The 144,179-nt window shown below is 47.0% G+C and overlaps 2 protein-coding genes across 7 annotated transcripts; both read right to left on the reverse strand.

Annotated features, from left to right (window-relative positions):
• Positions 1-1,901: 1,901 nt before the first annotated feature.
• On the reverse strand, positions 1,902-79,753 carry LOC142466749 (uncharacterized). 6 transcript variants are annotated; one of them, XR_012788207.1, is made up of 5 exons: positions 79,671-79,753; positions 65,754-65,938; positions 6,679-9,239; positions 5,435-5,477; positions 1,902-3,047 (listed from the first exon to the last, which is right to left on the reverse strand). XR_012788207.1 is itself a non-coding variant. In XM_075572114.1 (3 exons), exon 3 carries the CDS (start codon positions 9,130-9,132, stop codon positions 7,291-7,293), a length of 1,842 nt encoding a protein of 613 aa, XP_075428229.1. In that variant the 5' UTR covers positions 9,133-9,239; positions 65,754-65,938; positions 79,671-79,753; the 3' UTR covers positions 6,303-7,290. The 6 variants fall into 6 exon arrangements, 5 of the variants coding, with proteins under 5 accessions (XP_075428229.1, XP_075428230.1, XP_075428232.1 ...); XM_075572114.1 differs by lacking the exons at positions 1,902-3,047; positions 5,435-5,477 and having other exon boundaries at positions 6,303-9,239; XM_075572115.1 differs by lacking the exons at positions 1,902-3,047; positions 5,435-5,477; positions 79,671-79,753 and adding an exon at positions 78,589-78,973 and having other exon boundaries at positions 6,303-9,239.
• Positions 79,754-129,272: 49,519 nt separating this feature from the next.
• On the reverse strand, positions 129,273-131,676 carry LOC142466750 (uncharacterized). Its single transcript, XM_075572119.1, has one exon. It carries the CDS (start codon positions 131,317-131,319, stop codon positions 129,478-129,480), a length of 1,842 nt encoding a protein of 613 aa, XP_075428234.1. The 5' UTR covers positions 131,320-131,676; the 3' UTR covers positions 129,273-129,477.
• Between the last annotated feature and the right edge of the window lie 12,503 nt (positions 131,677-144,179).

Raw genomic sequence — 144,179 nt, forward strand, 5'->3', positions numbered from 1 at the left:
TCGGCCTCCTGGCCTGCGTGTAGGTGTCCGGAGTCACAGCTGCTCCCTTCCGCTCGGTGGCCGCTCTCTCGGTCGCAGGCGCCGTTGCTTCCGGCTCTTTAAAATGACGTCACCGCCAGGGGTTCCTCTGTTTCTCGCCACCTCCAAGATGGCCGCTCTGATTCCCGCCCCTTCCGGTGACGCACTTCCTCCGGACGCCATCTTGGATTTGCCAACTCACCGAGGTGGACGCAGCATCTGCACGGCTTCCCGCTCACCTCGATCCTCCCGCCTTCCTGGTTCTGCGTTCCACGCCGTCTGAACTGTCTCCGCCATCTTGGGAGCCATGCCACCACCACGAGGTGAGTCCAATAGATTTTTTAACAGGCGCCCGACGTCCCGGGCATGCGACATCCACCGGCTCTGTTAGGGGGGGGGGGGCGCAAAGTACATTAGTCCAGGGCAAAGGTGTAGTTTTCCTGCTTTTTCGAACACCGAACTGGCAACTTTATTATAATTCAAACTGTGGTGGAACATAGAGATTAGACATTTCCTCCTCCTTGAGTGGCCCCTTCAGCAGCTGTGCTTCCGACTGTGGTCCAGGATGGTCCCGGGGCCGGTTCTTCCGTCTAAAAACCCGTGGGGGTCAGCCGCAGCCCCAGCTTCTTCAGAAACGCCTCACCTTCTCCAGGGGCTTTCATGCTGATTGGGCGTCCATTTTTAATCACCATCAGCCCGAAGGGAAATAGCCAACGGTAGCGGATGGCCTTATCCCTGAGGCATTTAGTTATGGGCCACAGCTCTCTTCTCCGGGCTAATGTAGTTGGGGCAATGTCCTGGAATACAGCTATTTTAGTGCCCTCAAATTCTCTCAGGGGTGCATTCTTTGCGTGCTGCAGCACCGCTTCCCTGGTCTTAGAGTGATGGAGCCGCACTATAATGTCCCGCGGTTGTTCTGTTGGTTGTGGCTTTGACCGGAGCGCCCGATGGCATCTATCCATTCCCAGTTTATTCTGCGGGGAATCCAGGCACATATGGGTGAGCCACCGCGCCACGAACTCCTCACAGTCTCCCACAGTTTCTGGGACCCCCCGTAAGCAGACATTATTGCGTCGGTCGCGGTTTTCCGCGTCTTCTTGTCTGTCCTTTATTTCGTTCATTTGCGCCTGCAGCTCCGCTGTTTTTTTTGTATTGCGCAGGCCAACCTTGGCGTTGGCATCCACCTTCACTTCAAGCTCCTGCGTTCTTGCCCCCAGGCTCCCTACCTCCTTTCCCAGGGCTGATTTCAGCCTGCAGCATGGATTTTAAGTCTGTATATAGTCTTTGAAAATCACAGCGTCTTACAGGTAGAAGACCCTGATCCTCCCCGGTATCCCCCTCCTCGTCCGATTCTGATCCAGTGCGGGAGGTGGGTGCCATTGCTGCCGTGGCTCTGCTCGGTTTACCTCCGCCAAAATACTCTGGGAGCCCCTTTTTTGGGGGGGTTTTAGCTATCTTCTTTGACATCCTGGATGTTTATTTATTATAAGGTGGTGTTTTTATTCAAGTATTGCCAGTTTTGTTGTTCGTTTTTTTTTAGAAAAACAGGGAGTGAGGCACAGAGCTCTCAGTTCAAGCTTCCATGCTCCTTGCTTCCCAGCATGCACCTCATTGTAAGGTTTTTTAATTATTCTAACAAGAGTTAGTCAAGTGTTTCAGGATCTAATCATCTGGCGCACCTACCCCCCTTTTTTCTTATACTCACTAATCTGATTTGGATAGAACCATGAAATAAACTTTGACAAACAACCTTGCAACATGTTCACGTTTGCATGTGATTGTCACATCTTTACATAAACTAATTCAAATGTTCATAGGCATAAATACAATCCATCTGTACAATTGCAATTGATTCAGAGAAATGAATCGCAAACAGATCTCCTGTAATAGATATGTGGACCAGTTTAAATTAAATGATTACACTGTATTGTGTCCAATGTACTCATGCAATGTTATTGAGTGGACAATTGGTTACGTGATCAAAAGAGGAATGTCACAAACAACATGTACAAAGGAACATAGGGCACAGCGGATTTACCATATCCAAACTCATTTATTGAGCCAACACAACGTTTCGACCATGATGGTCTTTATCAAGTGACAATGGCATAAACAAAATCCCTTATAACAACATATAAATAGTGCCCCAAACCCCCACAATGCAACCTGTTCAATTAGTGGTGATGGTATCCATGTGCTGAATCAGTCTCTTTAACCAATGTCCAGTCTGTATCCTTGAGTGGGTGATCCCCAGCAGATGTAAGGCCCGGGCCATAGAGGGCTGGGGAGAGCGGATGCGCGCTAATGCTGAGGCTCGCCTGCTTCAGTCAGTCCGATTGCACGGACTTGCAGGCGAGCCAGCGTGCGCGAAGGGAGCCAGGGGGAGGTGGTTGGAGGCGGGGCAGTGGCTTTGACCGGAGCGCCCGGACCGGAGCTGGGCCAATCGCCCGCGACGCACTGACGTCAATGTCACGGCGCCGTGACGTTGACGCTGCTTAAGGCCGATTGGATGTTTTCAGCCGACAGCACGCTGAAAAACAGCTTGGCGCTCGGCTGAAAACTCCAAAGCCTGAGCATGCCTGCGGACGCTTGCGTGAGCCCCCTCTCAAGGCATCCTCATTGAGGATGCAGGGGCTCAGCGCGGAGCGTCCGCACGCCTCAGCGCTGCTTGTCCTTCTATGGACGCAGCCTTAGTCCTCCTCTGAGCATCGTGGTGTTCAAATCCTCTCCACTTCCGTGTTGTTCGGCATCCATCTTGACGTCATCAATCCGGGTCCTCAGTAGTTGGAACGCATCCGGGTCCTCGTGCGTTTCAAGTCCGCGCATGCGCGGTGAATATCCGTTCGATCTTCTTCATCCCTTCTCAATTTGGAACGCATAAAGCGCAGACTGCATGTCAGTCATTGCGCATGCGTTAGTCATGCAACCTGCGGTCCAGCAAGTGATGGGGGGATTAGCTGATCTTTGGTTTTCATCTGTAGAGGTCCATCCGTGCGTCGTCATCTTCTGTCAATCAATGGGGGGGATATCTTCGTAATCAGAAGTCCACAATGTTTGAAAAAAAGGAGGGGATGAGTCAGCACACCACTACAGTATATGAATTAGCTGCTAATATATAATCTTACTGTGAAAAGTGAGTGATAATAAAAATGATTAAAAAAGGTTGGTCTTTGTCAATTTTTAGAAATACATAACCCCAGGGGTATACTGACCTGACAGTTTAAATCCTTTTAGTTAATACAGCAAGCAGTGGCAGCAACCTATGGAAGAAGTAATTTTATCTTTCCTCAATGAAACACCTAATGACAAAAAGTCGTTCAGTCCATTAGGAAATACAGTGTCTAATGTGTGAATCCAGAAGGATTCACGCTGTAATAATAAAACATCCTTTTCTAGTCCTGCCCTAGCTTTTTTAATATGTTCAATGCCCATTGTTTCAATGATGATATTGGGTGACTAAATTCAGAGCAGTGTCTAATAAGAGCGGTATCCTCTGCACGATTACTGATTTTACTCTTATGCTCAATAAATCTAGTTTTGAGCATACAGTACGATTGCTCTTACCAATATAACATAGTCCACAAGGACATTTAATCATGTAGACTATGTTCGTAGTTGTGCAGGTGATACGCTTGATATTGAACAATTTGCCACTTCTGGATGGTAAAACTTATCTCCAGTGTTCAGACTGTTACAAATGCTACATCCGTAACATTTATTGCAGCCTACCTTTGGTGAGCTCAAGAAATGTGGAGTGATATAATGTTTCTCATTATCAGCCTTAAATCAGGATGTCCTTAAGATTCTCTCCACATTTATAAGCAAAATGTGGGAAATCCCTACAGACGTCCTTCAGTGTATCGTCAGTCTGTAGAACTTTCCAGTGCTTTTTAAGCGTTTGTTTAATAAAACCACTGGCCGTTGTGAATTTACTTACAAATGTGAGACGATCACTTTTAGGAATTGATTGTGGAGTTATATTAAAAGCTGTAATAACTTCAGACCTGTTGTGTCCCCTCTCAACAAATCTCTCCTCAATCTCCTTTAGAGTCTCATCCAATTTAGTAGGCCTGTCTATTATGCGTGTAGCTCTAATTTTTTGAGAGAATGGTAGCATTTGTTTCAGCCGTTCTGGGTGGAAACTAGAAGCATGTAGAGTACTGTTTTTGTCTGTGGGCTTCCTATAAAGATCACTATGAAGTTTTCCATCTTCATATGTAAGAAGCACATCTAGATACGAAATCTGCTTAGTGCTCCAATTTTTTGTGAATCTTACTGTGGTGTTCAGCCCATCTAGGTAATCAAAAAAGCTGATAAGTTCTTCCTCTGTACCCTCCCAACGGAATAGCAGATCGTCAATATATCTACAATAAAATAACATCTTATTGTAATGCTCAGTGGGATAAATAAATTTCTCCTCAAAGTCAGTCATATACTGTATAAATTAGCATAGGAAGGGGCCACATTGCTGCCCATAGCCGTCCTTGCTGTTTGCAAATAAAAAGTTTGTTCGAACTTAAAATAATTTTTATATAAAACGAAATGTAGGAGGAGCATGATATAATCCACAGGTGGATTCAATTTATGGGAATTGGTAAGGTTTTGTCTAATGACATCTAAACCACTATCGTGAGGGATTATGGTATATAAATTAGTTACATCCATAGTTACCATGGTGATGGTTTTTCCAATCAGGGGCACTGTGCGTATTTTATTAAGAAAATCAAAAGTATCCTGTATGTAAGATTTGCTTTTAATTATCAAAGGTTGAAGAAAGGTATCAATAAAAACTGCTAGAGGTTGGTTGATAGAACATGTGGCTGATATTATGGGCCTACCTGGGGATTTTGTAAACTTTTATGGATCTTTGGCAATAAGTAAAGGACTGGATGCCTTGGATTTTTCATAGTCAGAAAATTAACTATCTCCTCATTAATCCATAAATGGTTTAATCCTAATTGTAATATACCCTTGATTTCAGTTTGATACCTTAAAGTTGGATCCATGTCCAGTTTAATATAACACTCTTGATTCTCCAGTTGCCTCAAGACTTCCGTTTTATACACACTATAATCCTGCACTACAAGTGCTCCTCCCTTTTCCGCTTTTTTAAAAATGATGTTACTATTCTCCCTGAGTTTTTTCAAAGCCTCCTTTTGTGGAATTGTCAGATTGTAGTTTGTGTAGTGATGCTTTTTAAAATATTGTTTGACCGTGTTTTATAAGGCGCATAAACACGTTCACACTTGTGTTATTGAAGGGTGCAATAAACCTTGATTTTAATTTACATCGATTAGGTTTTAGCAAAAAAAGGGGGGTTTGGAGCGCAGAGAGAAAAAGGTGGTATTAGACAAAATCACTTTGTTGGGTAAAATAACATCTAAAACTTACAAACTTACAACCGATTAGGTTTTACCTGCTCTTGCTGCTGCCACTGCTGATCTTGCTGATCTGTAGGTCTAGAGAAAAAAGATTTTAAATTTAAATTTCTTTCAAATTTAAACAGTTCAACCTCTAATTCAAAGGGGTCAGGTCTTGTAGTAGGGACGAATGAGGGACCTTTGGATAAAATAGATATCCATTTCAGTTAATTCAAGACAAGTTGATAATCAGATTATGCTTACTCATATTGGATACCATCACCACTAATTGAACAGGTTGCATTGTGGGGGTTTGGGGCACTATTGATATGTTGTTAGAAGGGATTTTGTTTATGCCATTGTCACTTGATAAAGACCATCATGGTCGAAACGTTGTGTTGGCTCAATAAATGAGTTTGGATATGCTAAATCCGTTGTGCCCTATGTTCCTTTGTTCATATATCCAGGACTGATTGCAGGCTTTCGTTCTAACACTGGAGCACCGGTAACTGTATCAATTTTTTCTATTTTGAGGTGTGCAGCACTTCTCTCTATTATCTGGACAAACAACATGTAAACATGACGAATACGAAATATTTGTTACTTGGATAATGCGTTATACATTATAAGCATTATATATTGAATAGATAAATAAAAGGCATGATCGTTGCTATGTATCACTACTTTTTGATCATATTAAATACAATACACGACACTTTACAAATACAATACACGACACTTTACAAACATGTTCAGATAATCTGAACTGTTCATTTAAGACTTTACTACAGGACTAGCCCTTGACACAGCATAAAATAAACATTCATGTAGCACGCAAATAATAATAACATTCACAAGTAATATGTTCACACAATAAGGAACGTAAGCGGTGACACGATTAAGTTAATAACATCGACACTGTAATGTTAAGTAAAGTTTTAATTGGAGCAATAACACGGAAACCGTAATACAAAGTCAAATGTGTCAGCTCAAAGTGGGTAAGGGAAACTCCCTTAATTGGGTGCTCTATATTAGTCCAGTGCAATCATATCATTAATGCATATCTTTGCTGTATAAACACAGAGCAGGGTAACCATGATCCTTAATAGTGACATCAGCGGTAATCAAAATCCATAAAGTATAAGAGGGGCAGCCACAGCACAAATCCCACAGTCCATGAGGTGGGGGGAGAACGCCGTCTAACCTAACCGGTGAGTATGTAGCTCCACCCGGCGGTCCCACTGTGGGTGGGATGAACTCAACCTCCCATAGTCCCAACTTTAAAGGGTAGTGTACTCACTCTTCCGTGGCTGAATTCCGCTGTGCTTCCCTCGCTGGAGGACTGGATGGCCCCTGTTCCGTTGCGTGCCTCGGTCCCACGTTGAAACAGGGTAGAGAAGGAATCGGACGAGCACTGCTGTGAAAAAAGGCTGGAGGCAAGGTGCTGCAAAAATAACTTTATTCAGGCATACAAGCCCAGGTAAAACCACATGAGGAGGATCCTCTGACGCGTTTCGTCCTTATGGGACTTTATTAAAGAGTCTGCTCCACTGACTCCATAGATGTTGAGATTAGATTTTTTTTTCTAAGTGCCGTCCGCCGCCTGTGCCGATCCTTCACCCCTGCAACTTGCCAACTTTAGTTGGCAGGCAGGATTGGGTAAGATTCTCAATTCTAGAGTGCCGATCAACAGCGAAAAGCTGATCGGGGCTACAAGAATTAAGCGCGATTCAAAAAGTGCCGAAACGTGGCGAAAAGTGGTTTTGGCACCTGGCTGCCGAAAAGTTTTTTTCTGCTAAAAAAAATACCGATTTAGGGCGCTTTTCGGCGCTTACTGTATCGGAAAGGCAATATTGGCGAGAAAATGGCGATAAACGGCTTTTCGGTGCTTACTGCATGAGGCCCTACATCCCTAACCACATTCCCCACATACATGCGGTCTCTCCCCTGTGTGTGTCCTCTTGTGTTTGTTCAGGTTGGATAAATGACTAAATCTCTTCTGACATTCACAGCATACATACGGTCTCTCACCTGTGTGTGTTCTCTTGTGTGTGTTCAGGCTGGCTAAGTGAATAAATCCCTTCCCACATTCCCCACATACATGTGGTCTCTCCCCTGTGTGTGTTCTCTTGTGTGTGTTCAGACTGGAAAAGTCCATATATCCCTTCCCACATTCTCCACATACATGCGGTCTCTCCCCTGTGTGTGTCAATTTGTGTCTGTTCAGGTAGGATAATTGATTAAATCCCTTCCCACATTCCCCACATACATACGGTCTCTCCCCTGTGTGTGTTCTCTTGTGTGTGTTCAGACTGAAAAAGTCCATATATCCCTTCCCACATTCTCCACATACATGCGGTTTCTCCCCTGTGTGTGTCAATTTGTGTCTGTTCAGGTGGGATAATTTACTAAATCCCTTCCCACATTCCCCACATACATACGGTCTCTCCCCTGTGTGTGTTCTCTTGTGTGTGTTCAGACTGGAAAAGTTCATATATCCCTTCCCACATTCCCCACATACATACGGTCTTTCCCCTGTGTGTGTTCTCTTGTGTGTGTTCAGGCTGGATAAGTGACTAAATCCTTTCAAACATTCCCCACATACATATGGTCTTTCCCCTGTGTGTGCCCTCTTGTGTATGTTCAGCCTGGATATGTGACTAAATCCCTTCCCACATTCCCCACATACATGTGGTCTTTCCCCTGTGTGTGTTCTCATGTGTGTGTTCAGAGTGGAAAAGTCAATAAATCCCTTCCCACATTCCCCACATACATGCGGTCTTTCCCCTGTGTGTGTCCTCTTGTGTGTGTTCAGGCTGGATAAGTGACTAAATCCCTTCCCACATTCCCCACATACATGTGGTCTTTCCCCTGTGTGTGTTCTCATGTGTGTGTTCAGACTGGAAGAGTCAATAAATCCCTTCCCACATTCCCCACATACATGCGGTCTCTCCCCTGTGTGTGTCCTCTTGTGTGTGTTCAGGCTGGATAAATTACTAAATCCCTTCCCACATTCCCCACATACATGTGGTTTCTCCCCTGTGTGTGTTCTCTTGTGTGTTTTCAGAGTCGAAAAGTCACTAAATCCCTTCCCACATTCCCCACATACATATGGTCTTTCCCCTGTATGTGTTCTCATGTGTGTGTTCAGACTGGAAGAGTCAATAAATCCCTTCCCACATTCCCCACATACATGCGGTCTCTCCCCTGTGTGTCCTCTCATGTGTTTGTTCAGGTGGGATAACTGACTAAATCCCTTCCCACATTCCCCACATACATGCGGCCTCTCCCCTGTGTGTGTCCTCTTGTGTGTGTCCAGACTTGATGACGCATGAAATCCCTTCCCACATTCCCCACATACATGCGGCCTCTCCCCTGTGTGTGTCCTCTTGTGTGTGTTCAGGTGGGATAAATAACTATATCCCTTCCCACATTCCCCACATACATGCGGTCTCTGCCCTGTGTGTGTCCTCTTGTGTCTCCTCAGGCTGGATAACACATTAAATTCCTTCCCACATTCCCCACATACATGCGGACTCTCCCCGGTCTGTGTTCTCTTCTGTATGTTCTGGTCTGATAACCAAGTCAGACTCTTCCCACTTTCTCCAAGATCTTTTCCGGTGGCAGCTGCTAATATATATCTTTTGGAATGAGCAGTTACATTGTTTATTAATTGCCTTGACTGGTTGAAAGATGCATTTTCTGTCATTTTTATTGGAATTTTGCAAGATTGTTCTGTCCTCATCTTTTCCATATACTCATTTGGGTGTTTCAACTTCAGATGTTTGAGGCGGTAATCCTGACTGCTAAAAGCAATTTTGCAGTGTTGTCATGGGTGGATTATTGGTGCTTGTCTTTGTACTAGACGAGACAAAAAAGTCACTGTTACACAAACTGTCTTACAAAAGGGCATGAAGGAGAGGTAAGTTGGCATATCACAAAAAGTTCAGGATGAAAGTAACTGTACATGTACATTGTAAAAATGAATGGTTTAGCACAACATGTGAAGCATTAGAGCAGGGAGAGCAGATGTAGTGGATCATACATTTAAAATGTTGTCATAATATTTAATGACCCTGGTCAGAAACTACAACTCTACCTTATCCACCTCTCTTGATATACATGCCCCGCTTTCTCTCTGCAGCCCTCGCCTTTCTAACCCCAGACCCTGGCTAAATTCACACACGCGCGCATGCTGTGCTCCTCCACTCATTCCTCTGAACGCCTCTGGAGGAAATCTCACACTCTAGCAGACTTCCTTCACTACAAATTTATGCTATCTGTTTCAACTCTGCTCTCTCTCAGGCTAAACAAACCTACTTTACTTCACTAATCAACACACACAGGTCTAACCCACGCAGACTCTTCTCTGTCTTTGACTCTCTACTCAAACCACCCCAGCTGCCTGTTCTTCCTCCATTTCACCTCAGGACTTTCCTGACTACTTCAAGGAAAAGGTGGAATCCATTCATCAGAACATCCCCTTTGTTTCCTCAGCCCATCCTACACTGCTTCCTAACTCTCCTCCTGCCTTTCTTGACTCTTACCGCTGTCACAAAGGAAGATGCATCACTACTGATCTCCTCTTCTCCCTCTACCACTTGACCTCTTGACCCCATTCCCTCCCATCTCCTAAAACATCTTGTTCCTACTACAACCCCTATGCTCACACACATATTTAACACCTCCCTCTATTCTGGTACATTTCCCTCCTCCTTCAAACATGCAACCGTTATACCATTACTCAAATACAGCAAGCTTGACCCTACCTGCCTTTCTAACTATCGACCTGTCTCTCTCCTGCCTTTTGCCTCCAAACTCCTTGAACGTCTTGTTTTCTCTCGCTTGCTCCATTTTCTCAATGCCCATTCTTTCCTAGACCCTCTATAATCTGGCTTCCGCACTGCTCACTCGACTGAAACAGCCCTCACTAAAATAACTAATGACCTTCATGCTGCCAAAGACAGGGGTCATTACACTCTGCTCATATTACTCGACCTCTCTGCAGCATTTGACACCGTGGACCACCCTCTTCTCCACATTCTCCATACTCTTGGTATTCGTAACAAAGCTCTATGCTGGATCTCCTCTTACCTCTCCCATCGTACTTTCAGTATCTCGTCTGCTAACACCATCTTCTCCATATATCTCTCTGTGGGGGTGCCACAAGGTTCTGTCCTGGGACCTCTTCTCTTTTCTCTGTACACATTTTCTCTAGGTGACCTAATCACATCCCTTGGGTTTAAATATCACCTCTATGCTGACGACACACAAATTTACTTTTCAACCCCTGACCTTACACCTGCTGTACACCAAACTTTCTGAATGTCTCTCTGCGATATCATTCTGGATGGCCCTCCGCCAACTTAAACTTAACATGACAAAAACAGAGCTCCTCATACTTCCTCCCAAACCTGGCCTTACTACCTCCTTACACATTACTGTTGGAAGTACTATCATTCACCCAGTAGCCCAAGCACGCTGCCTAGGGGTCACATTTGACTCCTCCCTCACATTCTCAACGTCTCTAAAACCTGTCGCTTTTTCCTGCGCAATATTACAAAGATTCGCCCTTTCCTCTGTTGCTCAACTGATAAAACTCTGACTCAGGCCCTCATTCTCTCCCGTCTCGACTTCTGTAACCTCCTGCCTCTCACCTGTCTCCCCTACAATCTATCCTAAACGCTGCTGACAGAATCACTCTACTCTTTCCTAAATCTGTGTCAGCGTCTCCCCTGCTGAAATCACTCTCCTGGCTTCCTATCAAATCCCGTATCACACATGCAATTCTCCTCCGCACTTTTAAAGCTTTACACTTTTCTGCCCCTACTTACATCTCATCCCTAATTTCTCGCTATGCACTATCCAGATTCTTGCGTTCTGCTGAAGGATGTCTTCTCTCCATCCCCTTTGTATCTAAAGCCCTCACCCGCCTTAAACCTTTCTCACTGACTGCCCCACACCTCTGGAATGCCCTTCCCCTCGATATCCGACTAGCACCCACTCTATCCACCTTTAAGACCCACCTTAAGACACACTTGCTTAAAGAATCATATGAGTAGCACCGTAGATATTACTAGACACATGATACATAAAGCTTGGCCCCTGCAGAAGCACTTACCAAAATGCCCTCCTACTGTTTCTGTATGTTTCTCCTACATACCAATTAGATTGTGAGCTCCTCGGAGCAGGGACTCCTCTTCCTAAATGTTACGATTGTCTGAGGCACTTATTCCCATGACCTGTTATTTATATCTATTTATTATTTGTTATTTATATGATTACCACGTGTATTACTACTGTGAAGCGCTATGTACATTAATGGCGCTATACAAATAAAGACATACAATACAATAGGAAATCTCACTGCTGCAAAACACCAATTAAAGTGGCAGAAATCTTTACAAATTCTTTGATAAACTATCGGCTTAATATCGTAGTTGTGAAGGTACTGTATAATTAATAAAAAATTTGTTTGTACAAATAGAATACGTGTCTCATTAGAAGCTCACATATCAGTCACCGGGTGTTCCCATTACCGCACCATGTACCGGGTCTCTAATAGTTATAGGATGACCCAACTTTCTGCTAAATCTCCATTGTTAAATCAGGAACCAAACGCACAATTATTGTTTTTGAACATATATACAGTACATATACAATGGTGGTGGGGACAATGAGTCTGTACTTGTGTTACTGATTCTCCCAATACAAACATTGCATTTTATTAAACACAATGATTATATATTGTGATGCCCACAACACGTTGCAGTCTCTTTTGTCCCAAGTTAAGGCCGGAAACACTATTTTCTAAGCAGGGGTTTATTTACAGGGATTAAATCAAACAACGGGCCCACCATCCATTTAACAAAACCAAAAAAATAATAAAATAAAATCCTATCCCTTTCAGGAATCTAACTACACATTCAGCATCAACCCTTACTAACCCGGATGGATAGCTAAGCTCATTCCACCGCAAACAGATATTATTATTGCTGAGAATATAATGTCTCTGTATACAGCAAATAAGGGTTTGGGTTGTCTGTAAGTCCAGGTGTTGGCGCAGACGTCACTGCTTCAGCACAGTCTATTGTCCTTCCTTCTCTCTGGGACTCTGTCCCACGGTAGCTCAGAGAAACTCCTATAGGTCCTCTGTAACCAGACGTCACTGCTTCAGCACAGCACTCTCAGCAATTTTATTTGTTGAAACACATGCAACAAACAATACAAAAACATCAAATATTACATACTACACAGAAAAGATACACAAATCCAAAATATCAAATAATCATATTGTCCCACTCTGCAATACCACAGGTAAAGTTAGACCTACTGTAATACTGTTACTATTCACAGTGTCACCTGAAAAGTCTGCTTGGAGTCAGTGGGCAGATATATCTTTTTCCTTACTGTATCAGCTATTTCCTCCTCTCACTCACTTTTGGGGGCTTCGGGTGCTTCTCCCTCCTCCGTAATGTCCTCCCAAGCCGCAAACTGTTGCCCAGAGAGGTGGCATATGCCACCATTGAGAAGGAGTGTCTGGCCATAGTGTGGCCTCTAAAGAAGTTACAGCCTTTTTTGTATGGAACACATTTCATACAGAGGCGACCAACTTTATTCTAACTCGGCTAGTTCCGCAAATTTGGGTATATCCCGGTGATGTGAGGTTTTGTATAGTTTTCGGCCGGAGTGTATTGCGTTATTTTCCCGGCTGTGATTTAAGCATTTTATTCCCGCTGGCTGCAATACTGCAATGCCGTGTAAAAACACATGGGGGCGTTTGCGAGCTGTTGTCTTTGAAGCCGTCCCCTATAACCCCCTAACATACAGTACTGTACATTTTTATTCATAGTGTACATGTGCAGGGGGTCTCCGGAGCTGAACCGCGTTGGATCAGGTCGGGGGACCCCCTGCTCCCTGAGATACAGCCTCCTTTATGAGGTGCCGGTATCCCTCTGCGTTTAAAGGTCCCGATCACGTGACCACGGCCTGTAAACAAATCAGAGGGATACCGGCACCCCCTAAAGGGGCCTGTATCTCGGGGAGCAGGGGGTCCCCGGACCTAAAACCACAGCGGTTCTGCTCCGGAGACCCTCTGCACATCTACAGTATGAATAAAACACATATATAAATAAAAACTCATTCCTTACCTTAGCGGCTATGTGCTATGGTAATGAAGCAGCATTTCTGTATTTTTAATAATATTGTACAGTGAGCAGGGGATTCCCTGAGCCAGAAATGAATGCTCAGAGGACCCCCTGCTCCTGCACAATATTATTAAAAATACAGAAATGCTGCTTCATTACCATAGCGTATAGCCGCTAAGGCAATGAAGGGGTTAACCCACCGTGCCCGCTTTATTGTGGGTAGCGGGGGAGGGTGAAGGGGGTATTTGGCCCTTGGTGTGAGTTTAGGGCTTGCGGGGGGGTTGCGGGTGCACTTATCCCCTTCACAACCGTAGCAGTTAATGCCGCTACGGTCATGAAGGGGTTAACCCCTCCCGCTACCCCCCGCAAGCCCTAAACAACCACCGTTGGGGCTAATACCCCCTTCACCCACCCCCGCTACCCACAATAAAAAAAACTCCCACACAGCAGCCGCCCAAAAAATAAATAAATAAATCTAAATAAATAAATAAATAAATGAATATAAATAAATACATTTGAAATACATTTTTATTTATAGTGTAGATGTGCAGGGGGTCTCCGGAGCTGAAGTGCATTGGTTTCAGATCGGAGGACCCCCTGCTTCCCGAGATACAGACCCCTTTATGAGGTGCCGGTATCCCTCTGCGTTTAAAGGTCCCGATCACGTGACCACGGCCTGTAAACCAAGCAAAGGGATACCGGCACCCCCTAAAGGGGGCTGTATCTCGGGGAGCAGGGGGTCCCCGGACCTAAAACCACAGCGGTTCTGCTCCGGAGACCCTCTGCACATGTACAGTATAAATAAAACACACACATCAATAAAGAATCGTTCTTTACCTTAGCGGCTATGTGCTATGGTAATGAAGCAGCATTTCTGTATTTTTAATAATATTGTACAGTGAGCAGGGGGTTCCCTGAGCCAGAAATGAATGCTCAGAGGACCCCCTGCTCCTGCACAATATTATTAAAAATACAGAAATGCTGCATCATTACCATAGCGTATAGCCGCAAAGGCAATGAAGATTTAAGGCAGAATAAACAATAAATACATTAAATACATATTTTTAATGTGTGTGTTAAACCTCCCTGCCTTCACTGTAACCTATGTAAAAACCCCTCCCCCTATTGTGTGTTTTAAACCTCCCTGCCTTCACTGTAATCTATGTAAAACCCCCGCCCCTATTGTGTGTGTTAAGCTTCCCTGCCTTCACTGTAATATATGTAAAAAACCCTCCCCCTATTGTGTCTGCTAAGCTTCCCTGCTTTGACTAATCTGTGTAAGACCCCCTCCCCCTATTGTGTCAGTTAAATCTCCCTGGCCTGTGTTTCTGTAAGTGCAGTGTACTGTATGTAAATGTGGGGAGGGGGATCCCGTGTAAATAACCACACCCACACCCCACTACCCACCTGCACATGGCCCGTCCGCTGCTGCAAAAAAGAGACAAAAATTAAAACACACAAAGTAATGTCTCCTAACCCCTTAATCACCATAGCGGTTATTAACCGCTACAGTCATTAAGGGGTTAACCCACCCTCACCCACCACTCGGGATGCCTACGTACCCTCCCACACTAACCCCCCCCATGAGGCCTAACCACCCAGTACCCACAAGGGAGGCATACCCACATACCGTTGGGGAAACACCCCCCCCCACCCCCAGTACCCACAATAAAAACAATACAGTGCCCCACAATAAACATCATTCTATTTATTAAATACATTACCCACCCCCTGGGCCCCCCCATAAATACAAGATTTATTCTTTTACATACAGGGTTCATAACGCAGCCCCACGCGAGTCCCCGGTGGGCTGGCGGGGCACCTGGACAGACCTACAGTTTACCAGCAGCCCTTTTTACACAGGTTCTGGAGGCCTGCTGGTGGGTCCCGCCAGCACCATGGCCCCCAGGTGGTGTCCTTGGGTCACCGTGGGCCACAATTGGGTCCCCACGGTAGGCCCGCGGATGTCTGGGAGCCCCGGGTCAGACCCATAGGTGTCTGCGGGGCCTCGGGTGGTTCCTTCGGGGGTCTGGGGAACTCACGAGTGCTCACTACGGGTCCGCGGTTCCCCCACAGAAGTGGGACCACACATCATCATTCCCGCGCCTACGGGTCGGCGGTGCCCCCACAGAAGTGGGACCACACATCTTCATCCCCGCATGTGTCACCCGTGGAACCACCAGCCTGATACCCGTGGGATACCCGAGGCGATCCACAGGTGGTCTCCAGAGGTCCCACGCAGAACCACGGAACCAACCCTGAATGTAAAAAAAATAAACCTGGCCTATACATTCAATACATACAACTCCCCCCCCCCCCCAACACCTACAGTACAATAATGTGCAAAATAACTATTATCCAGATATGGATAAGAGATTAATTGCCCATTATTAAAAACATTAACTAGCATATTAAAATAAATAAAGTACTACTGACCTCATCAATACGAAGTGTCCGTCGCCAGCAACATCCTTGTCTTGCCCACAAAATACATAGCCAAAACAAAGCCAATACATTGCAATTACATTCAGATATCAATTAACCCCTTAAACACCTTATCAGATAATAACCGCAAAGGTGATTAAGGGGTTAAGCCACACTGGCCCGATACCCACCCTTCACCCATGAATTTGTACAGTGGCTTCATCATGCAACTATATATATACTGTATATATATACAGAGAGAGAGAGAGAGAGAGAGATACAGTATATATAAATATACACAGTATATACACACACGATGAACCAATATACAAATAAATGTAGAAGGGTTATCAAAACCATACTGTCCTACAACCAAACACTTCTCCATACAGACACACTACAATAAAATCAATTTCCTTTAATAATCCTAACTGATCTCACAATCTAATTCATCAAATGCCAATGAAATGCCAATGAAACACCTCACATTCCAATCAATACATTACAACCAATCAAGTAAACAAAAATCAATTAGCAATCATTATTTACATCCCTAAACAATTAACACTCCATCCCGAACAATGAAACAATTAACTAATTCACGCCTGGAGCAGAACAATTTAGCCTGTGAAAAAATATAAGTACCAACCAAAATACAACCTTTAAAACCAAGGCTATCCCTGACCTCCCTCAAACACACAATACAATACCAAGGATTACATCTATCTAATTTTAAAATACTTTAAACTCACAATAAAGCATAGCAGCATAGACAAATTAATTTAAAACATCAAATCAAGCTTTTAAAACAACATCATTTCTTACCCTGTATGTATATATCTCTCTAGACATATATACATACATACATACAGTGGCAAGAAATGATATACCACAAAAAAAAAAAAATACACATGTTAAAAAACCTTTTGAAAAAATTAACAAGTTAAATAAAATACATTTCTTTAGTTCACTTAACATTACTTGGCCCCAACGACTCCCGTTGCGCAGCTTACTCATGAACCAATCCACCAGGCACAGGAACCCATAAAATAATAAAACATAAAAAAATAAACATTAAACTAAAAATCCAAAGCAATCCACGGGTCTTCTATTTGTAATCCATCTTCATCTGTATTCTTCTTTCTTTTACCTTCTTCCGGGCGGGGTCTTCTTCCCGCCTTCGGCCACGCCCTTGTCTTCTTTCTTCTCCGGAGGTCCTTCCTCCGCGGCATCTGGCTTCAAAATGAGACAACATAGGCTTTTAAAGGCCTATGACGTCACATTTTCGTCATATGGTTCCCATGGTCCTGATTGGGCCGTGAAAACCATGTGTTTTGGCCGATAAAAATAAAAATGATGACGTCACTTAAAGGCAAGGAAAGCACAGCCAATCAGAATGGCTTTGCTTCAATTGCCTTTAAGATGACGTCATTAAAAGAAACATGGCCGTCCACACATCCCTACTCTGATTGGCTCTAGTATACCATGTGACAGAGGCTTGGGGGAGAAAGGATGTGACGTCAATGAAAACCTGTCACATGGTACGGTAGCCAATCAGAGTAGGGATGGAGTTCAAGACAAGGCAAGACAAGGATGTTGCTGGCGACGGACACTTCGTATTGATGAGGTCAGTAGTACTTTATTTATTTTAATATGCTAGTTAATGTTTTTAATAATGGGCAATTAATCTATTATCCATATCTGGATAATAGTTATTTTGCACATTATTGTACTGTAGGTGTTGGGGGGGGAGGGGGTTGTATGTATTGAATGTATAGGCAGGGTTTATTTTTTTTACATTCAGGGTTGGTTCCGTGGTTCTGCGTGGGACCTCTGGAGACCACCTGTGAATCGCCTCGGGTATCCCACGGGTATCAGGCTGGTGGTTCCACGGGCACACATGCGGGGATGAAGATGTGTGGTCCCACTTCTGTGGGGGCACCGCCGACCCGTAGTCTGCGGGGATGAAGATGTGTGGTCCCACTTCTGTGGGGGCACCGCGGACCCGTAGTGAGCACCCGTGAGTTCCCCAGACACCCGAGGGAACCACCCGAGGCCCCGCAGACACCTGTGGGTCTGACCCGGGGCTCCCAGACATCCGCGGGCCTACCGTGGGGACCCAATTGTGGCCCACGGTGACCCAAGGACACCACCTGGGGGCCATGGTGCTGGCGGGACCCACCAGCAGGCCTCCAGAACCTGTGTAAAAAGGGCTGCTGGTAAAATGTAGGTCTGTTCAGGTGCCCCGCCAGCCCACCGGGGACTCGTGTGGGGCTGCGTTATGAACCCTGTATGTAAAAGAATAAATCTTGTATTTATGGGGGGGCACAGGGGGTGGGTAATGTATTTAATAAATAGAATGATGTTTATTGTGGGGCACTGTATTGTTTTTATTGTGGGTACTGGGGGTGGGGGGGGGGTGTTTCCCCAACGGTATGTGGGTAGGCCTCCCTTGTTGGTACTGGGTGGTTAGGCCTCACGGGGGGGGGGGGTTAGTGTGGGAGGGTATGTAGGCATCCCGAGTGGTGGGTGAGGGTGGGTTAACCCCTTAATGACTGTAGCGGTTAATAACCGCTATGGTGATTAAGGGGTTAGGGGACATTACTTTGTATGTTTTAATTTTTGTCTCTTTTTTGCAGCAGGGGAGGGGCCATGTGCAGGTGGGTAGTGGGGTGTGGGTGTGGTTATTTACACGGGATCCCCCTCCCCACATTTACATACAGTACACTGCACTCACAGAAACATAGGCCAGAGAGATTTAACTGACACAATAGGGGGGGGGGGGGTTTACACAGATTAGTCAAAGCAGGGAAGCTTAGCAGACACAATAGGGGGGAGGTTTTTTTACATAGATTACAGTGAAGGCAGGGAGGTTTAAAACACACAATAGGGGGAGTGGTTTTTACATAGATTACAGTGAAGGCAGGGAGGTTCAACACACACATTAAAAATATGTATTTAATGTATTTATTGTTAATTCTGCCTTAACCCTTCATTGCCTTAGCGGCTATACGCTATGGTAATGAAGCAGATTTCTGTATTTTTAATAATATTGTGCAGGAGCAGGGGGTCCCCTGAGCATTAATTTCTGGCTCAGGGAACCCCCTGCTCACTGGGAGCAGGGGGTCCCCGGATCTGAAACCAACGCGGTTCAGCTCCGGAGACCCCCTGCACATCTACACTATGAATAAAAATGTATTTAAAATAATTTTTAATGTGCCGATGTTTGCGCAGAGAGAGCAGCGGATCTCTCTCTGCTGCAAACATATCTCGCCCCCGCCGGCCCATAGTATCATTGATGTGCATATACAGTACTGTATGTGTACAGTACTGTATGTTAGGGGTTAAAGGGGTTGTTGTTATACAGTATATATATACTGTATATATATACTGCATTACAATTCATGATTTTATGCCATCTGGCGGACACGCGAAGCATTGCAGAAATTAAATCCTGAACCATTATAAATTAACACATCAGCCGCGCGTCAGCAGAGCATGACCCCTGGCTTGGAACACGGCATGCTCCAGGTGAACAGTGTCGCATTCCAGGTACCTGCCAGGTACAAACCGGTGATTTGTTAGAATAAAGTCTGCCGCAGCAGTAGTAATAACTGACCACAATCCTTGAGTAGGTTACAGAGGGTGTCGGGGGAAAATGCTAAACTTTTGCACTGGAGTCTTGCCTTACAAGAGTGGAACTTCACCATCCAGCACAAGAAGGGAAGTGAGCATGGTAATGCTGATGGCTTTTCCCGCCAGGACAGCCCTCAGGACTTACTAACTTCAAGAGCTGGCAGGTCAGCCCAGCCACCGGACGGGGTGGTCAGGGCAGTCCCTCCGTCTTGAGTGGGGGAGGTGTGACGGGGAGGAAAGGGTTAATACCTGATTTGCCATGCATTACTGTTGTTGCCCTGTCCCCGCCATTTTTATTCCCCATTTGCAGGCCATTCCCTGTCTGCGAGGGTAAAAGACAAGCTGCTTGCTATACCCTCTAACCGACATATGATGGCAGATCTTAAATGTAAGGCAGGAGGTATTTTTTTGTAAGTCCAAGCAGGAGTTACTTGGACATCCAGCATATGGGTGAATGAGCTGGGGCTATTTTTATGACCAAGCCTCAAAGGGATGCACTTATTTTTATGACGGAGCCTCAAAGGGCTCTCACAGATGTAGAGTCCCCCTGTCTAAAAGAGTGTCAATTATGAAAAGACCCAGAGACCCATAATGTATACAATACTGGCATACTGATGCACAGCAGATGTCAGGCTAGTGACACCTTTGAGTCAGAGACCAGACACAGTGGCCCCAAGTTATGGGTGTAGCCCAGGTATGCTAAGTGGCATGGGCATCAACCTGAACCATGCGCCCTGCCCACCGGACAGCCCTTTTGACCCGTCTTATGAACTGTGGGTAACTTGGCTATTCGTGTTTTTTTTTTGTTCCCACGAGGGGATTGGATCCACATGTTAAAGATAGCTTTGGGCAGTCTATAACTGTGGCTTCTCAGTTATTCCTGAATTTTAATCCATGATGTAAAGATGCAAGACTTTGTTCCAGTACAGTAGCAACCAGTCCAGGAGTGAAGGGGTTAATAACCACAGGACTTTTAAAACTAAGGCCGGGGCCATAGAGGGTTCAGCAGAGCGGAGGCGCGCTGACGCTGAGGCTCGCCTGCTGAAGTCAGCGCGATTCCATGGACTTGCAGGCAAGCCAGCGTGCGCGAAGGAAGCCGGGGGGAGGTGGTTGGAGGCGGGGCAGTGACGTCGCTGGGCCAATCGCCCGCGACGCACTGACATCAACGTCACGGACGTCACGGCGCCGTGACATTGACGCGGCTTCAGGCTGATTGGATGCTTTCAGTGAAAAACAGCTTGGCTGTCGGCTGAAAATTCCAAAGCCTCAGCACGCCTGCGGACGCTCACGTGAGCCCCCTCTCAAGGCATCCTCATTGAGGATGCAGGGGCTCCGCGCGGAGCATCCGCACGGCTCAGCACTGCTTGTCCTTCTATGGACGCAGCCTAAGGCTGCATTTCTTGCGCTTGCAAGCAGAGGACAATTTCTTTTGTTTCAAAGGACAATTTCTTTCATTCCCTTATTCCAGTGAGTGTTGTTTTCAAGTGTATTGTGCAGATATCGTGTTTGTCTATTAAGGAAATAAATCACAATTTATTTTGCAACTTGTTCTGTTCAATCAAGTACCCAGAAACATAAATGTGTTGATAAAAGTTGGTGTCATCGTGACACTTGCGATCTAGCCAAGTGGACTTTAAACAGAGACTGCATTTCTTGCACTTTCTTGAAAAGGACAATTTATTTTGTTTCCCCATCCCAGTAAGGGTTGTATTACGTGTATTCTGAAGTTGTCGTGTGTTTGTCTAGCAAGGAAATAAATCACAATTTATTTTGCCACCTTGTTGCGTTCAATCGAGAATCCCAAAATATAAAAAGTGTTTCCATATGCGTTTATCCCAGTATTTGGCAACAAAGAAGAGGGCTGAAAAAATACATGGGTGTCCTCCACTACAGGGGTCTCCTCTGCTAGGGCTGTCTCGCTGTCTTGGGGGGCATTATTATGCGCTGCATCAGGACACTCCCTAAATGAATGACCCTGTCCCCGCACAAATTACAAAGTACAACATTAGGAGAGACAGAACAGTTATGCCCCAGAACCCCACACTGACTGCACCTAATTTTGTCACAGCTTGCCCTTAAATGTCTGTTGGATCCACATTTGAAGCAAAGTCTGGGCTGGCCACTGTAGAAACAGACCCCTCTGTCACCCCCAATAAAGAGGGAATTTGGGAGATGGTGAGCAATACCATATTTTTCCCTAAATTTGACTTTACACCTCCAGCCCCCAGTGCACACCCACCCTCCATCCCAGATCTCCTCTATTTTTTCCAAGTCCGAAAGTAAAGTACATTTGCCTTTAAATGACGCCATAATTTTTTTTAGTTTTCGGCCAAATCACATGGTTTTCAAGGCCCAATCACAGACCCCTGGATTGTTATGGTTTATTATTTTATGGTTTATTATTTTATGGTTTCCTGTGCGTGGATTGGTTTGAGAGTAAGCAGTATCAACGGGAGTCGGTGAGTGGGACAAGTAATGGTAAGTTAACAAAATATTTTTTTTTTTTTTTAACATGAGTTTTTTTTTTTAAAGATGATTTCTTACCACTGTATGTATGTATGTATGTCTAGATCGATATATACATACAGGGTAAGAAATGATTTTGTTGGAAAAGCTTGTTTTGCACTATTTAAAATGTATTTAGCTATGCTTTCATGTGTGTGTTATGTAATTTTTATTTAGATAGATATAATTTTTGGTGTTGTATGCTGTACTTTAGGCCAGGGTGAGGCTTGCTTTTTTCTAGTGGATTATTTTTGGCACTTATATTTTGTCAGATGGTTAACTTTTTTGGAGAATGGTTTTGTTTAACGATTAAAATAGTTAATTGTGTAATTGATTTGGATGGTATTTTAATTGTTTTGGGATTTAATTAATTAATGGTAATTTATTTCTGTGGACTTGCTTGGTTTAAATAGTATACAGTACTTTTTTGGATTTCATTGTATTTACTTTGGAATATTTTATTGTTAACATTGATTGGCAGAGTGTACATGGTGCACAGATTTTATGCATCATGTATACAATGTCAATTCAATGCATTTGATGATATTGATTGGAAGATTAGAATTATTGTATTAGGAAATAGGATTTTGTTTTACTGTGGCTATATAATATTGTACTTTTCATATGCAAGGTGATGTTTTGATTAGGAGAAGTGGTATTTTTATTGGTGCATGTTTTTGTTAACCCTTAAATATTTCTTTGTATATTGGTTAACCATGTGTGTGTATATGTATATATATATATATATATATATATATATATATATATATATATATATATATATATATATATAATATATGCAATGGGGACTCAGGATGCTCAGATACAAAGAAAGATTGTGGTGGTAGGGGACTCCATTATTAGGAAGATAGATAGGGCAATCTGTTGCCAGGACTGCATGAACCGAACAGTTTGTTGTCTCCCGGGTGGTTTGGCACATTGCGGATCGGGTAGACAGATTGTTGGGGGGGGGGGGGGGCTGGGATTGACCCGGCGGTCTTGGTACACATTGGCACCAATGACAAAGTTAGCGAAAGATGGAGGGTCCTAAAAAATGATTACAGGGATCTAGGCCAAAAGCTTAAGGCAAGGACCTCCAAGGTAGTATTTTCTGAAATACTACCAGTGCCATGCGCTACCGTAGGGAGACAGTCAGATATCAGGGAGTTTAATGCATGGCTAAGAAAGTGGTGCAGGAAGGAGGGGTTTGGGTTTTTAGAGCACTGGGACTCCTTTTCTGAGAGGTGCCATCAATATTCTAGGGACGGATTGCACCTCAATGAAGAGAGATCTTCTGTGCTAGGGGGGAGAATGCTAAAAAAGTTGGAGGAGATTTTAAACTAGGATGGAGGGGGAGGGGAATGAAACAGATAATGAACTAAATGGAATAGATGAGGATTCAAGGTGGTATGGAGGTAGAATGGGGGCAAGTGCAAGTTTGAAAAGCAGTGAGACACCCATAGTAAATACAGATAATACTAGAAAACTTCTAAAGACTAAACCAAGTGGGAGCAGAAAGGAAGGAGCAGATAAGATAATAGTACAGGCTGAAAAAAAACTGAAATGCATGCTTGCTAATGCAAGAAGCCTGGCAGATAAAATGGGGGAGCTTGAATTAATAGCTGCAAAGGAGCAGTATGATATCATAGGCATTACTGAAACATGGTGGGATGAAACTCATGACTGGACAGTTAATTTAGAGGGTAATTCTCTTTTTCGGAAGGATCGAACAAATAGAAGGGGAGGTAGAGTATATTTATATGTTAAACCGGATCTAAAACCTATTATAAGGGATGATGTTTATGAAGGGAATGATGAAAATGTAGAGACCTTGTGGATAGAAATTAGCAGTGGAGGTAAAAGTATAAAGAAAATGTTTGTGGGAATATGCTATAAACCACCAAATATCTGTGAGATTGAGGAAGCTAAAATACTTTTGCAAATGGAGAATGCATCAAAACTGGGTCATGTTTGCATAATGGGGGATTTTAATTATCCAGACATAGACTGGAGCAATGAGATTAGCGTTACAACAAAAGGGAACAGGTTTTTGGGGGTGCTTAAAGACAATAATATGACCCAAATTATTGAGGAACCAACTAGGAGAGGGTCAGTTCTGGATTTGGTCATATCAAACAATGTAGAAGTAATAACAAATATTCAAGTCCTGGAACATTTGGGTAACAGTGATCATAAAATGGTCTCATTTGAAATAAATTATCAAAAAACAGATTACTTGGGTTCAACAAAGACTTTAAACTTTAGAAAGGCAGATTTTCTCTGGGCCCGGAGTTAACATTAAAAACAGTACTATACTATTTTGCTTTTCCCCTCTTTTGTATATGGAATTTCCCCCTCTCTATGTGGATCTGGAGTACCTGTCTGGAGACATAAGTTGGTAACTTTGAATAACCACAACGCTTTCATTTCACGTTAAACACGTGAGTGCAAATTTTATAGAACTTTCAGCATTGAAGCTAATTTGCTGAAGTAGACAATATTGCACTATTTTGTGTTTTTACTTTCTTTTACATGTCCTGATGTGATTTGCGCACCTGTTTCTCCTTTGTTTGCTGATTGAATTTGGTTTGAATTCTAGTCAGGAGCTGCACTCATTAAGGATAGTATATCATCTGTGTTACCTTTGATCTGTTGTGATATTATTTGCGCTTGATTTTCCTTTTCACATTTATCTAATTCACTCTAGAGCTGCACTAATATTCACTATATATCATAGGTGTATTTTGTTCACTGTTTAAAATATTATTTTATTATTATACTTAGTATTATTAGTGGGATAAATATTACACTAATATGGATACATCACCTTCACCACCTGTATTAAACACTATTTTTTCAAGACGTAAAAATAGGACACTAAATCTTGATAACATATTTGATAATATAGATGAAGAATATCTAGAGGATAAAGAAGATTTACATTCATTGTTTAGTCAATTAGAAAAATACCTAATTACTGATAAAAAAAGGTTATGGGATAAGGTTACTTTGGAAAGCTATCTACTAAATAAGCGTGCCCCTAGAGGATTAAGAGTTGTAAAACAGCCAACTTCAAATACTGATGATCCAGTTTTTATGACACCTTGGAATAAGATTACTGACACATGTGAGTCAGATCTAATGAAATTGTTAATTGCTCAGCATAAAGCAAAGCTGTCACAGCTGGATAAACTAATTAGAGAATTAGAAGTGAAATTGGCCCCTTTTGAAACCTCTTCTGAATATGCTAAATTGGATAGTGAATTACAAGAAAAAATAGATTTACTGGAAAGTAACCTTATCTCTGTGAAAAAAATCAAAATTTCACAGAGATAAGAAAGACTATGCCACAGGTAAAATAAAAACTTGGGCCAAACATGAGGCAAAACAAGGGGCTCCCACACAACAACAAAAAGCCCCAGCAAAAATAAGGGACCATTCTAAAGAATGGGTTAAAATCCCACAAAACAAAAAAGGCCCCAATGTAACTTATAAGAAAAGGGAACATTCACCGCCTAGATATTATAAAAGAGAAAGTCCAATTCACTATAGAGAAAGATATGTAGAAAAAAGAAGGAGTCCACCAAGAAGGGAAAAAAGTTATGAACGACATGAAAGAAGGGATTATAAACCCTATGTGACATATCAGTCAAAAGAGGATGATGGCGAGGTTCCTACATCTTCTGCTTTGGCTCATTTTTTAGAGCTGGACCGTTATCCCCCACGGGAGGGGAGAAGTCAGAACTGGGAGAAACCATCAACATCATGGTCACACCAGAACAGATACTCCCCACTGAGGGAAGATTACAGGCCCCAAACACAGAGGGAAAGGAGAAAAAGGAAAAATTCTGTAGAAGAGGAACAAGAGGAGGGATTAATGCAATCAAAGAGAGCAAAGTAGATGACATGCAGGGCATTTTTAATTTGAGTAAAATTGCTCTATCAAAAGAAGAGCAATCGGTTCTGGCAAAATGTTTGAAATTTGCCCCTACCGCTCATTTTAGTGCTTTTAATGCATTCATAGATGCAAATAAAATTTTAAGAAAGTTAACGGTTAAAAGACACTTTTTGAAAAGAAAATTTGATTCCCCTGATATAAGAAATGAAAAGGTACTGTATCAGTGTCAGGTGAAAAGTATGTCCACACAGGATTAAAGCCTAAATCTACTTTTAAGCCCTATCAGGATAGGGGTAATTTTGTGGACACCTTTTATCATTTAATTGTAAATGATTTTGAAAAAATTGAACAAAATCAGTCTAAAAGGAAAAATCTGAGCCAAAATGAAAATGATACACTTAAACAGCTATCTGAAAGAACAGACTGTGATAAAACCGTCCGTTAAAGGCGGAGGTACTGTGATCATGGATAGGTCATATTATATAGAGGAATCTCTTCGTTTATTGGGTGTTCAAGTTACATATAAACATCTTATCACTAACCCCACTAAAACATTTGCACAAGAATTGGGGGTATTACTGAATAAAGGTTTAAATGAAGAAATATTAAATTATCAGAAATTTAAATTTTTAAATATATTATTTCCTAAAATTCCTATCTTTTATTGTCTGCCCAAATTACAGAAAAATCCAATAAAACCACCGGGGAGACCGATAATTTTGGGAATTGGGTCGGCAACTTCAAACCTATCCATGTATATTGATCAATTCCTCCAAGACTATGTAATTGAATTGAAATCACATTTAAAAAATACGACACATATTATCAATTTATTACAAAATATTCAATGGAAGGAGGGATACATTTTGTGTACTGTAGATGTATGTTCATTATATACAGTGATCAATCATTCCCAAGGTTGTGATGCTATTAGAACAATATTGATGAATAGCAAAAAATTGGAAAAAGTACAGGTAGATTTTATAAAAGAGAGTATTGAGTACATCCTTACTCATAATTTCTTTTTGTTTGAAGATGAATTCTATTTACAGATATGTGGCACCACCATGGGTACGAGGTTTGCGCCTAGCTATGCTAACCTCTTTCTGGGAAACTGGGAGGAGGAGGTTATTTACAATCATAACCCCTATGGCTCAAACCTTGTTCTATGGCGGCGCTACATAGATGATATTATTTTTATATGGGATGGAGCAGAATCTCTTTTATTTGAATTCTTAGCTCATCTTAATGTGAATAACTATAATTTAGTATTCACAGAGACACATAGCCCATTGGCCATTCCTTTTTTAGATTTATTGGTGTATGTAGAAGATTTGAATATCAAAACAAAAACCCATTTCAAGAATATAGACTGTAACAGCTATATTCTTGATTCAAGTTGTCACCATACAAATTGGCCGAGGGGTGTCCCCTTTGGACAGTTTCAAAGGATAAGACGAAACTGTACAGAGGTTGCCACCTTTCAGGACCAGGCACAAATCTTGGAAGATTTACAGAAAAAAAGTATGATCCAATACTAATACAAGAAGCAAAAAAGAAAGCTTTGAACCAAGATAGAATAAGTTTATTGAGCACTTCAAAAAAGAAACAATTAGGAGGCGCATGCGTGACGGCAAGGAGCATGGTCGTATAGGATAAGTGCTCCGTGCCTCGCTAGAACACATTGATAGCAAAAGCCTAACAAAACTGCCCATTAAACGGAGCATTTCACTAATAAAACTCCACAATATCCCACAATGTCGAAGAAAACCCCCAAAACATCCAAAAAGAAGGTGCTACCTGAGTATTTCGGCCGAACGGGAGCGGGCGGTGCAGGAGGAGAAATGGCGCCATATTCGAATGCCGGATCAGAGACTGAGCCAGACGGGGAAGGTGAGGAGCGCGACAACCCGACAATGCGCCCTGTAAGATAATGCGACCTTGATAAACTGTATGACAATCTGAAGGTACTGCTGCAGGCCGAACCTAACGATTTAAAAAGAGAGGTTACAGGACTGGGGGAGAGGACGAACGTCCTAGAAAATAAAGTCGACCAGTCGATCAGGGCCATTAAGAGGCATGACCGCAAACACACCAGCCTCCAGGATCAAATAAATGAGCTGAGAGACCGTCAAGAAGACACAGAAAACAGGGACAGGCGTAATAACCTCCGGATTAGAGGGGTCCCTGAAACTGTGCTGGATAGCGAGGATTTCATCCTGAAATGGCTAGAGTCCCTGCTCCCTGACACCCCTAAAGAATATCTAGCCCTGGACAGGTGTCACAGAGCCTTGCGCTCCAAACCCCTAATGCATGAGCAACCGCGCGATATTGTGCTCAGAATGCACTACTACCACTCCAAAGAAGCAGTACTCCATAAAACGAGGCCCCTTCCAGCTGTAGAATTTGAGGGAGTGCGAATGGCCATATACCAAGATCTGTCCCCAGAAACATTGGCTCGGCGAAGGGCCCTATTACCGTTCACCAGGATCCTGAGGGATAAAGGGGTAAGGTACAGGTGGACCTTCCCCTTCGGCCTGCAAGTAACAAAGGGAGGCAAATCTACCACCATCAGAAGTCCAGAAGAAGGGCCAACTTTCCTCCATAAGCTGGGCTTAGGTGAGGCCCCGGTAGCGGAGGATCCAGCTATAGCCCTCCCAGAACCTGTCTGGGAACAAAGGGCTAGATCCCCTAGGGAACAAAGGGGAGCAACATCAAACTAATGGACTCTGATGAACATTTTCAATTATCAAGAAAAAAAAGCTCAATGCGAGACGTTGCTATAGTTCCGTTACTAAAGTTACTAAAGTTACCTGGACTCTGATCCCCGGCTGCGGTGAAGTGACCACCAGACATACAGACTCACCCCCGAGTGAAAGAGGGTTGAGCCCTGACACCCCACCTACAGAAGTCCTGGGCCCAAACAACCTGAATTGATGCAGCATCCCTGTGGAGAAATTCTACGGCCTACCTTGCAGATAATGGCGACCCCCGACACAAAATGGCGATGCAGCTGAAGAAGGCGGGAATCCATGCTGAGCCGCAGGAGCAGGAAGGGAGCGGTGAGCGGGAAACTGGAGCAGGCGCACGCACCTCCGCACTGGTGAGAGTCGTCGTCCAAGATGGCCGCCTCCCGGATACGCGTCACAGTTGGGCTCCGGAAGGATCGGCGCCATCTTGGAGGTGGCGGGACTCGTTCGCACGAGCGCGGCCAAAGGACGTCACCGGTAGGACTGAGGGCAGTCGCAAGCCCCCCGAGGCGTCCAGAAGGCGCCGGAAGGCCTGCGCAGGCCTCGATTAGACACCTATTCGGACAGAAGCGTGTGATTTAAATTTTGAAAAGAAGGGAAAAGAAACATAGCAGAGGGGCAATAGCATAGCGTAATCACGGTTGCTCCAAAACGAAAACACAGGTAAAGGGAGAGTTAGCCAAAGAGTTAGATAGATGGAGGATGAGGGGGAACACGCAGAAAGAGAGTTATTCCTAGAGCCAAAGGTATCAGAAAGAGAAAAGAAAAGGATGGGAATTTACAAAGAGCTAGGGAAGCAGCAAGGCGACAAGAAGTGGTAGAGGGAAGGGTAAGAATGAACGTAAGTAGGGAACTAGAATGTAAACAACGTAAAGTAGGAGAAGGTAGAAAAATAGAACGTTTTGGAATTGTGCATGAAAGATGGTGAGAGTGGTGACTGGAGGTAGAAGGTAGGGGGAAGTGAGGTAGGATTGGATAAGTAGGTTATTAAAGGAAGAGGTGGAATGTTAGCAGGGGGGCAGAGTCAAGATGAGTGGGAGAGGAGAAGGGAACTAAGGAGCGGGGAAACGCAAAAGCAAGAGACTCAGAAGAGATGGAGGGGATAGGGGGAAAGCTAAAGAAAGGGAGAAGAGAAAAAGAGGAGAAGCTCATAAACACAGGCGGATGAGGCTACGACACCACAGGTCTAGCTGGATACCTTATGGCGGTGAAAAAAAAAAAACAAAAAGTAAGGGACAGAGTCAGGTTAAGTTCATTTCACGTTAGGTTTTATTAATTTTAAGCTCAGAAAGAGCGAGGCGGGAGAGGGAGGGAGTGACCTGCTTCAGAAATCCGTATGGGCCACACACTAAGGGGGAGGAAGGGAAATCTCCTGGGCCTTAGTGAAGCCCTTTGGGACTGGTTGCGAGGGGTGAGTGATCTTCATCCCACGTTCCCCCTGGACGGTTGGAGAGGAGGCCAGTCACCCAAAGGCGGTGATCTCGTCGTGGAAGCGGCGTGGCAGAGACGACGAGAACTCTATTGTCTTTTGTCTTGTTTATTGTTTGTTGTGTCCCCCCATGTGTTCCCTTCTGTGTGCTCCCCCTTGTGTTTTTCTATAGGTGGCGACGGGAGGTATCGCAGTTCAAGAAGAACAGGCGTCCGAGAACATGGCCCAAAGGTAGTTCGCAGAACCAGTCACCGACAGCAAGATCATCTCACGCTCTTAAATGAGTAAGGAACTCAGGCTAGTATCACATAACACTAAAGGGCTGAACAGCCCGGCTAAGCGCAGGATAGCTTTCCGAGATTATAAGCTTAAGGGGGCAGAAATTCTGTTTCTGCAAGGAACACACTTCTCTCAAGACAACTACCCAAAATTCCTGGATAGGGATTTCCCAACACATTTTCTGTCTTCCGCAAAGGTAAAAAAGAAAGGGGTGGCCATACTAATACACAAAAAGATACCGTTCGTTCCCGATAAGACTTTCAAAGAAAAAGAAGGAAGATTCCTTATAGTCAGAGGTGCAATCCAAGGGTTCCCAATCACCCTAGCAACAATCTATGCCCCCAATGAGACGGCCCCAGGTTTTTTGTTCTACCTTCTTTAGGAAACTTAACAAAGTAGCCAGAGGCAACATTATTGTCGCTGGGAACCTGAACAGGGCACTACGGACGGACCTTGACAGATGCTCATCCACTAATATTACACACAGATCTGACATACTAACAATCAAAAAAGGGCTACGTGACTGCCAACTAATTGACATATGGAGGGAACAGCACCAGAGACTGCGAGAATATACCTTCTACTCGCACCCACATGACTCATATAGTAGGATAGATTACTTCCTTGTATCCAATAGAATGGTCCCTGGGGTCTCTCACACTGAGATCCATGATATTTCATGGTCCGACCATGCATCCATAGAGCTGCGGTGCACACTTATCCCACTAGACAGACCTAGAGCGAACTGGAAGCTAAATGAACTCTTGTTGAAAATCCCAGCCCTACAAATGGAAATAGGGGAAAAGATCACTCAATACTTCGAGGAGAATGAAGGGAGTGTGACTACCCATTCCACTCTGTGGGAGGCCCATAAGGCTACCCTCAGGGGAGTCATTATAAACCTGGCCGCTAAGAGGAAAAGAGAGCGGGAAAGTAAAATTTTGAAATTAGAGGAACAGCTAGCGGAGCTTTCCTCCCTACATAAGAACAATAAAAATGCCCACACATTAACTCAAATACTAGCCACTAAAAATAGCCTTAATCTTCTCCTCTCCGCTCAGGCTGAGAAGGAATTGACCTGGTCCAAACGGAAATTCTATGAAAAAGCTAACAAGCCGGACACTACTTGCCAATAAGCTAAAAAACAAGCTTACAAATTATCACATTCACGCAATTCGAAACCAGGGCGGGGACCTTACCTCCATCCCAGCGAACATAGCAGGGGAATTCAAAAAATATTATGAAATATTATACAACGGAGATAAGGTAACCCACACCCCAAAAACAAAAGGAGAGTTACGGACCTTCTTAAAAGAGGCGCAATTACCCATTTTGAAGAGATGCGAAAGGGAAGCACTCCAGTCGGACTTCACGATGGAGGAACTCTCTGGGGTCATCAAAGCATTAAAACCAGCTAAAGCCCCAGGCCCAGATGGCTTCTCAAACTTGTATTACAAGAAATATTTTAAAATTCTAGCCCCCCACATGTTGAAATTATTTAACGAAATTTTAGCAGGGGCCTCATTCCCAGCACAAATGCTCCAAGCCTCAATTTCGGTGATCCATAAACCCGGAAAGGACCCGGCAGACTGCAAGAGCTACCGGCCCATTTCACTGATTAACTCGGACCTTAAAATATACTCTAAACTCATAGCCAACAGGGTGGGTAGTGTCCTTCCCGGGTTGATACACACGGATCAAGTAGGATTTATCGGAGGTAGACAAGCAGCAGATAACACTAGGAGAATTATAGATTTGATTGATCTGGCCCAAAAAGAAAAAATACAATCCATGGTGTTAAGTCTGGACGCTGAGGAGAAAGCCTTCGATAGAATAGACTGGCCCTACCTTTCGGAAACGTTGAGAGCATTTGGCTTTGAGGGACGCCTCCTGCAGGCCATCCTGGCGTTGTATAAAAATCCAACAGCAAGAGTGAGATATCAAGGCTTCCCCTCCGAACAGTTTGAAATCAAAAGCGGAACACGTCAAGGATGCCCGCTGTCGCCGTTACTGTTCGCCTTATGTATAGAGCCTTTGGCGGCACACATCAGACTTAACCCAGATATCTCTGGTATCCCAGTGGGAGACCAAATGCACAAAGCCGCGCTATATGCGGACGATGTCATTCTCTCAATAACCAAACCTCTCACATCTCTCCCAAATATATTCAACATACTGGGCAAATTTAACCAAATTTCGGGATTTAAGATCAATCAGTCAAAATCAGAAGCCTCAATATTAATTTACCAAAAGAAGTCGAAAAACTGATTGACCTCAATTTTCAGTTTAAATGGCAACCCTCTGCGATCAAATATTTAGGGGTGTATCTCACAAGGGAATACAAAACTTTGTATAAAGAAAATTTCCCCAAGATCATAAAGACACTGGGGGAGGATCTCCGAACCTGGATGAAGGGGAATATCTCATGGATTGGAAGGATACATAGCGTGAAAATGAACCTCCTCCCAAAGATGCTATATCTTTTCCAGAGCCTCCCTATCCCATTGGTACAGGCGGACATCCTCTCCCTCCAGTCAAAAATTATGAAATTTATTTGGGAATGGGAAAAACCCACGAATTACTAAAGGGATTTTAAAACGTCCCACACTACGCGGAGGGTTAGCGGTGCCTTGCTTGCAGGCCTACTACAAAGCAGCCCAATTAGGGCAGATTTTCCAATGGCACATAGACCCAAGCCTTCGGAGATGGGTCGAGTTGGAAAAGAGATGTTGTGCACCAATTGAAATCCGAAATTTAATCTGGCTACCCAGAGAAGGGTACGCAAGATGAACAAACCGTTACAGACCATGGTCAATTCGTTAAAAGTTTGGGAGGCCACGAAATTTAAACATAACCTGACAACCAAGGCGTCATTAATGACACCAATAGTGGGCAACCCAGACTTCGCTCCGGGCTTGAATAGCAAAAATTTCTTAATTTGGACTCAGAAGGCATTCTCCCGCCTAAAAGATCTGGAGGGCATAACGACCATACAAACATTTGAACAAATTAAATCCTCTAAGAATATCCCAAACCAGCGAATTTTTTAGGTACCTCCAGATCAGGGATTTCTACAACAAAACGCCAATACGACCGGCACGAACAAATTTTGAGCAGCTGTGTTCTAGAGATACGGATACTAGGGGACTCACGTCTAGAATGTACAGGGAAGTGATCTGCCAGAGAGTCGCCCAATGACAATAAACTGAGTTACATGAGACAGTGGGAATCTGACCTAGGAGAGACCTTAGAGGACGACGAATGGGACAGAATTATTCAGGCGGCGGCAAAAAGCTCAATCTGCACCACATTAAAGGAGAACGCATATAAAGTCCCTAATGAGGTGGTATTACACTCCGACGCGATTAGCGAAATTTGTAAAAGGCTACTCTCCTCTCTGCCCTAAACAGTGCGGGGAGGCAGCAGATCTCCGACATATGCTGTGGTCTTGCACTAAGGTGGCCCCGATTTGGGAAAAAATCAGAGATTGGATTCAGCGGATTCTCGATTTGGAGATCCCCCTGGACCCGTGGCTGTTCCTATTGGGCAGGCGGATCCAGGGTCTGTCAAATGCGTCGCATAAATTAATCGCGCACTTTGCTACTGCCACGAGATGCGAGATTGCAGCAGTATGGAAACAGCAGGAGTTATCAATTATCCCTAAGATCAGAAACAGAATTTGGCATGTTTGCCGGATGGAACAATTAACGAGTTTAGTTAATGACTCCGGCACAAATTTTCTAAAAGTTTGGGATCCATGGTTGACCCAGGAAGAAACTCCAGGAGTGGATGCCGCCTCAATCTTGCATTAATTAAATCAAATACGTTCTCCTTTATGGACAGATTAGACAAACCGACATAATGACGCACAGCTATCAGATCTCCCGGTAGCCATAGACAAGAGGAGAATATTGGTAAGAAGGGTAATAGAATCTTGGTAAAACCCGCCAAAGTTAAAATTCGTAGCGAAGGCCGAGAAATTCGTACACGAACAAGTCTTCACACCCTCTCCAGAGCCTGGAAACATACCACCTCCCTTCCCCCCACCCCCTCCCCCCCTCCTACCCTCTACCCCTGTCTTCTTGTCAAGTCTGTCTGGTCGTGTTTGTCCTGTGTTAAGTAGTCATGTCTAAATGTTGTCACTACATGTGGTTTGACAAAAATGGAAATGTGTAACAACGGGCTGTGGAATATTGGTTGTAATTGTACTTTCCAATAAAAACTGAAAGTTGAAAAAAAAAAAAAAAAAAAAAAAAAAAAACAATTAAATAACAACTAGTTACCTTTTATTACACAATTTAATAGGGAATCAGGGAAAATCCAGAATATAATTCGCAAGCACTGGCATGTCTTGAAACAAGATGCTATCTTGAAAAATTATCTTCCAGAATATCCGCAGGTGGTCTTTACAAAAGGCAAGAACCTGAAAGACAACATAGCTCCAAGTGCACTGAGAAAAAGTGTGTGTAATAATAGTACAACATGGTTCCCTGGAAAACCAAAGGGATTTTTTTAAGTGCGATAAATGTAAGGCCTGCAGATTTGGGGTTGAGAAATCGGACACCTTTATTTCTACTAATACTAATGAAATTATTCAAATGAAGGATTCGTCAACTGTAAAAGCACATATGTAGTGTATCTCTTGACTTGTCCCCTGTAATTATCAGTATGTAGGAAGAACTATCCGCCCATTAAGGGTGAGAATCTTGGAAAACATACGTAATATTACAATTGGGCTTGAACGCATGATGTGTCTCTTCACTTTAAAAAGTGTCAGAATTCAGATCCCTCTGGACTGAAGTATATGGGATTGAACAAACATCAGCCCACTGGAGGGGTGGAAATAGAATTCAGTCTTTATCAAGGAGAGAATCCTTCTGAGTTCATAGGTTAAGAACGCTACAGCCAAGAGGCTTAAATGTCGAATTTGACATAAATGCGTTCCTGACCTAATTTTTGGGATGTACCTTTACTCTTTAATAATTCCTGAAATATGTAATTTAACCTTGACTCTTTTATATTCTATGTAATTATTATATTTTTATTTTTAGACTATTACGCCTTGGATTCATCAACATCTAAAATGTAGCAAGGGTTAATTTATTTTTATTTGGAATCCATTCCTGTTTGGCATCATTGCATCTATAATATAATATATGCACTGATGTTAAAGCATGAATGGTTAAATAAATGTATATGGTATTTTATTTAAATTATGCCTTTCATGTCTTTTGCTATGTCTTTTTCATTGTATAAGTACTGTAATATTTCTATATGGCATCATGTTTGTTACAGTGATAGCCATTTATATATTAATATATGTGTGTAGTGGAAGTATAAACCACATCTTTTTATATGTTCTAATTGTTTATAATAGTACAAGGGTACTTTGTTATGGTAATAGATGCTATCTTAACCTATTACCTTGTGTTGCTTAAATCTCAGGGACTTGCATTTGGGAGTTCGTTTTTGTTTGTGCTCAATAAAGTTTGATGCATTGAAGAGTCCAACCACAAGATGGTGTACTGATAGACTTACTATAGGAGAATGGTTGGCAAATATGCTATGGAGCTTTACAGAGCATTGACAGGCATGAATATGCAAATGCTTGCATGACGACGCGTCACGTGATGCGTCACCTGACGTGATGACGTCATGATGCCCTGCAAATTTTGAAAATTAATGCGGGGACACTATTTAAGGGAGGGATACAGAGAGGGTAGTTAGATTAGCCCCAGAGGAAGACTTTACAGTGGAAACACGTGTTGGGTGATATCAGTGACCACTAAAGGAGCCCTTGTTGATGACATCTAGAGTGGAGGACAACTTTAATCAGTCCAGTACTTGCTGTGACGGCCGTGGAGCAGATGCTGTTGCTGTGAATATTTTGTCTGACCCTATGACCCAGTGTGGTCTGAATGCTCTCAAACAAAGGCACTTATGTAAGTGGAATACTTTGTGTTTTTAACATTAAAAACAGTACTATACTATTTTGCTATTCCCCTCTTTTGTATATGGAATTTCCCCCTCTCTATGTGGATCTGGAGTACCTGTCTGGAGACATAAGTTGGTAACTTTGAATAACCACAACGCATCTATCTAAATATACCTGATAGCTAAACGCAATACAGTCAGTGTAGTTCTCCCTCAGGGTCTGTCACGGTCACCTGTGAGAGGATGTAATATACACCAAAATAACTGGGTTGAACTGAACACGACTTAGATATAATAAATTAGGGTATGTTCCTTAAAAGGTGAACACAACAGGGGAGGCGGAGCCTGGGAGCTGTGGTGCATGGATATTTGATAACTGAGCTCCAGCTCGTCAGTGCAAACAATTAACTAAATATCAGCATTTTTGGCATGAAAATTTACAAAAAGATACCCTCATGTATCTGAACAGCGGGGGATGCCGCTGACCACAAGAAGGGGCAGAAGTCACTTCAGTAGCAAGCTACTTCCATAAAACCCCTTGCAAGTTCCTTGAAGCAATGGCGACGGGAGGGAAAAGCAAGGAGAACAGGAACAAGGTCAGACCTCCCCCCAATTGCCCAACGACGAGACAGACACAGACACAGAACCGGGGGCTAACAGACCACCCTCAGGAGCTGGAGACCAGGAGTGGGCCAGGGTTAAGGACATAAAAGAATTATGTGGGGAGATTGAGGACATTTTTTAAGTCTGAACTATGGGCCCTGCGCAAAGACCTGGACGCCCTGGGAGAACGGACCAACACATTGGAGGTAAAAATCAGACGAAACTATATCAGCCCTGCAGCAAACTAAAGCTGAGGTCGCCTCCCTGTCAGCCCAGGTGCGGGAGATGGGGGACAAGTTGGAAGACTCTGACAACAAGGACAGGAGAAACAACTTCCGTATCAGGGGGGTGCCGGAAGCTGTAACAGACCCAGAGGATTTCATCACACGCTGGGTTAAACACCTAATTCCAGATGGATCTGAAGCAGATAGACACCTGGATAGGTGCCAAAGGGCGCTCTGCTCCCGCCCCCAGCAAGGGGACCCACAGAGACATTATTGTCCGTTTCCATTTTTTTTAAATGAAGGAAATCATATCCCAAAAGACCAGGAACCAAACGTATACTGAATTTGACAAGGTCCAGTTCCAAGTATTTCAAGATTTAGCCCCAGCTACGCTGGCCAAGAGGAGGAATTTATGGCCGGTCACAAAAGCGCTGCGAGACAACACCATAAAGTATCGCTGGCTGTTCCCCTTTGCTCTGCTTGTGATAAAAAATGGCACCCCACATACCTTAAGAAGACCAGAGGATGGTGATGCTTTACTGCGCAGGTCGGGCCTTGAGCGGTCTTCGGGGTCCCCTGGGTCCTCCCCACGTGCTTCCCCAAGGGGGGGGGGCTCCGGTGACCTCCTGGAGAAGGGCTGGTTCTGTGGCCGCACCCACCAAAGCTAAAAGCTAAAGACTAAGCCACGTCAGCCAAACTTGTAACATACCCCGAGGACCAAAAAAGACACTCCTGGGAAGCTGAGCTGCCCCTGACTCTCCTAGAGAAGATATCACTACAGCCCTGATCGGAAGGCCCAGAACGCAGGCGAGCCGCCGGGAGGCGTCGTCATGGACGTACCTGGCGATCCGTCGCGGATTTTGGAAGGGCGGCCATCTTCCCTCCTTCTTCCCTCTGGGCTGCGCGGGAACCTCCGAGGAGTGGCGCGGACCCGTTGGCCGCTCCTCCGTCACAATCAACAGCCGCCTCAAAGATGGCGGCCGCCCCCCTTCTCCCGGTCCCGTCCCTCTGCTTCCGGCGTCCAGCGTTGGCGCGGGCACAGACGCGATGTACCTGCCGATCCGCCGTCTTCCCTCCTGGGCTGAGCGGGTGCCCCCGAGGAGAGGCGCGGCCCTGCTGGCCGCGCTCCAGACGGCCACCAGGAAGAGAGACACGAGGGGAGGGGGGGAGGAAGAGCGACACGAGGGGAGGGGGGGAGGAAGAGCGACACGAGGGGAGGGGGGGAGGAAGAGCGACACGAGGGGAGGGGGGGAGAAAGAGAGACACGAGGGGAGGGGGGAGGAGGAAGAGAGACACGAGGGATGGGGGGAGGAAGAGAGACGAGGGGGGGAGGAAAAGAGACACGAGGGGAGGGGGGTAAGAGAGACACGAGGGGAGGGGGGGAAGAGAGACACGAGGGGAGGGGGGGAGGAAGAGAGACACGAGGGGAGGGGGGGAGGAAGAGAGACACGAGGGGAGGGGGGAGAAAGAGAGACACGAGGGGAGGGGGGAGAAAGAGAGACACGAGGGGAGGGGGAAGGAAGAGAGACACGAGGGGAGGGAGAAGAAAAGAGACACGAGGGGAGGGGGGAGGAAGAGAGACACGAGGGGAGGGAGAGGAAAAGAGACACGAGGGGAGGGGGGGGAAGAGAGACACGAGGGCAGGGGGGAGAGAGACACGAGGGCAGGGGGGGGAAGAGAGACACGAAGGGAGGGGGCGAAGAGAGACACGGGGGGAGGGGGGAAGAGAGACAAGAGGGGAGGGGGGAAGAGAGACACGAGGGGAGGGGGGAAGAGAGTCATATGTAGAAGCACATGCACACCGCTGGTAGGAGCTGGAGGGGGGTACTTATCTGCCGGTGCGCTGTATCCAGGGAGGTCCAGACATCCCAGAGGTACTTGAGCAAAGGAATGGAAACAGGCACACGGTCTTACTAAAGGTGCAGTTTATTGTGCCACCAAAGGTCCAACGTTTCGGCAAATAGATTGCCTTTATCAAGGAGAGGGCGAGGGGGGGGAAGAGAGACACGAGGGCAGGGGGGGGGAGAGACACGAGGGCAGGGGGGGGAAGAGAGACACGAGGGGAGGGGGCGAAGAGAGACACGGGGGGAGGGGGGAAGAGAGACAAGAGGGGAGGGGGGAAGAGAGACACGAGGGGAGGGGGGAAGAGAGACACGAGGGGAGGGGGGAGAGTGACAACAAGAGAGACAACAAGGGAATAGGGGGGAAGAGAGACAAGAAGGGAGGGGGGAGAAGAGACAAGAAGGGAGGGGTGAAGAGAGACAAGAAGGCAGGAGGGGGGGGAGAGAGAGAAAAGAAGACAGGAGGGGGGGAGACAAGAAGGGAGGGGGGAGACAAGAAGGGAGGGGGGGAGACAAGAAGGGAGGGGGGGAGACAAGGGAGGGGGGGAGCAGACAAGAAGGGAGGGGGGGAGCAGACAAGAAGGGAGGGGGGAACAGACAAGAAAGGAGGGGGGGAGCAGACAAGAAAGGAGGGGGGGGGGCAGACAAGAAGGGAGATGGGGGGGAGACAAGAAGGGAGGGGGGAGACAAGAAGGGAGGGGGGGAGACAAGAAGGGAGGGGGGGAGACAAGAAGGGAGGGGGGGAGACAAGAAGGGAGGGGGGGAGACAAGAAGGGAGGGGGGGAGACAAGAAGGGAGGGGGGGAGACAAGAAGGGAGGGGGAGACAAGGGAGGGGGGAGACAAGAAGGGAGGGGGGGAGACAAGAAGGGAGGGGGGGAGCAGACAAGAAGGGAGGGGGGGAGCAGACAAGAAGGATGGGGGGAGCAGACAAGAAGGGAGGGGGGAGCAGACAAGAAGGGAGGAGGGGGGAGACAGGAGGGTAGGGGGGGAGACAGGAGGGCAGGGGGAGACAGGAGGGCAGGGGGGGAGACAAGAAGGGAGGGGGGGAGACAAGAAGGGAGGGGGGAGACAAGAAGGGGGGCAGCAGACAAGAAGGAAGGGGGGGGAGCAGACAAGAAGGGAGGGGGGGGCAGACAAGAAGGGAGGGGGGAGCAGACAAGAAGGAAGGGGGGGAGCAGACAAGAAGGGAGGGGTGGGAGCAGACAGGAAGGGGGGAGGGGGGGAGACAGGGAGGCAGGGGGGGGGGAAACAAAAGGGCTGGAGAATACAATCAAATCAGACCGAGAGTTTGGGGGACGGATACTAGGCGGAGCTCAAGTTAGCCACAGATTGGGATGTAGTTAGGCATAACACAGAACTGTCATATAGGGGTAAAGGTTATGGTATGCAAGATTCAGAGAGGAGGTTTAGAGGTGGGATTTCCCACGCATCCCTATAGTTACTCACGTTACCCCTCTGAATGTTTTCCCTTGTTATAAGTCGTTTGAGGTGTTTGAAAAAGTTTTTACTATCTACAAAAGTTATTAGTTGATGTATTGCTGGTACAAGTTTATATAAATAATGCTTTAGGATGCGCTGGCGGGGACTACCCCTGCTGCAGGCTTCTCCTATCTCGACCCATTCCCCGGTAATGGGCCGTATTCTAGTCCCTAGGAGGCTGGTCCCTCGGGACACAGACAAGTCCACCGTTATGGACGGTCTGCCAGGCCATACCTATGGGCATAAGGATCTCTATGGGTACACCCCAGATGAGATCTTCTCAATTCTATGTATATTCACTAACAGAAACACACTATTTACGCTGTCATTTTTGTCTTTTTATTCGTTATATGTTATATGTGTCCCTGCCCCTTCCTACCTTCATGTGTCCCCCCTCCCTGGGCCCTGGCCTCCCATTTCCCCCACCTCCCCCCCCAGAGGAAAGAGGAGCGGACGGCAAGGGAATATGCGGTAAAGACATCACCACATCATCAGTCAACCCATCAGATGGACATCTCGGCCCTAGGAACGGGGTAAGACTATGGCTCTGTAAGGAATCCGCTCCTCGGTTTACTGGATGCCTTACCTTGCAGACCTGTGCAGTCCTGGAGCACCTCTCCTGATGTTTGCTGCAGCCTGGATTCACTCACCAAAGCAATACACACTCCCTCTGGTATCTACTGCAGCTGTGCAGCCTATCACTGCAACTTAGCCTTGTATTCACTCATTGGAGCAGTACCTTCACACCCCCTCCGGAGATTGGCCCGCGGGCCTTTAAGTACTGCTTTCCCACAATGCTCCCCGCCGAGCATAGTCCTTTCCGGATGTCACTAACTGTTCTGCCACAAGCTTCCGCTTGTTACTGTTCCTGTCTCTCGTGCTGAAGTTGAGTATTCTTCTTGTTGTCTGCAGTTCCAGGTTTCCTAGGCCGGCTGCTATATTCATGCAGCGGTCTGCTCCAGTCTCCTATGTTGCAGCTGAGTACTCTTCTGGTTCACTTCAGCTTCCTGCTTTCCTGCACTGAAGCAAAGGTATCCCCTATGTCTTCAGCTTCCTTCTCCTGTGCTGAAGCGGAGGTTTCCCCTGCGTCCTTCAGTCTCCTGATTTCCTGCACTGAAGCGGAGGTTTCCCTGTGTATCTTCAGCTTCCTGGTTCCTGGGGCCTACTCTTTCCCTAATCTAGAGAGGCCGTGTCCTGGTTCCTGCGCTGTAACGGAAGATTCCCCAGCCCGCTCAGGACTCTTGCGCTGTAGCACTGGTTCACCCGCGCAGCAAAGCGGGGTGCTACTCTGGTCTGCCTACCATCTCCTGTGACCAGTACCATGGGCCATGGTCGTCGCTCGCGCAAAGGCCAACCCCGCGCTCCTAAGCTGAAGCGGGGCTCTCCTGACTACCTGTTGCCGAACTCTTGCTTGAACAATGTTTATCCTGATGTCTCCTGTCCTGACCCTGGCTTGTACAACGACGATGCTCTTTTCTCCTATCCTGATCCTGCTATGTATGACTACGAACTGCGCAATCCGGATCAGCCTGCGCGGTCTAAGGTCTGTGCTTTTACAACCCTACCTCAGCCACGCGGTCCGACCCTGGTTTGTGGCGAGCAGAACCCCGACAGGCTCATGATACGCCCTACACACCCACTATCACTAGATGGCCCTTAACATCATTTCACATAACGTAAAGGGTTTCTACAGCCCCTTAAAACGCAAGAAAGCATTTACAGAATATAAAAGGCGGGGTGCCGACATATTGATGCTCCAAAAAACTAATTTTAGCGACAAAAGTGCCCACCGTTTCATGGATAAGCAATACTCGCAGTTCTTCCTCTCATCAGCCCCTGAAAAAAAGAAGGGAATCGCTATACTTTTCCACAACAAGATACCCTTTAACGTTAAAACAGTTAAAAAAGATAAAGAAGGGCGCTACATCATCCTAACGGGTTCCATACATGAGCAACCTATTACCCTAGCAGCCGTGTACACTCCCTGCTAGCAAGACGCAAACATTTTTGATACCTTCTTCCAAACCCTGAATACCTGGGCACAGGGCCCTATTATTATAGCAGGTGATTTTAACATAGCCCTTCAGCCAGCACTAGATAGATCCAGCACCCCCAAAGAGAGTAACAAAAAAGCGAGACTCTCCCTGACTGCAGGCCTCCGGAAGAACCATCTAGCGGATATTTGGAGAGAGTTGCACCCGCTGGAGAGAGATTACACGTTTTACTCCCATCCTCATAACTCATATAGTAGAATCGACTACTTCTTCGTCTCTAGTAGACTGGTCCCGCTGGTCGCCCGTGTGGTAATCCATGATTTTTCATGGTCAGACCTTGCACCTATTGAGCTAAGGTGTAACCAAATTAAACATGGCAGACTGGGAGCAAATTGGAAACTCAATGAATCCCTCTTAAAAATCCCTGATATATGCGAACACATTGGTAAAGAAATTAACCAATTCTTTGAAATCAACACAGGTTCTGTGGAATCCCAGTTAACTCTATGGGAGGCTCACAAGGCGACCCTCAGAGACACGTTGATAAGTGTCGCGGTGAGACGCAAGCGGGAAAAGGACGTTAAAATTATCACCCTTCAGTCTAAATTAAGCTCCCTATCTGAGAGACATAAACAACACCCAGATCCGCAGATCCTCAAGAATTTGAAAGATACTAAGATTGAATTAAATATGCTTTTGACGTCCAGGGCAGACAATTCGTTATGTTGGTCCAAGAGGAAATTATACGAAAAGGCTAACAGACCAGATACGATGCTGGCCCGTCTGCTACGTAACAGACAGACCAACTACAATATCCAAGCGATTAGATTGAAATCAGGCTCCACCTCGGCCAATCCTAAAATCATAGTCAATGAATTTGGTAAATTCTATGAATCTTTATACAGCGGTGAGAAAGTGGCACATACCACAAAAACGAGTAAGTCACTAGGAGATTTCCTAGCAAACTCAAATTTGGCAAAGCTCACTGAGGCGGAAAGAGAAAGCCTAGGGGCGGATTTCACTGGGGAGGAATTAGCCACGGTGATAAAAGAATTGAAACCATCAAAGGCCCCGGGCCCGGATGGCTTCTCGGGGCTGTACTATAAAAAGTTTCGCAAAGTGCTTACCCCAAGCCTGCTCCGAATGTTTAACGCAATATTGGCGTGAGCCCCAATCCCCGGAGAGATACTCCGGGCGTCTATATCACTAATCCATAAATCAGGCAAAGATCCGCTGGAATGCAAAAGCTATAGACCAATCTCCCTGATTAATACTGACATTAAAATCTACGCCAAACTGCTGGCCAATAGACTAAGTCAGATCCTGCCCAGACTGATACATCCAGATCAAGTCGGATTTATGAAAGGTAGACAAGCAGCGGATAATACCCGACAAATCATTGATCTGATAGAATTGGCTAACAGTGGAAAATCACAAATTATGATGTTAAGTCTGGATGCCGAAAAAGCGTTCGACAGGATCGACTGGCCGTATTTAAAAGAGACGCTCGGAGCGTTTGGATTTGGGGAAAGGGTGAGTGAAGCGATTATAGCACTTTACTCAGGCCCTACTGCTAAGGTCATACACCAGGGCTTTCCATCTGCCCAATTCCAAATTAAAAGTGGCACGAGACAGGGGTGCCCGTTATCCCCCCTCCTGTTTGCCCTTTGTATGGAACCTTTAGCAGCTCAGATCCGTGTCTGTCCTGATATAGTTGGGGTAAATATTGACTCTCAATCCCACAAAGCAGCTCTGTATGCTGACGACATTCTATTATTACTTTCTCGACCCCTCACATCTCTGCCAAATCTATTTAATCTGCTAGACAAATTCACTAAAATATCTGGATTCAAAATCAATCAATCTAAATCAGAAGCTCTAAACATCAGCCTCCACAAAGAGGTTGAAAAGCTACTAAAGCTAAATTTCAAATTTAATTGGAAACAGAACCAGATTAAATACTTGGGAGTCCATATTACTAAGGATGTTAGAGACATTTATAAGGCAAATTACCCCCACCTATTCAGATCACTAAAAGCTGACATCTCAAAATGGTCCTCCCAGAGAATCTTTTGGATAGGTAGGATACAAAGTATCAAAATGAATCTTCTCCCCCGTATCCTATACATATTCCAAACGTGTGCCACTGAGACTGAAAGACCTACTCTCGCTTCAGTCTGATATCTCCAAATTTATATGGGGAGGTAAAAAACCGAGAGTAAACAAATTGACCATGAAAAGATCCTCCACAGCAGGGGGCTTAGCGGTACCTTGTCTGTGGTCCTACTATAAAGCGGCGCAATTAAGCAAATTGTCCAATGGCGCTCCAACCCTGCATTGAAAAAATGGGTGGAAATAGAATGGGCAAGTTGTGCCCCGATAGAGCTACAATCTTTGATCTGGCTCCCCAAAAAAGCACATACAGGTGCTGCCATGCCGCTTTCCTCTGTGACCAACTCGCTGTCAATATGGAACACGTCAAAGCACAATCACTCCCTCACCACTAGAAACTCCCTGATGTCCCCCCTTTGGGGGAACTCCGACTTTGCTCCTGGTCTGCAGTGCAGTAGTACCTCTAGTTGGAAAACGGCCGGATATACGCACCTTAGAGACTTGGAGGGCAGTGGCAACAAAATTAAATCATTTGGGCAAATCAGATCTGAAAAGAATATCCACCATTCTGAATTTTTTAAGTACCTCCAGGTCTGAGCATTTTATAATAAACTAGCCCCTTATTCAAAGCTGACCAATTTTGAAAAGCTCTGTCTGGCAGAATCAGACACTTCGGGGCTCACATCGCAGTTATACGGAGAAGTGGTGGGTTCTGCTGACCACGGACAGGGACACCTGAGATACAGATCTCAGTGGGAATCTGACCTGGGAAAATCCCTAGAAGATGAGGACTGGAGCAATATCTATCTAGCGGCTGCCAAAAGCTCAATCTGCACCACACTAAAGGAGAATGCATATAAGGTCCTAATGAGATGGTACCACACCCACCTAAAATTATCTAGGTATGTGCCAGGACTATCCCCGCTGTGCCCTCGACAGTGCGGAGAGTCGACAGACCTGTTATATATGCTGTGGTCTTGCCCTCGGATCGCACCTCTATGGGAAGAAATTCGTGATTGGACTCAGAGGATCTTGGGCCTCACGATTCCCCTAGACCCGTGGCTGTTCTTGCTGAACAGACCGCTAGAGGGGTTCTCAAGAGCAAACAACAAATTAATCGGGCACTTTGCCCTAGCAACCCGATGTGAGATCGCAGCAGTATGGAAACTTAACGTGATTCCTTCCATCCCCAAGATTCGGAACAAGATTTGGATTATCTGCCAGATGGAAATGTTAACGAGTCTAGTTAACGACACTGGCATCAATTATCTAAAGATCTGGTTACCCTGGTTGGCCCAAACAGACATACACAGGGTGGAACGGGCACAATTTGGCATTGATAGCACTAGATGCATTCTCCTTTGGCAGGTCCAGCCTATATTCCATCTTGTTATTAAAATCATCAGGGAATCGGCAAACAGGTCATAGAAGTTACTTGACAGCAGGTGTACATACACGGGCTCAAATAAGTAGGTCTTAATGATCCTAGCTGAAGAAGCACCCTCCGAGAGCCGCTTTCACCTCAACGAGAAGACATGCCTTCCCCAACCCTATATCCTCCCTCCCTTATGTCTCTCCCCCGTCATCCAGCGGTGAGTTATATGTCTCCGGATACGACGGTAGATATCAAAATACCGAAAGATAGATGCTGTCTAAGTTAGTCTCGTCTTGTGTTGTCCTGTCGTCATCCCACATACACTGTATTAATTTGAAAGACTATGTCATATGTACCTCCCTTGAGTGCGTTTATGCCACGTTATGATTTGTACCTGTACATTACTTCAATAAAAATTACAAGTTAAAAAAAAAAAAAAAAAGGTGAACACAAATGATAGTACAAATAACAGGCAAAATATACACTTACTTAGGGTTGGAATGATGAAGTAATCAGGAAAACACGATTAGCAATTCATGTAGCAATCACGAAAAGACACAAAGACACGAAGAACAACTCAGTATAGGATGGACACTGGTTTATATGCAATTCCACTCCTATACTTTATTATTGAGTGCAGGCCATTGGAGAACAATTACCTGCACCCAATCTCTCCTTGCCACCTCACCTGAGGGGCACCGTAATACCTGCCCACTGGGTGGGTAATATTCTAAACAGGGGGCTTATTTCCTCAGCCCCCCTCCCACAAGACTGGCATCTTAAAGTCTAGCTTTGCCAGGATACCCTTTGTTCCCAAGTGTGAATTACAGCACTTAGTATCAAGTACCCATGTCCTGCATTCCATTGTGCTCGCATACACAAGCAGGGTGGGGGAGCCTTTGATCAGGAGTTTATGATCGACCATTTGTCTCCCAATCCGGGTCATTAACATAGCAGATGGGCTCTGAGTTTTCATACCAGACCCAAAATGCAATTCATATTTTAATACCTTCATATATTAAAATAATCCGTTCTGCTGGGCCCGGTGGGCTGAAACTTGCCAGTCCTTCATGCCGAAGGTGACTCTCCATGGTGGCCAAGTTTCAGCTCTCTGCGACCCCCAGAACCGGAGATACACAAATACAATTTAAAACCCTTATTACTTTAATGCAGGATTCTCCGTTCTAAGAATAAATCTCTGCTTTTCACTCTTTCCCATTGAAATCAACGGGCTCCTCCGCTATAGGCTTTCAATGGAGCAACTCCGCCGTTGAAGTCAATGGGCTTCGCCGCTATAGACTTTCAATGGAGCAACTACGCCACTGAAGTGTTTGGGCCCTGTCGCTATAGACTTTCAATGGAGCAACTCCGCCATTGAAGTCTATAGGAAAACCACAATCTTTTCATTTGCCCATACTCCGTCTGGTTGTTCGGAGAGGGCTGGAAATGGTCATGCAGTCATGTCGGAACAGTGACTACATGCGCCCCAAATTCCAGCCCTCTGGTCCTCACAGAACCGGAGATATGGACTCACACTTTTACATTTTTAACGCCACGCGGCTTTTCCCCATTGGAATCAATGGCCGGCGCCGCCATAGGCAATGCATGAGCAAGCGCCGCCATTGGATTCAATGGGACCTCCGCTCTGCCATTAGAGTCAATGGCGCGACCCTCTTCATGAGTACGATCCCTTACGGGGGTCCCTCATTCCCAGACCCGATGGTGGTCGTGTGTGGGGGTTCCTAGGGGCTAGGGGCAAAAATAATTTTATTTCTGGGTGCCCTAGAACCTAAGATTCCCACGCCAATTGTATTTGAACTTGAACTCAGTGATAAAAGCTCTTTTCAAAGACATTGTATCTGCTCTTGCGGTCTGAGGTTTGGATGGCTGTCAACCCGTTCCTGGAGGTCGGCGTCGAGGAATCCCCATTGAAGTCAATGGCCTCATTGACTTACAATGGGAAACCGCCGCTCCTCCTCTCGGACGCCACCTGCTGGTCTTCGCTGGAAACAGGCCCAAAACCGCTAGATCCGCCATTGGAATGAATGGAGCTGCAATGGTGACCTAGGGGACACTGCAAACTGGAGCCTGAAAAGGCGGGAAAATGGGACAAAGGGCCATAAACACTGAGTTAACCTTAACCCTTTCCCTCCCGCATCCATCCCAGTGTATGTGTTGGTGCAAACACAGGAATGGGAACAATACACATTTACAGGGGAAAATACATTTGATTGTGGAGCAGTTTAAAAACACATTACTGGACCGCAGTCCAGCTAACCCCTTGCTTCCCCAGTGAGAGCAGGGGGTGGCCAAATGGGGTGTAACCCCTTTAATACCAGACCAAACCCCCTCTCCCATGACACCTCCCCTGCTCAATGGATGCCTTGTGACCCAGCTGCCCACTCTGACACTGGGACACCACTGGCATCCTTGAAGCACTTAATAAGTCCTGAGGGTTGGCCTGGCAAAATTGTCCTCCGGCATTGTCCAGTACATTGTCCTGGTCACATTGGATGGTGAAGTCCAGATCCTGCTGAGCAGGGCTCCAACGTGGCCGCCAGGCATTCTCCTTTGCTCCCTCTGCCCCTTACCCAGTGCCTGGTGAACCAAGACCACCGTGAAGGGGCACCTCTGCAGACTAGGCAGCATGTTGCCCAGAGACTGGGAAGTCTCTGTACCAGCGAGAGACCAGCTATCGAGCAGAGACCGTCACTTCCTCGTCAAAAAAGTCTGGAAAAGAGCTATGTCACTATCCTGTAGGGACCCTTCCTGCCCTGGCCCTGTGCCCACCTGTAGCTGCTTCGCTATACCCTTGCCTCTCCTCCCTGGTTCTAGGGCAGTCCCCACCCAGAGTGGCATCACCTCTGGATTCCAGAAACCACCTGGGATGCTGACTGCTACCCTCTCCTGTGCCCCCTGGGACAAGGCAATCCGCCAGTACCCTGTACTGGGGTTCCTGGTACCCAGATGCTTTGCTCCTGCCCTCTCAAAACTTAAGGCCAGGAAATAAGCCCCAGCTACCACCAATGCTGCTAGGGCCAGCATCACTCCTCTCCACTTCACTGTGCGGCCCTTCCTCCCGGTAGCTACCCTTGGCTGCCCTGAGGACAGAACCCTCTGCTGTACCCCCCTAGACCTGGCTACTGCTCCTGGCTGCCTACCTCCCCACTGCCCTACCTCTGGGAACCCTGGGGGATCTGTCAGGGGTGTCTCTCCTGGCAAGTCAGAACAAGGAACCTCCTGCCTTCCTAGCCCATCCCTAGCTTCTACCAGCTACCTGACACCCCACTGACCTCCTATCTCCCCCTGCTCCACAGCGTCTCCCTACCTAGCCTCCCCTAGGCTCAGCACCTCAGCCACTGCGGATGACTCCTGCTGCCTTTCCTCCCCGGCTGCCACTAGCCCTTCTTCTCCTACTGAGACCTTGCGCTGGCTACCTACCTGCAGCCTTCCTTCACTCCGCATCTCCCTAGCTAATCCTAACCTGGATCCTAAGGACACCTGAGTGAGTTCATCTCCCTGACACTGCCTCCCCATTACCGGAGAGGAGCCCAGGGGCACAGGTGCAGAAGCACCTGCCTTGGCTCCTGGCTGGCAGGTAATCTGGGGGTTGTCTAACTGTACCACTGCCCCTGATACCTCCAGCCCATAGCCAGGCGACAACAGTGGAGCTCTAAACCGAGAGACCCCCTGAGGCTATGCCAGGGTAATGGGGAAATCCAGCTGGTTCACTTGCTGCCTTCCCTCCCCTGTTCCCACTGGCCCACCCAACCCTCTCCCAGGCAATCCTACCCTAGAGCTGGGTGCTAACGGGGCAAGCCCTTCTCCCTGAAGTGGTGCCTCCATTACCGGAGGTGAGCTCAGGGTTGCTGGTGCGGATGCACCCACCTTAGCTCCTGGACTGGTAGGTAACCCTGGGGTAGTCTAACTGTGCCACAACCCCTGATACCTCCAGTCCATAGCAAGGCTGCAACAGTGGGGCTCTTAACTGAGAGCCCCCTTGATGTTCCACCAGGGTAATGGGAAAGCCTAGCTGCCCTACAGGCTGCCCTTCCTTCCCCTCCCCTGGTACCCCTATCTCCTGCCACCCACCGGTCAATCCTACAGGGGAACAACAGGGTACAGTCATAGGAACAAATAAGTTAGAGTCAGTCTGCGACTGGGTCTGGCATACCTCGCTGGTCTCCGCAGAGACCTCCGCCTTCGTAGGTCCAGATTGCAGGGGGACTGGAGTGGCCGCCGCCGGCATCATCTTGGCCGGGAAGCAAAGGGAAGCTGCTGCAACAGCAGGTCCTCGTGGAGAAACACGACTCCATTCAACCAAGGTGAAACAATCCCCTCCCGCAACCCCTGTCCCTCCCCCCACTCAGAAAAGTCTCCGGCACGTTGCCGGAATCGCGGCTCTTCCGCCGCCGCCGCCGCTACGGGCGAGCACCGGGTGACTGCCGCAACAGCACCCGGCTTCGGCACAGGGTCGCCGACGTAGATCGTGGTGCTCCGGTCGCTTCCGAGCAGCGCCGACTCCGCCAAAAAAGACAAATCACCCACCTCCCGCACACCCCGACCCTCCCCCCAAATAAAATCGGCTCCGGCGGCTTGCTGGAATCGTGGCTTCTCCTCCACCGATGCCTGCATCCTGCGTCCTGGGAGCACTTCCACTGGCCGGACCATATCAGGTCGGGCCAGGGGTATCACAGCACCTTGCTGTAGCAAGCCGACCGCTTGCCGAGCACCGCTTCTGATGAACGGAAAAGATGTGCTCCGGCCGCCGCTCCGCTGTGATCAGAGGGATGGCCGCCGCTCTCGCCGATGCAGCCCGGCCAGGTTCTCCAGGGGACGTCCCGTGAAGGGTTGTCACCCCTGCTGGGTGGGAACCGTCGGAGGATGCCGCTAAATGGGTCACCTTGTCCGCAGCTCGTGAGCGTTGGCCCTGAAGGGCTCCTTCGCCCGACCGTGCACGGTCCGGGCACCGGGCTTTGATGTGGCCCGCTTTGTTGCAGTGGTAACACCGCCGCTTCTGCTGGCACTCCGCCGCCGCCGATGGATCACCTCCCGCAGGAGGCTGGAAGGTCCAAGAAGGAGTGGTGGGGGTGCCGGGCGCGTTCTGGGGCTTCTCCGCCGCCGGTGGACTACCCCCCACAAGGGGCTGCTGAGTCCAGAGCGGAGTGGCTCGATCGCCGGGCTCAGGGAGGGGATAAGCGGGTCTGTGCAGCACCAACGCCATGAACTGTGCCCACTTCGCCGGGAACCACGTCTTTCCCAATGCACACAACAGTGCTAGCTCTTTCAGGGAAAATGGACGGGCCGCCGCAACAGCCGATACCTCTCCGGCTGTAAGACTCCCATGGTCTCCGCGATCACCCGCAAGTCTCTGCCGTCCCGGAGCTGGGTCCATTCCCTGCTCTCCGGGCGGTGTGGTGGTTACAGCGGCTGCAGCTGTGGATCTTTGCTCAGCCTGCCGGGTTTCCTGCTCACCGATCGCAGCCTCTCTTTCAGCTTTACCGGCTGCAGGTTCCCGCTCTGACTTGATCCATTCCTCCGGTCTCGGTGCGCGGCTCCAGTCACACGGATGGCCGGCACTTGGGTTCTGGAGGCAATGCTTCTCACAAGTAGGGGAACAGTGAGGTGGTGCCATATCTTGCGTTATATGTTGTACATTGTGTGTCCAATATCTTTAGTCTTAGGAACTCGCAATTTCCCGAGTGCGGCCCGCGTCGGCTTTCTGCTCTCCCCCTCCCTCCCGAGTCCACTCTCCCACGCCCCCCCGTCGCCCTGTGAGCCTGCTGTCACCCTCCCCTGCGAGCCCGCTCTCCCCTCGCAGGGTAGCAGCGCGCTCTAGCATTGAGGCACTTCCTTTCCTGCCTGCTGCTTGCTAGAAAGTGTGCGTGCACTCCTGCCTACTCTGCCGCCGCCTCCTCCACTACAAGCCAAGGTAGGGAAGGGGAGGGAGAAGGAGAGGGAGGGGAGGGAGAAGGAGAGGGAGGGTTTGAAGTGCAGGGGCGCTTGATATGAGGTACTGGGGGGGTTGATGTGTGGTGCTGGGGGGCTTGATGTGTGATGCAGGGGGGCTTGATGTGTGGTGCAGGGGGGCTTGATGTGTGGTGCAGGGGGGCTTGATGTGTGGTGCAGGGGGGCTTGATGTGAGGTGCAGGGGGGCTTGATGTGAGGTGCTGGGGGGCTTGATGTGAGGTGCTGGGGGGTTATTGTGAGGTGCTGGGGGGTTATTGTGAGGTGCTGGGGGGTTATTGTGAGGTGCTGGGGGGTTATTGTGAGGTGCTGGGGGGTTATTGTGAGGTGCTGTGGGGTTAATGTGAGGTGCTGGGGGTTAATGTGAGGTGCAGGGGGGTTAATGTGAGGTGCTGGGGGGTTAATGTGAGGTGCAGGGGGGTTAATGTGAGGTGCAGGGGGGTTAATGTGAGGTGCAGGGGGGTTAATGTGAGGTGCAGGGGGGTTAATGTGAGGTGCAGGGGGGTTAATGTGAGGTGCTGGGGTTTTAATGTGAGGTGCTGGGGGGTTAATCTGAGGTGCTGGGGGGTTAATCTGAGGTGCTGGGGGGTTAATGTAAGGTGCAGGGGGGAGAGTGATGCGATGTGCAGGGGGGAGAGTGATGTGAGGTACAGGGGGGTGGGATGTGTGTGGTGTGCAGGGGGGAATTGTGTGTTTGATGTGGAGGGGGAGTATTATGTGTGTGGGTGAGGGGGAGAGATGAGGGTACGAGAGATAGATGGGGACTATCGCAAAGGTTGATAGTGAGGGGTTCTGGGGGAGATATATGAGGATGATGATGAAGGGTGCTGGGGGAGATATATGAGGATGAGGTGCTGGAGGAGATGATGATGATGATGATTTTACCCGTGCGGCCCAATTTTTTTTTCCTTAGAGCAGTTCGGCCCTTCTCACGTTACGAGTTGTGCAGGCCTGCTCTTAATATTCAAAATGTGCAAGTGAATACTAATAATATGTAAACAAAAGAACAAGTGAAAATAATAACAGTGCAAGGTGATAAAACAATAAAATCACGTGCAATGTGTAGGTACAAAACACACTCAAACCCTTAGAAGGACTTTTACGGAGTCCACACTAACAGACAAAGGAGAGCCAGGGGAGCGATGGTACCTTAAAAAATAAATAAACTACATAGTGCAATACTGTTTCAATATGACACAAATGAAGCTCCCAAGTGCATACTCAAAAAGGCTGAGAGATATCAGACTAAGTAGTAAGGTCATAGGCTGGAGCTGATAGGAGGAGGTGCAATCTCAAAAGAGAGAGAGACACGGAGCCAAAAATAAAAAGTAACACGATTTATCCAAAACAAAAAAAAATGAAGGCTTACAAGATCCCAGTGGGATAACAGCATAGAGGGTTGGTGATCACAAAATCACATCACGCCGTCGTTGCTGCTTCAAGCCGCCGTACTGCGTCTCTGCCAGGAGCCGATACGTCACTTCCGGTATTACGTCCGGTTGAAGGTGACGTCACGGAGTTCCCAGCACTCTCTCTCCCTCTCGATCGTAGGGTCATGCTCTACGCGTTTCGCCATTCTGAATGACGGCTTCGTCAATCCAATTTATTATTATTCATCAAAATAGTTTTAATGGCATCACAACTCTGGGACTGGTTTATAACTGTATATAATGAACACACATCCACAGTACAAAGTATAAATCCCTCCTTTCACTCAATATCTTGCAACAGATGTATGATGTGGGTCGTGTCCTTAAAGCTGCAGTTCAGTCTTTTTTTATTTTTTTTTATTTATTTTTTTACTTCAATAGTTTCATGTGGGCAATCTCTACTTACATAAAGAACTGCATAGCTGCAGGTCAATTCGTTCTCCATGGAAATTTGGTGACATCATTAGAGCTGGCATATGTTTTTCTTCTACTTCTGTTACTCAGTGGAAGCTCATGAATATTCATGAGCACTCCTGCACTGACATGTGCTAGAGGGAGGGCAGGACTGACAAAGGGGTGTGCCAGGGCTTGTGACAGGACATGAAGGGGCAGTGCCTTAGAAAATGGTTGTTAAAATAGAATACAGGCGGTCCTCGGTTATCCGACGCAATGCGTTACTCAAAATGGCGTCGGATAGCGAAGCGTCGTAAAGCGAAACCCGTTTTCCCATAGGAACACTGTTTAAATCAAACGTTCCGTTCCTGAAGGCATTTTTAATGCTAAAATACACAGAAAATGTTACTCAAGCAATAAGATATGCAGCACACACATAGATTATGATGGAAACATTATATTTATTGATTCCAGAACTGTAAAATAAAACTATAAAAATAAAACTATGCTGTATTCTGTACAGAAATGTACATGAGCAAAAAAAAAACCCCACATCAATTATTGGAGGAAGATGATTGGGGGGGGGGGGGGAGGGATCTTCAGCAGACAACGGACTTCTTGGAGGTGATGTAGGTGGAGTTGAAGGTTTCGGCCTCTTGAAGAATCTCTCCATTGAAGTCTGGACAGATCCTTTCCTTTTCTGCGTGAAGATCTCTCTATAGCAGCTGATTTGGTTAGACACCCCACGACTGACTGTTGAACTCCATTCAATGTTAGGGTCATTGTCCTCAAATATGGCCAGTGCGCTATCAATGTGCTTGAATGCCGCAGCCAACATTTTGCTTGACAATGATTTACGTGGCTGTGGCTGTGCCACATCAGCAGATTGGTGGGCCTCCTCTTCAGCTATTTTTTGCTCTTCTAATTGCATGAGGTCTTCATTGCTCAACTCGTTAGAATGTGAGGCGAGCAACTCCTCAATATCCTCGGTTTCCACCTCCAAGTTGAGATCTCGGGCCATTTGCACAACAGTTTCTGTAACTTCTGCAACAGTCTCTGTAAGGCCTTGGACATCAGACACAAAAATCAGGGCACAAATTACGCCAAACTCCATTTAAATTGGATTGTTTCACCTCATTCCATGCCTCTCCGATGTTTCTCACTGCATGGAGAATGTTGTAACCCTTCCAAAATTCTTTTAAGGTTGGACCACCTTCCACATCGGTTGCTCTGATGGCCTGGGCAAATGTTCGCCTAAGATAGTAGGCCTTGAAGGAAGCGATAACCCCCTGGTCCATCAGCTGTATCAATGAGGTGGTGTTGGGGGGCATGAACACCACCATGACGTTTGGATGATGGTCATCCAGGTCCACGGGATGGCCAGGAGCATTGTCCAGGAGCAGCAATGCTTTGAAATCGAGGTTCTGGTTCATGCAATATAATTGCACAGCTGGAATAAATTGATGCTGGAACCAGTCCTCAAAAAGGCTCCCTGTTACCCATGCCTTACGGTTGGACTTCCAAATCACTGGAAGTGTGCTCTTTGCATAACCCTTGAATGCCCTAGGGTTTTCTGCATGATAAACAAACAAAGGTTTTAGCTTGAAATCACCTGCAGCATTTGATCCAAGCAGAAGAGTCAGCCTGTCCGTTGCAACTTTAAACTCGGGCAAAGATTTTTCCTCTTTTGCAATGTAGCTTCTTCTGGGCATTTTCTTCCAGTAGAGCCCAGTCTCATCAACACTGAACACTTGACGTGCGCAATAGCCACCGTCCTCTATAATTTTGGCCAATGTAACAGGGAAGGTTTTAGCTGCCTCCTCATCCCCGGTCACTTTAATGTTATGCAAGTTTGCCCTCTCTTTAAACCGCATAAACCAGCCCTTACTTGCAGTGAACGTTTCCTCAGTGGTCCCTTCTCCATGCTGTTGCTTAATGTCCTCATACAGACTCAAAGCCTTGGCCTGAATTAAGGCTAAACTAATGGGCACATGACGCTCGGATTGATCTTCCAGCCATATGATGAGGAGTTTTTCTACCTCAGCAATATGCCCAACACGTTGCCTTATTGTTGTACCTTGCATAGGTGCTGAGCCCTTGATCTGTTCCAAGATTCTTGCCTTGTCTTTGATTATTGTCACAATAGTTGTGCGAGGTATATCCAAGGCACGTCCAATTTCTGTGTTCGTCTCTCCTTTCTCAGAGCGCTTTATTATGTTTTGCTTGGTCTCCAAAGTTATAGATTTTCTATTCCTTTTTGGAGTAACAGTACTTTGCTTTTTGCTTTGATCAGCCATGGTTTAGGGCCTAAAATACACCACCAAACCTTCACACAGACTGTTCAGAATGATTTCCCTAGCCTGCAGCCATCTGGTTGTTCATTTGTAGCAATTTTTTAAAGCGTCGTAAGAGCGTCGGATAAGCAGTTCGGGCGTCGTAAAACGGGCCGTAGGGATGCATTGACAAGCGTCGGATAAGCCGTTCGTCGTAAAACGAAACGTCGTAAAACGAGGACCGCCTGTACAAGAAAATTGGTCTTTCAAAGTTGTTTTTTTTAAAACAGAAAATGCTAAAAGTATTTTTTCTTACTACAGAACTGATTTATTTAAAAAAAACACACATGCAGGATATTGACTGAACTGCAGCTTTAAGATGAGATCTTAATTCCACTATATAGCTTGGAAGGAATCTATCCATGTACATGGATAAATTTGATGTGGCAGACCCAATTCCCGATATAATCGGTCTTCCCGGGGGTCGTATTGGATTTTTTTGCAGGGTTGGGATGCCATCAAAACTATTTTGATGAATAATAATAAATTGGATCAGGTTCAGATAGATTTTATTATAGAGAGTATAAAATATATATTGACTCATAACTATTTTATGTTTGATGACAATTATTATTTGCAGTTATGTGGCACCGCCATGGGTACGAGGTTTGCGCTTAGTTATGCTAACCTCTTCCTGGGAAACTGGGAGGAGGAGGTTATTTACAATCATAATCCATATGGCGCAAACCTCGTCCTATGGCGGCGCTACATAGATATTATTTTTATTTGGAATGGTGCAGAATCTGTGTTGACAGAATTTTTGATATATATTAATGATAATGAATATAATCTACTGTATCATTTACAGAGACACACAGTACAGTGTCCATTCCATATTTGGATTTATTGATATATAGAGAAGATCATGCAATTCAAACAAAGACCCATTTTAAAAATATAGATTGCAATAGTTTTATTCTCAACTCCAGTTGCCACCACAAGAATTGGCTTAAAGGGGACCCGTTTGGACAGTTTAAAAGAATTAGAAGAAACTGTTCAAAGATAGACACATTTCATGACCAGGAGAAAATCTTGGAACAAAGATTTGTAGAAAAAATTTATGATCCAATTATGATAGAGGAAGCCAAAAATAAAGCCCTAAAACAAGAACGAACAAGTTTATTAGGCATTCCTAAGGGAAAAAAAGTTGACAATAATTTTATACCTTTCATTACCCAGTTTAATAGGGAATCAAGCCAAATACAGAACATTATTCGTAAACACTGGCATGTTCTGAAACAGGATGTGATCCTGAAAGATTATCTTCCAGAATATCCTCAGGTGGTTTTCACGAAGGCGAGAAACCTAAAAGATAGTCAGTCTAGCACCAAGTACCTTAAAGAAAGAACTAATAACTGGTAATAAAATATGGATACCTGGAAAACCTAAAGGCTTTTTCAAGTGTGACAAATGTAGGGCATGCAAATTTGGGGTTGATAAAACTGACACTTTCATTTCTAACAATACTAAGGACATTTTGAAAATGAAAGGTTTTATAAACTGCAAAAGTACTTATGTGGTATATGTTCTGACATGCCCCTGCAATTATCAATATGCGGGGAGGACTATTCGCCCTTTAAGGGTGAGAATAGTAGAACATATACGGAACATCAGCATTGGATTGGAAACACATAATGTGTCTCTCCATTTTAAAAAATGTCATCATTCTGACCCCTCTGGACTACACAACAGGAGACAGATTTCTCATGATTTATCCTTGAATTTGACACCATTCCATAGTTGTCAATTAAAGTTCCCACTTCCTCAGAACTGGTTACCAATATTGTAACATCATCTGCATAAGCAAGACATTTAATTTTTTCCTGAGAAGGGACTGGTAACAAAAACCCTTTTATGTTTATATTGCCCTCCAAAAGTCTTAAAAAAGGATCTATTGCATAAACATATAACAGGGGACTTAAAGGACATCCTTGCCCAATGCCAAATTTTATATTAAACCGCTCTCCTTGACACACATTCACTATTGGGATTCCTGATGCTCCATTATATAGAGTCTTAAGCCACATTACACATTTATTGGGGATCCCATACCTTCTTAGGACAGAAAATAGAAAAGTATGATTAACTCTATCAAAGGCTTTGCTTTGATCTATACTTAGTACATATCCCTTCATTGAGCCTGTCCTGCTGTACTCAAAGATTTCTCTTACCAATAACAGGCTATTCACTATCTTTCTCCCTTTCACTGCACAACCCTGTCGTTCACTAATCAGCGTACCTGACACGCTACTTAACCTAATAAACAGAATCTTAGCTTAAATCTTGTCGTCAATATTTAATAATGCTATGGGTCTCCAATTTTTTAAATCATGCTTACTACCCTTTTTATATAATAATACTAATAAGGATTCCTGCTGGGAGTTCCCTAGTTCTTGGGAAACTTAAATGGAATTGTAAAGCTGAGCTAGGAACGGCGCTAAAACATACTTGAAACATTTATAAAACTCAGCAGTTAGACCATCTGATCGAGGAGTTTTCTTTAATTGTAAAGATGCTATGGCATCATCTACCTCAGAGTTACTGATGGGTCTTATAAGGGCCTCTGTCTCCTCCTTATCATGGGTTGGTAGTCTTAACTGATTTAGAAACTGCCCTATCTCACTCAGTGCAGGGACTTCTGATGTATACAAGTCGCCGTAGAATCTTGAGACTGGATCTAATATCTCCCTATTTGTCTGCATCACTACACCCTCCTCATTTAACAGACCTAGAATTATTTTCCTCTCTCTCCTCCCCTTACGGGGCTCAAAGGTGTCTAAATAAGAGGAAATCTGGTTCCTAAAATTGCTCTCCTCCTGTAGAGTTTTCTACCTGTTATACTGGTCCTCTAGCATTTTCTTCCTTATTTCTGCTATCTCCATTCCCAAACCTTCTCTCCCCAGTTGAAGTTCTGAATTCAGTTTTGTAAGTTTATTTCTCAACTGAATATACTTCTGCTGTGCATTTAATATACCAACCTTAGCTTCTTTTTTGAAGAACATGTTTATCCGATTTAACATTTTCCCACCATTCTGCATAGTTTGAAAACAAAAACCGCGTACAAATCCTATTTATCAGAAAGGTTTTAAATCGCTGCCTTAAGGATTCCTGCTCTAACAGTTTAGAGTTTCATTTCCAAACTCCTCTACCAATACGAATGGCTTCTATAAGATTAATAGTGGCCTCTAGCGAGAGGTGGTCAGTAAATGCTGCTGGCTTTAAACCAATTATACCAATTTCAACAGCGCTGGTTACATAAATTCTATCCAAACGACTTCTGTATTCCCCCCTACTATAGGTATAACCAGGTTTGTCTGGAAACATAACCGTATATCCATCCTTAAGGTTTGCATCTCTACACATTTCGTTTAAAAAAAACTTCATCATATGTTATTTTTCCTTTTCTCCCTGACCGATCCGGATTATATGTTACACAATTGAAATCTCCAGCAAATAGCACCGTTTTACTTGCAAATAAATATGGCTTTATTTGTTCAAATAAGAGTTTCCTCATACGCCTTTTTTGAGGTCCATAAACATTAATTAACCTATATTGTGCTTTGTCAATAACAATATCAATTAATAGACACCGACCTATTGAAATTTCAACTATGCACTGAAAATGCGCAATCTTAAATAAAAACCCAACACCATCATAAGAATCAGGTCCAATAGACCAAAAGGAGGCCCCCTCTCTCCAATCTCGCTTAGAATTAAAGATGCCAGATGCTGAATTCAATCTAATTTCCTGTAGAAAATAAATATCATCCCATTTTTTCAATTTCCTAAAAGTAATACCACGGGAAGTTGCGGTTCTAACAGGGTTAACGTTCACAGTGCAAAACCTTATAGGCTGCATGGGGTCAGTGGGCGGACACATCTTTCTTTTTTTACAGTATCTGCTATTCCCTCCTCCTCCTCACTTTTGAGGGCTTCCGGCATTCCACCTTCCTCCATTGCATCCATAACGTTCCCCCAGGTCAATGCAGCAAAGGCATTTGAGGTGGGTATCCCCGATGACTGTAACTCCCCAGTGCAGCCTTTGCCTTTGGCCTTTTTCTTTGCTGAAGTTACATACTCCAATCCTGCCCCTGTTGGCTCCTGCTCCCCTATGCTCCCCTCCTACCCCTGCAGACTCCTGCTCCCCTCCTACCTCTGCTGGTCCCTGCTCCCCTCCTGCCTCTGCTGGCCCCTGCTTCCTTCCTGCCTCTGGTGGCCCCTGCTCCTCCTCCGGCTCAAAGGATATCTCCATGGCACCAAACTCATTTATCTGGTTCTCCTCTGCTAGGGCTTCCCCACTGTCCTGGGGAGCATTATTATGCGCCGCCTTAGAACACTCTCTAAAATAATGGCCCTGTCTCCCACACAAATTACACAATACAATATTAAGACAGACAGACCTGTTATCCCCCAGAACCCCACACTGGCTGCACCTGATCTTGTCACAACTTGCACTCAAATGCCTGTTGGACCCACATTTGAAACAAAGTTTGGGCTGGCCACTGTAGAAACAGACCCCTCTGTCCCCCTCAATGAAGAGGGAATTTGGGAGGTGGTGAGCAATGCCATATCTTTCCCACAGTTTAACTTTACACCTCCATCCCCCAGTCCACACCCACCCTCCTTCCCAGATCTCCTCCTCTATTTTTTCTAGATCAGAAAGTAAAGTACTGTACATTGTCTCTGTAACCAATATATAATGTCCTGTTTAGCAACAGCCTCATTGCGAAAAATTACAGTCACTAGTTTAGTTGCAGGACGACTCACAGGAATAGCAACAAAGTCTTTACACAGAAGTGTGAATTTCAAATCCTCAAATCTATGCCAGAAAGCTTCTAACAGATCGCCCCTTTTGAAGCTTACATCATACTCCATGTAACCTGGGCTGTGTATGAAGGCAAAAACGTCTGAGGCCTGAAACCCCATAGATTCCTACAGAAGGACTTTACAAATAAAGCATTTATCAGGGATTTCCCCAGTACCTTTATATCGCAGTTTCAGCACATTTATCCATTTGGCTGTGGGGCTTGGGAATTGGGGGTAAATGCTGGGACCTGGACCGGCACCTCTCCATGCGGACCACGTGCTCTGCCTGCCTGCTGCTCTCTCTGGTCTCTCTCCAGCTTCTCATGGGATGCTCCTCTGTGCTGCACCATCTGTGGCTGGTGGTGGCCTCTGTGCTGCACCGTCAGTGGCTGGTGGTAGCCTTTATCCTCCCCTGCTGCTGCTGGCTGCTTCCTCTGTGGCAGGAATCTCCTCTGTAGTGTTTTCTCCTGAGGCTACACAGGTATCAGCTGCAGCTCCTGTCATTACGCCCTCCCCCGCACTGTGCACAGACTGTGCTTTCTTGAAGCTGTTTTCTGGCTCTTGTGTAGATTCAGTAATTTCATCACTCTGGCTCCTCTCTGATAGTGCTACTTCTTCATTGTTTGCAGCACTCAGGCTGCTCTATGATAGTGCCAGTTGATCAATGTTTGCATCACACAGACTGCTCCCAGATAGCGAGGTCTCCCTAATCACACACACACTGTCTGTATCTGGGACTCCATGCTCAGGGGTGTGAGCTGCTGTTTCTTGCTTCTCTGCTTGCTCAGGCTCTATTTCTGCTCTACTGGTCTCAGGGTGTTGTGTTTGTGAGACCCATCCTGCCCTGGGGAGCAGTATTGGTTCCTGCGAACACTGCTTGGGTTAAATACTGCATCATCTTTCCTCTCCTCTCTCAGGAAGATCTCTGGGCCTCTCTCCAGAGAGCTGCTCAGCCCCTGTGCCTGGGGATTGGGGCTCTCAGGTGCCTCATCTGAGGTCTTACCGCAACCTTCTTCTGGCTCACTGCTCATGTTTTCATCCAGTTTCTTAGCTCTGCTCTCTGCTGACTTTTTCTTCTGTATCTTCATTTTACTAAACACTGTCTTCATTTTCATCTGTTTCTGTAGACAAACTTATCTTTCCTTTAGCTGCACTTCTCAGCAACCTTACTCCATTCACTCCACCTGAAGCTGCATCCATGATGGGTCCCAGACCCCTCTCCCACACACAGCCCCATCACTGCACCTCCATACTCGCCGTCACTCTCAGCTGTGTCTCTCACACTTTACCAGCTTCTTTAACCAGCTTCTGGTAGCTGGGGAGCTCCTCTGTCTCCCCCCCTTCTCTGGGGAAAAACAGGCTCACTGTGCCTTGCAGTTTCCAGCCTTTTAAAGCACTTCCTGACTAGTCAGAGGAGGCTGATTAGCTTCATTAGTTAGCACCTGAACACCCATTCCAAGGAGGATTAACTCTCTGTGCTGCAAAAGTCTTATAGCAGCCCTATTAAGCCCCTAGAGGACAGTGATGGCACCACAAGCCGCACAGCAAGCAGATTAGCTGTTCTCCCTGTCTCCTGCATCTGACAACCAATCTCTGCCTCCGCAGAGGTCGCACCTCCGTTCCGCCCCGCAGCCCTATTCGTCCAGCCCTGCTATTTAGTTCCTGCTTTCACCCCCACACTTTGCTGAGCATAGTTCTATGGTTACCTTGCGTTTCCACATCTCTGCCTTGCCTTGTGCTTTGCGCTTTAACCTCTCGTTGCCTTCTCTCCTGTGTACCGACCCGGCTTGAACTTAGGACCCTTCTCTGGAATTCAACATCGGCTACCTCATGACCATCCGCTGCTCTCCAACCCTCGACTTCGGCTGTCAGACAGTGACCATTCTCCTGGCTCCAACCCTGGACCACGGCACTCAGGCTCATACCTCTCTTCTGGCTCCGTCCCACGACCCAGCAAGTATTCTACTAACCCACCTTCTCCAACCCGACCCGGCATTAGAGACTATCTGCCTACCGGGCCTAGCCCGTTGCCGTGGGTGCGTAGTGTCATATCTTCCCACCACAGTACCGGGGTCCGGCCTTGTTTGTGGTGAGCACAAGCATTACACCCAGCACCCAAAAAAGGGCATTCATCAAATGGTACATCCACCAATTCCTTTCATTACCTTAGCAGTTAGCCACTGAGGGAGGTTATTAATGTATTTTAATATTGATGATGTATTTATTAATTACTGAGTTACCATTAATCGCCACTAGAAACCGATGACTAGTTGACCCGTGGACTACTAATGGGTTAATATGTACTGTAATGTATTTTAACAACTATTTTATCATCTATTCCATGTTGGTTTAGCTCATCTTGCCTTTGTATATTATGGTAGAAGTGTGAAAACTGGTGCATTTAGAGTTAATTGTATCCATATAACGTCATAAACTTTGTATCAATACCCTGGATACGCCTTTGGATACACAGTATTATTATTTAAACTGTTTATTATTTAGAAAGGATTTTGATCATATATATTATTATTATTTGTAAAAGAATTTTTGTTATGCAATTTCCGTTCTATTTTTTGCTACAGGCGTACCCCGCATTAACGTACGCAATGGGACCGGAGCATGTATGTAAAGCGAAAATGTACTTAAAATGAAGCACTACCTTTTCCCACTTATCGATGCATGTACTGTACTGCAATCGTCATATACGTGCATAACTGATGTAAATAATGCATTTGTAACAGGCTCTATAGCATCTCTGCTTGCGCACAGCTTCGGTACAGGTAGGGAGCCGGTATTGCTGTTCAGGACGTGATGACAGGCGCATGCGTGAGCTGCCGTTTGCCTATTGGGCGATATGTACTTACTCGCGAGTGTACTTAAAGTGAGTGTACTTAAAGTGGGGTATGCCTGTATTTCTCTTTTTTTCTTTATTTATTGATCTTTATCTATGTACCATATTGCTTGTTTTTAATGGTTCTTCTGGCATTTGTTTCATTTGCATAATAGATACCAGTGTGGGAGTTGTTTATATGCTTGCTCTCTAGGTATAGATCTCCTTAAGTGCTCCTTGATACTATGTATAAGATTGTGCCCCTCCATGCATAGTTTGCATGGCTGGTAGAATTAGGATGATAGCGCGCTTTCACCGATCCATAGACATGGGTTGTTTAAATAAAGTAATTCAATAAAGTTGGTTTTGTTCAAATTTGTCAATACGCGCGAAGCTCATTGGTCGGTGACGCATGACATCACCCACTGACGCGAAAAGGTAAACATAAAAATGCCAATTTTAACTGTTGTGATTGACACCTTGATAAAGGGCGTGCGAGCCCAAAACGCGTAGGTGCGTTATTTTTGTATCGAGGGTCCTATTTGATCCAAAAAAACCTTTCTAATTTTATCAATGTGAGCCTCCTCCTTTGGCAGTGCTCTGCCTTGTTTCTATTTTCCTATGTATATAATAGGCAGTATATTGGCCATTATACTGCACCGACACACTTTATTCGAGCAAATACCCAGTATGTACCTGGCAGATACCTGGAATGCGCCGCTCCTCACCTCTGACAAGCCCCGTTGCGTTTGCCTTCCCAGCCTGGGTTCATGCCTGGCTGATGGGCGGCTGATCTGTTAAATGATAATGATTAGGATTTAATAGGCTTCAATGCTTCGCGTGTCTACCAGATGGCATAAATTCATGAATTGTAATGCAGTATATATATATATATATACTGTGCAGTATTGCAGCCAGCGGGAATAAAATGCTTCAATCCTTGCTGGAAAATAACCCAATGCACTCGGGCAGAAAACAGTCACAAACCTCAATACACCCGGGTATACCCGAATTCGTGGGACTAGCCAAGCTCGAATAAAGTGGGTCGCCAGTGTATACATAGGAAAAACAGGAACTTGAATGGCAGTTTTTACTTGAAAATGTGGTATTATGCCTGTTTTGTATCGGATCTGATGCTTTTAACAGGTCCGATAAAAAGTGCTTTATTTTTGGGCTGCAACGCTGATTCATTGCACGATAATAAGGCACATTTTTATGGGAGGTTGTGAGTGTATAGGGTTAAATCTCATCTGAGCAGACCAGGAAAAACCACACCCCGGCTTGTAGGTTTGCAAGCTGATTGGAAAGGGGAGGTTTAAAAAGCCGGCAGCAAACTTCCCACACTCTCTCTCCTTTTGCTCTCAACCTGTGAGGGAACAGGCTGCAGGGAGCCTGTCAGGGGGATAGCATAAACTGCCTTTTGGATACCAGCGATTAGGTACCGTCCGGTTGTTTTGCAGACGTATGCTATTTAAGTTAAATACTGTTTTGTTACCGAATTGCTGCAACCCCTGATACGGGGAATAAAGAACTTTTGTTACAAGAAAGTGGTGTGTGAGCTCCTTCCCGACCACATCTACAAGGCTGCTCTGTTACATATGTGTTAGAAATGGGATAGCACCCCCTGTGGTCAGTTGAGAGAATACACATGCAGTTTCCAAAATGGAGATGGAAAAACTGATAAAGTATCTGGCTGAAAACCAGGCTGTACAACAACAGCAATTCCAGGTACTTCTGCAACAACAGGCTGCACAACAACAGCGAGAGAGTGAGAATCTACAAGGCCGCTCCGTTACAGAGGTAATATGGCATTTTTGGTTACCGCAGCTTGATGTATCTGGCCCTTTGACTCAAGTCAGGTTTAGTGATATTAAGTTCTAGTTGACCCGTAATGGTGTATGTAGATCTATCACTATTTGTAATTTAACATCAGTAATAAGACAATAGAGATGTAAAAACCACGTAACACACATATTCCTGATTACCTTGTGCTGGCGCGTTACTTTTCCACAGCGCACCCCCTTGATACCAAGCTCTTTCCCATATTCATCTCCAGACCAGAAGCTGTGTGTGTGGGGGGAGGTCTGTGCAGGTTCTGTAGGAGATTTTCCTGTGGTACTGGAACGCCACAAGGTTCTGTTCTTCCTTGTTTCTCGCAGAATTAACAAACCTAAAATTGGGACAGTTAGTGAAGTCTCAAAGTAATGTCTATTTTATAAAGGAAGAGCTGAAAAAAGATACAAGTTGTTAATAATGTGACTTGTCTTTTCTTTCTTCTCTACAGTTTTTGAGGAGAACAGAAGTTAATGGAGAGCAATGTATATACGAAGGCTCACTTGTATGTACCCACATTTTTATTGGAATGGGAGCCACAGGCCACACCAGTCACAACTTTCTTATTACTTAAAAAATAAATAAAATCACTGTAATTATTAAAAAGTCCCAGACAAGATGACACAAGAGACACAAAGGTGAGTTTTCTTCCGGTGGAACTAAACAGAAAGTGGGGTTGATGTAACAAGGTGATGTAGCAGGAATATGTTCCATTAGCAACCTGAGCTTATATCATGCCCTGGACTGATTAGGAAACTGGACTATAGAAAAAGTCTTCAGCCACAGTCTAATGAGGTAACAATGTCGGTTTGGGCTTGAAACTCCACCCCCCCCCGTCAAGGCAACACCCCCGACCCCCACCCCGCGCCCATGCATCCCATCGCTTCACATAGACCACAGATTGTGGATTTTACCCGTGGACGCGCCGCTGGGCAGTCAGACGCCCGTGAAGCAGTGACCACTGGGGCCGTAGCCCCAGTGCCTGCGCTGCACACACACCTGCGAGGCTGCAGGCGTGTGCAGCCACGTTCCCTGGTCTGCAGAAAGCTGCAGGGGAAAAGATAGGGGGGGGCGTGACGGGGGCGCGGCCATGACATCACCAGACAGGTTCGCACTCATTGGTTGAACCGCCGGGGGGCGTGGCCTAGCACTCCATCACTAGGTCCAATCTCAATTTTAATGTACAGCTCAACCCCGTTATAGCGCAATCCGCTATAACGCGGTTTGAGCATGGACCCCGAATTAAAAAAAATTCCACACTGCACACTGCATATACTGCACACTGCATATACTGCATATACTGCATATACTGCACACTGCATATACTGCATATACTGCATATACTGCACACTGCATATACTGCACACTGCATATACTGCACACTGCATATACTGCACACTGCACACACTAACTGCACCAGCAAACACACTGCACACACTCACTGCACCAGCAAAAACACTGCACACACTCACTGCACCAGCAAACACACTGCACACACTCACTGCACCAGCAAACACACTGCACACACTCACTGCACCAGCAAACACACTGCACACACTCACTGCACCAGCAAACACACTGCACACACTCACTGCACCAGCAAACACACTGCACACACTCACTGCACCAGCAAACACACTGCACACACTCACTGCACCAGCAAAGACACTGCACACACTCACTGCACCAGCAAAGACACTGCACACACTCACTGCACCAGCAAACACCCTGCACACACTCACTGCACCAGCAAACACACTGCACACACTCACTGCACCAGCAAACACACTGCACACACTCACTGCACCAGCAAACACACTGCACACACACACTGCACCAGCAAACACACTGCACACACACACTGCACCAGCAAACACACTGCGCAAACACACTGCACACACACACTGCACCAGCAAACACACTGCACACACACACTGCACCAGCAAACACACTGCACACACACACTGCACCAGCAAACACACTGCACACACACACTGCACCAGCAAACACACTGCACACACACACTGCACCAGCAAACACACTGCACACACACACTGCACCAGCAAACACACTGCACACACACACTGCACCAGCAAACACACTGCACACACTCAGCACTGCAAACACAGCACCAACACAGTGCACACACAGCACCAACACAGTGCACACACAGCACCAACACAGTGCACACACAGCACCAACACAGTGCACACACAGCACCAACACAGTGCACACACAGCACCAACACAGTGCACACACAGCACACTGCACACACTAACTGCACACTGCACACACTCACTGCATACTGCACACACTCACTGCACACTGCACACTCACTGCACACTGCACTCGCTGCACTCGCTGCACTCGCTGCACACACTGCACTCGCTGCACGCTGCACTCGCTGCACGCTGCACTCGCTGCACTCGCTGCACTCGCTGCACTCGCTGCACACTGCACTCGCTGCAAACTGCACTCGCTGCACACTGCACTCGCTGCACACTGCACTCGCTGCACACTCTCACAGCACACTCTCACAGCACACTCCCACAGCACACACAGCCCCCCCTACCTTTGGTGTCACAGCCCACCTTTGGGGGTATTTTGGGGCTGCTGGGGAGGGGGGGGAGGAAAGGTGCAAGGCTTGGGGATCGGCGCAAGGCTGGGGGGGTCGGTGCGGGGATCAGTGCAAGGCTGGGGTGGGGGGGAGAATAGGTGGAGAGGGGATCGGTGCGAGGCTGGAGTTGAGGGGATCCGTGGTTGGCTGGTGCGGAGCTGCTGAGGGGAGTGCGGGGAATGCTGGGAGAACTACAGTGGCTGCTAGGGGACATGTAGGGCTGCCGGCGCCTCACTCCACCTCCGCCTCCCTCCTCTCCTCCCGATCGGCAGCCATTTAAAAAAAAATTAGCGTGACCTCAGTTATAGCGCGGACGGATTGGGTGGCCCCCGAGGACCGCGCTATAACGGAGTTGAGATGTATTTTTTAAAAACTCGCCGCGCAATGCGGCGGCCCCCCCTCGCATCGGGCCCGGCCCCATTGAGTGGCGGCTCTTATCCCTGCAGCGCCCCTCATAGCAAGCGTGCAGCAGCCAGCAGGGAACAAGCCTAAGGCCAGGGCCATGGTCAAAAAGACCATGCTGAGGCGCGCTGAGCCGTGCTGAGGGGAAACATTATCCTTATCAGCACGGGCTTTAGTCTGCGCTTCCGCACGCTTCCACAGGCGTGCGGAGGCGTGTGGAATTGCAGCTGACAGGGAAATTTAAGTTTTCCCGCTGAGGGAAGCGGAGGGCCGGTCACGTGATTGCCAAAAGCCAATGGCAGTCCGTGACGTCGGCGCCGTGACGTGCTAGCCCCGCCTCCGCCCCACTCCCACCCGGCACAAAAGCGGGCACGCTGAAGCTCATGCAGGGACAGAAAAAAAGCAGGAGAGCATGAGCGTCAGCGCTGCTGAGCGCTGTCTATGCTACCATGTCAGAGGCCGAAAGCTACATACGGGCAGCAATGGTGCTGAACAAGGCTGTGAGTGGAAGACAGAGGTTAGGGGAGAGGTGCAAAGAGCTGCTGTGATCACATGCTCATTGCCATTTTCTTGAGTGGCTGTTAAAGTGCAATTGAGGCTATTGCACTTTAGTGAATCTAGTGTTTGGTAAACAGAGGAGGCAAAGTGGATAAGGGCCGTTTTATAGTGACGTGCGCCGCTACGCAGTGCGCGCGCGCGTAATTTTAGTTGGCTGACGTTAGTCAGCCTTTCTATAGAAGTGCCGAGCGCGCACACGGCAGGGAGAGGGGAGCCGACAGACAGCGGCAAAGATGAAGAAATTAATCTTTTTGTGCCGCTGCCTGCGCTCAAATGTATATATTAGTGTGTGTGTGTGTGTGTGTGTGTGTGTGTGTGTGTGTGTGTGTGTGTGTGTGTGTGTGTGTGTGTGTGTGTGTGTGTGTGTGTGTGTGTGTGTGTGTGTATGTGTGTGTGTGGGGGGGGGTAAATAATTGCACAAATAAAATAAAAAAATATTAAAGTTTTTTTTTATTTAAAAAAATCTTACTTAAGACTTAATTTCAGTCACACAACATATACACACACACACACATTCATACACACACACATACACACATATACACTTGTAAAAACAGACAAGTGCGCAAAAGAAATATACCTCTAAAAAAGTGTACAAGTGTATATATTAGTGTGTGTGTATATGTATATATTGTGAACAAGTGTACAAATGTATATATTAGTGTGTGTGTGTGTGTGTGTGTGTGTGTGTGTGTGTGTGTGTGTGTGTGTGTGTGTGTGTGTGTGTGTGTGTGTGTATATATGTGTGTGTGTGGGGGGGGGGGGTAAATAATTGCACAAATAAAATAAAAAAATATTAAAGTTTTTTTTTATTTAAAAAAATCTTACTTAAGACTTAATTTCAGTCACACAACATATACACACACACACATTCATACACACACACATACACACATATACACTTGTAAAAACAGACAAGTGCGCAAAAGAAATATACCTCTAAAAAAGTGTACAAGTGATAATAATTATATCAAGCACCCAAAAAAACAATAAAGTGCTTGATAAGTGAATCAGATAAACAAGTGTTACCAATATAGAGGAGCGTCTGCTGCTGAGAAAAGTGTAGCCCAAGACCCTAGAATCTACAAACAACAAAACAAAGCGCAAAACGCTCACTTTGAAGTAGTAAAAACAGTGTTTATAAAATAAGTGGTTCAAGGTTAAGCGTACAGCAGATGGGACTTAAACAGGCACATAAAGCTACACCGTAGCTGTTACCAATAACTGCGGCCAGGAACTGCAAGGGACTCTCCCATCAAAGATCTCACTTCCTCTCCCGCACGATCAGCTGGGGTAAAGCAGCAGCCACAGTAACGGTGTGTAGGTGTATTAACGCAGTCTCTGAGTCCAGTTTGTTGCATCAATGCGCCCGGTGGAGCCAAAGGAGTAATCAGCTCAGTCTTGGAGAGATACCACTCAACCTTATACACTATTTTATTTGAGTTTCGGGGTTCTTAAGTAGCCTGTGTATTTGAAACACTTACTTTAAGCTATAAGATCGTTTTGCATCCTTCGGCACATGCGCCATGACGTCATCAACCTACGCGGACGCGCAGTGAGGTGTGGAGACAGGATGATGCATGCTGTCTTACAGGACTGAGATTCTAGGGTCTTGGGCTACCCTTTACCAGCAGCAGACGCTCCTCTATATTGGTAACACTTGTTTATCTGATTCACTTATCAACCACATTATTATTTTTTTGGGTGCTTGATATAATTAATTATTATCACTTGTACACTTTTTTAGAGGTATATTTCCTTTGCCCACTTGTCTGTTTTTACTTCTGTTCACTATATTGTTCTAGGGTGCTGCATAGATTATATCCTTTTAATTTGTAGTACTTATTATTGTTTCAGGGTTGGTGTAATTACTAGTAATAATGGTGCGGAGTCTGCTTTTATCCCGTGATAAACGCCAAGAGGAATTTTATCGCATGTTTACAGATGAGTCTAGTGACTGTATTGAGGACTCAGATAAAGAGCTATCTGTAGATGATAATTTTAAGAAATTAGAAAAACTTTTACTGGTTGACAATAAACTCTGGTTGGAGAAAACAACCCTCCAGAGATATATTGATTGTGGTAGGATTCCGAGAGGGTTAAGGGTTTTAAGACCTCCTACATTTGGCAAGGACAATTGTCACTTTATGAAGGAATGGAACAGAATACTTGATGATTGTTCTAATTAATTAATGCGTCTGATTATTTATCAACGTAATAAATCTCTCGCATTAATTGAAAAAGAAGTAGCTCAAGCCATTAAAGATCTGGAACCTATAGTGATTAATCATGATTGTTCTAAATTGGAATTTGAGCTAAAGACTAAATTAGAAAATGCAGATGAAGAAATTATTAAAATTAAACATAAATTTTTTTTCTGTGATAAGAAAGATTACGATACAGGGAAAGAAAGGGATTGGGCGAAGGATGAAGCAAGGGGAAGGGTTATTGACCGTGTATATGTACCCAATACCAGAAAGGGCGATGGATCATACCCCACGAGATCCAAAACACCCAGGCCAGATAAACCCCAAGGTTATTGGGTCCCCGCACAGGGAAAGAAACATGGCAATTATAGGAATAGGTCAAAAGGGGGACATGAAGAACCCCGTAGGGATCGCTCTAACCATGGACTACATAAAAACCATCAGAAGTCTAATGATGAGTCTCGTTTCCATGGAGAAAGTGATACCTACCACCATGAGAATAAAACTCAAAATAATAAATCCCATGGAGTAAAACAGCTAATCCAAAATCCAGGGCTCCATTTTTTAGAGAGCCTGAGCAGCAGATTCCTTTCCCTTATAGAGAAACCAGAGAAAACAACAAAATTAAAAAGTATAGCCCTGAGCCCAGACAAACCAAAGAAAAAACGAGTGTTGTCAGGAGAGGGACAAGAGGAGGAGCCAGAGTGCAAGAAAAGAGATCAATACAGAAAAGGGTCCCAGTAATACGTGGCATTTTCAACCTGTCTTCCACTATATTGACAGAGGATCAGAAAAGAGTATGGAGTAGAGGTCTCACCTTCTCTAAATCTAGTGGACCGGAGGGGTTCCAGTTGTATAAGGACTTGCATAAGTTCACGAGAAATGTTACTTTAAAGAGACATTTTATTCAAATGGATAAAGAAAACCATATTAAGACACCAGAGGTAAACACTGTGACCATATTGGAGAATGTAGGAGATAACCTAGTGTGCAAACATACACCATTTAAACCTAGGTCTAAGTTCGATCCAGCCCAATCAAAGGGCCACCATGTGGAAACATTCTTCAATATTGTCAACAGTGATTTCCTTGAATTAACTAAAACATTCAAATCTAAAAGCATTAAACACAATGTGAGTGTTAATGAAAATTTGGCTTTAAGATGTTTGAAAGATAACTCCACCTTAATTATAAGACAAGCCGATAAAGGAGGTGGTGTGGTCCTCCAGGATCGTAAGGACTATGAGGCTGAGGCCCACCGCCTCCTGGGAGATTCAGCTTTCTACTGTATATCAAGATTGCTAAAGACCTTACAGTTGAGTATACAGCTCTCCTCAAATTACTACTTGTTGAAGCCATGGATGACTTGGTACTTTCCAAACTTGAGTTTGATTTTTTATATTTAGAATGTCCCCGAGTACCCATTTTTTATCATTTGCCCAAAATTCATAAGTCACTGAATAACCCCCCTGGTCGCCTGATCATCTCGGGTATTCAGTCACTTACGTCGAATCTTTCACAATATGTTGATTTTTTTCTGCAGAGTTATGTAGTTAAATTACCCTCATACCTGAAGGATACATCATCAGTGCTCCAGATATTTTCTGGATTTAAATGGAAGTCATTTAGATGGCTGACCTGTGATGTACAGGCATTATATACACACATCCCGCATGACAAAGGTCTGCTAGCAATAAGGTCCTTTTTGGAGGGTGATTGTTTATTACATCCCCTCAATGTAGAATTCATATTGAAAGCAATTGAATTCATACTTACACACAATTACTTTTTGTTTCTCTCCCAATTTTTCTTGCAGGTTTGCTGAACTGCAATGGGGACAAGATTTGCCCCCAGCTTCGCAAACCTGTATATGGGAAACTGGGAGAGACAAAGGATCTGGGCGAACAATCCCTTTAGCCGGAATGTCGTCGTGTGGCGGCGCTTCATCGACGACATTCTGTGCGTGTGGGATGGTAGTGAACAAGATTTGATTGAATTCGTCAGTTATCTTAATGATATGAATTTAATTTTCAGCCATATTTCTGATGAAAGCACTATTAATTTCCTTGATCTTAATCTAACTGCTACAGACAAAGGGGAAGTAGTTACGAAGGTCTTCTTCAAAGAAGTAGATGCAAATAATCTACTTATGGCCTCTAGCAACCATAAAAAAATCATGGATTTCTAATATTCCTAGGGGCCAATTTGTCAGTATTAAAAGGAATTGCAGTACTAGTGAAGATTTTGAAGAGCAAGCTAATTCACTTCTTCTTAAATTCATTGAAAGGGGGTATCCTGAAAAAGATTAACTACAGGATTTAGAGAAAGTGAGAGTTATGAATAGAGATCTTATGATTTTACCTAAAGCTAAAATAGCACCTAGAGACCACTGGGTGTCTTGAGATCCCATTCGTAGCTACCTTTAACTCAGCTAATGGTAAAATTGAGGAGATTCTCAAAAAACACTGGGCAATTTTAAGTAGGGATGTGTTTTTGGGGGACCACATCCCACTAACACCAAAGTTCATTTAAAGGAAAGCAAAAAACTTTAAAAATACATTGGCTCCAAGCGATATTTTTTTACCTATTAATAATAGAGAAAAACTATGGTTGAACAAATCTATTGGTAATTTTCCATGCGGTAATTGCTATATCTGTAAATACCTTGTGATTGAGTGATGGTGTAAAAGAGGCGCTAAAAACAAATACTAGTGCTCACTAATAATACAGTGAAAGAAATTTACACACTTAATATTAAGTGACTTTGTGACTCAAATAGTGCAAACATAGAATAATAAATAAAGGTTGTAACCCCCTGCTCAGACCCTCTGGAAAGGACTGTCTTCACTGGTCCCAGATGTTCGATATATATTCTCCCAGGATCCCCCCAGGAAGAGAGAGGATTGGTGCTGGTAGCTGTCCATCACAAGCCCTACCGGAAGTGACGTGACGGAGCTCCTCGAGGAAACCAGAAGTGACGTATCGCACTGGAAACAGTGCTGGTCTGCTGGATGTGATCTCTGAATGCTGCGGTGCAGGAGAGAGAGCAAACAGCGACACACAGAGGGGTCCCGGAGCAGAGGCGGTGTGGTGAGCTGCGGCACAATCCTCATCTTTTCACTTTGAGTGACAAATGTTGTTTTTATACTTGTCTATTGTAAGTGCGCATTTTTAAGCATTACTATATAAATATCCTTTTTAAACCATTGATCTGCACTATGGAGGTTTTTCTTTACTTTTCCATGCCTTAATCTACCTGACTGCTGAATGAGAGCATTACTCTGCCTGCGTCTAGAAGACTTCATAGATTCCACGTTACCTGTTATTGCCCTAAAACCACTACTATCTTGTGAGTAGGCTGCACAGAAGAGCCAAGATAATCATCATAATTTTTCACACTGAATCCTACTGTCTGCACTTAGTCTGTTTTTTTCTGTTATTTTTCTCCCTCGTGCTCCCCCTGGGTTGTGAGAATATATATCTGTAAATACCTATATAGAGAGAGAAAAACTTTCAAAATCAGCTGTGAATCATGAGGAGTTTAAAATTGAGGAGTTTATAAACTGCAATACCACTCATGTGATTTATTTAATTGAACGTTTATGTAAAATTCAGTATGTTGGTCGCAGTAAAAGGTGTCTCAAAGTGCGAATCCAAGAACATATTAGAAATATCAAACACAGATACGAGAAACATAGCCTGTCTCGACATTTCTCGTTACATCATAATAAGGACACATCCTCCCTTAGATTTAAGGGCATTCATACTGTTCCTGTAGGAAGGAGAGGTGGGGATAGAATTAAAAACCTTTCTATGCAAGAAACTTTCTGGATCTATAAGTTAGAGTCCCATACCCCCAAAGGGTTAAATGAGGACGTGGATATCTGGTCCCTGTATTGATTTTGGTCTTTCTACAGTATGTGCACTTGTAATCATCTGCTTTGAAACTAATTCTTTGTTTCCTTCTTTCAGAGTTTACATTAACTTTTTCTTTGCCATTTGTTGCTTTTATTTGTTATAGATTTTTATCATGAAATAAGTATTATTAATTTTATTTTATTGTGATTGCATTAAAAGTGAATGTCTCTTAATTGTGCAGCTTTGATATCCAGCTGTATTGTATTGTCATAGTGAATGGCGATTTGCTGTTACTTTTCAGTAATTAACCAATCGCAGAGTTTTGGGTGGTAAATACTCTGAACTATTGTTCTGAGTTTTATTCCCTGAAGAAGTGGCCTTTTGAGCTACGAAACGCGTTGGAGAGATACCACTCAACCTTATATTCTATCTTATTTGAGTTTCGAGGTTCTTAAGTAGCCTGTGTATTTGAAACACTTACTTTAAGCTATAAGATCGTTTTGCATCCTTCAGCGTATGCGCCGTGACGTCATCAACCTACGCAGACGCGCAGTGATGTGTGGAGACAGGACGATGCCTTACAGGACTGAGCTGATTACTCCTTTGGCTCCACCGGACGCATTGACGCAACAAACTGGACTCAGAGACTGCGTTAATACACCTACACACCGTTACTGTGGCTGCTGCTTTACCCCAGCTGATCGTGCGGGAGAGGAAGTGAGATCCTTGATGGGAGAATCCCTTGCAGTTCCTGGCCGCAGTTATTGGTAACAGCTACGGTGTAGCTTTATGTGCCTGTTTAAGTCAAATCTGCTGTACGCTTAACCTTGAACCACTTATTTTATAAACACTGTTTTTTACTACTTCACGATGAGCGTTTTGCGCTTTGTTTTGTTGTTCACATATACACTTACCTGCAGCTCCCGGCTCTATATACACGGAAAGCATGCGGCACGTGCACGCGCGTTCGCAGAGGAACGCACGGCCGCACGCTGTATTAAACGGGCCTAAGGAAAAATAACCCCCTGCAGATCAGTACCTGGGAGGCAAATAACGGGTGTGGGAGGAAGGAGGATACAGAACACAAACAGCAATAGAAACACAGTAAGAGAAACCATGTGAGGCGGGTAACTCTTATAGGGGAAATAATTTGACAAACTTTTTGGGGGATAAATAAAATGAATATTTCTGTTTCTTCAGTAGTTTCGGGAGGTTTTGCAAGGATTTGGAAAGAAAATAAGGCCGCGCTTAGTGCTGGCGACACGACCGATAACGTCGCCATCGCCATCCGCGACAGTTGTAATTTGTTTTTTTGCGACTGTCGGCAGTGACATCACTAAAAGGGGCGGGCTGCGCAATTTGATTGGCTTATAGACAGTCACGTGGTGACTGTCTCTAAAAAATAGACCCGACTAACAATTTTCAAGGTGCAACGTCTCTCCGTCTCCGTCGCGCTTACTATAAGCGCTGGCGATGGAGTCAATTGTTTTGTTTTTGAGCGACGTCGCAGGCACTATAAGCACAGCCTAAGGGCTGTTATATACAGGATGCGGCCGTGCGTTCCTATGCGAACGCGCGTGTACGTGTCGCATGCTTTTCCTGTATATAGTGCCGGGAGCTGCAGGTAATGTATACATGTATGTATGTGTGAGTATATATGTGTGTGCATGAGTTGTGTGAGTGAAAGGAAGTCCTAGATAAGGCCTCGGGCATGGTCAGCTCATGCTTACCAGTGAGCCCCTGCAGCCATGAGAGCGGCTTTAGCAGGGGCTCGCGCACGCTTCCGCAAGCGTGCGGAAGCGTGGGTCTTATGACATTTTTAGATTCAAACGGTCACAGGAGAGCAGGGCCGGTCACCTGAGCGGTTCGCCAAATGACGGCGAACCAGCTCCGTGACATCACTGGCCCGCCCCCGACACGCCCCCGGACGGCGCGCTAACGAAGGCCAGGGAAAGCACCCGCTTTCCCTCAGCGCGCCTCCGCACGACTGCTGCAACCCTGGACGCAGCCTAAGATTTTTTAAAGAAACAAAAACTTGAATATTTTTTTTTTTAACTTCTGCAATCACACACACGCACGCAGCGGTGCGAAACGATGAATTTCCTAAACTTTGCCGCTGTCTGTCGGCTCCCCTCTCCCTGCCGTGCGCAGCCCATGTATAGCGCACGGCACTATAGAACGTGCCTAAGGCTGCGGCCCCGCAGCCGCTGAGCTCGCTCATGCTTGGAGAGCGGTGATGTCACCAGCTCATGAAGCATGAGCAATCGCGGTCCTGCAACATTTTTAGAGCAGGAGTGGGGGTGCGTGGCTATTACGAGTGGGGGTGTCATTGGCTGTATAAGGGCTGTCTGTGTTTCTGTGTATATTTCTCTCTCTAATATATATCGATATCTATATATATCTCCCCCCCCCCATTGCGCTCTCTCCCTCCCATTGCTCTCTCTCCCGCCCCCCTGCACGCTCTCTCCCCTGTTCCACTGCATAATCTCTTTCCCGGCCCCCCTGCGCGCTCTCTCTCCCCGCCCCCCTGCACACTCTCTCTCCCCGCCCCCCTGCACACTCTCTCTCCCCGCCCCCCTGCACACTCTCTCTCCCGGCCCCCTTCTCTCTCCCGGCCATCCCCCCCCTCTCCCCCGTCCCCCCTGCGTGCTCTCTCCCCCGTCCCCTATGCGCGGTCTCTCCTCGCCCCCCCTCTCCCCCCGCTCTCTCTCCCCGCCCCCCTGCACACTCTCTCTGCCGGCCATCCCCCCTCTCTCCCCCTCCCGGCCCCCCTCTCTCTCCCTCCCGGCCCCCCTCTCTCTCCCGGCCATCCCCCCCTTCATTTCTCTCCTCCCCTTTGCCTTCTTTCTCTCCACCCCGTGCTCTCGCCGCCCCCCCTGCGCTCTCTCCCCTGCCCCCCTCTCCCCACCCCTCTCCTTCCCTCTCCCCCCCTCTCCCCTTCTCCCCTCCCTCTCCCCTTCTCCCCTCTCCCCCCCCTCTCCCCTCCCTCTCCCCCCCCTCTCCCCTCCCTCTCCCCTTCTCCCCTCTCCCCCCCCTCTCCCCTTCTCCCCTTCTCCCCCCTTCTCCCCTTCTCCCCCCCCCTCTCCCCTTCTCCCCTTCTCCCCCCCCCTCTCCCCTTCTCCCCTTCTCCCCCCACCATCACGCAGCAGCACTCCATTTGCCCCCACCCCTCTGTCCGTTTGCCCCCCGTCCGTATGCCCCCCCCTTCCGTCCGTTTGCCCCCCGTCCGTTTGCCCCCGTCCCCATTCATCTGACCCCCTCCCCCCGTCCGTTTGCCCCCCTCCTCCCTGTCAGTTTGCCCCCCTCCCCCCTGTCAGTTTGCCCCCCCCTATCCGTTTGCCCCACCTCCCTTTCCACTTCTCTGCTGAATTCTCTTTCCATTTGTCAGAGCAGAGTCATGTGACCCTGCTCTCAGCACGAAAGTATCTGTCCCTTGTCTCCCCAAGCACAACGCTTGGGAGAGCGTGTGTAGAGCACAGCGGGAGATGGGATTTGCTGATCCACATTGAAGGTAAACGTGCCAAGCGAGCTCAGCAGGGACTCAGCCTAAGTGATGGTTATTGTCACCGAGTAATAGTCTGGAGAACACAGATTTGTCATTAGCTGCCAAGTAAACTAGGTAAAGTAGTGTAGGTGACAGCAACCAAAGTTATCCATAATGTCAGCAGCTGCCTCTGGTTAAATAAGGCTTTGAAAAGTGTGGCCCTGCGTTCCTAAGACGGGGAAAGACTTGTGTGGGATGAGAGGAAAAGGATGCTTAGGATAGCTAGCAAGGAGAAAAGGCTGATTGTGCAAACTCTTATGGGTTTGTAATCTCAGGATTTATTTAAACTGAAGCAGAGCAGGAAAATGGTATTTAAAGGGGCAGTCCCTCCTAGGAAGAACGTGACCCAACAACAATGCCATATTTAATAGGTTAAATGTAGCGAATTGTCAAGTTAAAAAAACAGTTTAGAAAAAAAAAAAAAAATAACACTTCCATAGAAACTAAAGTAATTATAATGCCCTCATTAGTCAAACACATAAATGTTCCTGGAGAAATACAGAACAGGATTTCTTTCACAATACACAAATAAGTAAAACAGTTATTTTAACCCTTTCAGTGACAGGGGGGTCACATGATCGCTCCCTCAAAAATAACAGAATGGACGGGGAGACCCCCTCCCTTCTATCCACAGTCAGTATTATGTATACACGTGGGGTCTCTGTATTTGGGGTCGGTCACATCCTTCACCTTTTAGGTATAGCTTTATCAGTACACTAGGTACGTGCCCAACAGGTATTTTTAGGCTAAGCGCTTTGTGTAAGTAAATAGGTATTTTATTGCAGTAAGGTGTATGGTCTGAGGAGAGGACGTGTCTGTCCTGAAACGCCACGTGTTTGCATATACCTGCTCTGATGCTTTGAATACAAAGTAAGTTACTTACAGAAAAGGCTCCTGTGTGCTTCCTGCACCACTTTATTTCTTCATCGTCTCTTTCCCGGAAGTGGAGACACTGACTACATCCAGGTCACCGCTCTGTGTCCTACTGCGCATGCTCACACTAAGGGGATCATGGGAGTTGTAGTTTTTAGACTTCAAAACGGATCACGTGTCACATGCTGTGTAGATTAGCAACAAGACAGTAACATTTCCCAGGCACTGTGCTAGGGAAAGATAGTTTCTTCTGCATGTAGATGTGTATACTCCTCCCTGTCCTTAATATATCTCAGTAAAGCTGCTTCATTTACCAATTGTATATGAGCTTGCATATGTAATATCACTCCTGTAGCCAGGTCCCCCTCTGTTTTGCTGGCCCCCTCCGGGTACTATAGAAAAAACGTTGTATGGTGCTCAGAGTAAAAAAGCAGTGTGGGTATAAATGAAGTTTTGTAAGGTGGAATAACCCAATGAAGATGTGTAAATAGTGTTTCCATGAGATGCAAACTGGCACGCTATAATCCCACAAGGCAAAGCAGTAAGGATTAAATGTAGTAATGCACCTTCCAGTGACCAGTATATAAGCAACTAAGTATATAAGCAACTATTAAAATGGAAACCCTTTGATAATCCAAGACAAAATGTGGGTAAATTGGAAATGACTCACATGGGATGAATGTCCACGATGAAGAGTGAGTCCAGCTGTGTCCAAAAGCCCACGGTTAACTGTGCCTCCGCCTGTAGATGGATGTAAAGAGCAAAAAGAGAAAAAAAAGGAGCACTAATCCACACCTGGCAATGCCATAAAATAAAAGCTTACTTTACGCGTTGGTGTGGTTTTTTTGGTATCTGATCCATTAAAGTAAGCTTTTATTTTATGGGAACGCATCCTTGTACTTTTTCTGGCATTGCCAGGTGTGGATTAGTGCTCCGTTTTTTTCTCTTTTTGCTCTTTTCCCCTCCGGGTACTCACCGATGCGGCTGGTTGCCGGGGACGCGTGCGGGGGGTTGCCGGGGACGCGGTTGCGTGGCGAGGCTCCCAGCGGCTCCCATTACAGGGCGCCGCCATTCTTCACTGCCTCGCGCATGCGCAGGAGCCCGAGCGCCGGGAGGCCCTCAGACAGATCGCGCATGCGCAGTGAGGAGGCGGCCACACTAGCCTACCAGGAGAGGGCTCTAAGCAGGGACTACGAGTCCCGTGAGCCTTAGGGGACCCCACGTGACGCCAGGGAGCCAATAGGGCTGCGACATCTCCCTGCAGAGGAGAATTAGATACTTTCCGCGAGCTGGGGACCACGCTAATCAGTGCTGGACCAGGAGAGCTAGGGGAAGGAGGTGAGTGCAGGGGTCAGTGACCCACTGCATTAGGCCAGCAATCCCCTTGACCCCAGATAGGTTCTGAACTCCCCCAGCTTGTGGTGCTATAGGGACAGGCCCTAGGTTAGTGACTTTGTCACATTAGTGCCAGTGATAGATAGGGACACAGCGGACGCTGCGCTTCCCGTGAAGAAACTTGGGCTCAAGTCTGTGCCCAAAGAGACAGAGACTATCTCCAGGGTGGGATAGCCCCTGGCGGACCCCGAGCGAGGAAACGCCGGATCAAGACGGGATCACCAAGCGGCAGATCCTTTTCGAAGTCGCTTGCAGGCCCGAGTGCAGGAGCACTCGGCAGGTACCCTCTTAAGTGCACCAACGTATCACATATATTCTTATCACACATAGTGGCAGCGCTGACCACGGGACAAAGGGGTTAAGCTATGGACACGGTGTGGGGATACACAGCGGTGGGTAGGTACGCTCCTAGTGGAGTGAAAGACACTTTGGACTGCGTTATAGACTGTGGAGTTGCCCCCTAGGGGGAGTATTATTAAAGTGTGTTGTTATTCCTGCATATCATATAAACTGGTTATATACATCTCCGTGTATGTACTTATTATATATGTGTGTCCTGTGTAGGCAACCTTCTACATTCCTAGGTTCAGCAGGGAGAGATGGAGCACTACTGGAAAAAATTGCTGGAGAGTGTGTTCCCAATAAAAATAATGAGGTTTATTGGATCAGAGCATGATAACAAGGATGAGCCCTAGGGCCCCCACCAACGCGTTTCGAGCTTCCGCTCTTTCTCAAGGTGATAACACTCTGATTAGATCTCTTACCTTATAAAGGTTCATTTTCCCGCCTTTCCTCACACCTAACCCGTCGCTTGGTTGCGTCACGAGCAGCGCGCCGTGTGTATAGGGCGCGCCACGAGTGGCGCCCGTCACGGAGGGTAGAGCGGTGATGTCAGCGCGTCTATGAACATCAACAACAACTTTATTAATATTTTTGACGAACAGTGAAAAAAAACTTTAAAATAACTTTATTGACACTAAGCAATGAACAGTACACGCAATCTTCGTTACAAACGAAGTGTGTACTTTGAATAATGTTAAAAACAAAGGTAATCAATGTGTTTAAAAAAATGTTTAAAACAAAAGATAATCATGGATGTTAGAGTATAGAATACATATGTATGACTCTGTACCCTGACCCAGAAAAAATAGAATTAGAACATGCAGCCAATTGTGTGTATTGTTATGTAAATGTATAGAAGTTCACCAATTGAGCCTTGTCTGTGAACTCATCCATCCAACATTTCACAGCATGCCTGTTCAACTTAAGTAAGGGAACAGAGTCATATAATCAGATGTTTGTAATCCATATTATTGTAGAGTCATTAGATGTGTGGACCGAAAACTTATTTTAGCATATAATAATCACTGTTTTTTAATCAATATTTTTTTGTTTTACATTTAAACTTATTGTAAATATTATACCCAAGCTTATGACAAATGTTAGTGTTATTAATTTTACAAGTTACATAATTCAAACCAATTATCAATTGCAAAGACTACAATTATTATCATGGCACTATTGTATTTGATTTTTTAGTTGGTTTCATTTTATTTTAGAAAAGGATTGAGATCCCAATCTGAATTTAGACCAAATGGGATTCTTGTATTGAGGGTAAAAATCCAGAAGAGTTCCCTTTTATCAAGTATGTCCAACCTGTTGCCCCTTCTGTAGGGTTTTTCAATGTGTTCAATTCCTCTATATTTTAATTTACTAATATCTCCTTGTTTGCAATGAGTAAAGTGTAGGGATACTGGATGTGTGAGATCCCCTAGCTTAATTAATCTAATGTGCTCCCTCATTCTGACCTTTAAAGCTCGTGTGGTGCGTCCCACATATTGTTTGCCACATCCACAGTCCAATAAATAGACTATGAATGTGGCATTACAATTAATGAAGGATTTGATGGGATATGATTGTCCTGTATTAAAGGATACAAAATTGGAGGACGGCATCATATAAGCACAAAAAATGCAGTTGAGGCATTTGAAACAACCCTTTGGAAGATGTCCCTTTTGATCTGAACATGAGGAAGAAAAAAGGCTTCTTGAGACATGATTGGCTATCGTTTTTGCTTTTTTGAATACAAAACGAGGGCCTTCCCTGTGTACCTTAGTTAGTAATGGGTCTGCAGACAAAACATTCCAATGCTTTCTAACAATCCCTTTAATGCTATTAACTTGGATGTTATGTTGTGTAATAAAAATTGGATTTTTTGCATCCCATTTATTTTGACTCTTAGAACGATTTTTTTGTTTATTCAAGAGATCATCTCTGTCCATTTTTTCCACTTCTTCTAGCGACCTTCTGAGATTAGATCTTGGATAACCCCTCTCCTCAAATCTTTTTAGTAATTCATTGGATTGAGTAATGAAGTCTTCATTTTTTGAACATATTCGCTTTAAGCGTATCAATTGTCCCTTTGGAATTGAATTTAGGAGAGGCTTAGGGTGACAGCTGTCAAATCTTAGATATGTGTTGCGGGAGTTAGTTTTCCTATATACATTAGAATTAATTTTCATCACTAAGGTGTTACTCTTCTGGTATATTGATTACATGGATGTGATGTTTCAGATTATAGATGGTCCATTATAGTGTGGGATATCTTTGGGAATGGATTGATTTCTTCATTATATTGTCATAACCAATATTGGTCAGGTCTATGTTAGAGCACCATACAGCTTTGTTTTGCTCTTCTACATTCCTAGAACCCTACATAGGTGGAGGCGCTGTGAACCAGTTCGAGCTGAAGGACTCACCCCAGGTTCCCAACAAGCGGAGGCTCAGGCCTCTTATGAACCTACAGGTATATGCACCACACCTGGTAACACATAGGATTCCATCCACACACTATATCTGTGATTGGGATAGAGGGAATACCCGTTACATTTGGAGGCGCTGCTGAGAGTTCAGACCTTTGGGTGCCCTATTCAAATCAGTATCATAAGAGATCAGCAACATGGTAATTCCTTCAAGTCAAGAGGTCCATGCTTGGGCCATCTCCTTCCGAGAACCACCTAGTTATGTCGTGGCTGTGGGGAAAGTTCCAGCGTTAGTGGCGGAAACTGACATCCGGGACGCGCTGAGGAAGCTCCTAGGGCTAGATAAAGTATGGTACCGGGTCAGGGTGTTCGACTCTACTTTTTATTGGAGCGCCATACTATTCACTGTGGGGCGGGACATATGCCAAGAAACGGCCCGAACACTCTAGTAGCCTCCGAGTGCCCGCCAGAAGGATACCCCCTTATATACTCGGATTTACCAGTAATACGGGAAATGTTTTCAGCAAGGGCCCCTCCTCAGGTTCCAGATGAACTGCCCACCAGTACTTGGACGCCAACTGCACCAGTGTCAAGTACCCCAAACCGGGTCGACCATCCCCCACCCAAAGTCTCCTTTACTCCCAGCACTCTCACGGGAGCCACTAGTTTGGCTGACAGTCCACCCTCTTCACCAGCCCCCGCCCCCGTGAGGTGAACTCCCGGCCTATCAGAGACAGTAGGGTAACTAATGAAGGTTCCGCATTGGGGGTGACGCTACCCCAATTCGTAGAAGCCATCACCATGGCCTCCCAGTCCCAAAGCTACCAGAAACTCAAAGCCTTCTCGGGAGTACTTCCAACACCACAGGGGGAGGAAGGGATAGATTGGAGGGAGAATGCATTAAAAGTCGTAGAGGAATGGTCGTGCACTGACACAGTAAAAAGGCAGCGTATCATGGAGTGTCTCAGGCCTCACGCTTCTACCATTGTAACCATCCACAGGGACCAACATCCAGAGTTGACAGCGTTGGAGATGGTGGAATTCCTGCTGGAAGCGTACGGACTCGCAGAAGATGAAGGAGCGATCTGGACGAAGTACTATAATCTCTATAAGAAGGAGGGGGAGGACTTGTCGGCCTTTATACACCACCTGCAACTGGTCTTGGGAATCCTACTCAATCTTAAGTTGATTCCCGCCTCTGGGATGGATGAGGCGCTTCGTAAGCAGTACCTGCGGGGATCAAGCCCCACTCACCCCATAGCCAATATGCTCCGCAGCAAAATAATGGAAGGAAGGCCACGTCGGCCCGTCAACCGTTTGGCGATAAATGGACGCCTGAGTGTGAACGGGCCTTCCTGAAGTTGAAGAAAAGTCTGACTGAAGCACCGGTGCTTGCGTATGCTGATCCAGAACAACCATACGTTCTGCATGTGGATGCCAGACTCAATGGCTTGGGCGCCGTCTTGCACCAGAAGCACCCCGAGGGCCTTCGACCAGTGGCCTACATCAGCCGCAGTCTGACACCCAGTGAACAGAAATACCCTGTCCACAAGTTGGAATTCCTGGCTCTCAAATGGGCCATCACGGAAAAACTCCACGATTACCTGTACGGTGTTACGTTTGAGGTAAGGACGGATAACAATCCCCTCACGTACATCAATACCTCGGCCAAATTGGACGCAGGAGGGCACCGATGGCTGGAAGCTCTAAACAATTACCAATTCTCCCTGAAGTATAAGCCGGGACCTTTGAATGTAGGGTCTGACGCCCTATCCTGACGACCAGGGCTAAGTGCTACTCCAGATGATGAGGAATAGGAAGAACTCCCAGGACCAGGGGTGCGAGCTATGTGTAGCACTGTCGCCATCATTAACGATCAAGTGGCCTTCTCCGAATTACGGGTTGCAGATTCCTTGGGATGCCAGTCGCAGGCCGTCCCTGCAGCCTACTGCGATCCGAAGGGAATGAACCTAACGAATGACAAAGTGCTACGGTGGAAAGATCTAGTAGATTACCAAATACAGGATCCTGTAGTTAGTATTATTAGGCAAGCTGTTGAAAAAAGGAATCCAGCTCTCTTGAAGCATGCTCCCAAAGACTTGGTCGCTTTGCTCATGCGGGAAGCGGACAAATTTGAAATCGACAACTGCTTACTCTATCGGGTGGTGCAAAACCACAACCACCCCGATAGACGACAACTAGTCCTCCCTAAGAACTTGCAATACATGGTGTTGAAGTCCCTACATGATGAGCATGGACATCTCTGTGTAGAGAAGACCTTTGGGTTGGTCAGAGACCGCTTTTTCTGGCCCAAGATGCGAGAGGCCGTAGAGCGCCACTGTCGCCATTGTACTCGGTGTATACAACGCAAGACCCTGCCTAACAGAGCAGCACCCATGGGCCATCTGAATAGTTCTGGCCCAATGGACCTTGTGTGTATGGACTTTCTGTGCATTGAGCCTGATAGCCGGGGAATATGCAACGTGCTGGTCATCACGGACCATTACACCCGGTATGCCCAGGCCTTCCCCACGAAAGATCAGAAAGCCATCACAGTGGCAAAAATATTATGGGAGAAGTACTTTGTGCACTACGGTCTTCCAAACCGCCTTCACTCAGACCAAGGTTGGGATTTTGAGAGCACTCTGATCCGCAAACTGCTCAAAATGCTGAACATCGCCAAATCACGAACGACCCCGTACCACCCCGAAGGAGATGCTTTGCCAGAACGATTTAATCGGACCTTACTGGACATGCTCGGAAGTCTAAAGGGTGCTCAGAAGACTGAATGGAGTCGACATGTAGAGGCCTTGGTTCACGCGTACAACTGTACACGACATGAGTCAACTGGATTCTCTCCCTACTTTCTCATACAGTATTCAGACGAGAGGCGAGACTGCCAGTAGATGTACGCCTTCGCGTATCGACGGATGGGATACACAACGCTACGCATTTCAAATACGTGCAAAGACTCAAAGACAGCTTGCAACAGGCTTACCAACAGGCTGAGAAGTCTACTGCTAAGTTGAACGCTGGCAATAAAAGGCGATACGATCATAAGGTAAAATATCGGGAGCTTCGTCCTGGAGACGCTGTGTTGCTTCGAAGCTTGGGAGTTCCAGGAAAACACAAATTGGCCGACCGATGGAGAGACGGTGTATATGAAATAGAATCTCAGATGCCTGGCCTCCCGGTCTATCGCATCAAAGACACCGACGGTCGGGTATAGGTATGGCACCGTAACCATCTTCTCCCCATTCCACAAGTGGGAGATGAGGAAGCAAAAATGCTGGCCATACCGCTCAACGGTGAGTCCGACTTATCAGAGAGGGTTCAAGAGACTGTAAATAACGAGACCCACGCTGAAACTCCTGAAGACCCTATGGAAGAACCCTCTCAAAGGGACTATCCCACAGAAGGGGCATCTCCCGGAGGAGCTACAGGTAAAGGGCCCCATAGGCCAACGCCTACTAAGGTGGCACCAACAGGCCAGCCTTTGGATCCACAGAGCCCGTGCTTTGTGCCAAACAGAGACTGTTCAGAGACATTTCTCCCCTCAAGGGAAGAGGCTGAGCCTCAGGACTGTGTTTATTACTCCCCTGAGAGAGTTGCAGAAGAACAGCTCCGAAGGAGCCAAGGAGTCAGGTACCCTCCAAATCGGGTAATCTATGATCAAATTGGGGCACCCCATTATGAGGCTCAGCAGTGGTCTCGGAGCAAAATCCAATCTGTGATTGTGATGCTCACAGAATTGTGCAACATCGTATAAAGTCAATGTGAATGTGCTAAGTTATATAATTGAACTGCATTTTTATTATATAACTGCTGTATATAGTTATCTAAGTATGTATCCCAAGCGAGGCCGTTGGGGGTTTTACCAGGGGGAGGATGTAGCCATGTCCCCCTCTGTTTTGCTGGCCCCCTCCGGGTACTCACCGATGCGGCCGGTTGCCGGGGACGCGTGCGGGGGGTTGCCGGGGACGCGGTCACTTTGCGAGGCTCCCGGCGGCTCCCGTTACAGGGTGCCGTCATTCTTCACTGCCTCGTGCATGCGCAGGAGCCCGAGCGCCGGGAGGCCCTCAGACAGGTTGCGCATGCGCAGTGAGGAGGCGGCCACACTAGCCTAACAGGAGAGGGCTCTAAGCAGGGTCTACAAGTCCCATGAGCCTTAGGGGACCCCACGTGATGCCAGGGAGCCAATAGGGCTGCGACATCTCCCTGCAGAGGAGAAGTAGATACTTTTCGCGCACTGGGGAAAACGCTAGTCAGTGCTGGACCAGGAGAGCTAGGGGAAGGAGGTGAGTGCAGGGGTCAGTGACCCACTGCATTAGGCCAGCAATTCTCTAGGCCCCAGATAGGTCTTGAACTCCCCCAGCTTGTGGTGCTATAGGGACAGACCCTAGGTTAGGGTCTTTGTCACATTAGTGCCAGTGATAGATAGGGAAACAGCGGACGCTGCGCTTCCCGTGAAGAGACTTGGTCTCAAGTCTGTGCCAAAAGAGACAGAGACTATCTCCAGGGTGGGATCACCCCTGGCGGACCCCGAGCGAGGAAACACCGGATCCAGACGGGATCACCAAGCAGCAGATCCTTTTCGAAGTCGCTTGCAGGCCCGAGTGCAGGAGCACTCGGCAGGTACCCTCTTAAGTGCACCAACGTATCACATATATTCTTATCACACATAGTGGCAGCGCTGACCACGGGACAAAGGGGTTAGGCTGTGGACACGGTGTGGGGATACACAGTGGTGGGTAGGTACGCTCCTAGTGGAGTGAAAGACACTTTGGACTGCGTTATAGACTGTGGAGTTGCCCCCTAGGGGGAGTATTATTAAAGTGTGTTGTTATTCCTGCATATCATATAAACTGGTTATATACATCTCCGTGTATGTACTTATTATATATGTGTGTCCTGTGTAGGCAACCTTCTATATTCCTAGAACCCTACATAGGTGGAGGCGCTGTGAACCAGTTCGAGCTGAAGGACTCACCCCAGGTTCCCAACAAGCGGAGGCTCAGGCCTCTTGTGAACCTACAGGTATATGCAACACACCTGGTAACACATAGGATTCCATCCACACACACTATATCTGTGATTGGGATAGAGGGAATACCTGTTACACTCCAATATAGGGTGCTCTGCCAGCCTGATTTTGGTACTAATTCTGATGCACCATACCACAAACATCCCCCCCCCCCCCCAACCCTGTCTATTCTCCTATACGTCTGTCCAATAGACTGTGACTTAGTTAGAAGTATATAAAAGGGATCTTTATTTAGTGCAGCCACTGCAGGATGGTATTACTGCACCGACACACTTTATTCGAGTAAATACCCGGTATGTACCTGGCAGATACCTGGAATGCGCCACTCCTAACCTCTGACAAGCCCCGTTGCATTTGCCTTCCCAGCCTGGGTTCATGCCTGGCTGATGGGCGGCTGATCTGTTAAATGATAATGATTAGGATTTAATAGGCTGCAATGCTTCGCGTGTCTACCAGATGGCATAAATTCATGAATTGTAATGCAGTTTATATATATATACTGTGCAGTATTGCAGCCAGCGGGAATAAAATGCTTCAATCCCTGCTTGGAAAATAACTCAATGTACTCGGGCAGAAAACAGTCACAAACCTCAATACACCCGGGTATACCCGAATTCGTGGGACTAGCCAAGCTCGAATAAAGTGTGTCGCCAGTGTACAGCGCTTGCATCTTTGTGGAGAATTGGTTCCAGACCCCTGGATGGTGCCGGCCAGCGGATAATGTTGAGGCCTTGTGCTCTGCACAGATCTTGAGCTCCTCAACCCCAGGAGGGGCTGAGCTCCTCTCCCTTCCCTGGCTGGGAAGGACTCCAATTCACAACTCACTCTACAGTATAATTTGGAATACATCCTCCCTTATGCAGAAAGCGGAGGGCATAGGGGCTGCAACACAGACCCAGTGTCTCCTCCTCTCCGCAGGGAGACTGCGTGAGGGGGGGTAAACCCCGATGGTCTTTAGCTATCAGAACTTACGTGACAGGAAGGCAGAAAGATAGTCTGGACCAGCCATGGCTATACTCTCCCCTTAGGTGAAAATTCCCATGTCCAATTTGGGCACCATCCAGTAACCTGAAGCCTGCAAGACAGAACAGGTTACAACAGATGTATAACATAACCATATACAGTTACACAGATGACTAACCCATATCATCCACTGGTTTGCAGCGATGATAAAGAAGTAACCATTCTTCCAACTGGAAGAATAAAGAGATCCTTCTTATAATATTTGGGGTCGGGCTTTTTACTACTGTACCCTCCCATCAAATAGCTTGGTCCAAATATAATACACTTCTGGAGAACCAGGATGCTGCATAACTTCTACCCTGTCTTTGTAGATACAGGTACCCACCAACCATTCTTCCATAACAGAACGTATTTTGGAATCGCTAATGAATCTGTCCTCAGATGTTTTTACCTTAATATTTCCTACACCAGCCAGCCTAAGCCAATTATGACGGTTGTTGTCTATCTTGTCCATAAGTGTTTCAGGTACATTTGGAAAGGTATATCCATGAGACTGATGGTACCGGTTTTAGATGGCTCTGTCAGATCTACTGAACTTTAAGATCTTATGATCCGCTCCTTGACAAGGTAGTACCCAAAACTTCGGTTCATTAAGCTCTACCTCCTGATAGAATATCGAGGGTCCCTTAGGAACTCACACCCTAAATGAATCTCGCCCATCTGCTTACGAAGGGCCTCAGCTACATCCTCTTGTGACAGTTGACGTTCCTCCCACCAGTGGTCAACGATATAACCATCCACCAGCATTAGCCATGTTCTATTTAACTGGTTCTATTTAACAGAAGTACTGGTGACAGAAACAGCAGTGTCCTGAACAGAGGTGGCATGAACCAAAACCATAGAACTAGGGGCCAAGGGTCGAGGCCTAGGATGGTCCCGGACATTATGCACTGGGTTAGGCTTACCCTTACTCCCAAGATGATGGTGTCAGGCTGGGTGCAGGGGTTGGTGACTGGGCATGGGCAACTGGGGGCGATGAGCTGGGCCTGTCATCGTCCATGACCAGTCCAGTAAGTGTACCTTTGGGTCAGCCACGACCCCTGGGGGATGGTACGGGGGCAGTGGTGAATGATCCCCGGGTCCAACGACCTCTTCCTCGGAGCAGGGTCTGCGGTAGGGCAGGGGCAGTGGAGCACTGTCCGGCACTCACCCCAGGAAGTCCCGACTCCAGTTTCGCAGCCACCATCTTCGCGACATCATCAGATAGGGCCATTCTCGTGAGAACCCCAGGCAAGCACAAGTTCAGCGGCGGTGATGACATCACATTCGGCTGCGCTGGAAGTGCATCACTCCGCAGCACACCAAACAGGGCTCCACCTGGCTCCTCGTCTGGTAAGGTCACAGCGGACTCCTGTTGGAGGGAAGATGATGGTGCCTCACACAGCAGAAGGTTGGAGATGTCATCTGGTTCCACAGGTTCCTCAGCGGCAGGTCTTTGGCAGTGCCAATGTCTTTCTCAGGCATGGGACTCCACCGGAGCTCCAGAAGCACCACGGCCTTCAGGACGGAAGTCACTGGAGCTGGACTCTGCCTCAGGACGCAAGTAGATGAATATTATTTCTCCACAGGCGTCTGGCAGCTTGCTTCTCCTTCAGATGAGGAGGGTAAGGACACCTCCTCCGGGCCACGATGTCGGGGTGCCTCGCAACCCCTGGCAGCAATTGGCACGGAGCTAGCCTGCTCTGGCACCACCAGGGTAAATGCACCCAACACCCCCAGGGCAGTCGACACACCCTCCATGAACACAAACACCTGGAACCGCTGGGGCTTCGACCACAAATGTCGTCTCAGCCACAGGAACACTGGGGCATGATTGAGCAGATAACAAGGCACACAGGCCCACAGATGGCCCTGTGAGGTACAAGTTGGCAAAGGCCACATCCCATGACTGTAGAGCCTGGTCATATGCTGGCAGGGTGTAACGCTCGTGCTGCCCGCAAACCTGACAAGACCCCGGTACTGAGATGGAGAAAGGAGAACCCACACACCCACAGCAACGGGGGCATGCCCAGAGTGTGGTATTGAGCGAAGCCAGGTCTTGGGCTGTAGAGAAAGGTTAGTTGGGTACTTGCCGGATCTTGGGTTCCAGATGGTAGCGTAGCCGAGTCCGTAAGTCAGTGGTCTGGGAGTAGAGAGAGCCGCGTAGAGAGTGTCCGTTTGCCGAGTCCGAGGAGAAGAGAGGTAAGCATAGTAGTGTGTCCGTTTGCCGAGTCCAAGGGGTAGAAAGGAAAGCCTAGTCGAGTCCGAAGCCAGATGTCAAGATCCAGAGAGGGTACGTAGCCAGGCCAGGTTAGTAACAAGGAGACTAGAAAATACAAGAGAGAGAGCCAAGCACACAACCAGACAGCACGAAGCTACAGAAGATTATGATGAGCACTGACTGGATGCGGGGACAGGCACTAAATACAGAGGAAAGGCCAATGGGAGAAGGGGAGGAGCGGGGGAGCGACCCCAGAACAGCATGGATAGGGAGAAGAAACAAGGGGAAGGATTAGGGGCGGTTACGCAGCTTGCGTGCATTGCACGGTGTCCTGCGATGGCTGGGGGCATGGACAGAAGCAGGAGAATGTCCACAAGAAGTGCCGGACCGCGTGCGCCCTGTAACACTGTCGGGCTGGCGCGCGCGGCCCAAGCAAGACCTGGCTGACACGGGGAAGGAGGGGGGGCCAGACCATGTCGGAGCAGGAGGGTGAGCCGGAGCAGCAGCGGCCACGGGGACCGAGGTAAGTGAGGGGGGGACACGTTGTGCAGTATGTGCCCCCGGATCCCTTATAGTACCCCACACCCCCCCCCCCCCTGAGAATCTCTGGCTCTGGACGATCTTCCCAAGGCTTTAGGGGGAATCGTCTGAGCAGAGCGAGGGAGTGGAGTTGTTGCCGTGAAACCCAAGAGCGCTCCTCTGGTCCGTTTCCCTTCTAGTGGACCAGGAATTTAACTTTGCCTTTAGAGACTCGAGAGTTGATGATAGAGCGAATTTCAAACTCTTGTTGTCCTTCTACCGTGACAGGGGGAAGTCTGTAGGGATGATGAGGGAAATTAGAATTTTGGATAAAGGGTTTTAAGAGAGAGACATGGAAGACAGCCGGAATCTTCATGGAAGGAGGAGATGATGCGCCACAGGGTTTACCTGTTCCAGAATAGGGAAGGGACCAAGGAGCCTTGGAGCTAGCTTCGGGCTAGGGGTCTTGTAGGCGGACGCTCACAGAGGTATGCAAGGGAGACTGGTCATGGTGAAATTAAATAAGGCTTTTATTGCGCCTGTTTCCTTAACATCAGGAAACCATCCAAACAAGGGGTAAACAAAGCTTCTATTCACTTGGGAGTGTTTCTAGTGAAATACTATGCAGTCCACAACTCCCTTTAGATAAGGATGTCTCCCAGCCCCAAACATATACTGCTGCGGCCAAGTTTATTCGAGCATTTGCCCGTTCTTGGCCGCAGCAGTAGCCTGGCGCGCCCCCGAGTGTGACGGGCGCGCGCCAAAGCAGCAGAAGAGCGCCCTCCGATCGGGGCGCTCTCCCTACCGCTGCCGGGTCCGCCGGGTCCCCCGGAACCCCCTGCCGCCGTCCCGCACATCGCGGGACACCAGGGCTCCCTCGGGGAGCCCTGGACGCGCGTGCAGGGGGCGCAGGCTCCCGAAGACGCGTGACCGCGCGTCTATGACGCGCGGCACGCCGAGGGGCGGCCACTAGCAAGCCGGGAAATCTCCCGGCTTGCGGAACCGGCCACACTTTAATAAAGTGTGTCGGTAGTGTAGCATGAAATGAACAGATATAAAAAGTCTTATAAATAAATGAAAGTCTTATCCGTTTGTAGTGGTTTGGATGGAAAATCTTCTCTGTCCCTGGTTGCTCCCTTTTCCTCAGGGTTTGTCAGCATTCAGGTTTAGAAGTTTCCCCTGTGTCTTGAAAGCAGCACTGCTGTTTCTTCTTGCAGGCTCAAAACAAATGTCCCCATATTCAGTCTCACAAGTTGTGAGACTTCAGGCACAATCTTCCTTCCTGTCTCAAAAGACAGGCTTTTCTAAGCAATCTAATCAGGCAGGTGGTGTTTGTTAATTGACTACCAGCAGTTAACCACCACACTGCTGGATTAGAGGCACGTTACCTGAACAGGGATAACTCCCCTGTTACAGGTCTTCAGCCTTATATTCCTCGAGGACAGCCAAACCTTATCTCCAGGTTTATACTTGCACTCTTGTTGACGAAGACGGTCCGCCTGTCTCTTCTGTCTCTGGACTGATTCCTGTAGAATCCTCTGAATCCTTCTCCAGGAGTCTTGGAGAGTGGTTATCCTGGAATCTGCAGCAGGGACTCCAGAGGTGGGGGAGGGAATGGGAAGACAATTAGGGTGAAACTAGTTTATGAAGAAGGGTGACTCTTGGGTGGATTCATTCCTGAGGGAGTTAATTGCGAACTCTGCCCATGGGAGCAACACAACCCCATTGTCCTGTGAATCCGAGCAGAAGCATCTTAGGTATTGTTCCAGGGATTGATTCGTCCTCTCGGTCTGGCCATTAGTTTGAGGGGGGTACGCAGACGAAAAGAGAAGAGAAATGCCCAACCTTTGAGAAAAAGAACGCCAGAATTTTGAGATGAACTGTGTGCCACGATCCGAAACTATGGAAAGAGAAAGACCGTGAATGCGAAAAATCTCTTTGACACAGACATCCGCGAGCATGGCAGAATTGGGCAGGGCTTTGAAGGGAACAAAGTGGCCCTGTTTCGAGAAACGGTCTACGAGGACTAGGATTGTAGTCATTCCATTAGAGGGAGGAAGGTCCAAAATGAAATCCATCGTAATGTGTGACCAGGGACGCTCCGGGATAGGCAGAGGACATAGCAGATCAGATGGCTTTTGACAGACAGATTTATTTTGAGTGCAAATCGGGCAGGAGGAACTAAATTCACGAATGTCCTTAAACATCTTAGGCCACTAAAATGTCTGTCGAATCAAATCCGCGGTCCTCTTCATACTGGGGTGGCTCGCTGATCTAGAAGAATGGCCTTATTCCAGAATCTTGCGGCGGAATCGTGGGTCGGCATATAGGCAACCATCTGGTACTTTCAGGCCCTCAGGGATGTGAGACTGGGCCTCCACAATCTTATCCAGAACATCAAAGGAATGCACCGAAATAATGTGTTTGGGGGGTAAGATGCTCTCAAGAATCTCCTCAGACCTCTCCTCCGTGGCAAACTGACGGGACAAGGCATCCGCTTTAACATTTTTGGTATGTGGAATGTATGAGATGTTATAATTAAACATGGAGAAGAACAGCGCCCAGCGAGCCTGGCGAGAACCGAGACGACGAGTGCCTTCAATATATAATAGGTTCTTGTGGTCCGTGAGGATCGCAACTGGTTCTTTAGTCCCCTCTAGTAGGTGCCTCCATTCTTGTAAGGCCATCTTTATGGCTAACAACTCCCTGTTACCGACATCGTAATTTCTCTCAGCTGGAGAGAATTTTTTAGAAAAAACCCACAGGGATGAAGTTTCTCTTGGGGAGCGGCTCTTTGGAAAAGAATAGCACCTGCTCCAATATTGGAGTTGTCGACCTCCAAAGTAAAAGGGAGGGTAGGGTCTGGTTGCCGCAACATAGGGACTGAGACAAATGCCGTCTTCAGGGACTCAACTCGATAGGGCAATCAAACGAACGGTGAGGCGGAAGGATCTCGGCATGAGTTTTGTTGAAGACCTCCAGGAATTGAGAATAGACTTCGGGCAGGGAGGACTTCTCCGGGGTGATGGTATTCAGGCCGGCAACTACTGCTGCTGGAGGTGTCGAGGCTCCTGGACAGAGAGAATTCCACTGGATGGGGGACTTGTCAGTCCAATCTATGACAGGGTTATGTTGTTGGAACCAGGGCAGCCCCAGGATGACCTGCACAGAAGGGGAGTGGATAACTGTAGAGGGAGAAAGGGGGTGGCCCGGTATTAAAGGGGTTGCACCCCATATGGCCATCCCCTGACCTCACCAGAGAGACAAGGGGTTAACTGGACTGCGGTCCAGGGATGAGGTTTGCACCTTGTTGTACCTTGAAAATGTATGTTCCCATGTTTCATTATAAGCATGTATTTTAATGTTTTAAAGTGCATTTCTGTATCTCCAGTTCTGGAGGTCGCAGAGAGTTCATATTTGGCCAATATGTGGAGTCACTGTAGGCATTAAAAACTGGCAAATGTCGACCCACTGAGCCCACCAGAATGGAACTTATTAATATGTGTAGATATTAAAGTGTATATGTATTTTATTTTGGATCTGTTCTGAAAATGCAGACGCCATTTGCTAGGCTAATAAGTCATGAAGGGCAGACGGCTGAGTAGTCTAAGCACGGTGATCAAAAAGTAACTGCCTTGATTGTTACCCAATGTCTAGGGATTAAGTATTAGTCAATCAACAAACTCTGCCAGTCTAATTGTTACCTGAGGGCATGGGTTAGTCTGTTAGTCTGTGTCTCCACATTAGAGAGTGGATACAGATAATTGTTCACCAATAGGCTGTGTTCAATGTTAAGAATAGGGTTGCATAGGTATATAAACTGTGTCAACCCTACAGTTTTCAGTTGTGCTGGAGTTGTGCTTCTGATACCATCTTGAATGTCACTGGACTGCTGCAGAATTGCTATTGGATACTTCTCCCTTCCCCAACCCTAAGTAAGTGTTATCTTCTTGCCTGTTAATTGTACTATATTGCTGTGTTCACCTTATTTAAGGAATAAATTATATTTTATTATATCTAAGCCTCGTTCAGTTCAACCCAGATATTTGGTGTTCATTATATCTTGTCATAAGCTACCGTGACAATAACGTAGAAGGAGATCAACTCAGAATGTCTGTCTCTCGTGGATTGTGACAGGAGAGGTGTCTTCAGGGAAATGAAGGCAGCCTGGAGCGGACATCCATCAATGGCTTCGAGACCGACCGGTACGTTCTTCTTCACCAGGGGAATAATTTAAAACAACAACAAACCTCGGCGCTAATCTCCACAATAAAAAAACAAAAGGAGAAAGAAAGGGTTAAATATTACCAGTTGATGGTGACGAATACCCCTAGGCAGTTTATAAAAAACCTAGGTTGATGAACCCTCTGCTACAACCCCAATAAGGGTTATCCAAAAACCTGGACAGGAGAAACAAGCAGAGAAACAAGGGAGAGCAAGGGTTAAATAGTTTTAAGCAGTCTTCAGGTCAAACAAACCTCAAGGGTAAGAAAAGCCAGGAGGGCAGGGGACGGGGAGAAATGGATGAGAACAGTATATATCAATAATACTTACACGGCCTAGTGTAAGTACAATCATATCAAGAGGTATCTGTTACAGTCCAGTAATCACACCCCGGTCCGTACATCAGAGGGGCTGGATGACTGGAAGGTAGGGCAAAGGGAACGCTCGCTCAGTTCCTCTATCCCCACATCTCCCACGTGGAATACACGAACAGATGGTGAGGCAAGGATTTTAGTAGAAAATCACCAAATTTAATCCATAATTGAAAAATATAAAGGCAAGGACTCTCACATCACAACAAAGTCCTTGTCAGCACCTGTAATGCGGGCGCAAGTCCTACAGCTTCAGTCCTTGCTGCCGCGTCCGGAAAGCAGGGAAACAGGGTGATGACGTCAGACAGCTTGGCTCTGCGACCGCTATGGAGGCTATTCTTGGACAAAAAGGATGGCCGGCTGGGAGCTCCCAGATATATACAGTTCCCATCCATTTACTCCCCCTCCCCTGCCCTCCTGGCTTTTCTTACCCTTGAGGTTTGTTTGACCTGAAGACTGCTTAAATCTGTTTAACACTTGCTCCCCCTTGTTTCTCTGCTTGTTTCACCAGGGGAATGTTGTTCTCGATAGCAAATTCCTGGTCCACGAAATTACCACCGGAACCGGACTCGAGGAAGGCAGCGGCCTGAACCCGGAAGTTGGAGCCTTCAAGAAGGACGGGCAAGAGGATTCTCTTGGGGTGATTCCCCTTGTTAGGGGGAAAAGAAGAGATAGTAGCCAGTGAGATCCCCTCATACCTCACTGGGTGCTGGCGTCCCGACCTTGTCCAGCTCAAACTGCAATCCAGCCCTCTCATTGACTGTGTGGTCCAGCAGCTTGCGGATCTCTGCCATCTTGGCTTCAGGGCGCAACGTGACAGGGTGTGACCGCGGGAACCGCAGTAAAAGCAGAGACCCTTGTTCTTGCGCCGCATTCTTTCCACGGAAGAGAGTTGTTGACTACCCAGTTGCATAGGTTCAGGTGTATCCAAAGCCGGAAGGCTCGATGACGAGGTCCTGGGGATGGAAGACACTGGCAGAACAAACCGGGAAGCCTGGCGCTCGGTGCGTGTCACAATGTACACCAACTTTATCAACACATTTATATGTCTGGGTACTTGATTGAACAGAACAAGTTGCAAAATAAATTGTGATTTATTTCCTTAATAGACAAATACACCACATCTGCAGAAAACACTTAAATCAACACATACTGGGATAAGGGAACAAAATAAATTGTCCTTGGAACTAAATAAATTGTCCTTTGCTTGCAAGTGCAAGAAATGCAGCCTTGGTTTAAAGGTTCTGTGGCCAGATCACAAGTTGCCGATCTGATATCTCAGCCATGTCAAATTATTTCGTGGAACTTTGTTAGAATTCGTTCCAGAGTCACCAGAGCTAACGAATTCTGAAGTTTGGGGCAAATCCTTGGTTACGTTTGTCGCGGTGGAACAGAACTTATACCTCAAACACTCTGGGTTTAGATTGAACAAGACTTTTGGTAAAATAAACTTGCAGGTTTATTTTGTTTTTAGACAGACAGACAGACACTTTTAAACAACTAACAATTGACATAAACACTTACTGGGTAATGGGGAATGAAATACTCTGATGTCCAGGAGTAGCAGTTCATTCAGTCACACAGGAATTCCGAAATCAACACGAAGCACAGGGATAAGGCTTGCAGGCACCTTTAAAGATAGGTGTCCTGGGCTTTACCATTAGCCTCATCCGATTAGCAAGGAATTATCTCCCCCCCCAAATCAGATACAGCCAAGTAAAGTGGGAGAGATAGATTACCCCTCCCCTGAAAGCTCCAGTCATGCGCAGTGAACATTTGAATAGCCCCACTTAGAAAACAGGGCCCCAAATATGTGGAGTCCGCAGGTCTGGCTGAAGTGACATTGGACCAGCAAAGCTTTGTTCCAAGGTGTTACCTTTTACACGTGAAATGATTATCACCTCTTTGCTAGACCTGGCTTGCATATTAAGCAGCGGGATTCATCCCTTTGATCAGCATAAGGTTTTAAGCCCTGGTGTTACTTATCCACAGGGGCCTGGAAATGTAGGACTTCACAAAAGACCTTAATTATTTCCTCCTTGCATATACTTAACATATCAAAGCCCCATTTGGGGAGCAGTGCCCTGAATTATAACATATAGCAGAAAAATATACAAGGTCTAAAATATAACTTCATAGATTACAAAATGTGTATGCATCCTTGGCTATATACAGGCATACCCCGGTTTAAGGACACTCACGAGTAAGTACATATCGCTCAATAGGCAAACGGCAGCTCACGCATGCGCCTGTCAGCACGTCCTGAACAGCAATACCGGCTCCCTACCTGTACCGAAGCTGTGCGCAAGAGGGGAGACTATAGAGCCTGTTACAAATGCGTTATTTACATCAGTTATGCACTTATATGACGATTGCCGTACAGTACATGCATCGATAAGTGGAAAAAAGGTAGTGCTTCACTTTAAGTACATTTTCGCTTTACATACATGCTCCGGTCCCATTGCGTACGTTAATGCGGGGTATGCCTGTATGCACTGTCCCCTCTCCAAAAATGAGCTGGATAGCTTTTTCACACGCTGAGATATGGATTAACTGCAGTTCTGACCCTGCAAACCGGGGCCGACAATGGGAGGGAAGGGAACACAGGATTATACACACAATACGGTTAACCCTTTCCCTCCCGACATGATTTATACACATACAGGAATATAACACAGAATTGCAGGGTGCTGCAGCCTTATTCTAGGGACTAAACAGATGTGACAGGGGAATGCAAGTTATTACCAAACACACATTAACCCCTTGTGTCCCACGCATGATTGTACGGGCTGCCAGCAGGGGGGCGACCCCTTTATTCAGGCCTGACATAGCCCCCAATCATGACAACGTTGTTATTAACCCCTTCACTCCAGGATCAGTTGCCGCGGTGTGGGAACAAAGTCTTGCATCTTTACATCATGGATCAAAATTCAGGAATCACACTGGGGATACCTGGGGAGCCACAGTTATAGACTGCCCAAAGCTATCTTTAACATGTGGATCCAATCCCCCTCGTGGGAACCATTAACCCACCAATAGCCAGTTTACCCACAGTTCATTAGACCGGTCGAAAGGGCTGTCCGGTGGGCAGGGCGCATGGGTCAGGTTGACGCCCATGCCACTTAGCATACCTGGGCTACACCCATAACTTGGTGCCGCTGAGTCTGATTTCTGACCCAGAGGTGTCACTAGCCTGACATCTGTTGTGCATCAGTATGCCAGTTTTGTATCCATTATGAGTCTCTGGGTCTTTTCATAACTGACACTCTTTTAGACAGGAAGATGCTAAATCAGCGAGACTCCTTTTGAGGCTCCGTCATAAAAATACCCCCAGCTCATTCACCCATATCACAGCTGGATGTCCAAGTAATTCCTGCTTGGACTTCCAAAAAATACCTCCTGCCTTACATTTACAATTTGCAGTTCATACACACTTTATTAAAACACCATGTTCTGTTCGTGTCATAACTGTAAAAAGGATATGTAGGTGCATGTAGTGGTTCACTGTATCTGCACCTCAAAAATCAGGTTTCTGGGTGCTTTCGTTCTAGAATTAGTATTTCTCATTGAAATGCCAGCTGCTGACTGCCATCATGTGTTAGTTAGAGGTTATGGCAAGCAATGCATTTTGTCTTTTAACCTTGCAGGCAGGGAATGGCCTGCAAATGGGCGATAAAAATAGCTGGGACAGGGCAAACACAGTAATGCATAGCAAATCAGTTTAACCCCTTCCTTCCCCCATCACAGTGCATCTCTCCTTCACCCGTTGGTCTACCCTTATGCAAAGGGCAATTAAGTCCTCCAGGGCTTGCGGTCTCTCCTAGGAGGCCAACTAGTCCTTCAGTGAAGCAGATAGCCCCTGCCAGAAGGTGGCGGAGAGGGCCCCGTTATTCCAATTCGTCTCTGCGGCAATAGTCCGAAACTCCAATGCGTACTGTGCTACCTATCTCCAGCCCTGCAAAATGTGGAAGAGAGAGGATGCGGCCGTGTGCCTACTGCACCGACACACTTTATTCGAGCAAATACCCAGTATGTACCTGGCAGATACCTGGAATGCGCCGCTCCTCATCTCTGACAAGCCCCGTTGCGTTTGCCTTCGCAGCCTGGGTTCATGCCTGGCTGACGGGCGGCTGATCTGTTAAATGATAATGATTAGGATTTAATAGGCTGCAATGCTTCGCGTGTCTACCAGATGGCATAAATTCATGAATTGTAATGCAGTATATATATATATACTGTGCAGTATTGCAGCCAGCAGGAATAAAATGCTTCAATCCCTGCCTGGAAAATAACCCAATGCACTCGGGCAGAAAACAGTCACAAACCTCAATACACCCGGGTATACCCGAATTCGTGGGACTAGCCGAGCTCGAATAAAGTGTGTCGCCAGTGTACGACCAGGAGTATCAAAGACTTGGCGAAACTCCATCCTAAAACTTGCAAAGTTATGAGTGAGTTCAGGTCTTAATTCCCAGATGGGTGAGGCCCAGGCTAATGCCTGCCCGGTCAAGAGGGTGATAATGTACTGTAGGCGACTTTGGTATGGTCAGTAGGGAAGCGAGAAGGAGTGAGCTCAAATTGTATGTCGCACTGATTAAGGAAACCCAGCATGCGAGCGGGTCTCCAGCATACCTGTTAGGCGCAGGAATCCGTGGTTTCAGTGCGGCAGCTGCCTCTTGGACCACTGGTCTAAGCATGTTGGCCTGAGATTGTTGCAAGGGCAGCGTGGAAACTTGTTGGGTGAGAGAGGCAATCTGATCCTGTAGGTAGGAAAAATTCTCAGAAATCGAGGACAAGACTGAGTCCACCTCAGGAGGGTCAGGGTTTGTTGGGGCTCAGCATATTGTAACGCTCGTGCTTCCTGCAAACCTGACAAGACCCTGGTACTGAGGTGGAGAAGGGAGAACCCACACACCCACAGCAACGGGGGCGGGCCCGGAGTGTGGAATTGAGCGAAGCCGGGTCTTGGGCTGTAGAGAAAGGTTAGTTGGGTACTTGCCGGATCTTGGGTTCCAGAGGGTAACGTTGCCAAGTCCGTAAGCCAATGGTCTGGGAGTAGAGAGAGCCACGTGGTGTGTGTGTCCGTTTGCCGAGTCCGAGGAGAAGAGAGGTAAACGTAGTAGTGTCCGTTTGCAGAATCTGAGGGGTAGAGAGGAAAGCGAAGTCAAGTCTGAAGCCAGAGGTCATGATCCAGAGAGGGTACATAGCCAGGCCAGGTCAGGAACAAGGAGACTAGAAAATACAAGAGAGAGAGCTAAGCACACAACCAGACAGCACAAAACTACAGAAGATTATGCTGAGCAGTGACTGGATGCGGGTACAGGAACTAAATACAGAGGAAAGGCCAATGGGAGAAGGGAAGAAGTGGGGGAGCGACCCCAGAACAGCATGGATAGGGAGAAGAACCAAGGGGAAGGATTAGGGGTGGTTACGCAGCTTGCGTGCGTTGTGCAGCGTCCTGTGATGCCTGGGGGCAGGGACAGAAGCAGGAGATTGTCCATAAGAAGCACGGGACCGCGCGCACCCTGTAACACTGTCGGGCTGGCGCGCACGGCCCAAGCGAGACCTGGCTGATGCGGGGAAGGAGGAGGGGCCAGCCCTCATCAGAGCAGGATGGAGAGCCGGAGCAGCAGCGGCCGCGGGGACCGGGGTAAGTGAGGGGACACATTGTGCAGGATGTGCCCCGGGATCCCTTACACAGGGACACGGGTGTAGTACAGACCGCAGGGGTCGCACCGGATGGTGTGGAGGCCCGATCTATCGGCTGGAACACAGTGGAACGTAATACAGGGCTGGCAGGCCGCATGTACATGGCCCGCAGTGCTGGCACTGCATGGTAGGGCTTGTGTCACCCCCTGGAGGCTGACAATTGGGGCACACACACCGCAGGTGGTGTTGCCCATAGATGGTGACAACCAGGTAACCCCTGGCAGATAATAATTTGTCAGTTCTAGCTATGACATAGTTTTGAAATGAGGTAGATATTAGCAACTAAGCAAGGCAGCTCTTCTCTCTCTGAGGGCTCCGCAGAACTAAAGTCCAGCAGGGTGTGGTAAATGCCTCCCATAGCAGGACAGAGTCCTGGATTGGTTCTTGAGTATAGCCCCTCCCTGAGGTGGAACACAGAAAAGGGGCAGGGCGAATCAAGGAGTGACCTAGCTCCAGCTGAGCCACTCACAGCGATGGGTGGTGTCAGATTTTTGCTGCTGAACAGGATGCAAGTGTTTTGCAAAACTTGCAGCTGGCTTTTGCAAAACCCATGCGGTCCCGTGGTTTCGGTGTGAACGCCATCTTGGTTATGCTGTACACGCGGCAGACTCTATTTTGGAGTACACCGCAAAATCCAGTAAAATTAAGGTACACAGGGTCTCTGGTGACGCCTCAGGGGCACATTCCTCACATTTACCAGCAAAGTCCATTGCAATAAAGGTGCACCCGTGGATGGTGAGGGCCAGCAGATAATGTTGAGGCCTTGTGCTCTGAGCAGATCTTGAGCTCCTCAGCCCCAGGAGGGGCTGAGCTCCTCTTCCTTTCCCGGCTGGGAAGGACTCCAATTTACAACTCACTCTTATTCAACTCACTCACCTCCCTTATGCAGAAAGGGCAGGGCAAAGGGGCTGCACCATGATTGGCTGCAACACAGACCCAGTGTCACCTCCTATCCTGCCACTCAGGGAGTCTCCGTGAGGGAGGTAAACCCCACAGGGTAGCCTGTCACTGTCTGTAGCTATCAGAACTTACGTGATAGGAAGGTAGAAAGATAGTCGTGTGTGTGTGTGTGTGTGTGTGTGTATGTAGCCAATAAAGAAAATCACTTGTGAGCACATTCACATGTTTTAGACAGATCTGCAACCCTGCCTTTCAACCATTATCACTAAGCATACAGTGCTCCCATTGCAGCACGGGATTCTGGGAAATGACATGCAAATGAGCACGCAATCTGTCACCTTTTGCCTGGAATATCCATTCACAAAAGGTGACACATTGTGTGCTCATTTGCATGTCATTTCCAAGAATCTCTTGCTGAGCACTGTATGCTAGGTGATAATGGTTGAAAGGCAGGATTGCAGACCTGTCTAAGACATGTGAATGTGCTCACAAGTGATATTCTTTATCTTTATTGGCTATATGCTAACGGTGGAGGTTTTTTGTTGCCTTTTTCACCCACCATAAGTGTGTGTGTGTTTGTGTGTCACAGAGGGCTGAGGCAGCACAGGCAGGGCTGCTGGTTTTGTCTTTGAAATGCAGATTGTCCTGATTTTTATCATTTACTTTATTTTGCAAGTTAATAACAAGTGCCCCCCCTGCTCCCTTACACAGAGCCCCACTCCCCCCCCCCCCCTTCCCAGAAGCTGGGGAGAGCACAGCTAGACAGGGAGGTGCAGGGAGGTTGGGCTGGGCGACTGGGTCGCTGGGAGGTTTGCGGCACACCCGACAGCGGGGGTTGCCATGTTTGATTGGCCGCTCATGCGCAGAAGCACTCGCGCATGCGCAGTAGTTTTCCCCGAGTTGCAGCGGCCAGCTTGCTCCACTTGCACAGGAGCTAAATAGCGGCAGCCATTACACCCAAAGCTCTGCAGGGGAACTACAATTGTCAGAAGCCCCAGGGGCTCTACAAGCAGCCAATCGCGCGGCCGGATCCCCTACTTGCAGATAGATACATTTCCCACGCTGAAACCACGCCAGCATTTGGAGCTGAGACAAGGAAGGGGTGAGTTGTGTGAGCAGGTATCTGTGGCCCCTACACTAGGCCATACACCCCTTATTAGGCCCCAACTCCCCTCAGCTTGTGGTTACTGCAGGGACAGGCCCATAGATAGGGACACTGCTCCTGTAGCATTAGAGTGAGGGACACAGACAGGACGTGGCTGCATCCTGGCCTCGTGTGATCTGGGACCAGACACCTGCTACTACTACAAAACTATTAAAGGTGGTACAATCAACGCAGGATACACCAAACGTAGAGGCAGAGGCTTCTTGGATAACATCGCCGGATCCGTGGATCCCATATTCCTCATCTGCGCGTCCGGGTGTGGACACACCCGGCAGGTACCTCACCTCATCAAGGTGTACACGGCTAGTGGGACAGCGCTGTCTCACACACTTGGGTGGGTGTTTGACTCTGTGGACACCAGGGTGGTTGGGTCCCCAGGGGCACCTCTACTGTGGGGCAAACCCTACAAGTGTGTGGACACGGTGTTGGGAAGGCACGGTGAGGGGTTACGGCCCTGTGAGGCCTGAGTGTTTCTGTAGTGTCATTGGTATTATACTCTGTGCAGTAAAACCTGTTATATTATACTGGTGTGTGTTTATTATTGTCCTGCATGGGGTTATCCCACATTGTTAGGATCCCGTGCAGGTGGAGGCACTGTCATCAAACGGATCAGGTATACCCTAGGCTCCCAGCAGCTGGGGTTCAGGCCTCATGTGAGCCGCAGGTAATGCACCATATACACCGTAGTCGCCATATCTGCCAGGGGGTGGGGGAAAGTGTGCTACATCTATATTGTTAATGTTCTAGATAAAAGCTGTGAGTTTCTCTAGGTGGGCACTCCTCACTTCAGAGTATTGTGTGCAACGCAGTAGGAAGTGTGTTTCAACTTCTACTGTACCTCTCCTAGCTCACATCGCTGGCACAGTCTCATCTTCCAGTTCTGTCTGTGTTTGCCTGTTTCTATTTCCAGGCTGTGGGCACTTATTCTGTACTGGCCCAAAGTCTGTCTCTGCTTTGCATCTTTTACCTTCAGTAGGTAGGGTGCCAGAGTGTATTCTCTCTGTAGGCTGTGGTAGGTCTCCAGCTTCTTTGAGCGCTGGATATAATTTTCCCACACAGTCACATACTGCTCCTTCATTTCGCTGACAATTTTTTTTCCGGCAGGTTGTTGATCTGTGTGAGGTTTTGTTCTTGGAGTGGGAGGACAAGTTGTTTGATGGCACAGGGTTTAGTGAGGAAGACCTGGTTTTTCATTGATCTGTAGCAGTAAGACTGTGGATGGCTGTTGTTTAGGTGGGCCCAAAATGTCAGTGCTTTCTTCTGTACAGTGAGCAGTAGAGGAAAGCGGCCCAGCTCAGCCCGGAATGCATTGTTTGATGTACTCCTGTGTACTTGGAGAAGGTGTTTGCAGAATTCCAGATGCAGTATTTCCGTTGGGCTGGTATCCCATTTTGAGGAGTCTGGGTATGTCACAGGGCACCACACCTCGCTGCCATACAGAAGGATGGGTGTGATGATGCTGTTGAATATTTTCATCCAGATTCTTCTTGGTGGGTTGAGGTGATACATCTGTGTCCTTATTGCCTAGAATGCTCTGCGGGCCTTCTCCTTCAGTGTAATTTATCATGTATTATGACTTAAGTCAAAGAATACTAATATTCCCAGTGATTAGGTAACAGTCAAACCCTCAGAATGACACTTTGTAGAGAGAGTACAGTTACGTTAAGAAAAAGAATACAATTTTAATAATACATTTGTAGAAACAACAACGTAAGTGAATATCATATTTACAGTGATTTGTTAAAATCCCCAGAGTGGGCAGCTCAATTGGTGTACTGGTAAATTGGGTTTGTTTGATATAATCCTTAATTGTAAAAGTAGTATAAAATAACCCACTTAATACCACTACATAAAGGTACTGATATATAGTATTCTTGTCATGGTTGAGCTCGCCACAAACCAGGACCGGACCGCGGGGCTGAGGTGTGGTTATATAATCACCGACCTGAGATCACATAGTCGGATCCGGATTGCGCAGTTCGTAGTCATACATAGCAGGGTCGGGACTGGAGAGGGCAGCTTAGTCAGTGGACGAGCCAGAGTCAGGATTGGAGACATCAGGTAAACGTTATCCAGGCGGAGTTTTGGCAACAGGTAGTCAAGTAGATCCCGCTTCAGCGTAATAGGTGCAGGGCGGGAGCGGGTTCTGTGCGAATGGCATCTGCGGCCCATGATACCGGTCTCAGCAAGGAGAAGGTTGACCGGAGTGGGCACACCGCCAGGCAGCACTGGTAAACCAGTGCTTCAGCACGGAAGTCCCAAGCTGGCCACTGCGAAGGGAGAGAGCATCAGGCCACTGGATCCAAACAGTAACCTCTGCTAGGGGTGAGTGCAGCAGGTTGCAGAATCCAGGCAGGCAGAACTCAGGCCTCTGCGTAGAGAGAAGCAGCAAGCCTTCGGGAAACAGGAACACAGGCCTCTGTGTCGAGAAACAGCAGGCCACCGAAACCAGGAACTAGAGACGAGAACTAGAAACTAGAGCATAGCGAAATCATTAGTGACAGGAGACAAGCCAGAGGGCTTGTGGCAGAACACCAGTTGTATGACAATGTAGCAATGAGTACTAACTGGATACAGACTAGTAGTAATAACAGATATTGTAGCTGTATGTGTTAACATTGTCCAATATTGAGCATAATTAAAGCTGATCACATAGAAATCTCCCTGAATAGTATGAGTGTGAGACCAGTGATGTAGAATAATAATTATCTGTAAAACCTGTCTATCAGGTAATCACATAAACAAGCTATCTGGTAGTTCAGAGAATTAGTAGCTTAATAGTGACAGACAGGGTAGTGCAGCGTCTATGTAAATACCCAAATAGACATCTATTGGATGTTTGGTATCACTGGATTTGGGCTCTGTCATGTATAAATCCTGGTTGTTTAGGTAATAATCAGATAGGTGTCAAAATACAGCCACATGACTACTCGGAGTTACCAGCCTCAATGCACCTACAAGGTAAATAGGATAGACATACATATATGACACAATGAATATATTTGAATGTCGAGTGTATTAGTATACTAGCTGAGAGACCCGGTGTTGCCCGGGATGTAATGTTTGCGCTCCTCTCTCTCTTCCCCTGTCTCCCCCTCTCTGTTTGTCCCCCGTTCACATCAATCCAGCCCCCCTCCCTCCTTTACAGCTCCGTCCCCCCCCTTTACAGCTTCATGCAGTGTGTGCGTCAGTCATTGTGTGTGCATCAGTCAGTCAGTCACTGTGTGTGTGTGTGTGCGCGTGCGTCAGTCAGTCTGATGCACAAACACACACACGGACTGACTGATGCACATACACACACTCAGTGTGTGCGTGTGTGTGTGCCTCAGTCAGTGTGTGCGTGTGTGTGCGCCTCAGTCAGTGTGTGCGTGCGTCTGCGCCTCTGTCAGTGTGTGCGTGCGTGGTCGTCTCAGTCAGTGTGTGAGTGCGTGTGTGCCTCAGTCAGTGTGTGCGTGTGCGCCTCAGTCAGTGTGTGCGTGCGCCTCAGTCTGTGTTACGTGCGCGTCAGTCAGTCGGTGTGTGCGTGCGTGCGTGCGGCAGTCAGTCTGTCAGTCAGTGTGTGTGTGCGTCAGTCAGGGTGTGTGTATGTGCGTGTGCGTTCGTCAGTCATGGTGTGTGCGTGCGACTGTCAGGGGTTGTGTGCGTGCGGCTGTCAGGGTGTGCGTGCGTGCGTCAGTCCGTGTGTGTGTGTGGGGGTGTGTGCGTGCGTCAGTCAGTGTGTGTGTGCGCGTCAGTCAGGGTGTGTGTGTGCGTGCGCGTCAGTCAGTCAGGGTGTGTGTGTGTGCGTGTACGTGCGTCAGTCAGGGTGTGTGTGCGTGCGGCTGTCAGGGGTTGTGTGCGTGCGGCTGTCAGGGTGTGCGTGCGTGTGTCAGTCCGTGTGTGTGTGGGTGTGCGTGAGTCAGTCAATGTGTGTGTGTGTGTGCATGCGTCAGTCAGTGTGTGTGTGCACGTGCGTCAGTCAGGGGGTGTGTGCGTGCGTCAGTCAGGGGGTGTGTGTGTGTGTGTCAGTCATGGGGTGTGTGCGTGCGCGTGGCAGGCAGTCGGTGTGTGTTTGTGCACGTCAGTCACTCTGTGTGTGTGCGCGTCAGTAAGGGGTTGTGTGTGTGCGCGTGGTAGTCAGTCAGTGCTTGTGTGTGTGTCAGTCAGTGTGTGTGTGTGTCAGTCAGTATGTGTGTCTCAGGTGTGTGCGTTAGTCAGTCAGTGTGTGTGTGTGCGCCATTCAGTGTGTGTCAGCCAGTCAGTGTGTGTGTGCGTGTCAGGCAGTCAGTGTACGTCAGTCAGTATGTGTGTCTCAGGCACTCTGTGTGGGCGCGCGTTAGTCAGTGTGTGTGCGCGCGTCAGTCAGTGTGTGTGCGCGCGTCAGTCAGTGTGTGTGCGCGCGGTAGTCAGTGAGTATACGGGGGTCAGTCAGTGTGTGTGTGCGTGCGTCAGTCAGTGTGTGTGTGTCAGTCAGTGTGTGGTGTGGGTGTGTCAGTCAGTGTGTGTGTGTGTCAGTCAGTGTGTGTGTCAGTCAGTGTGTGGTGTGTGTGTGTGTGTCAGTGAGTGTGTGTGTCAGTCTGTGTGTGTGTGTGTGTCAGTCAGTGTGTGTGTGTCAGTCAGTGTGTGTGTGTCAGTCAGTGTGTGTGTGTCAGTCAGTGTGTGTGTAACAGTCAGTCAGTCTGTGTGTGTTTCAGACAGGCAGTTCGTGTATCAGTCAGTTTGTTGTTGTTGTGTGCCCCCCCCCTCTGCTTTTTCCTCTGCCCCGCTGCGAATGGGGGGGGGTGAGCGGAGGTGAAGGGGGGAATGGTGGTGGTACCTGCTTGTGCCACCCGGTGCTCCCGGTTGCGCGGGGGGGTGTGGGGTGTTTGGGAGGTTACCTCCTTGTGCCACCCGGTGCTCCCGGCCACGGGGGAGGGTTGTGGGGGGGGGAGGTTACCTCCTTGCGCCACTCTGTGCTCCCGGCCGCATGGGGGGTGTGGGTGGGGGGAGGTTACCTCCTTGCGCCACCCGGTGCTCCCGGCTCGGCCGCGGGGGGATGTTACCTGCTTGCTGGTGCTCCCGGCGGTAATACGGGGCCCGAGGAGAAGAGCCGAGTGGGCAGGTGGTGGCGTGTAAGAGGCGGCGTGAGTTTTGCTGGCGTGTCGAGGTGAGGTGGAGGAGGCTTGGCGCCGGGGAGGCTGGGGTTTGCGGTTAGGGGGGATGGGGGTTTGCGGTGAGGGGGGTGGGGGGCTTGCGGTAAGGGAGGGTGGGGGGTTTGCGGTGAGGGTGGGCTGGGGTTTGCAGTCAGGGGGGGTTTGCGGTGAGGGGGGCACAGGGGTGTGTGTGAAACACTGTTAGCCCACATCGGCCAATGAGAGGTGTGCGGGGGGCAGGCGGCCAAGGGAGCCATCTCATTGGCCTGAGGCGGAGTGACAGGCCAAAGGTCCAATGCGATTGCCCCTAGGGACAGGGAGACACAGGACAAACAGACACGCATACAATGGTTTGAGAAATATATAGATAGATACTTTACCCTGCTGAAAAAAATTGTGGCTCAATGGACAATGCGCAGTGACAGTGATTGTAACTCACCATCGGTTTCCTTAGTTATTAGATGTCTTCCTTTGGTTACAATTCTGTCTGATCTCTATGGTCAGCTGTTAACTATACAGCGCGGACAAACACCTACCTGATCCCAATCAGGATTGGTGCAAAAGTTACTGACGCCTCTGAGAGATTACTTTTTTCAAGATGTTTTTTTTGTTTGATTATAGTCTCTATTCTATCTAGTCATGATTATACATACCAAATACATCTTTACTGATAATGTAGTGACATAGTGGGGATATAACTCCTTTCTATTTATCAAACCATTATGTTCATATGAATCAACTTTCCATTTAGGAAATACATTTATAATATACATTGACTTGGGCTTAAACACCCCAACAGAAAGTGTTCTCCCAAGGGGGATGGTAATGACCTTCTGACAAGATTAATACACCCCCACCAGTGCGGACGCTTGGCAGTCGCTAAGCGTCAAGAGAAGGCTGTCACCTGCTAGGCATGCAGGCGGTGGGGATATGCCGCAAAGCATATGGCGGCCGGCTGCAATTGGTGCAGTCAGAAGGAAAAGGCTGCAGGTTGGACAGCAGCCTCCTGCAGCGGTGGCAGGAGGCAAGGTGATGCAGAAAATATTTTGAGACAGTCACCTGCAGCGGTTGCAGGAAGTTTGGTGGCAAGATAGCTGCCTGCAGCGGTTGCAGGCGTTGGGGAATGAACGGCACAGCACAGGCACATCGGTATGGGTTGGTGGAGATATGATGAGAAGTCCAGGCAAAAGATGGTATTAAGGCAGGGCCAGATTTCTTGTGACATTATTGATATGGATCTTTGGATTGAGTGGATCAGGATGGAGGAGCCCAACGGGGGAGGTAATACGGGGGGATCGGGCACCCAGGACAGGAGAACGTTGGGCGTTTGTTGAGCATTAAACTATGCCAATTGCGAGTACAACAACTGCCGTTTCAAGCATGCGTGCTCCACCTGTGGGGGGCAGCATTCCCAGGCCAAGTGTTTCAGTGAGGGCGGACGTGGTTTTAGGGGAGCAGGGCAGAAGGCTAGTCAGGAAGGCGGCGTCCCTGGTAATTGGTGAACGTATGGCACCATGGCTGGAAAGGTACCCCAATAGGGATGCAACCCCGTTTCTTTTGGCTGGGTTTACTAAGGGGTTCAGGATCACGTTTGAGTATCAAGCAGAATCGGTGGTTGTGCGCAATTTGAAATTGGCTAGGGATCATGGCGATGTTGCGAAAGTAAAAGTGAGTAAGGAGGAAGAGTTGGGTAGGATGACGGGCCCCTTTGCTTCCCCCGTGCCCCCACCACTAGCTTCATCCTGATAGGCTGATGCTGGGTAATGCAGCCAATCAGGAGAGACAGAGACAGTGCGCAGGGGAAATTTCATTGAAGCACCAACAGCTGTTGTTTGGACGCGCGCTGCCTTTGGATGTAGCCCGCCCACCGCCGGTACTGGCGTCATTGTGGACTTCAGCTACGGTCCCACACCGTCAGAGACGGCATTACCCTGGGGTTTTCTTCAATTGCACCGGGCGGCTAACCCTTCGTGCACCGACATTGGACCCATTCTCCGCTCCGATTTGGTGACGTCACTTCTGCAGAGATTATTCTCTCAAATGTGAGGTTTTACTCTCCCCTTGTGAGTGCAAGCCCTAGTGACGGTCTCTTTTTTTAACCCTTATTAACTTGTCAACAAAATTACTCTGTGGAGCCTGCGCTTCTTTTTCTCTTTTTTTTAAAATATACAGTATATCTACTGTATATACACAAGATAGGGATAGACAGCGCCCTGATATAAGTGAATACAGTGGCGACCAACTTTATTCTAACTCGGCTAGTACCGCAAATTTGGGTATATCCCGGTGATGTTCGGTTTTGTATCGTTTTCGGCCGGAGTGCATTGCGTTACTTTCCCGGCTGTGATTTAAGCATTTTATTCCCGCTGGCTGCAATACTGCAATGCCGTGTAAAAACGCATGGGGGCGTTTGCGAGCTGTTGTGTTTGAAGTCTAATACCTTCGCGGTTCAACCTACACAGTCTGTGCGCCCGCAGTAATAGTAAAATTGCATATTTAATTTATATTAAAATACAGTACTGTACATGCTCGGACCCTGTTGGGGTGAAGTGAGGGGGTTCCTAACATCTGGGGGCAAAAATAATTTTATTTCTAGGTGCCCTAGAACAGAAGTTCCCACGCCAATTGTCCGTGAACTTGACCGAGGCCCTAAGTAGTTCCCACGCCAATTGCGCGAATATAATGTAAAATAACCTGTTCTGTGTGACTGAGCGGGTTGAAAGTCGCCTGGTCCTCATGCGGAAGGACCCTTGCCATAGTGGCAAAATATCAGCTTTGCACGACCCACGGAACCGGAGATCCAAAAAGACATTTTAAAAGCACATTACCAAAGTGGCTTTTTTTCTGCCATGCAAGTCAATGGCAGAAACCTGAACTTTAACATCACCCTGACTCCGTTCTGTTGCCACGAGACGGTCGCAATTTGCCATGCAATCCTGCCGCAACTAGGACTACATGGTGACCGAATATGGGCCCTCTGGGTTGAACAGAACCGGACTTGTGGGTTCCAGGTTTCTGCTCATTCTGACTTAGCCGGTTCAAAGCTTTCTCCGCCATTACGCTCAATGCTAGGACTCTCCTCGCCGGCGTGACCCTTTCTCGTCGCCATTACTGCTCGGGCCCTGTTGGGGTCAAGTGAGGGGGTTCCTAACATCTGGGGGCAAAAATAATTTTATTTATAGGTGCCCTAGAACAGAAGTTCCCACGCCAATTGACCTAGTTCCCACGCCAATTTCCCTAGTTCCTACGCCAATTGCGCGCTCATTGCTCTTATTTTACAATGTTGCGGATCTTGCGGCTGTGAGGTCTGGCAGTAAAAAAACAGTGCAGTAAGTCTCTACATTTGTTACACTGACAAAGGAGCAAATGGAAACAATGGGAGATAATCATGTTCTTTTATTGGTGGAGTCAGTACAAAAACATTTATTTACAAATACTGTACAATGTTGAAACATTTCAAGTGCACAGCCGTTATAACCATCAACACACAATAATACATACAGTACTGCAGCCTTTATTAAATTCTTCTGCCACATTGAATTCGGAGAAACTTTTACAAAACATTTGTAAAACATGGAGATACAGGCATACCCCGCTTTAAGTACACTCACTTTAAGTACACTCGCGAGTAAGTGCATATCGCCCAATAGGCAAACGCCAGCTCACGCATGCGCCTGTCATCACGTCCTGAACAGCAATACCGGCTCCCTACCTGTACCGAAGCTGTGCACAAGCAGGGAGACTATAGAGCCTGTTACACATGTGTTATTTACATCAGTTATGCTCGTATATAACGATTGCAATACAGTACATGCATCGATAAGTGGGAAAAGGTAGTGCTTCACTTTAAGTACATTTTCGCTTTACATACATGCTCCGGTCCCATTGCGTACGTTAATGCGGGGTATGCCTGTACCTGATAAATGGACGTTTACACTATGAATATTAATTTATAATACAGTATATAGTATATATACTGTACTGTGTATAAAATCTGTTTGTTTTTGGTGCATGGGGCACAGGGAGTTAAAGTGACTTGCTTTTTAAGTACTGTATTTGGGGCTTGTCTTTGGGGGTTTATTCATCCAATTATTATGATGAACTGCCTTTTGAAATTACAGTGCTTGCTGCTAACTATTTCAGCCACACACCTCCAGAGTTTTTAATCCCTCCCTAGCCAAGCGTCAATGGTCTGACTCACACTATCCTGACAACAACCCCCCACCCCCCTCTCACTACTGGGTCGTTAACCTTCTGGGTATTGCCATTGTGTTACTAATCCTCCCTCCCCTAGCCCAGCTTCAAACGCTCAGTACGCCTGCGTGTAATCACACCATCCCCCTCCCCCAACCCTTAGAGGCCTGCTTTGGAAAATCCCCTCTCGAATTTGAAATGTAAATCTGACTGTGATGTGCACAGCACTGTGAGAATTGAGCGTAAACTGATACATGTTTTCACACCCTGATGAAATACAGTGTCAGCCAGTATGGTTTACAGTCACATGTTTTATATTAAATACAGTACATTCTTTAATATCTTTTAAAAAAAAAAAATATAAATATAACATGTTCTTTTATTGGTGGAGTCAGTACAAAAACATTTATTTACAAATACTGTACAATGTTGAAACATTTCAAGTGCACAGCAATTATAGCCATCAACACACAATAATACACACTGCAGCCTTTATTAAATTATTTTTATGATGAACTGTCTTTTGAAATTACAGTGCTGCTAACTATTTCAGCCACACACCTGCAGAGAATAATACATAATGCAGTCTTTATTAAGTTCTTTACATTTGTAAAACATGGGGAAACATGAGTAATGCACATTTATAAGAATATGATTTAATACTATATACTGTACAGTACTGTAATGTACTGTATACAGTAATATATATACTACTGTATATACTGTATAGTAATATTATTTTTCCTTCTTTATCTTTTCCTCATTCTGTCTGCAGTACAGTAGTTCATTGAGAGAGGAGAGGCTTTGTGTACATCATTACTGCTGTTTATATACTGTACATTTGACTGTACACGCAGATTTGACAGGACACAACGCCCCCACCTCCCCCTAGGCCACCCTTTTTCCTGGAACGACAAGAAAACAAAAACTTAGTTCAGTTACTGTACTGTATTGTACTGTATGTGCGTACTGTATTATGGCAGAACTACTGTAGGTGGCTGGTGCAGCTTTCTCTGGAAATAAAAAAATGGAGCAGTTAGTAGGCAGTTACTGTAGTACTGTCAAACTAGTCTACTGTACTGTATACTGGAACTACTGTATACTCTGACTATTGGGAAAGAAAAAATCTGTGCCATACTTACCTGTATCATACTGTACTTACAATACTACAGCACTGTACTACTTTCCTGATGCTTGCCCATTACGCGCGATGACAATGGGCAACACAGTGGCAATATGGTCTATATATTTATTGCAGCGTTCCACGGTGAGTACATCGCTCCAAAAACTCAGTATGCCTTTCAACAACTCGTCCTTTTTGGAGGGTTTCACCACTTTCCGGATATGGTCCTTCAGCTGATGCCAGACCATTTCGATCGGATTGAAGTCTGGCGATCTGTCATTGGAAAGAAAGGACAATTGGTTTAAGAGCTAAAAACAGTGGGGAACAAAAATGGGACACGGTCTACTGCACTTACTCCGCTGGCGTCTTCACCCAGTTGATGCCGCGCTCAAGGATATGCGCCGTTGACGCGGTGTGCTTGGGATCATTGTCCTGGTAGAAGCGGTGACCATTGGGAAAGTCGCGTGTGATGTATTGCACTCGGGCACAATGTTGACTTGGAAGTAAGCTTTATTCATGATTCCTATAGCAAGAAAAGAAAAGTGCTCAAAAAACTGCACAATAGTACAGTACAGTGCATACGGTAAGGCAACACTAGTCAAGTACAGTGCATTAGGCGACATTATATTTGATAAATTTTACCTTCAAAGATGACAATGCATCCCGGTCCACGCCTAGAGATGGCACCCCACACATGCAGCTTCACATGGTGTTTTGGCCGCGGCTTCAAAGATATGCGGCCTTTTTTGTGGAACGCAAATCTTGCAAATCTCTCCAGCGACACAGTAGACTCATCAGTGAAGATGCAATCCTGGAAAGTCTCCCCGCTGTCGATCCATGCTTGGGCCTGGAGCACTCTTTTGATTTTGTTTGCATCCCGTATCATGGGGTACGCTCTGTAATGACAAGGAATAAAAAAAATTAGCGGTACAGTGCAGTACAGTTTGCTAAACAACACTTTTACCTCCTGTACTGTCCAGTACTAACCTCACACGTCCATATTTCCATCCAATGCTGCGTCTCATCTTCTTTATGCTGCTCTCGGATACAGACAGATTGTGCTTTTCCTGCAGAGTGTTTTTAACCCTTAATGCACTCCTCTCATCATTCTCCTCACTTATTTTGTCCACCAGAAGAGTTGTCTACCTACAATGTAAAGAAATTATATTGTTTTATTAATATGCAGCAATATAAAATGTATATAAATGTAATGTTGTAATATACGGTAAATATAAATAGACAAAAAATGTATACTGTTGTGTTGTACTATAAATATAAATATACATCCTAGATATACCGTTGTAAGATTAATTGAAATATACAAAAAATGTATACAGCTGTGCTATAAATATAAATAGACAATATATATATACTGTTGTACTATAAATATAAATAGACAAAATATATATACTGTTGTACTATAAATATAAATATACATCCTAGAGATACCGTTGTAAGATTCATTGAAATATACACAAAATGTATACAGCTGTGCTATAAATATAAATAGACAAAATATATATACTGTTGTACTATAAATATAAATAGACTAAATATATATACTGTAGTACTATAAATATAAATATACATCCTAGATATACCGTTGTAAGATTAATTGAAATATACAAAAAATGTATACAGCTGTGCTATAAATATAAATAGACAAAATATATATACTGTTGTACTATAAATATAAATAGACTAAATATATATATTGTAGTACTATAAATATAAATATACATCCTAGATATACCGTTGTAAGATTAATTGAAATATACAAAAAATGTATACAGCTGTGCTATAAATATAAATAGACAAAATATATATACTGTTGTACTATAAATATAAATAGACTAAATATATATACTGTTGTACTATAAATATAAATATACATCCTAGATATACCGTTGTAAGATTAATTGAAATATACAAAAAATGTATACAGCTGTGCTATAAATATAAATAGACAAAATATATATACTGTTGTACTATAAATATAAATAGATTAAATATATATACTGTTGTACTATAAATATAAATATTCATCCTAGATATACCGTTGTAAGATTAATTGAAATATACAAAAAATGTATACAGCTGTGCTATAAATATAAATAGACAAAATATATATACTATTGTACTATAAATATAAACAGACTAAATATATATACTGTTGTACTATAAATATAAATATACATCCTAGATATACCGTTGTAAGATTAATTGAAATATACAAAAAATGTATACAGCTGTGCTATAAATATAAATAGACTAAATATATATACTGTTGTACTATAAATATAAATATACATCCTAGATATACCGTTGTAAGATTAATTGAAATATACAAAAAATGTATACAGCTGTACTACAGTATAAATATGTTGTAATATAAATCAACAGAAATAACAACAGTATTACAGTAGATACAGAACTGTACTGTAGATGTACAGTACAGTTTTCTATATATTTTTTTTTTGCTAAGTTTTATAAATATACTTATGCGTTAGTTACCCTTGGTGCCTTTTTGCGGTCTCTGTTTTTTCCGTATGCATGATAGCACACGGTGGCTGCTGGCACAACGAGTTCAGAAGTAGCTAACCAGCGCTGGAAAAAAATTGTGGAAGAATTGCGGCGCTTTTATCCTGTTACAGATCCTGTAATGAGAGGCGTTAGAGACTGCATTAATGGCGTTTTGTGCCATGCAAGGAATCGGCTCTGGACGGACATTGTGGAGGACATTCAGTGAGACCATACTGTTGTGCTGAACTGTATTGTACTGCACATGTTGTGCCATACAGTACCTGCTGTACTTAAACAAAGGAGATGTTGTTGTGTGTTTTTTTTTACACAGGACATGCACAACTCCAGTCCCTGAGGGCCGCAAACAGGCACGGTTTTCAAGGTTGCCCTGAAAACCTGCCCTGTTTGCTGCCCTCTAGGACTGAACTGGTGCAGGTCTGACTGACAGTGTTGCGCACCATCCCACTGTACTGTTACTGTTACTTAAAATGTTTCAACATTGTATTTGTAAATAAATGTTTTTGAACTGAGTGCACCAATAAAAGAAGATGTTCATTTCTCTCACTGTACTGTGCATTGTTTCCATTTGCTCCTTAGATAGTACTGTATAACAAAATACAGAGCAACAAATGTAGAGGCTTGCTGCACTGATTTTTTACTGCCTGGTCGCGCAATTGGAGTAGGAACTAGGGAAATTGGCGTGGGAACTAGGTCAATTGGCGTGGGAACTTCTGTTCTAGGGCACCTATAAATAAAATTATTTTTGCCCCCAGATGTTAGGAACCCCCTCACTTGACCCCAACAGGGCCCGAGCAGTAATGGCGGCGAGAAAGGGTCACGCCGGCGAGGAGGGTCCTAGCATTGAGCGTAATGGCGGAGAAAGCTTTGAACCGGCTAAGTCAGAATGAGCAGAAACCTGGAACCCACAAGTCCGGTTCTGTTCAACCCAGAGGGCCCATATTCGGTCACCATGTAGTCCTAGTTGCGGCAGGATTGCATGGCAAATTGCGACCCTCTCGTGGCAACAGAACGGAGTCAGGGTGATGTTAAAGTTCAGGTTTCTGCCATTGACTTGCATGGCAGAAAAAAAGCCACTTTGGTAATGTGCTTTTAAAATGTCTTTTTGGATCTCCGGTTCCGGGGGTCGTGCAAAGCTGATATTTTGCCACTATGGCAAGGGTCCTTCCGCATGAGGACCAGGAGACTTTAAACCCGCTCAGACACACAGAACGGGTTATTTTACATTATATTCACGCAATTGGCGTGGGAACTACTTAGGGCCACGGTCAAGTTCACGGACAATTGGCGTGGGAACTTCTGTTCTAGGGCACCTAGAAATAAAATTATTTTTGCCCCCAGATGTTGGGCACTGTATACCACTGTCAGTATACTGTACAAGACACATAATGAAACGATACTGAACATGTAGAATAAATGCATAGTTTTATTTTTTCGGGTTAGTTACACAGTATACTGTACGGCAGGAAAACATCAGCATACAGTACAATATTATCCATCGAAATCCCCCCATTAGCCGTTTTCTTTTCTGAGGAAAAAAAAAAAAAAGTTTTAATGTACAGTAATGGTCAGCCCCCTAAAGAAGTACCCAGCCAGCCCCACCAAAATAATACGGCAACAATACAGTACTCACCATTGAATTTCCAATTCAGCTACTGTAGTGCCGGGGCTGGTCCACTGCCAGTCCAGCTTTCTTCATCATCCACGTCGATAGTTAGCAGCGGGACTAGTCCATCTGTAGTCAGCAGGTGAGTCGGGAAATCGCTTAGGTAGATGCAAGCTTCTTCAAAACTGCACGCAAAATCCAGCTCAGACTCAGGCTCAGGGTCAGGGTTGTCACTGACGGTGGGACCGTCATTGGAAGCCGGTGCTGGTGCTGGTGCTGGTTCTGGTGTATTGCTTGGCAGCGACTGTCGTTTCTTAGTTGGTTTTAACATGACCCTTCGCCTTTTGCCGCCTCCATGATCATAGATACCGGAAAAACCCGGTGATACACACCAATACCCTCCAACAAATTGTTGCTCAATACGGTGAAAACATGGATCACTACATAACCTTTTCCTTACTGCACGCTTCCAGGTATGAGGAGGTGGCGAAAATTTGTAATAGTCATAGTTTTCTATAAAATACTGATAAATTTGAGCAACTGTTGCCATCTTATCCTCTGTTGCATTAATCGCGGCCCATATTAAATAAGCGTAGCTTCTGTCAGGTTTTTGGAAAGCGGGCTGCAATTGAACACTCATGGCGGGCGGGTCTCTGGAGAATAGTGTAAGCGAAACTGGTCTTTGTCTTTATTTAATATGTAAAGCCTAAATTGATACATTTTTGCAACTCTTCCTTCAGTCTCAAGGCCAAGGCCAAGTTACAATTGCACACTGTGGTACAGTATCTTTTTTAAACGAAACACCTGCAAGCCCACACAGTACTGATTCGGCGCATTACAATTCATGAATTTATGCCATCTGGCGGACACGCAAAGCATTGCAGCCTAATAAATCCTGAACCATTATAAATTAACACATCAGCCGCGCATCAGCCGGGCAGGACCCCTGGTTTGGAACGCGGCATGCTCCAGGTGAACAGTGTTGCATTCCAGGAACCTGCCAGGTACAAACCGGTGATTTGTTAGAATAAAGTCTGCCGCTGCTGTATATTGTGAGCATTTTAAAATTAATTACTTTAGTGCACAATAAGTGATCATACTCATGTCAGGACAATTGACTGTCAAGCCAAATATACCATAGGTCTAAAATATGATTTAGATACCAGTATCACAGGAGTGTGGATGGAGTGGAGATGAGCGTATGCAAGAGGAAAAAATAATAAAATGTATAATAAATATATACAAAAGAACAATGTGCGATATTAAAGGGGTAGGAGATAGTAATATGAGGCTATGGGTACTCACACGGGCATACAGTATGTGAGCGAAATCCCTCAGCGTTGTCTTGGGGGTTATCCTTCTGGTCGTAAAGTAGGCTCGTCTGATGGGCATGTGTGAGTCAAATCACTTAGTTAAAATGCAATTTATTAAACAAATAAGTAAAAACTCAAAGACTTGCATCTAAAATAAGAGTAGTCTCCTTGGCTGGATACAGTTCAGGTAACAGTTAGTCCCTTTCTCTGCGTCCGGATACAGGGCTGAGTCCCGGATACTGGAACCAACTACGGAAGCTGCAGAAGGTCAAAAAAGCTCCACGCTATGCCCGGAACAACGCGTTTCGGAAATTCAATTTTCTTTGTCAGGTTCGGGATGAAGGAAAGTAAAGGAGGAGGAAAAGGAAGGAAGGGGACACAGTGCATAACCAATAAAAAATAAATAAATATAAATGAATTGTTTTATATTCTAAAGATGTAAAGAAAAGAAGACATGCGGTATATTCATTTATATTTATTTATTTTTTATTGGTTATGCACTGTGTCCCCTTCCTTCCTTTTCCTCCTCCTTTACTTTCTCCCTCCCCTCCCCCCCCCATCTCCACTTCCCCCCCCTCTCTCTCCCCTTTCCACCCTTTTCTGTCCCATCCCCATCTATTTCCCCTCACCCATCTCCTATACCCCCAAGATGATCCCAATAGCAGTCTAAATTTATCATGTACCTGTGATTGTTTGGGTTACATTTAAACTATGTTTTACCCACACTTAGGGATTAGAGACTGCTGGTTCAAAGTAAGGATCAGAGGGATTAAGAGGTGGTTTCTTCCAATGTTGCAAGTATCTTTTTAAAGTACCTTCATGTTTAAGATTAGCCTTTTTAATTAATTAATGTGGATAGTGTTTACATTTCATGTTCACATACAGGCCATTCTTGAATGATATAATATGCAATTACATAGCATTGTGTTAAAAATATTCTTCCATGAAGGGGTTAATCATTATTGTTACCCGTTTTCGCGGGCTTTTTTACCTTTAAATGTTCAGGCAGCACCACATCTCCTCACTCCAAGACGAAGCCCTATTCCTAAGGGTGAAACGTGTAGAGGAGGAGATCGTGGTGTAGCACCATTAAAGTTTTTTTGCTTCATCCGGGACATTGGCCACTGTGCCAATAAAGTTTTTTTGCTTCATCCGGGACATTGAGAAGTTCTGTCATGCGCAGTAGCGCTTTTTCCAAACACCTATCTATCCACATGCACTGAAGGCAGCACGCAGACGCTGGAGGAAGAAGAGAGCAGGACCCAGACCGGAGTGGAGAATTAAGGTAAGAGTTTTCAACTTATTTACCTCTCCACACACTCCGGTCACACTAGGGTCCATTATTGCTCCCTCATACCCAGTTACATGACAGCTTGACACCCTCGGTGCACTTGCTGTGTGACTGAAGCGCAGGACAGGTTTTCACTTTAAACTTCCTATAATAGCCTGCGGTGCGTAAAAAAGGAACCTGCTTTTTGGTCTTAGGTACCGGCCACTGCACTATAGCTTCCACCTTAGCTGGTTCTGGATTAAGGTGCCCTCCACCCATACTGTGTCCATGGCTCGCCGGGTCCCCCATCGGTGGGCTACAGATGGCAAACACTGATGCCACACTCTGTGTTAAATATTCCGTAAGCATATTAATAGGATAAGTCCTATTTCTACCAGTCTCTCCATATAACTAAACAAAACACAAAACAGCGCACAACGCTCATGGTGAAGTAAGAATGAACAATTTATATTAAAAAGTAATTAAAGGTTCTGCATACATCAGATAAAGGTAAAACAGGCATGTAACTGTAACTATGACAGTTGTTACCACTCAGGTATCAGGACACAGGAGAAGGCTGCAGCGGATAACCCAATGTCAGGAATCTGCAGTCATATAAGGCTGTGCTTTCATCTGCTGGGCTCTTTAGAAGTGGAGGGTTCCCTTTAGGCTTCCACGTAATCCAGGTAGATAAGTCCCAAGCTCCGTTTAGGAGTAGCTGGTAGAGGGACAGTCTCACCGATCAGGGTCAGCTCTGCCTCCCACGCCAGCTTCACTTAACCAGCTAAGTGATAGAATACTAAGGGTACTAGTAGATCAATAAAAGTATAATTCCAACTAGTTTCGTAGCAACTATAAAGGCCACTTCATCAGAACCTTGAATTACTTTTAATATACATTTTTCATTCTTACTTCACCATGAGCATTGTGCGCTGTTTTGTGTTTTGTTTTGTCGGATTCGGAGTCTTGCACCACCCTATCACAGCAGCAGACGCTCCTTATTGGTAACCTAGTTACTTATACTCACTTGGGTATTAAGTGGTTAATGCACTTTATTTCCATTCACTCTGTTTATTCATTATAGTTGCGCACTTGTATTGTGTTTTTCTTTTCTCCATCTAACACTGTACAACATGGGATGAATGATCTGCTACGAGCATTTTGTTCATACCTAGTCTTCTGCTTGGTCTGAGCCGCCCTGAGATTAGCCTGTGCTAACCCCATAAGCATTTCCAACCAGTCTCTGAGATCTAAAGATGGAGCGGACGTTATAATAGGAACATTTAACAGAGCCGTTTTATGTGCTATGCTGTATTCCACGCAGCATTAACGCGGCCAATCACACCAGGCACACGTTTTTATCGTGGTTGCTTTGTTTGAATTTCATGGATACTGTTTCTTTGGGTGCAATTCTTTGCGTATCCGTGGCAGAAATGAATGAATTGTAATGTGTACAGTTCTGTGCTACTATGCTACTGTGTCAATTTCAGGTGACTAAAAACCAGAACAGTAAGATGTCATTTTCTGCACTCGTGTCTTAAGGCGATATGATTGGAAGAAATCATGCGCCATGACATGGGTACCCTGTGACCATAGACAGTAGCAGCTCGAAGGAAGAGAACCTGGTAGATTCTTGCGGTACCTCGCGGTAGGCAAACAGCAAGTGCTGCAAATCAATCTCCTAATTTCTTTCTCCTTCAGCCTCTATAAACACTCGAAGCATCTGCTTCAGGGTACCGTTGAACCTTTCACATAAACCGTTTGTCTGGGGATGGTATGGGGTCGTGCGCTGGTGCTTCACCCCGCATGCATCCCAGAGACACAGTAGCAATTCACTCCTGAATTGTGACCCTTGATCAGTTCGAATCTCACAAAGGAAACCTACTCTAGTAAAGATAACTAACAATGCCTTTGCTACTGCCCTAGCATCAATGGTGGCAAGGGCTACAGCCCCAGGGTATCTGGTGGCAAAATCCACCACCGTGAAAATGTAATGCTTGCCAGACCAACTGGGGATCATGAGGGGTCCCATTATGTCCAAAGCTACCCTCTGGATGGGTTCCCCAATTACCGGTAGTGGGTTCAGGGCTGACTTCACATGATCCCCCGCCTTACCCACTCTCTGGCAGGCATCACAGGACCGGCAAAAATCTGCCATGGCCCTTGATGCCCCTTGCCAGTAGTAACACTGCAACAGCCGGGCTCTCGTCCGTGTGACCCCCTAATGCCCTGCTAGTGGTATTGAGTGGGCTACCTGTAACAGTTGCTGCCTATACTCCCTCTTTACCACTAACTGTCTCCTACCAGTCCAAACCCTATCTAGACTGGTAGTCTCCTGCTCTCTATACAAGAGCCCATGGTGCTTAAGTACCGATCTGACCCACTGTCCGAGGTAGACTCGGACGCCCGGAGCCTTTTGCTCTCCAAGCTTGGATCATACCTCACTGCATCCCTCAACTGTGTCCCTAATTCTGGTCACCCACCTGAGGAAAACCCACCTGGGGAAAACAGGAACATGTAATGGGCAAGATAAGTCAGCACACTGTCGCGACTCAGTCTGGCTTACCTGCCTGGTCTCTTCTGAGACCCCTGGAACTGTTGGTCCCAAATGCAGGGGGACGGTGAATCCTCAGGTGCAACTCCTGAATGCTAGCTTCTGGTAATCGCTGCAATAGGAGCCAGTTCTGCTGTAAACACACATATAACATGCCCCAGGTAATTACCAAGGAGAACCTCTTATTTAACCCGGGCAATACCCCCACCTCCCTCATGCCACATCTGGCACTCCAATCAAGGAATACCTGGGCAACTTGAATTTACCCCTGTCCACCATCCGGCATGGTTACTTGCATCCCTGTGCCTGGGAGAAAATCCTCTGGCCTGACCATATCAGGTCAGACCAGGGTAACCAGTAGTCCAGCTTGACAGCTGCCTGGTGATCTCCGATGGTCACTCGGATTAAATGCTTCTGCTGGACATCGTTGGATTGCAGCCTGACCAGTGCAATTTGATGTCCCTCCGTCTCCGCTGCTGGTCCCGGGACTGTAAGTGCAGGATTCTCTGTCAGTTCCTCTCGCTGGACTAGCTGGATGGTTGTACCTGGCTCCTCTGCGTGTGCCAGTCGCACACGGGTAACCAGCCTTGCAGCTGGAGAGTGTTAGCCCTGCTGGGGTCCACCGGACCTCGGCCTGTCCGGACATTCTGGCTTGATGTGCCCTGTTCATTGCACTGATACCACTGCCTCTCGTGCTTGAATTCTTCAGCTTTGGGGCGCTTCGCTTGGCTGCAGCCTTACTCTTCCACTGCGGCATGCTTTTGGCTCCCTTGGCCGGAGTGGCAGTGTTCAGGGTAGCCCATTTTTTGCGCCTCACTGCCTGACTGGTAACAAACTTGTCAGCTAGTTTAGCAGCTTCCCCATAGGTCTTTGGTTTACGGTCAAAGACCCACTCCCACACGTCCAAGGAGCACTGCTGCAGTAGCAGCTCTTGAAACACCAAGTCTAGTAACAAGTGGTACTTGGTAGCACCATAGCCCTCCACCCACTGGGTCCTTGCAATGCCATGCGGGATGCAAACCGCATGTAGGATTCCCGGTGGCGTCTCTCCTACATCCTAAACATGCCCTGGTAAGCTTCTGGGGTGAGAGCATACTGGGTGAGCATCTTAACTGTTACGTGTCCATAGTCATTGCCATCCTAAGCGGGAATAGCCTGGAGAGTCTCCTTGGCCGCGCCGGACAATAACGGTTTAAACGCAAAACCCAGTCCCATTCTGGCACCCGGTACCGGTTACTTTGGGTTTCAAAGTTCTTTAGAAACCCGTCAATCTTGTCAGTGCCAGCTACGAATTTGCCAAAGTTGTGGTGGGGGCGGCTTGCTCCCCGTTAACAAGCTGGGAGTGCTGGGTTGATTTCCCTTGTGCGGCTGCAAGCGGCCGGACCCTTTCATCCAGGGTAGCCCTCTCTCCCCATGAGGCAAGGAGTGCCGAGATTCCAGGTGTGGAGAGTCCGTTAGCCACTGGGGCTACCACAGCCATACTCCCTAAACCGGTCCCCCAACAAGATCCATGTTGATGCCTACTCCCTCCCAATGTCCTTCCATCACCTGGGCTGGAATAACCTCCTGCACCCCCTGCTGATGTGTGACCACTGCAACTGCAGCTGAGGGTATGTCCCACTCTGGTGAAGCAATGCTTACTTTTATGAGATTCTAAGTCCTCCTCAAGCAAAGTCTTTGACCGACCGTCTGTTGATAACCCATAGCTCTCACATCGGGCAACAATCCTGGCTCAGTCCATGACCGGTACCGACCTGACCGCTTGTCCATGTTCACCTGATGACACTAAACTAAGTGACAATGAGAACCTGTGTTTTCTCTGCATTGTAAAACGTGTGTACGTTACTACTTGGTTTGGGAGCTCGCAATCTTTGAGTCTCCCTCTATGTTATAAGACCTCGCAGGATTTTAAAACATAGGCTCAATGATCCCACTGCTGTGACCAGTAAGTAAAGTGTGTCATGGGCGACCAGGTAATTTACACCTTTATACCGGGATCATATCAATGAGCAAAACCAAGAAGTAAAACAAATTGCGATTTATTCTGTGGAAACAGACATACACACAATGAATTACAATTTACAGAAGTGTAACGCGTAGCTCACCACAAACCATACGCGACCACGAGGCTGAGGTAGGGAATTGTTTAAACGCCAACCCACAACCGCGAGGGCGCGCCTAGAGTGTAGAGTAGTCTTGCCGGGTCTGGACGGGAGAGTAGCGGATCGTTGGGGTACTTAGCAAAGGTCAGGATTGGAGAGTGTAGAGTAGTCGTTGCGAAGGTAGCCGAGATCAGGATTGGAGATTCAGGATGGTTGTACGTAAGCCGGGTCAGGAGAGGAGAGATGCGGAGTCCAATGAATGTAGCAATGTCAGGCAACAGCAGGATCAAGACAGGCAAGGCACAAGGCAGGAAACAGCAAGGTACAGAATACAGCAAAGCACGGGGTCACACACAAGGTTATGCTTAGCAATTAGGGACAGAGCGGAGCAGGTATTTAAAGCTGCAGTTCATGCAATATCCTGCATGTGTGTTTTTTGAATAAATCCGTTCTGTAGTAAGAAAAAATACTTTTAGCATTTTCTGTTTTAAAAAAAACAACTTTGAAAGACCAATGTTCTTGTATTCTATTTTAACAAGCATGCTTGTTCCTATAGCATGATTTACATTCCCCAGATTTAAAGATGTCGCCAAACTTTGCCAATCAATAGACGGAGAATGAATTGACCGGCAGCTATGCAGTTTTTTAGATAAATAGAGATTGCACAACTGAAATTATTGAAGTTAAAAAAAAATAAAAAAATGGGAGCCTGAACTGCAGCTTTGAGGAGCCTCCCTCCAATTGTAAGCCATGGCGGAGCAAGGGGGAGGGAGCCGATAGGCTGCTGGGTCATGCAGGTGCGCCCTATTGTGCAGCCAGATTAGATTTAGGGGCGGAGCTATGTCCCGCACGCATAACCAACGGGAGGAGTTGGCGACCAGATCACGCGCCACTCGCGCACTGCGCATGTCTGTCCACCGAGCGGGAATGAAGTCTGGAGGCGGGTCCAAGGATGAGCTGTCCCGCGCGCGTCACTAAGGTCAAAAGGCGGAGACCTGATCGCATCACTCGCGAACCGCGCGTGCCCTTCGCTAGAGCGGGGACGGAGCCTGGGAACAGATCTGGAGGGGAGGCTGGCCGAACGGGTACGCCACACATCAGAGCGGGGGCGGAGACTAGAGGCGAAACCCGCAGGAGGGCAGACCGATCGCGCAAATGTGTAGCCGGAACGTCGTGGTATCGTGCATCCTGAGTGCCTGTCGTGGTTGAGGGGGTAAGATGGGAGATGAGTTACAGCCACCAGGATGGCGAATCCTCACAAGAAGAAAACACACTTACTGGGGGATCTGTCCTAAGTCCTACAGTGGTCCTCTGTCCTAAGCTGCACGCATTTTTTCTGGCTGTGCTCCGGTTTCTTCGTTCTGAACAAATCTATGCTGATTATATCACCTGGAGGCACGCCATCTCAGAAACAACCCGACAGCCCTGATTGAGTACTTCTCAATACCCAGAACGCCTTGTCTCCTGGGAGCATTGTGGAGCTGCGTCTGTGTCGCCTGATCGGTTGGTCTCCATTGGAACTGTCATGGGAATATCACGGGTGCTCACTACAAACAGAACTGGACCACGAGGCCGAGGTGGGGATACAGGTAAACCGCCACCCTACAGCCGCGTGGGCGGGTACGGTAAGCAGAGTAGTTGTGGATAGCCTGGGGCAGGGCAGGAGAGTAAGAACGTAGAGCTACTTTCCGGAATCAGGGTCGGAGAGGTCAAGAGTAGTCGAACTCCAATGCCAGGGTCGAGAAGAGGAGAAGGTAGAAGTCCATAGAGCGAGCCGGGGTTCAAGGGTGCCAGAAGTCGGGAGCCCTGATACGAAGTGATAATGTGTGTATCAAGGGGGGACTCCATTTTGTCTGCTATAACCATTCTATACTAAAACTGCCATTTCGTTTAGTCTGATGTTAACTAACCTTTTACCCACTTAATGTTGGCTGAACTTCTGAACTATATATGTTCAGACATAGTTCCGGAATGAAGTAACAGGAAGTTTTAACCAAGAAGGCATAGCTAAAATTTATGTACGGTCTCAGCATTTCAAGCAAGAATTATGATGCACCCCCGTGCCCTTAGACTGGGCAAACCATGAGTTCCCAAACTGTAACTTTCCATCTGTCACTTCGAAGATAAGCATAGAATAAGGGAAGTGTCACGGGAGACTCCTGTGGCGGGTAGGATCTCGGTGGCCGGAACAGCACGAGCGTAGTAGGGGTCACAAGCAGAGGTCCAAGGCAGGCGGCAGGCAGCGAAGTCAGGTACAAGCAGGGGTCCGAGGCAGGCGGCAGGCAGCGAAGTTAGGTACAAGCAGAGGTCGGCAACGAGGAGACTGGAACAGGACAGGCGGGGCAGGACAGGGACTAAGAACAGGGAGCAGGGACTGAGACCGGGGAGCAGGAATAACCAGGGACAAGCCAGATTACTAGCAAGGGCTTTTACTGTGAGCAGACTCAAATACAGGTACAGGTACAGGAAACAGGTCAGGATCAAGGACAGGCATGAGCATACTGCAGGAGTCTGACTAGCAAGCAAAGGCAAAAGCAACAGACAGGAAGCAAGCTATAAAGGACAGAGACAGGAGCAACAAGAAGACAGACAGAGGAACCCAGAGCCAACAGAAGACAGCAGCACACCCAGTGGACAAGGAAGCTATGGCTAGGCAGGAGGTCTAGGCAATCCTGACATTACTCCCCCCTCTCAGGAGCGTTCTCCGGACGATCCTCCAGGCTCCTCCCGGAGGCCTTGATGAAACGGCGACTCAAGGTGACCCACCTCTGGTGGCTTGTCAGTGGGCAGAGGGTACTCCAGATCATTGTCGTGCACAATCTGGAAGTTCTTCACAGATGCGTGTGTGACACGCCCGTGGAAGTTGAACACGTAAGACTGAGTGTCATCATTCCACACGGGGGCCTTATTGTGCAGCTCGATGATGTTCTCCTGACACTTGTTCTGCCATTTAGACAGCAGGCTCTCCGAATCATTGTGTGGCTGGAAAGGGATGCGCTCGTGATTGAAATTCTTTCCGGGAATGAGAACCGCCATCTTCCGGGGACCCTTAAACCCGAGGACGTTAGTTTCATAGCAAATAGCCGCCAGTTCTTGCCGGGACGCTGCATTCTCTGACTGTCCCTGAGCCCTGGCTGGGCTAACACCGCGGTCAAACACTGTAAACTTGGTCCCCATTAGGTTGGATCGGAGTTTGCCAGTAAAGCTGCCCGCCTCCCGGGACATGTCGGTCGGATCAATAGATATCAAGTAGTTGGACGTTTTACTCTTCTTTCTCTTCCTCCCAGCGAGAAGAAAGAGCTTGTGGTTTTCGTCCCGCTCCAGGTGCATGTAGTAGGTGGGGTACAGTCCTCGGTCCATCACTTTCTTGTCTCGGCTGATCCGACATCTGACGGTGACACCGCGTGGCGCGGGGCGCAGAACAAACTCCTTCAGGTCGCCCACTTCCCCCACGTCTCCAGGAGGACTGAGAGGGGATGTCTCTGTGGAACCAGAGTCTGAAAGAGACTTTCTGCTGGAGGCAGAACCGGGCCGTGCTCTCCCAGACCTCTCCTCCTCCAGCGAGGCTCTGGTTATGCTCAGTGTGACCTTCAGCTCCTCATGCTGTTCTTTGGGGACACACTGGGTACTCAAATACTCTTCCAGCATCTTTATCTTGTAGGCAGTCTGGAAACTTTCCTCCTGCAATACTCGCTGTCTCTCTTCAGCATTCACCCATCTCTCCTTGGCGTCCTGCAGATGTGCACGTAGTTCTCGCAGCTGACTCTGCAGCATATTCTCTGCCTGAGTGCGCCGCTCCAGGGAGACACGTTCCTCTTGCAGCACTCTCTCTGCATTCTGCAGTGCTGTCTGCATATCCAACTTTTCCTGGGCCAACTGCTTCTTCTCCTCTCCTAATTCATGGAGTTTCTTATCTCCTTCACTGACCTGGACACAGAGATTCTTGCACTTCTGGGTTACCATTTCAAAACTGCTATTTAATCCTTCGAAGATCTCTCTCAAAGAACGTAGTTCTATGTTGAAGTGGCAATTCTTCTCCTCAGAGGCTTCCAGTTTTGCGCCAACTTGAGCCATGAAATTCTGGTACTGCGCATTATCAGCATAGGCCTTCTCCAGCTTACTTGACAGGATTACCCTGTCCCTCTCCAACTGCTCTCTTTCTTTCTCCTGGAGAACACACTTAGCAATTGCTGAAGATAGACAGCTTTGTAGTGCAATCTTGGCCTCTTGCTCCTTATCTAAACGTTCATAAAGACAATCAATCGCTTTCTGTGCAGCTTGAAGCGTCTGAGTAGGAGCATCTTTCTTCTCTTCCACTATTCTTGGGCTACGTCTGTGAGTTGCCTTAAGCTGCAGCATATCTCTTTCATCAAATGCAGACTCTGAGGTTAAATTTTCATTCTTAATTCCTTCTGCAACTTCCACAGTAATGCCTCCCTTCTTCTTCTTCTTCTTCCTTGCTTTGAGAAGTTCTGAAGAATCAGTGGTACTGTGTTCACATTTACTGCTCAAGACTGTTTGAGTGGGAGCCATAATTAAACCACACTTCCCAAGACACCAGTAAAGAGGAAATGTGTTTTTAAAACAGAAGCATTAGAATGAACAACAGGAATATTAGACACAGAGAGACACAAGATAGGAGAGCTGACCCTTAAAGACTTTAACATCAGTCACAGAGATTATAAATGCAAGGAAAAAACATAGACAGAGAAACCTGCAGTTATATCTAAATCTTTAGGCATTAGGCATAGGGATATCATACAGACAGAGAAAACCTGCAGTTACATCTAAATCCTTATGCATCAGGCGTAGGGATATCATATAGACAAAGAAAACCTGCAGTTGAATCTGAAACTTTTGATATCAGGCATAGAAATATCATAGACAGCAGGAAACTAAATACAGAGAAAACTTATAGTTAGATCTGAAACTTTTGACATTGAACATAGGAATATCAGATAGAGAACCCTGCAGTCAAATCTGAAACCTTTGATATCAGGCGTAGGGATATCAGACAGACAGAGAAAACCTGCAGTTACATCTAAATCTTTATGCATCAGGCGTAGGGATATCATATAGACAAAGAAAACCTGCAGTTGAATCTGAAACTTTTGATATCAGGCATAGAAATATCATAGACAGCAGGAAACTAATCCAGAGTAAACTTGTAGTTAGATCTGAAACTTTTGACATAGGAATATCAGACAGAGAACCCTGCAGTCAAATCTGAAACCTTTGATATCAGGCGTAGGGATATCATATGTTGCAGAGAAACAAACTTTAGGGGAACTTGCAGGTAAACCTGAAACCTTAGAACCAATCATATGAAAAACTATAGATGCAAGAAAATCAAAGCATGCAGCAACAAAATAATGGGAGCACTTTTGTCTTTTGAAATGAAGACCCTGTGAACAGCAGTAAATCAAGGTAACCGTCCTAAATAGAAATGTGAGTCTGAAAATCTGCAGTGGCCCACCCACAATGCAGAGACAATTCTTGTCCAGGTAATGAAAGTCTCAAAATGGCAAAAACAGGTACTGCAGGGAAGGGTCTTTTTTATAATAGGGAATTCTTCTCAGGGAGAAAGTGGCACAAAAAACCCTGCAGAAACCTTTGCAAAAATAAACATCTCAAAGAAAGCTGCAATAGTCGGTAGTAACAGTTCTAGTCTCAGAAAAAAAATGTTTTTTCGTTATGAACGCAATAATTCTTGCAGAACACTTAGCAGCAACGACAAAAAAACCTTTCAAAATCCCAACTTGGATTTCCAAAAAAGAAACGAAAGTACTTATCTTCAACCATGCGGATGTGGTCTGCTGCAGCAGGCAGGAAAGGGTGCAGGCAGAAGAAGAATCTGTTCCAGCGAGATCCAGAAGTGGCCTTTGCTTTCTGTCACGGGAGACTCCTGTGGCGGGTAGGATCTCGGTGGCCGGAACAGCACGAGCGTAGTAGGGGTCACAAGCAGAGGTCCAAGGCAGGCGGCAGGCAGCGAAGTCAGGTACAAGCAGGGGTCCGAGGCAGGCGGCAGGCAGCGAAGTTAGGTACAAGCAGAGGTCGGCAACGAGGAGACTGGAACAGGACAGGCGGGGCAGGACAGGGACTAAGAACAGGGAGCAGGGACTGAGACCGGGGAGCAGGAATAACCAGGGACAAGCCAGATTACTAGCAAGGGCTTTTACTGTGAGCAGACTCAAATACAGGTACAGGTACAGGAAACAGGTCAGGATCAAGGACAGGCATGAGCATACTGCAGGAGTCTGACTAGCAAGCAAAGGCAAAAGCAACAGACAGGAAGCAAGCTATAAAGGACAGAGACAGGAGCAACAAGAAGACAGACAGAGGAACCCAGAGCCAACAGAAGACAGCAGCACACCCAGTGGACAAGGAAGCTATGGCTAGGCAGGAGGTCTAGGCAATCCTGACAGGAAGTAAGCTTTGCATGTGTACACTTTCGCTCGCTCGCCTATAAAACCTGACTGTAACCATTTAATAAACAGGAGAGGTTATTGACAACGCTCACTGGTGTCCGACTCAATTACTTCTCCTCCGAGCTGCTCGCGTCTTTTCCAGCGCCCTAACAGTGGGAAAAAGGCCTCCCGGGGGGTGATAAATCGAGTACTGGAGAAGATTCGTACGTATATGGAGTAGAGAATAATAATTTACACGAAGCAAGAGTCTGTACAGAACGACAAGAGCAGACTGCGAGGTAGCTTGTAGCAAGCACAACCAGAGACTGACTATGCTCAGCAATCAGCTTACTGTAGGGCTGATTGCATTATATACAGAGAGGAGCCAATGGGGAACTACCAGCAGTGAGGTCAGACGTAGGTAGAGCACTGGAAGGCTGAGGCTGTATGCAGGACAGGTGTGAGAGGCTGCAGGTAATGTGAAACCACAGGAGTGGCCATACACATGAGTGCGCGCGACACCCGTCGGGGGCGGGATAGTGGAGCAGAGGTGAGGAGGTGGCTGACAGGCGTAGGCGCATGCAGGAGTCTGCCCCGGCGATGCGCACGCCCTGCAGGGGATGTGCTTGCAGCCGGACAAAGGGAGGAAGAGGAGATGCGGGGCTGGATCCTGTGCGCCTCGGCGGCGGGAGAGGTGAGCTGTGGGGAGCTGTGACGGGATGCCACGGGAGGTAGGAGAGGCGGCGTCCTTACAGGAACCAACAGAAAATGCTATTATCTTTTCTATTCCCCCCCCGGTCAAACAGCTGATCAGATGGGGAAGAGTACTGCAGCAGTGCCGTGGATCCTTGCTGCGGCTTCGGGCTCTGGTGGCTGTATTTGGATTTTCCTTTATCCTTTCCTTTTGGAGGAGTAGTGTGGAGCTGCGTATGTGCCGCCTGACCGGCCATTCGTCATTGGGACCTACAGAACATGTCATTACCCCTTCTGTTCCCCCGGTGAAACAGCTAACCAGACGCGGAGGAACATTGTAGCAGTATCTTGGATCCCTGCTGCGGCTCTGGATTCCGGTGGCTGCATTTGGATATTTCACTTACTTTTTACTTCAGAGGTGTTCTGCCTCACGGACAGGTCAGAGGCATTAGGCCCGCCGGTTCCTTCTTCGCCAAACAGTGAGTAAAACGCCAGCAACAACGTAGCCAATTGCTTTATGAATTAATGTTGATCATCAATTTGTGTCTATAATTGGCAACATGTGGCACACTATATACTGTTTCAAGGCTAATATCTAATTGTGATAAACTCACATGCAGACGGAAAGAAGGACAAAACATTGTTTATTCCTGAATATCACACAGTTTGTTTCTAATTCATCAATGTGTGAAGTTTCATTGAGCACAGGATTCATGGGCAAGTGACGGTCACACTATTCTCTCTAACTGGGGGATCTGGGATAAAAAAACTAACCTTTCCTAACTCAGATAGTCCTTAAAACAAAGTCTTTAGGTTACCGGGATGTACGCGCAAAAGTCCTGGAACTCAATTTGGCATGAATTACCAGTCACAACTTCTGGAGCTGCTGAAATCTCTTGACCGGGAGATAGTATTAAATGCCCTGGTACTGTTTTTGGCTTGTAGTTCCAGCTGCGACCGCTACGTTCTATTCTGAGAATTTATCCCCGGAAAGCTGGACATCCGGTCGCTGCTATATCTCACAGAGCATCTTTTGGTGGTTTCAAATTTCCCGCTGCTGTCTTGCCGCTTAGAATCTCATGTCCGGATTGGCTGCTGGGTTTCTTATAGTATTTCAGATTCATTCATGAAATAATACAGCCAATCTAAGCGTTGGTATTTTACAGCCAGCCAATCAGCTGCCTGCCAGTCTTTCCAAGCAGACAGTGGGTTCTTCAGAATGAAATAAGGGCATGTGTTAGTTTGCCACCCAACACCCTTATTATTCAGAAGCCACATGCAGGGCTAGGTGCCTCTACGTCTAGGGAGGTGACTACTCACCGGAATGGCATGTATTCATCCCAGGACGCGGATACTTCACCCAAGCATCCTGCTCTAATGGCTTTCACACTCCTTGGGGCAAGTGTTGCTTTCAAGTCCGGACCTAGACCAGACCTGCTGGCACCAACTTGGTAGCCATTTGGTCTCTCAGAAAATTCCCCGCTCATGTTAGAGTGCACAAAGCGCATTATACATTTTAAACATTCCTGTTTAATAAAATATACTTTGATACTGTGTCTTGCTAAAAATGTCTAAGTCCTTCTTTGGTGTCAGGGATTGAAGGGGTTAAAATTATATGTCAGCTCTACAAGTCTCAGGGATTGAAAGGGTGAATATAATCTGCTAGTTTTATCTTCCTTATACGGGCTGTTCCAGTACTGAGAGAATTAACTCACTATGCTAATTGTAATCTTTATTTACTTCTGTTGTTCTCAGTTTGTTTTTATACAATAGCACAAGAGCAGTAAAATGTCCCAAACAATACAGCTGCATGTTCTTGAGAAACATTCCCTGTATTTCTCTTTATAATGTAGAAGTAGAAACTGCTGGCCAAACACAAGCAAGATGTAATGATTTACTAATGCCTTGTCCAAAAACACAGATACATAACCTCTACAGAAACTTGTTATTTCTCATTGTTAAACATGATATGTTATGTATTAACATGCCCTTAGTTTTTTGTATAAATGTCGGGGCACAACTGAATAAAACTTTGAAGTGTGGAAGCAGCAGCCCTGTTGTCTGTCTCCTCTCTTCCCGAGCTCGTATTTGTCTGTGTTTTGGAGACTGCTAAACCAGTGCTGTCCAAATCTCCCTAGGTTGAGTAAAGTGATTCCTACCAAAGTAAAAAAGTAACCCTTTCAGTTGGTGGCAGGGGTGGGATCTCCACTGGGTCGGTGAGTAAACTCTAATTATTGTTTCTTGCCTTCCCTCTGGGGATCCCTATTGGTAGGATATCAGGGTATAAAGTCCCTGATATTATTGGGGTATAAAGTCCCTGATACCAATTACGGGTATAAAGTCCCTAATTGTTGTTGTTTATCAGACTGGTTTACGCTCTCCCAGACAAGCAGACTTATTATAGAGTATAAGTGTAAAGTGTTGTATTATAGAGTATAAGTGTTTATTATAGAGTATAATTGTTTATTATGGAGTATAAGTGTTGTATTATAGAGTATAAGTGTTGTATTATGGAGTATAAGTATTGTATTGTAGAGCACAAGTGTTAAGATTACAGTGATAAGTTTTTTTTCTTTTAGATCTTCTGTATAAGTTTCCATTGTATTGTAATCATTTCATTTTTATATAAACTAATTATGGGTACTAACACTAGTAAAAATCTGGGAGGTAAACCAGAGTTTATTAAGTATAAAACTAACAAAAAGACTAAGAAAAATAAAAATGTAGGACAGGTCACCGTTTCTAGATGGAAACCAGGTCAAAGCCCCAAAGAATTTGTTGTACAGATTGTCGGAGATAATTATGTTGATCCGTTTGTGGACAATTTGTCTGGGTGGACTGAAGGAATGGGTTCCACTAGTCCATTTCCAAGAGACGGTGTCTTTGATGATTTTCATATGTTGATGCTCAGAGGCACCTGTCTAGGGGATCCTGACTGGTTGTGGTTTGGTCCCATCCCAAAGTGGAATATGAAATATATGCGGGAATCTGCCAATGCATGGGTTAAAATTGCCCCCTACGGGTGTGAAATGTCACGCGATAAACTTGTGTCCTCCGCACCTCCACCTCCTTATATATCTTCCCTGTACACTAGTTTATCTCAGGAACCCTTTTCGGATGAGGATGTTTTATTAGCAATAACACCCCGTGTTAACCCCAGACCGACTGTGAGTCGCAGTGAGACCCCTCCACCCCCTTCGGGTTCGGGTACGCAACAAATATTCTCCACTTCTGTTAGTGAGGGTACCCGAGCTAAAATACAAGCTGCTCAGCAACTGGCTGCTTCTAAAACTGGTCTCATTGAGTTAGTCAGCCCTCAAAAGAGCAATGATAAGTTGTTGACCATGAGTAGTCCTAGAGGTCTCTTACAAACCATAGCCGATTATGTGGCACCTTCAGCCCAGGTTGACACTGTTGTTACAAAGCCATTTATGACTGTGGGCGACCAGTTGATTACTAAACCCCTGATATTATGACTCTTAATGCATGGGCTAAAGACTGTCCTGATACCACTAAACACCCTGAAGCAGCAGTAAGGTATCTTAAAAGGTGTACAAAGGGGATGAATTTGCTTGGGGCTGATTTTATTTTTCTGTTAGACACAGTCACTAAACATGCAGGAATTAAATGGTCCGCACGTTGTGACAATCTAAAGAGTGACTATGATAGACCCACTGATGTAAAGCGTAATGTGTGGGAATAGGTAGATTGGATCGGCGAGTTGTGGAAACAGGTTTTAAAGGTTCTGATTGACGAACATGGGTCTAGGCAAGATATCTCAGAGGCTATAGCCTGTGTCCAGAAATCACATGAGTCAGTCACAGAGTTTTTAAGGAGATTTAAAGAGTGTTGGAAGAATGATTGTGGTCTGTCACTAGAGGACGCTCTTGGTCCATTGTATATTCAACATGCAATGAATAATATGCTACTGTACCTGCCAATGCACAAACTGTTCGGATGTGTGTTGACAACTGGCATAAATTGAAAATATCTGATTGGGAGCAAGCGTGCAGAATTGAAGATGCAGCAGGTGTTTTTTCCTCTCTTAAAGTAAATAAAAAAGAAAATGCAAGTATGTATTTTGACGATGGCAGGGGTAGAGGAAGAGGACGAGGTAGAAATCAGGGTAGAAGGTTTTTTGCCGGACCACGTAACCAGTCTGGAGGTAGAGCCCCAAATAATGGGGCTTGTTTTAATTGTGGTAATTTTGGCCATTGGCACCGAGAGTGTCCCCAACCCCCTCAAAACCAGGGTGGTTCCCAAGATGCACCACACCTTAGGGAAAACACTGACATTCACAATAACCCTAATCAACCTATGTGGGCACGTCCTGATTATCGGGGTCCTCCGGCAGGTCATGATCTCCGGGTGCAGTGGTAACCCAACAACCCACAATAGGGGTGCCGGAGGATGGAACCCCTCGCTTGTTACGTTACCCAATTGTCCTCTCGCTGGGAAACGTTGCCTCTGACTACTCTTGCTGTAGATGGCAAGATGTATGATTTTTTAGTAGACACAGGAGCAACTAAGTCTTCCATTTCTCAGAGAGAGTACAACGGGCCAGTGTCAAACACAAGTGAGTACTCTACCGGTGTAGGCGGGGTTCCAATTGAATGCAAAGTAACACCCCCTCTTACCTTCTCTGCCACGACTGAGGATAATACTCCCCTAATATTATCTCATGCCTTTTTGATAATCCCTAATTGTCCGGTTAATTTGCTAGGAAGAGATCTGATGGGTAGGTTACATATGTCATTTTTTGTGGACTTGCAGGGTGGAATCATTTGTGAGTCTCCTTATTGATTAGCTACTCCCTCTTTCTCTCAATCCTCTCCCCTGTTATCTTCCTATTCAGATTCTGAACATGTCCGGGCCCTTAGGTTTGATGAGAATGTCAGGGACACTTTGTACAAGGCATATGAGTTTGCCCAATTTGAACTTGCATATATACGGATTGCATTTCAGAAACCCTTTCGAGCATATGACCATTTTGACGATTTCCTTGACCATTCAGTTGCACCTCATACAGAAGAAGTGTACATTACAGGTCTGTATCTGACCCCCACATGTGCATACATAGCTGCCAATGACAGGTCTTATGTTTGGTTTAAAGGCCATGATCTTGTTGTGGAACAGCAGTTTATCCCTTTGGACGACTTGTTGTCTCACTGCTATGTGCAAGTGATTGCTGACTCTGACCCGACACATGACTTTTCTTTTCCCCACCCAGCCCTAAATCAGATCCCCCCTGATTTGTGGGCCACTTCATCCACAGATCCTGGCTTCATCGATTGTACCCCGTATGAGGTTACCCTTAAGCCCGGTGCCTCCCCAGTGTATATCAAACAATATCCTCTCTCGGCTAAGAAGGAAAAAGGTATTGCCCCTATAATGCACGAGTTGCTAACCAAAGGCATTATCTCCCCCACCATTTCTCCATACAACACTCCTGTCAATCCTGTCCCCAAACCAGGAGTTCAACAATGGCGTTTCACACAAGATCTCCGTGCAGTTAACACATTGGTACAACCTATTGCCCCATAGTACCAGATGTGAATTCGATCCTCACTGGCATACCTTTAGATGCCACATATTTCACAGTGACAGACCTTTGTTCTGCCTTCTTTTCTGTGCCGGTTAGCCCTGAAACACGACCACTTTTTGCTTTCACGTATAAAGGGTGCTCTCTCCCTTCAGCCCCCTCTATCCCTTCAGCCCCCTCTTCCTTCAGCCCCCTCTCCCTTCTGCCCCCCTCTACTCCTTCTGCCCCCCTCTCTCCCTTCTGCCCCCTCTCTCCCTTCTGCCCCCCTCTCTCCCTTCTGCCCCCTCTCTCCATTCTGCCCCCCTCTCTCCCTTCTGCCCCCCTCTTTCTCTTCTGCCCCCTCTCTCTCCCTTCTGCTCCCCCTCTCTCTCCCTTCTGCCCCCTCTCCCTTCTGCCCCCCCTCTCTTCCTTCTCCCCCCCCTCTCTCTCCCTTCTCCCCCTCTCTCTCCCGCCCCCTCTCTCCCTTCTGCCCCGTCTCTCTCCCTTCTCCTCCCTCTCTCTCACTTCTCCCCCCATCTCTCTCTGCCTTAACCCCCCTCTCTCTCTGCCTACCCCCCATCTCTCTCTGCCTTAACCCCCCTCTCTCTCTGCCTTAACCCCCCCTCTCTCTCTGCCTTACCCCCCCTCTCTCTCTCCCTTATCCCCCCTCTCTCTCTCCCTTATCCCCCCTCTCTCTCTCCCTTATCCCCCCTTCTCTCTCCCTTCTGCTCCCTCTCTCTCCCTTCTTCCAACCTCTCTCTCCCTTCTGCCCCCTCTCTCTCTCCCTCTGCCCCCTCTCTCTCTCCCTTCTGCCCCCTCTTTCTCCCTTCTGCCCCCTCTCTCTACCCTTCTGCCCCCTCTCTCTCCCTTCTGCCCCCTCTCTCTCCCTTCTTCCCCTTTCTCTCTCCTTTCTTCCCCCCTCTCTCCCTTCTTCCCCCTCTCTTTCCTTCTGCCCCCCTCTCTCTCCCTTCTTCCCCCCTCTCTCTCTCTTCTCCCCCCTCTCTCTCTATTCTGCCCCCTCTCCCTCCCTTCTGCCCCCTCTCTCTCTCCCTTCTGTCCCCTCTCTCTCCCTTCTGCCCCCTTTCTCCCTAACCCCCCCTCTCTCTCCCTTCTGCCCCCTCTCTCTCCCTTCTGCCCCCTCTTTCTCCCTTCTGCCCCATCTCTCTCCCTTCTGTCCCCTCTCTCTCCCTTCTCCCCCTCTCTCTCCCTTCTGACCCCCTCTCCTCCCTTAAGACCCCCTCTCTCTCCCTTCTGCCCCCTCTCTCTCTCCCTTCTGCCCCCCCTCTCTCTCCCTTATCCCCCCCTCTAACTCCTTCTCCCCATCTTTCTCTCCCATCTCCCCCTCTCTCTCCCTTATCCCCCCCTCCTCTCTCTCCCTTCTGCCCCCTCTCTCTCCTTATCCCCCCTCTCCGACCCCTCTCTCTCCCTTCTTCCCCCCTATCTCCCTTCTTCCCCCTCTCTCTTCCTTCTGCCCCCTCTCTCTCCCTTCTTCCCCCATCTCTCTCTCTTATCCCCCCCTCTCTCTCCCTTCTGCCCCCTCTCCCTCCCTTCTGCCCCCTCTCTCTCTCCCTTCTGCCCCCTCTCTCTCCCTTCTGCCCCCTCTCTCCCTTAACCCCCTCTCTCTCTCCCTTCTGCCCCCTCTCTCTCCTTTCTGCCCCCTCTCTCTCCCTTCTGCCCCCTCTCTCTCCCTTCTGTCCCCTCTCTCTCCCTTCTCTCCCTCTCTCTCCCTTCTGACCCCTCTCTCTCCCTTCTGCCCCTCTCTCTCTCCTTCTGCCCCCCCTCTCTCTCCCTTATCCCCCTATCTCTCCCGTATCCCCCTTCTCTCTCCCTTATCCCCCTTCTCTCTCTCCCTCATCCCCATTCTCTCTCTTCCTCATCCCCCCTCTCTCTCCCTTCTACTCATCTCTCTCTCCCTTCACCCCCCCTTCTCTCTCCCTTATCCCCCTCTCTATCCCTTATCCCCCTCTCTCTCTCCCTTATCCCCCCTTATCCCCCCTCTCTCCCTTCTGCCCCCCTCTCTCAACCTTATCACCCTCTCTCTCCCTTATCCCCCTCTCTCCCTCCCTTCTCCACCTTCTCTCTCCCTTCTGCCCCCTCTCTCCCTTATCCCCTCTCTCTCTCTCCTTCTCCCCTCTCTCTATATTCTGCCCCTCTCTACCTTCTGCCCCCTCTCCCTCTCTCTGCCCCCTCTCTCTCCCTTCTGCCCCATCTCTATCCTTCTGCCCCCCTCTCTACCTCTGTTCCGCTCTCTCTTCCATCTGCCCCCTCTCTCTCGCTTCTCCCCCCCTCTCTCCCTTCTGCCCCCTCTCTCTCCCTTCTGCCCACTCTCTCTCCCTTCTCCCCCCTCTCTCTACATTCTGCCCCCTCTCTCCCTTATCCCCCCTCTCTCCCTTATCCCCCCTCTCTCCCTTATCCCCCCTCTCTCCCTTATCCCCCCCTCTCTCCCTTCTGCCCCCCCTCTCTCCCTTCTGCCCCCCTCGCTCTCCCTTCTGCCCCCCTCTCTCTCCCTTCTGCCCTGCTCTCTCTCCATTCTGCCCCCTCTCTCTCCCTTCTCACCCTCTCTCTCCCTTCTGCCCCCTCTCGCCCTTCTGCCCCCTCTCGCCCTTCTGCCCCACTCTATCTCCCTTATCCCCCATCTCTCTCCCTTATCCCCCCCTCTCTCCCTTATCCCCCCCTCTCTCCCTCATCCCCCCCCCTCTCTCCCTCATCCCCCCCTCTCTCCCTTCCGCCCCCCCTCTCTCCCTTCTGCCCCCTCTCTCTCCCTTATCCCCCCTCTCCGACCCCTCTCTCTCCCTTCTCCCACCCCTCTCTCCCTTCTCCCCCTATCTCTCCCGTATCCCCCTTCTCTCTCCCTTATCCCCCTTCTCTCTCTCCCTCATCCCCCTTCTCTCTCTCCCTCATCCCCCCCTCTCTCTCCCTCATCCCCCCCTCTCTCTCCCTTCTACCCATCTCTCTCTCCCTTCAACCCCCCTTCTCTCTCCCTTATCCCCCTCTCTATCCCTTATCCCCCTCTCTCTCCCTTATCCCCCCTTATCCCCCTTTCTCCCTTCTGCCCCCCCCACTCTCAACCTTATCACCCTCTCTCTCCCTTATCCCCCCCTCTCCCTCCCTTCTCCACCTTCTCTCTCCCTTCTGCCCCCTCTCTCCCTTATCCCCCCTCTCTCTCCCCCCCTCTCTCTCCTTCTCCCCCTCTCTCTATATTCTGCCCCTCTCTACCTTCTGCCCCCCTCTCCCTCTCTTCTGCCCCCTCTCTCTCCCTTCTGCCCCATCTCTCTCCCTTCTGCCCCCCTCTCTCCCTTCTGTTCCGCTCTCTCTTCCATCTGCCCCCTCTCTCTCGCTTCTCCCCCCCTCTCTCTCCCTTCTGCCCCCTCTCTCTCCCTTCTGCCCCCTCTCTCTCCCTTCTGCCCACTCTCTCTCCCTTCTCCCCCCTCTCTCTCCCTTCTCCCCCCTCTCTCTACTTTCTGCCCCCTCTCTCCCTTATCCCCCCTCTCTCCCTTATCCCCCCCTCTCTCCTTCTGCCCCCCCTCTATCCCTTCTGCCCCTCTCGCTCTCCCTTCTGCCCCCTCGCTCTCCCTTCTGCCCCCCTCTCTCTCCATTCTGCCCCCTCTCTCTCCCTTCTCACCCTCTCTCTCCTTCTGCCCCCTCTCGCCCTTCTGCCCCCTCTCGCCCTTCTGCCCCACTCTATCTCCCTTATCCCCCATCTCTCTCCCTTACCCCCCCTCTCTCCCTTATCCCCCCCTCTCTCCCTCATCCCCCCCTCTCTCCCTCATCCCCCCCTCTCTCCCTTCTGCCCCCCCTCTCTCCCTTCTGCCCCCCTCTCTCCTCTTCTGCCCCCCTCTCTCTCCCTTCTGCCCCCTCTCTCTCCCTTCTCCTCCCTCTCTCTCCCTTCTGCCCCCTCTCTCTCCCTTCTCACCCTCTCTCTCTTCTGCCCACTCTCCCTCCCTGCTACCCCCTCTCTGTCCGTTCTCCCCCTCTCTCTCCCTTCTGCCCCCTCTCTCTCCCTTCTGCCCCCTCTCCCCCTTCTGCCCCTCTCTCTCCCTTCTTCCACCCTCTCTCTCCCTCCTGCCCCCTCTCTCTCCCTTCTGCCCCTCTCTCTCCCTCTGCCCCCTCTCTCTCCCTTTTCCCCCCTCTCTCTCTCTTCACCCCCCTCTATTTCCCTTCTGCCCCCTCTCTCTCCCTTCTGCCCCCTCTCTCTCCCTTTTGCCCAATCTCTCTCCCTTCTTCCCGCTCTCTCTCCATTCTTCCCCTCTCTCTCCTTCTTTCCCCCTCTCTCTCCCTTCTTCCCCCCTCTCTCTCCCTTCTTCCCCCCTCTCTCTCCCTTCTTCCCCCTCTCTCTCCCTTCTCCCCCTCTCTCCCTTCTGCCCCCTCTCCCTCCCTTCTCCCCCTCTCCCTCCCTTCTGCCCCCTCTCCCTCAATTCTGCCCCCTCTCTCTCCCTTCTGCCCCCTCTCTCCCTTAACCCCCTCTCTCTCCCTTCTGCCCCTCTCTCTCCCTTCTGCCCACTCTCTCTCCCTTCTGCCCCCTCTCTCTACCTTCTGCCCACTCTCTCTCCCTTCTGCCCCCTCTCTCTCCCTTCTGCCCCTCTCTCTACCTTCTTCCCCTCTCTCTCCCTTCAGCCCCCTCTCTCTCCCTTCTGCCCCCTCTCTCTCCCTTCTACCCCTCTCTCTCCCTTCTGCCCCCTCTCTCTCCCTTCTGCCCTTCTCTCTCCCTTCTACCACCCTCTCTCTCCCTCTGCCCCTCTCTCTCCCTTCTTCCACCCTCTCTCTCCCTTCTG

Source organism: Ascaphus truei, chromosome 15 (genome assembly GCF_040206685.1).
Source record: "Ascaphus truei isolate aAscTru1 chromosome 15, aAscTru1.hap1, whole genome shotgun sequence".
NCBI classification, from domain to species: Eukaryota; Metazoa; Chordata; class Amphibia; order Anura; family Ascaphidae; genus Ascaphus; species Ascaphus truei.

Bases quoted from the DNA above. Each gene is read 5' to 3' on its own strand.
- LOC142466749 (XM_075572114.1), bottom strand. From the start codon at position 9,132: ATGGAAAAGATGAGGACAGAACAATCTTGCAAAATTCCAATAAAAATG.
- LOC142466750 (XM_075572119.1), bottom strand. From the start codon at position 131,319: ATGGCTCCCACTCAAACAGTCTTGAGCAGTAAATGTGAACACAGTACC.